Raw genomic sequence first — 139628 nt, forward strand, 5'->3', positions numbered from 1 at the left:
GAGAGGTCATTGTCCTCGTCTTCCCCAAGGCACGGAATAACCGTGCAGGCCAAGCCCTGATGGTCACCATCCAGCCAACAAAACCATGTGCCACGTAGGCGTTCACGGAATGCCCCAGCCACATTCCCTGGCCCTGTTTCGGATCCAGAGCATCCGATACCCAATTGTTTTGAGACCAATGCCCAAGCCTGGCAAGTCTCAACCCCGGTGACATCTGTACCTCTCCAAGACAACAACACAAACACCACGGCCACGGAGGGATCACAACAGGCCTTCCCGAGGCAGGTCCTCACTAGCTCTTTCAGAAAATTGGAAGGGACCAGCCGTAAGCTAAGTTCCTGCCTGACACCGGAAGAGCGACGCATGCCGGGAAGTAGACGGCTCCTGTGATCAGCGATGTATGCTGGGAACGGCGCTGCATGCTGGGATAGGTAGTCGACAAAGCGACCTAAACCAACGTTCTTTTGTTTAAGCTTCCTGTGGGTCTCTGGACCTCGAGTTCACGCGGTTACAGCTGCGCCACCCGAGAATAAAGCATTCTGATTTACCAGGGTAGCGCAGCCGCCGAAGAAAACAACCTGGAGTCCACGAACTCTCGTGATAGCAGAACCTACGCGTCTTGCCCCTGCCTCGGAGCTGAAGCGCGAGCGCGAGTAGGCCGATGTATCACGTGACCCGAGCACGGCACCTAGTTGGCTGCAGCCGGGTTACCTAGACAACCGAGCGTGCGGCGCCAGGCGGGTCTGCACCAGTCGGTCTCCCGGGCTAAGCTGACCATCTTTGCAGCGACGGTCTCGCACTCGCTCCCGGGCGGCGACCGAGTTCACGGGCCGCAGATGGGAGCCCAGGGCGCCGAAGATGCGGGCGGTCCGGGACGAGACGCCGGCGCGGGAGCTCTTCCGGGACGCCGCATTCCCCGCCTCGCACTCCTCGCTCTATTACAACTTGTCCACGCCTCTGGCCCAGTTTCGGGAGGACATCACTTGGAGACGGCCCCAGGTGCTGCCGGGTCTCTCTCCCGGGCGGGTGTTCCCACCGAGGTGGGCTTCGGGGTTAGCAGAACCCGCCGTCCACCTCTGGTAGTTAGTTCTTCAAGTCCATTCAGAAGAGGTGCTAGCTAACCCTGAAAATTCAGAAGAGGTAGCTACTCTAATTCAGGAGGACGGCAGCAATTGAACCGCTTTTAGATGTTGACTTTTGGTTTGTACTAAGATGTACTACTACCCAAAGTTAGGTAGAAGGGAGTTGTTCTGGTACGGAGGAGGAATTAGAAGCCGTGTTTCTAGGTCTATGCCATCACCCAAGTTTGGTCAGGTATAATCCATCGTACTTTGAGAAATCTTTCTTGGCTTTGCCCCTGGCGTTGGGGTATAAACACCGAGAGGTGGCACACAACAGAGGGATTGTTGTGGTTAGCCAGCGCACACTGGGCAAACCTAAGCGGCTGCTTTTCAGGACTCTCTGAAATGGTACCAGCAGATAGAACTATGTATTGTTAAATAAATAGCAAAGGTCTAGTTACCAACCAGAAGTTTCTGGATCGACTGGTCAGTTTACTGCAGACGTATTCAGTTGCACAACTTAGCTTGCAGATGCAAATCTATTTTATTGAGCCGGGAGCTCTAGATGGAGCTAAGTAAGAATTGGTCATACCTGCTAATTATAGAGAAAGCCGCACTTTCTTGCTTCTCTCTAGCCACCATCAGTCTTGGTCATTTGCTGTTTGCACACGGATATGCTCCTCATAGCAGTATCATGCCCTCATGGCCACAAAGAGCTATGGTGGAGGTTGTTTTGGACTTGGTGCAGCTCAAATGGATGCCCAGGCCTATTGCTTATGTTGGTGGTTTTAGAAGAAGCTTGTCTTCTGTTCAAAGGCTACTGTGGGAACAGCTTGCTTTTCTTTCTTTCTTTCTTTTTTTCCCCTCCTTTCGAGACAGGGTTTCTCAGTTTTAGCCCTGGCTGGCTTGGAACTTATTCTGTAGACCAGGCTGGTCTGGAGCTCACAGAGAGAGATGTGCCTGTCTCTGCCTCCCAAGTGCTAGGGATTAAAGGCGTGTGCCACCACCACCTGCTACATCCTGGTTTTCTTGAGCAACATTAAGAGACAAGGGAGACTACATGAGGGCCAGAGCAGGAAGAGCCCTTGGAGTTTTTGTTTTTACTTAAAAAAATGGGATTCACGTGGTGACTCGCCACCGTTTTATATTCAGTCCTAGGAAACCCAGTGCTCTCTTTGGACCTCTAAAGATGCTACATGCATATGGTTCACACACACAGATTCAAGCAAAGCACTCACACATAAAATAAAAATATATGGATTTTAAGTGTCGCGAGAGACCTGTAGAGGGCTTACAGTTAAGGAGGGAGTGTGTTGGGTTGTTTTAAGCTTTCTCTTTGATGACTAGGACACAAGGTAATATCTTTTTGTTTTTTTGTTTTTTTGTTTTTTTGTTTTGTTTTTTTTTGAGACAGTTTCCCTGTGTAGCCTTGGCTGTCCCAGACTCGTTTTGTAGACCAGGCTGCCCTCAAACTCACAAAGATCCACCTGCCTCTGCCTCCTTGAGTGCTGGGATGACAGGTGTGGGCCAGGGCACCTGGCTTCTTTTTGTTCTTTTTAACAAATACTATTTTACATTGTAGCCATGTGAGTGTATCACCTAGTTATAATTGTAGCAACAGTAGTAAACAAGATAGGAAAAGAACAATGGGAAAGAAACTCATTCCTGGGAAGGAAATTCTGGGCAGGGCAAGAATGAAGGCTGGAAGTTGATCATGATGCTTAGGTTAGCCTAACAGCTGGGTATCCCGGATGGGGCTTTGTAGTACACGGCTTTGAGAATACTTTGGAAAGAATGGCTGTTTGAAGTAGAAACCAAAGCAGGAATCAAAAGTGATTTCTTGGGCTATTGAAACAGCTCAGCAGATAAAGTCATTTACTGACAAGCCTGGGTCCCACGTGGGACCCACATGATGGAAAGGGAAAATCTACGCCAGTAAGTTGGCCTCTGACCTCCATACTCAACACCGTGGCACACACAAACACGCAAGATTTATGTAGATAGCTGAAAATAGAAATAAAAACAATGGCTTCTTATTTCTTTGCCACAGTGGTAGTTTGGTGGTGATGCTAAGCAGCAGCACCTGGCTTGCCTTCCTTGTTCAGGTGGAACTGTCAGACAGATCAGAAGCTCAGCAGGCGTTTGATGGATGGGATAGACATTTACAGGCCAGCTTGGAAGAGCCACTCAAGGTCTGGGGGGGGGGGGGGGAAGAGCAAGGCTCGTCAGACTTAGCCTTACGTCTTAATGTATTGGTGTGCAAGTGAGCACCCCAGCAGGTAGTCAGCCACAGGTGAGATGTAGCAGGCAGTGAGGGCATTTATCAGAGGAGCATCATGTAAGCTGAAAGGAGCTTCCATGCCCTTGAGGGTTGGGGGCTGGCCAGAGATTCTGAAAGGTACTGAATGACAACACATGCCTGTTAACTTGACATCACACAGGTGAAACCGAGGCAGTTGGGGGCGTGACTGACTGAAGAACAAGAGCGACTGGGATGAGAGTGGAGGGAAGGGGGCAGTAAGGCTGGCAGTTTCTCTGAGAAGTGGTCGCTGAAGGATACAGTGCTGGCAGATCTTAAAGATGAGAGACGATCCCGCTAGCACACGGGAGTGGTCAGCCCCAGGAGCGGGATGTCTGAACACGGAGAAAGGAGAAGGCATAGCAGGCCGAGTCCAGCTCCAAGGTAGCAGGAGGTGTGTGGCCAGTGGCTTCCAGGAAGCAGGAGGACAGGCTCATAGCTCAGGTGTGCAAGGAAGGGAGATGAGAATGTTTTGAGAAGAGAGGCAAATGGGAAGGTATGAGATGGTCTGGGGATGTGGGAAATTAAACCCTGTAGAGACACAGACTCTCTAGCAGTACAAACGACCCAAATGATATTTGCCACCATGAATTTATAAAGTAGAGCTGATTTCTAAACTTAGTTTTTTAAAAGGGGTCATCCAGAATTGAGGTCTTACCAATAAGGAAAGTGTGTAGAGATGCTCCATGGGAGAGCTGTAGCAAAGGACATGCTGAGGATAGGGGTGATGGAGCGGTAACCTCCCCTTCCATCTGCCTGCCCTGGATTCCTGTGTTCTTAGCCACAATAGTAGATACAGGCTGAGCTAACGCTGGATGACTTGATTTCAGGAAATTTGTGCCACACCTCAGCTGTTTCCAGATAACCCATGGGAAGGACAGGTGAAGCAAGGGCTGCTGGGGGATTGCTGGTTCCTGTGTGCCTGTGCTGCCCTGCAGAAGAGTCGACACCTCCTGGACCAGGTACAGGCCACCTCAGGCTTCCCCATTCCATTCCTTCTACCCGCACAGCACAGGAAGTCCTTCCAAAAGCAGGGCCGTGCAGCGTGGGTAGTGGGAAAGGTTAGGGTACCAAGACAGTGACCTAGTTGTTGTGTCCACCAGAGCGGAGCCACCCACACATTTGGGGCACAAAAACAGGCCAGCCTGGCAGGCAGAAGAAGGTCAGCAGAGACGTTTATGTCTCTGGTTTGGAGTTTTCTTTACTTGATTGATTTCTTTCTTTTTTAGTTGTTTTGTATATAGGTTTTAAATACCAAGAGGGAAAGGTCACTGAAACTGTCTTTTGACAGAGGCAGACTCTACAAGAGAGGCCTGGTCGGCTTTCCTTCCTCGCACACTGCTTGCTTTAGGTTGGCTCAGTGCTCAGTGTTTTCAGCTAAGGCAACAGCATGGAAGGGGTAGCCCGTGTGTGACTCTCTTGGGTCCTGGGGCCTGGCTAGGCTTGTCATGTTGTTTTCTCTCCGTACAGCCTTATCGGCATCTAATTTTCCTATAAACGAGGGTGCTGATTCATTGTCTTTATGTTGCTGAGTGTTGGCGGCACCACACTCCATCTCCCTAGGCGCAGAGCCTGCTTTGGCTACTAGCAGAAGTTAGCAGTGGGCCTAGTTGGGCCAGTGGCTGGCCAGTTTTGGGCACTCGGCTTTGAGAAGCAGGAAGAGCTGCTAGGCCTGTGGGCTATAGAAGCCGGGTCGTGGTGACACACGCCTTTAATCCCAGCACTCAGGAGGCAGAGGCAGGCAGATCTCTGAGTTCAAGGCCAGCCTGGTCTGCAGAGTGAGTTCCTGGACAGCCCAGGCTACATAGAGGAAAAATTCTGTCTCAAAACAAAAACCAAAAACCAAACAAGCAAATGGGGTTAACTTCTGTCTGCCAAAGCTTTGTATTCAGGTCAAATGCTTATTTGGAGCAATAAAACATGCTTGGATGTAAGCTTTAGGGACATGAGTTATTTATGTGAAAATCTGGATTTTTTTTGTCCAGTGGTTGAGTTTGCTGTGACATGGACATGCAGATGTGACATCCAGCAGAGCAGAGCACAGGTGACAGTGGCCTCAGGTGTTGGCAGTGCTTCTGTTGAGGCCACACTGCTGGGACCCTGAGGAGCACACTGAAGCTGATCTCGTGTTGTGTATTTGGCCTTTCTTTGTGCATGTTAGGTCTTCCCTCCAGGACAGCCAGACTGGTCTGACCAGAAGTACCAAGGCTTCTTCACCTGTCGAATTTGGCAGTTTGGACACTGGGAGGAGGTGACCATAGATGACCGTCTGCCTTGCCTTGCTGGGAGACTCTGCTTCTCTCGGTGCCAGAGAGAGGATGTGTTTTGGCTTCCCTTACTGGAAAAGGCCTATGCTAAGTATGTATGATATGGCGGTGACAGGGCCAGCTAGGCTGGGTGGCTTTAGCACCCAGGCTGTCCCCAGAGGCCCATCTCATCTGCCCTGGCCTGCAGAGCCCTGTGCATTCCTCAGGGTCTAGTAGCCAGTCCTGTGAGTCCTGACATGGATACTCTGCTTTCAGGACTGGGCTTTTGCCCACCCTGTCCACTGTTTCCATTCCCACATTTCCCAGCACTCCACAGAGAGGTCCTCCTCACTCCTCAGTCCCAACACAAGGATGCCCACATGTGTGTTTCTGTACATTTGTGCCCAGTCGCATGGAAACAAGGTGCCGGTGTGGAATAGCACTTGCTGATGACAGTCCTGCTCTCAAGCCAGTTGCCAGCTGCACAGTTGTCCCTCGTATGTGGTGTTTCATCTTGCTGAAGGAGGCCGGCTGCTGGGCAGGCGTCCGAGCAGAGGGACCCGGAAGGCTAGCCAAGTGTCATTCTTGGGAGCATGGGGTTCGAGCTTCAGACACGGAGCCTCTGTGCCTCCTCTTGTCCTCTGCTGCCCATGCTAGAGGGAAGATGGGTCTGAACCTGGGCAGAGAACAGCGGGGACCTGCAGGTTTTCACATTTACACATGAGTGAAGATGTGATACAAAGCAGAGGGGCAGTCCAGGTGCAGTGAAGGGTAGGCTGGATGCTCTGGGCTAGGATGGTTTGGGGGAATAGGAGAGGCAGGAAGGCAGGGGCAAGGTCAATACTGCCTGTGCTTGTCGGTTCCCCAGGGTCCATGGGTCCTATGAGCACCTGTGGGCAGGGCAGGTGGCAGATGCCCTGGTGGATCTCACTGGAAGCCTGGCAGAAAGGTGGAGCCTGAAGGACATAGTGGGAGCCAGTGGCCAGCAGGACAGACCCAGTGGCGGGGAGCACCGGACTTGTCGCCAGCTACTCCGCCTGAAGGACCGGTGTCTGATCAGCTGCTCTGTGCTCAGCCCCAGAACAGGTACAGCTTGTGGCTGTAGCTCCCTGCACCATTCTCTGGTTACAGAGAAGGAAATCTGTCTCTGAGAGAGCTGTCCTGGCTTTGTGTCCTCTGGTTGTCCCTCCTGTGGAGAGAGGCTGCCCTCTTTTTCCTAGACCAGTCCATTCACCTAGGGCAAGACAGGACCTACATTGTGTCCCCTGTTGCTCACAGACAGCTTAGAAGTAGAAACAGCATCTAAGTTGGCTACACCATCTCTGCCCAAGTTGGTGACCAAGCAAAGTCCAGAGCTATTTTTTATCTTACACATCAAGCTTCATGAAGAAAAATTTGGGTACAAAAATAAGCTGGGCGCAGTGGCGCACTCCTGTAATCCCAACACTTGGGGAGGCAGAGGCAGGTGGATCTCTGTGAGTTGGAGGCCAGCCTCATCTACAAAGCAATTTCAGGACAGTCAAGGCTATACAGAGAAACTCTGTTTTGAAAAGCCCAAAACAAACTCAAAAAACAAAAATATGAAAAAAAAGATCACCTAAATAAAACTATTATAAACCACTTACAACCTCTTAGTGTACTTTTTGAATTTTCTCCTGGATGTGTACAACCTTTTCTGGGTTTGGTGTATGTTGCATAAATTGGAATATATTCCACCATTGCTGGACCTACTGTGGTTTTCTTGGTCCTTCTAGTAATGTTAGATAGTTCAGATCCTTTTTGCTTTTGTTGTTGCTGCTGCTGCTGCTACTGCTACTGCTGCTGCTGTTTTCTTCTTTGGAGTTTAAGGCTTACTTAGAACTCAGGTAGTCTCTTGCCTCTGACTCCTGAGTGTTGAGACCACTGGCACTATCACATGTCTGGCTAGATCTTTCCGATACAATAATACTGTAGTGAACACCTTTATAATTTTCTATTCATATTTAAGAACATGTTTGTAACATAGCTCTGGTTATATTGACACTTCAGGTTTTGGAGAACACCTCTCTCTGGCAAAGAGCTGCTGGGGTCCACTGAAGTGTCAAGGGCTGGGACTGAAAGGGACACTAAGACCGGTAGCTGCAGAGCTTGTGGGGCTAGAGCTGTGGTCTCGCAGGCACTCCTGCCCTCTTTCTGGTTCTCACCCTCCCTGGAATAGCACTGTTCGCCACGTCAGGGCCCTTTGTTCCATGGTCTCTCGCTAGGCCTCAAGTCCTCAACACTGACTTCTGGCCCGGCTGCTCCTTCTCCATCTGGCTTTGGCTAGGAGAGGGTTCTCTTAGCTATGCCAGTGACAGTAATAGTGGCTTCATACTTGAGAGCTGAGCCTGCAGTGACAGTGAAAACTGAGGCCCAAAGGAAGGAATTGTGTGTAGCACACAGTCCTTGGTGACAGTGAGCCAGGGCCCTTGATGGCACAGAATGCCAATGAGCACTGCAGGTAGCCGACCTGTGTTTAGGACCAGAGCATCTTCCACAGACAAGAAAGCAGGAACCTGTGTATTCTGTCCCGTTTGGGGACATGGTGACGCTGGTCTTGCACACAACTGAGCACAGACAAGAAAGCAGGAACCTGTGTGTTCTGTCCCGTTTGGGGACATGGTGACGCTGGTCTTGCACACAACTGAGCTGTTCTCACAGGTGCCAGGGAGCTCGGGGAGTTCCATGCTTTCATCATCTCAGATCTGCGGGAGCTCAGGAGTCGGACTGGCCAGGGTATCCTCCTGCTGCGGATTCACAACCCTTGGGGCCGGCGTTGTTGGCAGGGACTCTGGAGAGAGGGGTAAGTACCAGTAGGGGACTGCTTGTGGGAGGAAGGTTGATACCCATGGGGCATCCATGCCACCGTGCCCGTCTGGCCTGTTTTGTGCTTATCTCCAGCTGCCAGGATGGTAGGTGACTTTCTGTAGCAAAGTTCAGTCTGTACCTATTTGTGCACCAAAGTGCTTGGTTTGTGTAGGTCTTGGAAGACCTAGATGATGCAAAATTTTTTAAAGATTTATTTATTTTATGTGCATCAGTGTTTTGCCTGTGTGTATGTCTATGGTCTACGTGAGGGTGTGAGATCTCCTGGAACTGGGGTTACAGACTGTTGTTAGCTGCCACGTAGGTGCTGGGAATTGAACCTGGGTCCTCAGGAAGAGAAGCCAGTGCCCCTAACTGCTGAGCCATCTCTCCAGCCTGGATCATGCAATTTTTTATGAAGATTTTTTTCTTGGGTACCTATAGGATACTGAATGCCTGGCCAGGCTTTTGGTTGAGGGTTTCCTGCAGCCAAAGTCTTCAGTTTTAAGACCTGACTAAGGCAGGATTTCCTTGAGGCCTGGGAGCGCTGAGGCTCTTGGACTCCAGCTACTCACCGAGCCCAGGCTGGGTCTGGTGCCACCAAGAACAGCACTCTACTCAACATGGCAGCTAGCTCCTTCAGAGACTGAAGGGTCAGGGCTCAGGTGTGATGGCATTAAGAAGGCAGGTTCTGAGGCGTGGGCTCCCTCTGGGAAGGGGAGGTTCTGAAGGACAGCCAGCACACAGAAGGCACCTTTTATAGGACACTTAGCAAGGAAGTGTGCTATCCCCAGCTGGCTATCCAGGGTCTCTCTGCCCCCTAGAGTCCCACTGCCCGGTTTGCCAGTTGACCATCCACTTTGAGCGTGCACTGAAATGAGATTTCTTGCAGGGGTGAAGGGTGGAGCCAGGTAGAGCCAGCGGAGGAGTCTGAGCTGCTGACACAACTCCAGGAAGGAGAATTCTGGGTGGAGGAAGAGGAGTTTCTCAGGGAGTTTGATGAGGTCACCATTGGCTACCCGGTCACAGAGGCTGGCCACCTGCAGAGTCTCTACACAGGTAGGACTGCCAGCAGGAGTAGACTCTGCTCTATGAAGCCAGGAGCATGTGCAGGCTGCCACACCAGGGACTGGGCACAGCCCTTTCCACCTGATTGACTGACTGGGGACCTGGAGAAGGGGAATGGGCGGGATTCTTGGAGGGTGAGCTGACTGCCACTGGTGTGCTTGCCCTGGCCTGTGTGTACGCAAAGCCAGCAAGGTCTTCTTAAAGCTGACTCATGTGCTCTCCCACTAGAGAAGGTGCTGTGCCATACGCGGACACTGCCTGGCGCCTGGGTCACAGGGCAGTCAGCTGGAGGCTGCCGGAACAACAGCTGCTTTCCCTGTAACCCCAAGTTCTGGTTGCGGGTCTTGGAACCCAGTGAGGTGTGTGTGGCTGTCCTTCAGAGACCCCGGAAGCGCTTAATGGGCCACACCCGGGCACTGGTGGGTGCCAGCCCTGCACCAGCAAACCTCCCAGGCAAGGACTGCCAGGCTGTGGGCCTGCATATCTGGAAGGTAACTCCCATCTGCTGGCCCCATAGTAGAAAGGTATGCAGACATGTTGGAGCTTCCATCCTTGGCCATTGAGTTCTTTCCCATGTCCTCTGGCCTCAGGCACCCCTGATACACCAGCAGATGCAGTGATCACCCCAGAAGTAGAGGCTGGCCTGATCCCTGCAGTTGCCACCTTCCCCAGGGGAAGAGGTTCCCATCGTACTAGGGCTGCTGTTTGCCTTGTCTACTCCACCTAGCTGGATCCTCTGATTCCAGAGTGTATGTGTATGTGTATGTGTATAGGATTATTGTATGGTCAGGCTCAGACATTTGGTTAATTTTATGAACTAGCCTAGTATATTTCCTGGAACAGGTCAGTCAGGAACTGCTGCTTGCTCACTCAGTGGCTGTATTCTGATCTTGTGTATCTTGATACTGTGTGGCAACTCACACCACTGTTAATGTCCCTTCGTGAGTGTGGCCTTCCTCATGGTCCTTTCCTTTTGGAAAAACATTGCTGGAAAGTACCTTTTCCAGCAATCCCCAGGCTGCACTGGTCATGGGCCTTTTTGAACATAGTTCTAGATTTGTCCTCTCTGCACCTCTGAAGGAAGCCCTGGGTCTTTGGCATCTCCACCTGGCTCTAGAGGATGGATGCTGTGGGCTGTCTCTGGGGAGCTATGTCTGAGCAGTGAGGAGCAGGGAGGCAGAGGCCCAGTGCATAGGTGCAGCTCTCCTCAGAGGCTCCTGCCTCCATTCATGCAGGTAGAGAAACGGAAGGTCAGCCTGCCCAGAGTCCTGTCTGCACCCCCTGTGGCTGGCACTGCATGCCACGCGTATGACCGTGAGGTCCACTTGCGCTGTGAGCTCTCTCCAGGCTACTACCTGGCTGTCCCTAGCACCTTCTTGAAGGATATGCCAGGGCAGTTCCTGCTCCGAGTCTTCTCCACTGGGAAAATCTCCCTCAGGTGAGGAGCCATGCTAGCTGGGTCTCCTCCAGCTGTGCTGAGGTCTGGGGTGGAGTCGGTGGGCTGCTCAGGGTGAGGGTAGGATTTGGGCAGATTCCTCTGGACAGGGCTGCTAGTGCCTTCTGTACTTGTTTTCCTGACAGTGCTGTCAGGCCGGCCAGCAAGGGTGCATCACCTGCAACAGCCCTGCCTCCAGGCGAGTGGGAGACTGTGCAGCTGCGGGGCTGCTGGAGAGCTGGCCAGACAGCTGGGGGCAGCAGGAACTTTGCCTCTTACCCCTGCAATCCTTGCCTCCCCTTTTCCGTTCCTGAGGGTGCTGGTCCCCGCTACATCCGCATCACCCTGCACCAACACTGCCGACTCAGTGACAGCCAGCTCCACCCCATTGGGTTTCATATCTTTCAGGTGAGTTGGGCTCGAGGAAAGGCCTGCTGTGTCACAGAGCCTGGGTTCTGTGATGGGGCCTGGTGGTCCAGCTGGCTGGCTTCAGGAAACTCACTTGAGGTTTCACAGTCTTTGTTCACTAGGGTCATCTGGGCAGCTCACCTTGCTCCAGACACCCTTGTCCAAGCTCATTCCATACAATACCTGCCTCCTCCCTCTGACCCTGGGTTCTGGGGCTTCTCTTGGGATTCTGAGGCAGAAACCCAGCCTCACCTTGAGGTGGATGTGGAGTTACTGTAGAGAGGCCTCACTCACTCATACCACAGGCAGTGGTCACACACCCAGTACCAGGCCTCACAGCCCATCCTTTCCCGTGTCACTCAGAGTTGCAGGTGGAACTGGCAGGAACTGCCCTTTAACAGAATCAGGTAGAGCAGGACAGCTGGGCTTCTATTGGAAAGGGCCACAGAGCTCAAAAGAACAGGCAAGGGAGGAGAGACACATACCTGGCCATTGCCCATGGCAGGACACCCGGTGAGCATGGTACAGCTACAGTCAGCAATCCCAGAAGGTTCCAGGTAGATACCAGCATGGTTGAGGAAAAGCTCTCATGAGCATGGCTCAGGACACATGCTCCAGGAACTCAGAGCCCTGAGGCTGTCAGTCCAGGGTAGCCATAGGTAATGAAGGAGAGGCAGAGAGAAGAAAGACGTGCTGTGCTAGAGGTCAAGGGTCATAGGCTGCAGATTTCATGAGACGTCCCATCCCATGAGGCTGTTCATTTTGGACTCACTTCACAGTGAGCATTGGCTGAGGGTGTGTTGGGCTGTATCAGGATTCATTGAGGTGAGTGGAAGCATGTGGACCTGGAATGCAGGTGACCTGGGGAGGAGAGAACAGGATTTTTCCATTAAGAAGGTTCTGTTTAGGGGAGTCAGTACAAAGTTGGACTCCTGGAATCATGAGCCAGGCAACCTGGAGCTCTGAATAGAGAGCCTTTGCCCAGGGCCCATCAGTACTCTACAGCACTTTTGTGTAGAGGCCTGCTTAGTGTGTGTAAAACTGACCTCTGATGCCCTGAGGTTCTTCAGGGTTGGGTCCTACTGGCAGGGCCCCTGCCAAGGGTGGCCTGGCTCCATAGCTTCTCTCCTAGGCATAGGGGTTTGATAGCTCGAGGACTGAGCATCAGGTATCCTAGCTGAGCCAGGGCACTTTGCCCTCAGCTGGTGCTGTGCAGAGTGAGAACAAACCATGCCACCCTGGGAAGGCCTCCACATGGGATTCCACTGTTGCCCCAGGTTCCAGCAGATGGTGAGAACCAGGATGCGTGTTCCCTGTTGCTCCAGGAGCCACTGCTAAGCTGTGTGCCACATTGCTATGCCCAGGAAGTGAGCCGCCTATGCCTCCTGTCAGCGGGAACCTACAGGCTTGTGCCCTCCACTTACCTGCCAGACACAGAGGGTACCTTCACGGTGACCATAGCAACCAGAATAGACAGGTAGGGCTCCCAGCCTTGGAGGCCATCAGGGGTCAGGGCCCTCGGCCTTGTAAGCCTTTCTTCCATAAGAGTCTCCTGCTTGGCCCATGTCCAGGCTCCTGCCTTCCTGTCAAAACCAACAAGTGGGCCTGTGGGCTTTAGGACTCCTTGCTGGTAATAAGGACCTGGGTCTGGTGGGAGGTGGAAAGGCAGCTTTGGGGATGACCTGACATTCTCTCCACAGGCAGTCCATTCACAGCCAGGAGATGCTGGGCCAGCTGCTCCAGGAGGTTTGTATGTAGTGCCCTTCCCTAGCTTGGCTCACCTGCCTACTTCTGCCTTGTGGTTTGGGGCCTTAATTCCCTCACCCTCCTCCCAGTAGCCTCACTGCAAGTGGCCTCCATCTAAAAGTATAAGATGCTGTGATCCCCTCATAAAGAGTCATAAGACAGAGCTTCCATGGGGCCTGGGAGCTGGGGCTGAGTCTCATTCTCGGGGTGTCCGGAAGAACACTGGGGAGCAGAGGGCAGGGCCCAACCTCGCCTTCTCTCCCTGCAGGTCTCCTTCATGGCAGTGATGAAAGCCTGACTGCGGGTATCTGAGTGCTGGCCGTGGCCGGCCTGGAGCGGCTGCCACCCCCATGCCCAGCGTCCAGGCACATCTCCAGCCACTGTGAGCCAAGCTTCTCATCAGCTCTTAGGGCTGCCTGTGGGTCGTGAGGCTAATGTAGGGTGCTTTGTCCTAACTGGAAGACGTCTTGGAGTCGACTGGTTGCAAGTCGGGGCTAGGACTCCCAAATGGCATCATCATTCCTCAGCAGAGGCCGGGAGATCCTGGGGTCCAGGCCTGCTGTGGATGGCTCTGTAGAATCTACAGACCCTTCTTGACTTTAGAAGCCTTACACCAGGCAAGTGGATGTGACAAGTGTTGAAAGGCTATTTATTACTTGAATATTTTAGGATATGACTTTATAAATAAACATGATTAATTTATGAATTGGTCATGCTACACAAAACCGATGGCCAACACGGGCTCTGGAGGAGGTAGGGGATGGAAAGCAAAGACTTTGGCAGTTTGGGCCCCTCCTTTGCTTTCCTGAGTGCGATCTCTGCCTGGACTGTGAGCTTCAATCCCAGTGATGTGCTAAGGGTCCTAATCATTTCACAGCTCAGGCCCAGTTAGATGGCTGGAATCGGGCAGTGCTGCAGGGAGTAGGCCGCCTGAACTGTACAAACTGACACTCTTGTGTCCTACTGTGACAGGCTTTGTCAACATGGGCAGGTCCCATAGGCCTGTCAGATGCCTAAACAGCCCCTGCCCACTACACAGCCACGAAAGAGAAGCCTACGATTTCTGGGGAGACGTCTGACCATATAGATGTGGACAGCAAGTATGTCCTCTTGTGGGCTGGACTTTGGACCATATTGAAGTGCTACCTTCTCCATCCATAATTGGCTTGGTCACATGTCTGGCTGGTGGCCTTCTACATTGGCTTGTTGACAAACCATAACTTCCTAGGGCAACTATTTTGGTGCCACTGTGAATTGACAAGGGCTATCGCCTGGCCTGTCTTCTTTTGGAATGGGATCCCACCACCCTTGGTATTTACCACACCCTGTAATGGCAGTTTCCACCATCATTTGGCCTGCAAGACTAGCTTAACTAGGGTGGGAGTAGGCCTGAGGCCTTGACAGGATATGCCCTGGCCTTTTCTTTGAAATGAGCTTAACAGCAGCTAGCTGCCTGTCTACAGCTGCTCCCTAGGCAGCCATCTCTGTCACCTTGGGAACTGGTCTTTAGTCTCCGCACCTGCAGTGCCAAGCCCACCACCACACCCCCTTCCCATGCACTCCATATTCAACAACAGAGCAAACAGCAGTTGGACGAACAGGCCGCTCCACCCCTTTCTTTACCTGTGGTGAGTTCCTGTTCTCTGTGGGTAGTCGGGAGTCCAGTCCCACAGCCTAGATTGCCACTTTCTTTCGGACTGAACCCCTTCACCCCCAGAAGCACACAGCAGAACACGATTTGGGGCAGCTTGTTTGGATAGAAACAGAACTCTCTCCTAGGACACTTGAGCAGCCCCAACCTTGGATTTAGGATCTTTAGAAGGATGGGAGCCAAACCCCCTGGGCTTTGGGCTCCGCCCTGCTCTGACCTGGGCAGGGCTTCCTCCAAGCGAAGGCCCTGCTGCACCCTCCCAGGGGTCCCTCTCCAACTGCTCCTGAGCCAACATGTTTATTATTTGCTGTCTCTTCCCCTCTCAATAGTGTCTGTCTTAGTAATAGTTTCAGGGACATCTTGGTGGGGGCTTATTTGACAGCCTACAGGAAGAGCCCTGGAGTGGCTGTCCCCTAGGAACATATCTAAGCCTCCACTCAGAGGGCTTTTCCCAGCTGACAGAGGGCCAAAGATCTGCTTAGGGGTTGTAGGCATCTGGACTCCCCACCCCACCTCCCCACTTGAGCTCAGAGCTCCATGGTTTGCCTTGGCTCCCTCCTCGGTGTGCATCACTCCAATGACCTGCAGGAGGCGCACTTGAGCTGCAGCTCACTCTTCAGGACCATTTCAGCTAGATTCCACCTGCCACTTTCTGAATTCCAGGTGCCTAGCTCAGGCAAGAACTAGGAACAGGCACCAAGCTGTTAACACCTCAGGGTGGCTTTGGTTTGGAAGGGTGAGCATTGGCCACCATGGACTCTGAAGAGTGTTAAAGGGCTGGCAGGGAGTGGCACTCCAAGGCTATGGTAATCTGAAAGTCTCCCCTCCCTAGTTGGCACCTTAGGAAGGTGTTTAAGACACAGGTGGAGGCCACAAAAGGGCTATTAGTGTTTGCCAATCTCTGTAGTGGCAGTTCCCACTGTCACCTGACCTGCAGAACTAGCTTAACAGGGTGGGAGCAGGCTTAGGGCTTGGCAGGACCTTGGGCGTTAACCTGACAGGATTTAGAATCAGCCAGGAATACTAACTGAAGGAAGCAGACCCGTGCTGAGTGGAGAGCACCCTCCCCTGGGCTGGAGTCCCAGAAGAATAAAAATATCAAAACTTACCTCTGCTTCCTGACTGGATGCGATGTGACCAGCACCCCATGCGCCCATTGTCCTACCTCCCCACCGTGCCGGGCTATATTACTTTTCATGAACCAAAACAAATCCACCCTTCTGCTAGTTGTTTTAAGTCAGGTATCATAGCAGTGAGAAAACAAATCCAGCATCCTTATAGCAGGGACCTTAGAGAGCCCCCTTACCTCTCCCACCATATGAGGCTGCAGCAAGGTGACCAGGCATGAACCAGCCACTCGGTCTCCAAGACCTTGCTTTTGGACTTGTAGCCTCTGGAAGTGTCTTGATAACCCTGTTTATAAGCCACGTGGTGTATAAAGCAACCCTGATGAGAGCAACAGGTTTCTGGGAAGAGCTGAGGCTCTCAACGCGGCTTGTCTTCGGTGGTGTCCACACAGCGCCTGCTGAGTACCCTGTATGTCTGCTGGCAGGAAGGGCTGAGGGTGGACCAGGCAGATCCAGAAGGGCGGGCTGGGTGTGTTTGTGTGAGAATGTCTCCTTCCCAGGAGACTTTGGCCACTCTACTAGCCCAGCCCCTTCCCAGCACTACTACTTCCTGTTCCAGGGTAGTGGGTAAGCGTGCCTCGTGAGGCTGTGTGCAGCCCAATCCTGGCTGTCCCTCTGCCCTCTCTCACCCCTCCCTCCTCCCAGCCTCAGTCCATCTTGAAGGTCCAGAGTCTGTAGGGTGAGTATGGAGACCTGGTCCTGAGGGCAGGTGCCATGGAGGGGCAGCATGGGATAGCGGGCTAAACAGGGTGGGGTGGGCTGCTCAAAGCCTTGGTAGCATCTTAGAGGCCAGCCATTGCCCTCTCCCTTTCCCAGTGTCCCCTTCTTCCCTCCCACTTGTAAGCTTATACTTTTTTTTTTTTTTTGAGACAGGGTTTCTCTGTGTAGCCTTGGCTGGACTCACTTTGTTGTAGACCAGGCTGGCCTGGAACTCACAGAGATCTGCCTGCCTCTGCCTTCTGAGTGCTGGGATTACAGGTGTGCGCCACTACGCTCATCGCCTCTCTCGTCTCTTTTATCTTCTGATATTTGCCGATTTAAGCCAGCTTTGCTTCCATTTGAAATTAATGGAAAAATCATTTTATTCTTGGAAACACTGCAGCCTCCGGATCCACTAGAAAGCCTGGGGTGGAGCTGTTCTATCAGATGCTTTTTGTTGTTGTTGTTGTTGTTGTCTCCTGCTGTGATAGGGTAAGCTGGCTGGCCTTACTGGCTGAGAGCACTTTCTAGATGTCTCCGCTGAAAGGGAGCTTAAACTACATTTGCACAGCTTTGAGCCATCCACTAGCTGCTGAAAACCCCTGATTGGTTTTTTGTTTTGTTTTGTTGTTGTTATTCTCAGACAGCACCCACATAGTGCTGTCTCAGGTCTGGGCTGGGGCCACATCGCCTGTTAGCCATTCCGGTGTGAGACTCTGTCAAGGATGTGTGCAGTTCCCCCACCTAGACCACACCTCAGGCTGGGCTTACTTTCAGGTCCTGAGATACGTGGCTCCTTTGCAGCTGGCCAGGCGTCCACCTGCCAGGAAGGTGTGCCTGCCTTCAGCTGGTGAGGGCTGCTGGGCCAGGGAACAGTGTTTGTGTTCCGTAAATACCCAGGGCCTGGGTAGGTGTCATGTTAGAACACTGCTATTGGTACCTATGACTCTGCATCCTAGTTGATTTGGGCTTGTCCCTCATCCTCCAGACACAGCAAGGATGCTTAGCAGGAGGGCCACTCACTTACACCATCTCTTCATCTCCCAACCTTGCTTCATCCTGAAGACATCGCAGTGTGTAGGTTGGGTGGCAGGCACACTGCCTATTCCAGTGCCTTAGATGTGGCCAAGATGTCCAGCACCCCCACCTTGGGGCCCACGATCCTTTAGGGAGGCCTATCTATCCACAGGTAGCCTCGGCATGCAGTCAATGAGATGGCAGATGAACATACAGTGTGGTAGAGCAGCTGGGGGCTGAGCATGGCCGCGCTAGCACCCTCAGGGCTGGGCCTGTGGTGTGAGGAGAGGACTTGGAAAACAGCACCCAGATGAGGCTGGAGGGGCAGGCAGAGACCTTACAGGACTTGAGGACTTGACTCTTAGCCTCATGGGCAGTAGAGAGTTACCCATAGGGCTGAGTGTGAGTTCTTGGCTAAAGTCTTGAGGACCTCTAGAAGGCTGTGTACCCAGGTGTGTGGAACTTGGGGTGAGTGGAAGGCCATGATAGGAGAAGGAGTATCGTTCTCTCCTATCTATCTAAGGTTGCCTTCATTTCTCGTAGCAGTATTTATAGCCTTGAGAGCGTATTCCTAAATGTTTCAGTGTCCATAAATGGTATTGTAGTTTTTACTCTAATTTTATTGCTATGTAGAGATATGTTGTTTGGGCCTGTTAATAGAGTATCCTATAATCTTCTAATTCACCTGTTACTTTTAAGTTTCTTCTTTTCTTTTCTTTCTTTCTTTCTTTTTTTCTCCTGGTAAATACATGCACATTTCAGCCCCAGATGACAACACCGTCACTCCTTTTCTTTTCAGCACACGCCCACCCCCAGCCCTGTACTCTCTAGCTGGGTCCCCTGATGCCATTTTGATAACAGTGACAAGAGCCACTCTGCTCCTGAGTACAAAGGAGATTGTTCAGCCCCTCCCTGTCTCATGTGGGGTTCCCTGCCGGTTACCTGTGGCCGTCCTTTATCTTGTGTGGAGCGTGTTCTTCCAGTCCTAGATTGCTAAGGAATTTTGTCAAATATGTTTTCTGCTCTGACCGATGAGATTATGTAAATGCCATTTCTTCCTATTATGTGATGAGTTCTACTGACAGATAACGTTAAAACTAGCCTTACATTCCTGGGGTTCTGGCTGATGGCATGTTGTCAGTTTACATAGCACTGGGGTTCCATTTGCTGGGCTTTGGGGATGCTTTTTATGTCTGTGTTCATGTGTGACACTGCTCTTCACACCTTTGTCAAGTTCTGGTGAGAGAACAGAGTCGGCCATAAAGGATGCTCTGTGACATTCTGAATTAGATTCAGTTCCCTTTATCTTTAAACGCAGAATGGACCTCACCAAGGACACTGACAGGGTGGGGTGTTTTCTTTGTAGAAAGGTTTAAGATTATGAACTCAAGAACTTGAATGCATATAAGCTATTCTGTTTTGTACTTCCGATACTAACCTTGGCAGGGGATGACTTTTAATAAATTCAGCCATTTTATCAACGTTGTCAAATGTATTTAAAGCTATTGATATCTTTTTAAATTGTTGGTGGTGGGGTTTTTGTTTGTTTGTTTGTGTTTTTATTTTTCAAGACAGGGTTTCTATTGTCACCTTGGCTATCTTGGAACTCTGTAGACCAGGCTGGCCTTGTACTCAGAGATACACCTATGTCTGCCTCCCAAGTGCTAGGATTAAAGGCGTGCACACATACATACCTACCCCACTTTTTTATGTCTGTTTTTGTTTTTGTTTTTGTTTTTTTGAGACAGAGTTTCTCTGTGTAGCCTTGGCTGTCCTGGAACTCACTCTGTAGACCAGGCTGGCCTTGAACTCTGCCTACCTCTACCTCCCGAGTGCTGGGATTAAAGGCATGCACCACCACCTGGTTTAGTGTCTGTTTTTTAAATATTTATTTATTTATTTACTTACTTACTTTATATCCCAGTCATAGCCCCCTCCCTCTTCTCCCACCCCCTCCCCTCCTATACCCCTCACAAAAGGGGAGCCCCCCAACCCTAATGTTGGAAGCCTCTCTAGTCTTTACTTTCTTATATTAGTGACTAGTAACCATATTGCATTGACCAATCTAACCAGAAGATTGCCAGTTTTATTTACCTTTACAAGTAACCAGTTTTGGCTTTTTTGTTTTTTGGGTTTTTTTTGTTGTTGTTGTTGTTTTGTTTGCTTGCTTTTTGTTTTTGTTTTTGTTTTTGTTTTTGAGACAAGGCCTTACTAAGTTATCTAGGTTGCTGTTGGAATTGCTGCAGGAAGCCAGAGCTCATGACTTTCCTCCTTAAGTGCCCAGCAAGCTGTGGTTACAGGCTCACGCCAGGTCCAGCTTTAAAACTGATTTTCTGGTTTTTTTCTAACACATTAAATCCCATTCTTTCTTTCATGTATTCTTTCTTCTGATTGTTTGGATTAATTTGATGTTTCCCAGCCTCCTGAAGTAGAATCTCATCTCAATGATTGGAATTTTTTCTTCTCTCCTGAAATAAACATGAAAGCTACAAATGTTCCTGCAAATGTGGCATGGACTTCTCTCATAACTATTTTCTAATGTTCTTTCAGTTATAATTCTTCTTCAAATAGTTTCTAAATGTGTTGATTTGGGAGCTTTTCAACTTGGTTTTTTTGAGACAGAGTCTCACTATGTAGGCCAGGTTAGTCTTGGACTTACTGTCATCCCCCTGCATCAGTACTAGGATAGCAAACATATGCCATCATACCCAGCTTAGCTCTTGTTACTGATTTCTAGTTAAGTTTTGTGATATTTAAGGAATATACTCTGTGTAGCTTAAAGCCTTTTTAAAAAGACTCTGCTTTGTGGTGTGGTGTGGTGTGTGTGTGTGTGTGCGCGTGCGTGAGCACAAGTGTGCACGTATGGGTGGGGGGGCAGGTGTGGGTGAGTGTGAGTGTGTATGGGTGTGTGTGTGTATGGGCATGTGTGGGTGTAGGGGGATGGGGGTGGGTGAGTGTGTATGGGTATGTGTGTGTGTGTGTGTGTGTGTATGTGTGTGTGTGTATGAGGGTGGGGATGGGGTGGGAGTGGGTGAGGGTGTGTATGGGTGTGTGTGTGTGTATGGGTGTGTGTGTGTGTGTGTATGGGTGTGTGTGTGTGTGTGTGTGTGTGTGTGTGTGTGTGTGTGTATGGGTGTAGGGGGATGGGGTAGGTGAGTGTGTATGAGGGGGTGGGAGTGAGTGTGTATGGGTGTGTGTGTGTTTGTGGGTGTGTGGGTGGGTGTGTATGGGTGTGTGTGTGTGTTTGTGGGTGTGTGGGTGAGTATGTATGGGTGTGTGGGTGTGTATGGGTGTGTGTGGGTCCCCAGAGGAACAGTGTATGTTCTTAACCTCTGAACCATCTCTCTAGCCCTATTTAAAGCCTTTTCACTGTTTTTGGTTTATCATTTTGCGACAAGATCTCCTTTGTTTCCCAGGCTGGCCTTGAACTTGTGATCCTCTTGCCTTAGCTTCCTGAGTGTGGGGGATTACAGGCATATACCACAGTGCCAGACTTAAAGCCTTTTATTTTTACAGAGACATGCCTTACAGCCTGACGTGTAGCCTGTTTTGAGAAGGTTCTATATGCATTTGAAAAGAATCCTGTTCTGCTGTTGCTAGGCACGGTGTCCTATAGGTTCCATTTAGGACAGGCCAACTGGTGCCCCCATGTAACATATCCTGACCAACTTTAGCTGCTTGTTCTGAGTTCCTTTGAAAGACATTAAAACTCAGTGCTGGTCGGTTTGGCATGAATACACCCAACCTCGCTTTCTTATTTATGTTCAAGCCTTACAACTTACTCACTGTTTTATATTGTTTTCCTTTTACTCTTAATTTTTCTTTGTATTTAAAGTGTGTATCACACAGCCAGCATATTGTTAACCTCCTGGTTTTTAAGTTCACGTTAACCCTCTTCACTTTTTTTAATTTTATTTTTATGTGAACATAGGCCATTGCACACATGTTAGAGGACAACTAAAGAAGTTAGTTCTCTCACTCTTTTCTGAGGCGGATCTCTCTCCTTTCTTCCATGCATGCTGCAGCTGGCTGGCCCTTGAGCTTCTGGGATTCTCCTTCAGAAGTCCTAGGATATAGCTGTGGATGCGTGCTACCACATTTGGCTTTTTTTTTTTTTTTTTTTTTTTTGGTTTTTCGAAACAGGATCTCTCTGTGTTAGCCTTGGCTGTCCTGGACTTGCTTTGTAGACCAGGCTGGCCTTGAACTCACAGCAAACCACCTACCTCTGCCTCCTGAGTGCTGGGATCAAAGGCATGTGCCACCACCGCCCAGCTTAGCATTTGACTTTTTACATAGGTCCCAGTAGAGAACCCACATCCATGGCAAGTGTTCTTTCTTGCTGAGCCATCTCCTCAGCTCATCTTCACTTTTTAACTGGATTGTTCATACCAGGCTACGTTTAAGTAATTGTTGATATCATTTGGTTTGAAGTGAGCATCTTTGTTTTCTGTTTATGTCATCTACCCCTTGTGCTCTCCTTTTTTCTCCCATTTTGGATAGTTGGCACTTTGTTTTCTATTCCATTTTTCTCCCCCATCAGTCATCTTACCTTTTTGTTTTATTTTCAGTGATTACTATAGGTTTATCGCGTTTTTGTTTAATTTATTGATGATTAATTGGCAGTAGGAAAGAGGTAAGGAAGGGGGATTGAGGAACCAGCCTCACATATCACTCTCTGAGTTGGCAAATTTAGGGAAAATTAGTGTTTGGGTGATGAAAGGGTTGGATAATGGGGTCATCTGGGCACTGATTTTAAAGCACTTTGGAGGCATCTGAGAGAAAACACATGTTAGGCAGACCCCTGCATGTTCCAGCTCAAGCCAGAATGGAGGCTGGCAGCTCGGGCTCAGAAGCTTAGGAAATGGTGAGACAGTAGGAGTTTGTGGAGGATCTGCTATGACAAGAGTAGGGCCCAGGACCACGGTGAGCTCACAGGAAGACAGTAGACTGTGAGAGGAAAGGTCAGAACAGAAGAAGCCAAGGTGGCGGCCTGTGTGTCAGCTACCACAGAGGAAGTGGTGTGGCCATCAGACGGATTCAGGGCAGTGTTCAATAGAGGCTCCAAGGTCACTTTAAGTTCTATCCCTAATTTTTCTGGTGGGTATCTGGGGTTCGTTTGTAGTATCCTATGTTTCACTAAAATCGTTTATCAAAACATCTATAAAGTGAGGCCATATTAACTTTGCTGGATGCTGTTGAAACAAGACTGTCTACCAGGTGCACACTGAGAGCTAGTGACCTGGGAGTCCACAGGTACCTTAAGGACAGGGGCCATCCATGTTTCAGTGCTGAAGGACTTGAGGAAATGGACCTTGAGAATGAAAACAAGTTTTTGTCTTCTCCTTGTGCAGCCAGGTCAGCCAGCTCTACCACAAGGAGGCAAGAGATAGTTGGGAAAACCTTTATTGGGCCTTCATATTGTAACGTACCAGGGGTTGGTAAATGGAAGACAAGTCTCCAGGACTGACCCCAGAAAGCAGAAACTGTAAGGAGATTTTGTGTTGGTGTACAGCTTTCAGATCCAACATCACACAACATATGTGCCGATCATTAGCCTTGACTGTATGCCATCCAGGAGCAAACGAGGAAGCTCTCCCTAAGCTCTCCAGTGGAAAGATGAGCAGAGTCACTGAGTCACCAACCAAGGCTTTCCATGGCCAAATGTAGTGACCCATAACAGCTACAGGTAGCTGGACTAGTCATGATTGGAGCATGCCCCCAAAGCAGAAGATGTGGCAGTGGTGTTTGTGGCTGGAATTTCCTCAGAGCTGCCTTCATGAGAGTCCAACCTGATGTCAAAGAAGTGACTCCTTGGTTCACTCTAGGCAAATGGTATCTATCTATCTATCTATCTATCTATCTATCTATCTATCTATCTATCTATCTTGAAAGTTGAACCTAGAGATTCTCTTTCTTTGAGCCTTCGCCCTAGACATACACATTTGTTTACAATACATACCTGTCATGGACTGAACATTCTTAACAGAGCCAGGTATGGTGGGTCATGCCGGTAATCCTAGTGTCTGGGAAGCTAGGGCAGGAAGATTGTCATGAATTCATTGTAAGTTCCAGGTCATCCCGGGCCACAGAGAGAAACTGTCAGAACTAGCTGAGATGGAGACATAGGTTCCTCTGTCACCTGCAGGAGCCTGAGGAATTCAGGGACTAAATGCAAGTAAAACCAGATCATTGGCTTTGATACACAAAATAACTTCAGGGCAAGCCTGTATCTAGTAGGTATGGGGCTTTCTAAAAATAGGTGCTAAGGGGAAGAAGGCACACCTGAATGCATGAGTTCGGGCTTCTCAAGGAGTTGCAGTTTATTAAAAAGCAGTTTGAGCATAGATTTTAAGTACATGGTTAAGAAGACAAGAAATACAGAAAGGATAAAACACTCAAGTGCAAAACTTTCTCATGAGTTTTGTCTGTTTGTCACCGCCTTATCTTCCATCCACCAATGCTTCACGAACCCCATAACCAAGGACCATTCCCCGACTGAGCTGGTCCATGACAACTAAGACAGTTGGTACCAGGAGTGGGGTATTGGTGTGACAGGCCTGACCACACTATTTCCTTAGCATCTTACGAAGTGTATGATGGACTTTATTTTATTTTTGGTTTTTGAGACAGGGTTTCTCTGTGTAACAGCTCTGGCTGTCCTGGAACTGGCTCTGTTGTCCAGGCTGGTCCCGAACTCATGGAGATCCACTTGCCTCTGCCTCCCACGTGCTGGGATTAAAGGTGTGCGCCACCACCGCCTGGCTGAATGATGGACTTTAAAGGGTGATAGCAGATTCATGGATTTAAACTTGTTATATTCCACTTCATTAAATGAATCCTGTTGATACCCAAACCATCCCTCCTTTGTCCAGTGCAGCCAATCTGGGTTGATGCCTGAATCCCGGTGGGTATTGCCTCTGTCATCTTTGTGGCCACTTGGTTCTCCAGGCTCATCTTACACTCTTTCCATCCTAGGCTGCCTTTCCAAAGAATTTCTCTTGCTTTGCAAGAGATAACGGTATTCAGAGCCTGTGGTGTAGACTTAAGGAGTGCTTGTCACTATTGGTTGAAGCATTTGTGTCTAGGCCTTGTCAGTGGATAGAACTAAGAAATTTCTTGATTTTGTTTGTTTGTTTTTTGTTTTTCAAGACAGAGTTTCTCTGTGTACTTTTGGCTGTCCTGGAACTCACTCTGTAAGACCAGGCTGGCCTCAAACTCAGAGATCCACCTGTCTCTGCCTCCCGAGTACTGGGGTTAAAAGGTGTGTGCCACCACTGCCCAGCTTCTTGATTATTTTAAAGAGGAGTTAGGTATAAAACAGACACTTTCAGTTCAAATTCCTATCATAACAGTGTCTGCTTAGCCTCACACATGATCACCTCACCCTAACCTCAGTGCTCAGTCATTTTGTTCTCTCATTCTCAGTCACACAGCACTAGGTAACAGGGCCACACGCCAAGCGTGGTTGCTGAGATGAGTGCAGGTTTGTGTCATGTTCTACAGTTTTTGGAATGTATTCACGTATACGCAAAACCGAGTTTTAAAATATTTGGAAATGATTGTTGAAAACAGCCTTTTTTGTTCATTCTTTTTGCAAGCAGGCTGAAAGCCTTGGTTTCCTAATCATTCGGAAGAGCGGGAAGGTTATGTTGTCCACTGGTAACACAACTGGCTTTGTTTTACTTTCACTGTTAAGGATTCTTAAATTTTAGTTTTGCAAGGCCAGCCATGGTGACATGCACCTTTAATCCTAGGAGTCAGGGAGAGGCGAGTGGATCTCTGAGTTCTAGGCTGGCCTGGTTTATATAGGGAGCTCCAAGACAACAAGAGTTACATAGTGAGACCCAGCCTCAAAAAGAATTAAAGCCAAACAAACAAACAAACAACAAAACTTCTCAAGCTCCTGGCTCCATATAAATAAGCTACAAATTATCTGGGCATGGTATAACACACCTGTAACCTCATCATACTGAGGCTGAGAATCTTGAGTTTTAGGTTAGCTGTCTCAGGGTTGCTGTTGCTGTGACAAAACACCATGACCAAAAAGCCGGTTGAGGAGGAGAGGGTTTATTGAGTTAACATTGTTATACTGATGTTCATCATCAAAGGAAGTTGGGCAGGAACTTAAACAGGGCAAGAACCTAGAAGCAGGAACTGATGCATAGGCTGTGGAGGGGTGCTGCTTACTGACTTGCTTTCCCCATGGCTTGCTCAGCCAGCTTTCTTACAGAACCCAGGACCACCAGTCCAGGGATGGCACCGCCCACAATGAGTTAGACCCTCCCCCATCAATCACTAATTAAGAAAATGCCTTACAGCCAGATCTTAGGGAAGCATTTTCTTAAATGAAGTTCACTTTTTTCAGATAATTCTAGTTTGTGTCAAGTTGACATAAGACTAGGCATCACACTAGCCTAGGTTATACAGTGACATCCTGTTGTTGTTGTTTTAAGTAAGTATGAAAAAGAATAAAATTAAAAGAACATAAATTGTCTGGGTCTTGTGGCACAGGCATGTTTCCCAGGCTGACCTAGAGGCCCATACCAGAAGATCACAAGTTAAAGGCCTGCCTAGGATACAGAGTAAGTTCAGGACCAGCCTGGGAAGCTTAATAAGATGCTGTATAAAAATAAAAGATAAAAAGAGGGTTTAGGTTATAGCTCAGTGGTAGAACATTTACTGAGCATGCATAAGGTTCCAGTATACTCCCTGGATACACACACATACACACACACACACACAGTGAGAGCAAGAGAGAGAGAGAGAGAGAGAGAGAGAGAGAGAGAGAGAGAGATACAGAGATACACACACACACACACACACACACAGAGAGAGACAGAGAGAGGGATTTTATTGTGGTTGTTGTTTTGTTTTTTAAGACAAGGTTTCTCTATGTAGCCCTAGCCACCATGGAACTCACTCTGTAGACCAGGCTGGCCTGGAACTCAGAAATCCACCTGCCTCTGCCCTCTGAATGCTGGGATTGAAGGCATACACCACCACTGCCTGGCTGCCTGGCTTAGAAATAGATCTCAGACACAGAATACCCTGATTGCTTCTTACAGCTAATGCAATGATTTACGGTGTCAGCATCCTTCCTTCAGCCGGAGCCCTGCAGGTTGAAGGTTGAGGCTTCTGGGCTATTGCCACTCTGCAGGTCTGCGCTGCAGTGCTAACCCTGAAGTGTCTGCTCACCACTCCCACGCTGTCTGTGGTAGATCCCCAGATACGGGGTTATCATGTCAAATAATAAACCCAGCTCTCATTTTGCTTAGCATGGTCGAGTCCCCCACACTCCCCTCTGGGGTTTGTAACATCTTAGGGGTCAATGAGTCACACCAGAGGAAGTCACCCTGAGATTGTTATTCAACTTCTAGATGTGTTCCCGTTTGATAGGGTGGCCATGGTGCTGTAGAGAGCTGTAGTTCGTGCCTGTCTTCTCTTGACCATACTCAGGCACGTATCTTCTTCTGCTTTCAAGACTATCAGCCACATCTTGCTCAACCTCAAAGGAAGTGCCTCAGTGAGCTGGTGGCCCTGGGGTAGAGGGAAGGGTGACCTCTCAGCTCTGTGTTTCTCAAGAAGGCTGCCTCTGTTTGTCTGGGGTACTGATTAAGCCAACTCCTGTCCACCCGAGACACATTACCTTAGTCTACCCAAGCACGGGGCTGGTCTCCTGATGGTGAAAGTCCTTCACTGGGAGACTGGCCTCTCTTGCTGGGTGTCAGCTTCTGGGTGGTGACATTCCACTTGCAGCCGAGCAAGAAGCTCACTACACAACTCACATGGGCTCGCTCTCTGTCTGTCTGTCTGTTTGTTTGTTTTATGTTTTTGTTGTTGAGGAGGTTGTTGTTTTGGTTTGGTTTTTGGTTTTTTGAGATAGGCTTTCTCTGCGTAGCCCTGGCTGTCCTGGAACTAGCTCTGTAGACTAGGCTGGCCTCAAACTCACAGAGATCACCCTGCCCCTGCCTCCCAAGTGCTGGGACTAAAGATGTGCACTACCATCACCCAGCATGAGCTGGTATTTTTGTCCCACCAGATTCCTTTAGTCTGAGGTTGCTGGCACAGTTCAGGACCTGTGAGCTTTTTTTTCCCAGAAACCTATCACGGCTCTGAATTAAGGGAGTAGCCAGAGGATACCCAGACTAGAGGTGGGTTGAGTGGGGAGGATTTTGCTAGAAAGGTTTAGAGTGTTCGTGAAACCTCCCAGAGGCTGGGGAAGACACCATCCCCAGTAGTGGGGCTGGCGTGAGACCCGAAGCCAGCCTTTCAGTCAGGGAAAGGGGAAGGAAGGCCAAGAGTGCACATAAGCAATCTGAGGACAGCAAAAAGGTATTGAGGCGCTGAAGAAGCAGGAACTTGTGGCCTGGGTGGCACCCAAAGTTCCATCCCACCATCCCACAGGGGATTCCACAGTGGTGTCTGGCAGCACTAAAACTCAGCTGCACGTTGGGAAGGCCCACCTGGAGCAAAAGAGCACCCCCTGAAGTGAGTGAGCCGTCAGGGGAAATGAGGCTGGAGGTCAGTGTTGGAGCCGGCACCTACCCTCCGCCTGTGGGATCCTCCTCCTGCCGTCATAAGTCACTTGCTGTGATCTCTGGCCAAGGTTTTGCGCAGAAGGTAAGGATACTTCACTTGTCTTGAGGGCCCCGTTGACCTAAACCATCTGTGGGCACCGAGGGACTAGTGGACAGGAGGTTCCTAGAAGGAAGAACAACACCCACGTGTCTCTCAGGACATAGATCCACTGCTGGAGATAGGCGCTGGCCTCCTACCAGAAAGGGATGAGCGGAGCAGGAAGGGCAGTGGCGGCCACTCAGAACCAACCCCCTCACAATTCAGCAGCCCCACAGGACTGGGAACTCTGATTGCTCCCCTCAGGACTCTCTCAGGAGTGCTTTGGGATCTTCTCAGGCCTTATTGGTGTCCCCTCAGGATCCCCTGGAGCCCTCAGGATTACTTCAGGATCTACTCAGATTATCTCAGAATCTCCTTGGGACTCTTGGGGTGTTCCCAGGACCCTTTCATATGGCTCCCCTCATAACTCTTTTAAGGCCCCATAAAACTCCCTTAGCTTTCCCCAGGGCTCTCTAGGAGCCGTGTTCAAGATTATTTTTCCCTCCTGGAGACAGAGTTTCTCCGTGTAGCCTTGGCTGTCCTGGGCTCGCTTTGTAGACCAGGCTGGCCTAGAATCACAGAGATCTGCCTGCCTCTGCCTCCCTGAGTGCTGGGATTACAGGCATGTGCACCACCACACCTGGCTCATTCAAAATTCTTTCAGGGTTCTTTGTGTCCTCACCATGCCTCTTGAACATCCTATGGCAGCTTCTTCCTCTCAAAGCTCTCAACCTTCTGGTCTATGGAAGTTTCACTATGAGAGGACGGTGGAACTAGCTATGCATCAACTCCAGGTGCTGTTTTAGCCAGGACAGAGGCAGAGAAGATGGAGAGGCTGATGTGGGCAAGGCCGCTCAGCCAAACCAGAGCTATAGTCATTGTACCTGTGAGTGAGGGGTCCTGCTTCTGGGAGCAGCATCCTGCAGGAGCTTTTAGCAACACCTAGGGGGCAGCCACGGAGCAGCAGAGCCAGGGCTTCCACGGAAGAGTGAGGATGTCTGAGTGGGAGGCTGTGCCTTCATCTCCAGGAAGCCTGGGCATATTCAGAGAGCCAGCAATTTTACCAGAGGACTCCCGGGTCCAGGGGTCTCAGCTACGACTGCTAAGAGCATGACCTCAGTGCCTTTCCTGAAACCAAGGTGGGTTCTTCTTCACCTCGCCACGTTTTTACTGAGACCATTTTAAATTGGTCTGAGTGAAAAATACAAGCATGTTTGTGTGGCCTGACAGACACCTAAGATGGTGAGTGAATCCAGGATCCAGGCCTAGCCAGGCCCTGATCTCTCAGCTCCCACCTTTGACTTTCATAGCTTTGTGGAAGGCATGCATGGATACAAGACTGTGTGTGGGCAGCGCAGATCTCAGTGGCCACAGGGCACTTCTGTTGAGGAAAAGATACAGAAAGTGGCTGCTGTCTACTAAGTCCTGCTTATGTCACTTCACACCCAGAGGAAATCTCCCCGTCACTTATGACCTAAATCAGTTTCAGTGGTCTAGGTTCTTGCTGTGATAGCAGAAAGTTGCGGAACCCTGGGGAGCCTGGGGAGCCTGGGGAGCCTCCTCTGTTCAGGAAGGCCAAGAGAGACTGGTGTGCAGGCATCAAGGGGCTCTAAGGGGAAAGTCTCAGATTGAAGGGACCCACAACAAGTCCCTGCCCTTGTGGCACCACGCCCCTCAACTGCCTGACCACTCTGTCTGAATAACAGACGGGCTCTGCTACTCACAGACCATCTCACAGCTGTGCACTCATTTCTTTATTCATGCAAACATATGGAAAGGTTCAAATACACAGACAAGTCAGGGCTAAGGCAGAGATAACAATGTCCCAGTCCCCAGTCCCCACCGGGTCACCTCTGTCACATCTGCTTAATGACATTCCACTCCCACCCCAGGCTTACTTGGAGAGGGTCTTCCAGGAGAACCCCAGATCCTGCCACTTCTACCAAATACTTGAGTGTGTGTTGCTGGCAGATTAGGGTTTTGTAAAAGTTACTCCCCAGAAAAAGTCTGGGCCATGTTATACTGACATGCTGACAAGGTAAGCACCAAGATGGTAGCTTTCCCCAGGTTCCAGCAGCAGGAGTGTGGCAGGGGAAGTGCCCTGCAGCTGCAGTGGAGAGTGGGAGAGAGTAGACAGCTGCCGGGCACACGCCTGTAATCCCAGCACTCGGGGAGGCAGGCAGCTCTTTGTGAGTTCGAGGCCAGCCTAGTCTACAAAGTGAGTCCAGGACAGCCAAGGATACACACGGAGAGACTCTGTCTTGAAAAACCAACCAACCAACCAACCAACCAGACAACCAACCAACCAGACAAACAAAAAACGAAGTAGACAGCTGAGATTAAAGGGGTCATTGAAGCCAGGCCCTGCAGAGGGGCTGCAGGGTCCAAGGTGGGAGGGAGAGGATGGAAGGAGGGTGTGCCTAGGGGGGTCTCACTGCCATTTCCTGGAAAAGATAACGGGTTGAATGCTGGGGGGCTTCCAGACAGCGGGGAAGGCTTCCAGTGGGATCTTAGGAGATGGAAAGCTTGGGGTCCTAAGAAGGTGAGGGGCTCTGGTTCAGTGGAGTTCGAGGATTTTACCATTTGTGGCCCCTTGTTGTCCTGTGAAGTGGGGATATGGCTTGTGAAGTAAAGGGAAGTGGCCTTGGCAGGCTGGGGACTGGTGTCCTCCAGGAAAGACCTGGTGTGAGAGCAGAGTGGGAAAGGAGAGAGGCTGGACCATCCAGGACCAATGGATGAGTGAGGCTCATACCCCGAGCCTCCACTCTGCACCCGCCCCTTGTGGATTCTAGTCCATGAAGCCCTCAGCAAAATAACATTAGACACGGGGTCATGTCTTTGCTGGCTTTGGGGCATCGGGTGGGGGAGGGGTGTTTTCCAGGAAGATGTTACTTCAAGACTTGATGCCGTGAAGAGAGAAGTGAAAGTGCCTGCGCGGATCTGGGAGATAGTTCACACCCTTCAGCTAGGACCCTATCTTGCTCAGCCAGGGTCAAGGACACAGAGGGTCCTGCCTTCCGATCGTGTCTCCTGGGGCTGTGTCATCTGTGTGTGGTCAAATGCTCACTAGCTAGGGCATAGCACTTTTTTTATTTATTATTATTATGTAAACAGTGCTCTGCCTGCGCGTACACCTGCAAGCCAGAAGAGGGCTTCAGATCACAGTATAGATGGTTGTGAGCCACCTTGGGATTGCTGGGAACTGAACTCAGGATCTCCAGAAGAGCAGTCAGTCCTCTTAACCACTGAGCCATCTCTCCAGCCCCAGGCATAACACTTAAGAAGCCCTAAAACAAACAGACTTCAAGGCATTGTTTTAGTAAGACAATTGAGGAAAACATCTGTGTAGATCAGTGTCAATATTGTAGACAAAGACAGGGTCACCCTTACTGTTCCTTTTGCCTTAGGCACTAGGTCCGCTGAGGGAGGTAGTTAGGGAAGGTGAGGCTCTACCCAACCCCAACCTCAGGCTCTGGAGGTGGGTGGCCACAGTACATTAATCCTCAAGGGCAGGGCATTGCACTCCAATTGCCTGGAGGCCTGAGCACCTGTCTTGGCCAGTGCTCTATTCCTGTGAAGAGACACCATGACCAAAGGAACTCTTAAAAAATAAAATGTTTAATAGGGGGCTGGCTTACAGTTTCAGAGGGTCAGTCCCTTATCATTATGGCAGGGAGCATGGCAGGGAGCATCATGATGTTGGAGCAGTAGCTGAGAGCTACATCCTGATTCACAGGGAGAGAGAGAGAGGGGGGGGAGGGGGAGAGGGAGAGGGACGGAGACAGAGACAGAGACAGAGACAGACAGACAGACAGAGACAGACAGACAGACAGACAGACATTGAGGCTGGGCCTGGTGTATGAAAAGAAGGGTCTGGAGACCTAAGTCCTGTGAGAAAAGGGATGGGCAGCCCTATAGAGCAGGCTGGGTGGTGAGTGGTGCCTTGAGTCCCCTGAAGAGCCTAGGTTAGAGTACAAGTAGAGGCTTGGTGGGAGGTGGAGACAGGGGTGTGGCCAGCTTATTCCCTGCCCAAGAGCAGATGGTGGCTCAGAGGCCAGCATGACCCCCACATGTGGAGTGTCTTTCCGGAATGTATAGCCCTCTAGGTCACCAGGCTGCTGCCAGGGAGAAGCCCAGTGGTGGTGGTGGTGGTGGTGGTGGGAGGTCTTGATGTTGCTTGCTACTGTCCCAGCTAGCTCTCCAGAGGGAAGAAACTTCTAGAGTGATGCCCTGCCCCGAGAGCCAGGCCACGTGACAGTAAGGGACCAAGCCTCTACCCAGCAGCACCCTCTACTGACCCACAGGGCAGATCCTGTGGCCAGAGGCTGAGGAGGGAGGGGAAATGGGGAGGATGAAAGCCCAGTGCAGTACCCAGAGAGGAGACACTTCCGGAAGCACGGTGGCCCCAGGTGGGAGTCTCCACAGCAGGCTGAGTGTCCACCTTGGGACCAAGACCTAGAAAGGTGGTGAATGGCACTGGCTGTGCCTGTGGCAACAGTGAAGAGAGTGGTTGAGGTCAGACTAGGGCTTGGCTTCCCTTTGTGCAGGGAGCTCAGCTTGAGATGCAGGGGACTAGGGTGTGGGTCCCAAAGCTGCCACCAACCGTGACACCCTAGCCAGTGAATTTCTTCTCTGACTCTCAGTTTCCACCTCTGGAAAATGAAGAAGTGAAGCCCTCCCTAGCCCCTTGCTGTCTTTGAAGACAGAAACACTGTGGGGCTCATTGGCCCCTCAGGCATTTGGGCCTAGGAAGGAAATCTGCAAGAAGTGTGTCCTGTGGCCCAGGGAAAGATCCCTGAGCTCTGAATGAAGATGGCTGTGGCAAAGAATGCCTGCCGAGCCCCACAGATGTAAGGCACCAATCTGGACTAAGAGAATGAGCCCTGGAAAGGTTTCTGAAGAAGTGGGTGTGGCTGGTAGAAGGTCAGGAGTGACCTGTCTGGAGTTGTCTGTGGGCTGGCTGAGCCAGACCTGCCTCTGTCCATCCACATATCTGGGTCATCTGTGAGGTAGGAACGTGGGACGTGACTGTCAAAAACATTCTTCGCGAGCATGGAAGAGAGGAAGCATTGCTACCTCCAGCCAGGGAGCAGGGAGCAGGGTGCCATTTTGTGACCACAGACACAGCAGGGACCCACCCTGTCATGATGAAAAAGAATGAAGTGAGCTGAGAAAGAGGAAGTATCTAAAGGTTGGGCTAGGCTGCCTGGTTAGTCATTACAAGTTGCTTTCTTTGAGGCTTCTCTGTAGGTATCAGCAGAGAGGTGGCAAATACCAGCTTCCCTTCCAGAAATCCCCACTTTTCAAGACAGCCTCAGGGCTGATGAAAGCAGTGCAGGAGGTGGGGGCAGGAAGCTGCCGCCTCCTTGTTATTGTCATCAATAAACCCAACAGCCTACTCAGCTTACTGCAGGCAGGCTTAAGACAGAGAGAGAGAGAGAGAGAGAGAGAGAGAGAGAGAGAGAGAGAGAGAGAGAGAGAGAGAGAGAGAGAGAGAGAGAGAGAACGAGCTGTGAGGCTGGCCTTCCTCAGCCCCAGTGAGGACAGGTGTGACAGGCTTCCACATGGGCCAGAGCTGCGTGAGCCTTATCACTTGATGATGCCAGGCTGGGCAGCATCTGTCAGGTGAGGTGGGGCTGGGCTGGGGTCCACCAGGGGAGGTGAGGGTGGGGATGGGCTGTGGCTGGCGTCTGTCAGATGAGGTGGGGCTGGGGTCTGTCAGATGGGTGAGGTAGAGATGAGATCTTTTGGATGAGGTAGGGATGGGCTAGGTCACGTGGGTGACATTAAGCTGGGCTATGTCAGATGGCTATGCTTGAGCACAGTAGGGGCTGGGCTGGGGACTTGGGTCCTCAGGGTATGTACGCTTCTTGGGGGAGCTATCAGAAGCACACTCAGGACCAGTGCGCTATTCTCCACAGGGGTTGAGGTGGGGAGGAGATGATGCAAGCAGGAAATACGAAGTAACACAGGATATTTCCAGCCTTGGTGCCTACCACATTCAAGACTTCAAAGTCTGTTTTGTATGTGGTGTCTTACACTTGAAAACTAGAAGAGAAAAAAGTTGTTTGTGCCTTTGAGAAACGGGGTGTCCAGCCACACGCCTCTAATAGGACTCAGGGCATTTCTGAAGGGGTCGGCACTCTAGCACCAGTGGTTTCGGAATAATAATTCTGCAGTGTTATTCTGATAGTGTCTTATTCCTGCCCTCATATCTCAGCCAGTGGGTGGGGCCCCTAGGCCTGAGTATGAGCAAACCAGCTCTCAGAAGCCCATGGAACCCCATTCAGACATCATGGTGGCTGAGGGATGGGCTTAGGTAGGCCCAGGCTCTCCATCTGCCTCCACAGGCTTATTTCAGGAAAGAGCCTCCCCTGAGCACAGCTGGCTTCCCTCCCAGTGTCAGCCCCACATTTCATACCAGGTAGAAGCTACTACCCTAAAGGTGCCATCTCCCCAACCCAGCAGCCACTGGCAGTGTCTCCAAACCAAACCGTGAGCATCCAGGCACTGGATGTGTTCCCCCAAGCACCTGTTGATGGCAACTCACCTGCAACTCTGATGCAGTTGCAAGTGTCCTGGCTACAGTCCCCTGTGTGCTGCACTGAGGCAAGGCTGGGCCATGTTGGCTGTAGCTGGGCCCTGGGACTTGAAGTCCGGAACGTTATGGGGGAGTATCCTAAAGTGCCAGGATTCCCTGAGCAGGGTGTTTCTTCTTCTTCTTCTTCTTCTTCTTCTTCTTCTTCTTCTTCTTCTTCTTCTTCTTCTTCTTCTTCTTCTTCTTCTAATATTTTATTTAATTTTAATTTATGTGCATGTGTTGGTGTAGGGGTGTCAGGTCTTGGAGTTACAGATAGTTGTGAGCTGCCATATGGGTAGGAATTGAACCAGGGTCCTCTGGAAGAGCAGGCAGTGCTCTTAACTGAGCCATCTCTCCAGCCCCAGCAGGGTGTTTCTTCTAAGCACCTTGACCTCTTTGAATCTTTCTTCCTTAGAGTTCTGTGTTGTCATTTAAGTAGACAGAGCTTTTGACCTGCCCCTACAAAATGCTGGGCTGTATTGAGACCGGTCTGAAAGTTTCAAGCTTGGGTACGTAGCAAAAGGCCTCCGTATAACCATGTAGGACAGTGGACATTAGAGAGGGCCCAAGGAAGAGTCCCATGTCTCACCTCCATAGGCTTGGGTCACTGAGAAGCCAGACTGCTCCTTCCAAGCCCAGAGGTAGAGAGTAAGACTGTATGGTGATGCCATGATTACAGGTGCAGAGGCCTCAGGTGGGAGCCCTGATGCTAGCAGCACGGAGCCCTTCCCCATAGGCAGCCCAGGCCCCTAGATGCTCCTATTGGATACTGAACAAATTCCAGGGACTTCTGCTGGAGGCTCCACAGGTTGCTTCTGGGAGTGAAGAGCAGACAGGAAAGAACGTCTTAGTGGACAGTGTCAGGGGCTCTGAGGAGGCCCTGAGAGCTCAGCCTCCCCTAAGGGCCTCAGAACTCTGGGCCGTATGGAAGGAAAACAAAAGCCAAACAGCACTCTTGAAACTGATTTCTGGCAAATAGGCTGTTGTAATCTCTCAGATATGGACATTAGACACAAAAATATGATAGCCGAATATTCATCTGAGCCGGAATCTGTGCCTCGTTTCTTTAATGGACTGTGGCCTTGTAGGTTCCCTGGGGACCAAAGAGAAATGAGCCTTGGCTCAGTCTAGTGTTCATTATCCTCCCTGTCTGCAATCACTGGGTCTGGTGCTTGTCCATTTCCTGTGTGGGGAAGGAAACATGCCTGACTCTCCCTGGAAGCCAGCTCTCCTCTGTCATCTTCCCCAGCGGGACACCTAGACCTATGAGCCACTCAGTCCTGCAGCCCTTCCTGGTCTTGGTCCTCCACGAGGAACAAGGGGGTAGGCCAGGTGTCTAGCGTGTCTGGACCCTGCACTTGCTGGCAGTTTCTTTCTTTCTTTCCTTCCTTCCTTCCTTCCTTCCTTCTTTTTTGTTTTTGTTTTTTGAGACAAGATTTTTCTGTGTCACTCTGGCTGTCCTGGACTGGCTTTGTAGACCAGGCTGGCCTCAGACTCATAGTGATCCGCCTGCCTCTCTGCCTCCCAAGTGCTGGGATTAAAGGCGTGCACCACCACCGCCCAGCTGCTGGCAGTTTCTTAAATCAACCTCGTACTCAATGCTCTGGAGTCACACCAGCACCCCAATGGTGGAGTAGCTGAGACTAGCCCCAGAGTAAGATGAGTGAGGGCATCTGATTGCCGTGCTACCTGTCATATCCTTGATGTCAGACCACTGCCACATAACCCCCCCCACCCCCCGAAGTAGGGCTTGAAGGGCTCAGTAACCATCCTGGGCCTTATCCTAGAGAGTGGATAGGGGAGCAAGGGACCAGTGTGGACAGAGGCCTTGGGATGTTCCTGACAATGGCAGTGTCAGGAGCCTCTGAGCACATCCAGGTCCTGGAGGGACAGGGCTATTACCACTAGGAAAACTGTGCACCCATGAGCTGAAGGTAGACAGCCCTCATCTCAGACACGAGCCTGGGATGGGCCCATGGGATGCACCAGGCCTAGTGGTGGCACGTCAGAAATTGCCACAGCTTTCCAGTGGTGATCTGTTGTCCTGGGCTTTGGGGGACAGACTAGGCAGAGTGAGCACCGGCAACACCTGTGAAGCAAATGTCCTTTTGCAACCGGATTGGGAGCAGAAAGCCATAAGACCCAGCCTTGGGATCCTTAAGCCCATAGGTGGAGTTGTCTCTGAGACCTTCCTGCTGAGAGCTGCATGCTGGGTAAGGCTGGTGGGCATTGGTCTCTGCTTAGGACTTAAGCTCTAGAGAGTTGGAGGCTTCCTGGACAGGACTGTAGACACTCCACCCGTCTCCATCTCTCCTGCAACAGGCTGGCCCAAGGAGAGGAGGGCTAGGGAGATGGGTGCGGTCATTCTGTCTCTAGCTTTGAGCTGGTCACAGCAGCATTAGGTCTTCCCATCGTCTCTGGAGGCTTTGGTCTCTCTAGCTGTCCAGTGACCAGAGATTGTAGGCCTTGAGGGCGACTTTGAGATATTTTACAGTTTCTGTGGTTTCTCTGGGAAAGGTGTGTAGACGTAGGGACGTAGTGTGATGAGTGCCTGCTCCAGAATTCCTACACAGAGGTGGGCAGGCCTTGGGACTTGGGTAGGGCCTTCCCCTGGGATCCTTCCCTCCACTTACCTTCACTGACTTCCTGACTCTCCTGCAGCCCTAGGACCATGAACACAAGTTGTGAAGCCCTCACATGGCCTGATTCAGTCAACTATGTCTTCAGCGTCTACTCAATCTTGCTGCTGGTGCTGGGCTTGCTACTCAATGGCCTGGCACTCTGGGTATTCTGCTGCCGCATGCACCAGTGGACAGAGACCCGAGTCTATATGACCAACCTTGCTGCGGCTGACCTCTGCCTGCTCTGCTCCTTGCCCTTCATGTTGTACTCCCTGAAGCACACCTCAGACACGCCGATCTGCCAGCTCTCACAGGGCATCTACCTGGTCAACAGATACATGAGCATAAGCTTGGTCACTGTCATTGCTATGGACCGCTATGTGGCAGTGCGGCATCCGATACGTGCCCGTGAGCTGCGGTCCCCGCGGCAGGCAGGAGCAGTGTGTGTGGCCCTCTGGGTGGTGGTGGTCACCTCCCTCTTAGTGCGCTGGCGCCTGGGGCTGCAGGAGGGTGGCTTCTGCTTCAGGAGCCACAACAGGCACACTTCCACCACCATCTTCTCCATGCTGGGATTCTACCTGCCACTGGCCATAGTAGTCTTCTGCTCTTTGCAGGTTATCACTGCGCTGGTGCAGAGGCCGACCACTGATGTGGAGCAGGCAGAGGCCACCCACAAAGCCACCCGTATGGTCTGGGCCAATCTTGCTGTGTTTATCATCTGCTTCCTGCCACTGCATGTGGTCCTGACAGTGCAGTACTTTCTGGGCCTGAACACGTGTGCTGCCCGTCATGCCTTTAGCCGCGCCCTGACCATCACAGGCAAACTCTCAGACTTCAACTGCTGTTTAGATGCCATCTGTTACTACTACATGGCCAAGGAGTTCCAGGATGCAACCAAGGCTGCCACATCCTCCAGTATACCCCACAAGAGCCAAGATTCTCAGAGCTTGACCATCACCTAGAAGAAGTGAACAAGTGCCACACGGACCAAAGAAACCTCTGATATTAGCAAGGAGCCCCCAAATCGACCTGAACCTGCTGTGGGCTTTGAGCACTCTGGGAGGTCCAGGTGACCTAGAGAGACTGTACCTGCTCTTCTGAAAGAGCCAGAGGACTGAGACTGAAGTCCATCTTGAAGGGCCTGGGACAAGAACATGTCTAGAGCCCCTGGGGCAACAGAAATGGGGCCTTAATGGCCAGCCACTGAGTTCAGAATAGACCTCTCCCCTGGAGATAGTCCTGGAAAGGACCTCGGTGCCACCCAGGTGCAAGTGGTAAAGGGCGAAGAAGGAACAAAGCCAGGAGACATCATCTCAGAGGACCCTCTGATGGCTGCTTCCTTTTTGGAACCTCCAGCCTTCATGTCCCATGTAAGGTTAGGCAAGAAGGTAGCAGCTGTGATCTGGAAGTCTGTCCTCTAAGGCCCATGCTGTTAATGTTGCTCTGGTTCTCTGTTCTGGAAGGTTCCAGCTCAGGAGACCCAGTGGTCATAAAGCCATGTTCGACAGTAACACTGCTGTTGAAGTCCTGGGCTTCTTTGGTGGCGTTTCCGTTGTATGGTGGGCCTGTTGATCGCAAGGCCAATTGGCTGTGGTAGTGGTCTCCTGGAATTTGGTTTGTGAGGAAGATTGACATTTGGCTTGGTACCCACGCTCTCTGAGGATGTGGCCCAAGGCTGTGATGGATCCGGAGACCAGGCCATCAGCCACAAAGCCAGCTTGGAATCAGAACACATTTGGAGGTGTGGTGTCCCCGGTCTTCTCCCTCTGTGATTTGTCATTTGTTTTGGCCCGAATGCTGCAGCCATACCTAGGGCGAGAGTCCCTCAGACTGGGACTTGGCCCTCCCCACTCCCTCTTCATCCAGCACTTACTGCCTAACTGACCCGTAGTTTGTATGACCTTTTCTGCAGAAACCAAGTCTATTCACCCTGCAGACACCAAAGGAAGGATTCCATCCCAGTATAGATTGGTCTATTGGAGTTGCTTAGAAGAGCATGGTGACTCTTGGGTGGCTCCCTCACTGAAAAGCCCCACTCAGCATGGGTGACAACCACAGAAACCAGGCTACCAATCTCTAGTACACTTCCACCTCACATGTACCCTGGATGCTGGCTCTAGACAAGATGCAGCTGGGGGTATGAGGGAGCCATGGCTGGACCCCAGGTCTGCTGATGCTCATCTCCCTGTAAGAGGAAATGCCAACCGTTCCATGACCAACATTAATCTCCTTTCCCACAGTAGACGTTTGCTTATTGCATTGCTGTGGTTGTAGGCCAAGGAGTGCAGTGGGTCATGGCAGCAGGTTTCCTGCTCATGGCTGATAATCAGCCCAAGCTAGAGGAAATGGCTTCTACCACACTCAGCCAGTCTTCCTTTGGGTTCTTCCTTTCTTTCCACCCACCCTTCTGCAGTATTCTCTGACCTTGGAAGGGATGATATGTGTATCTACATAATATAAAATATATGATATACGTGTATGTGCCTATGATTCTTTTCTGAGTATTTGCCTCTAGACTACAAAAACAGACACTTATTCTAAGTAGCTTGACTGACAGAAGAGTGGAAGCACTGGAAAGGGAAGAAAACAGATATTTGGGGCCCCTGAAGTGCCCCCTAGTGTGTAGTAGCAGTTCCCTACCCAGAGCACCAGCAGTACACCCTGCCTTGATGAAGACAAAGCTCCACTCTCCTCAGGTAACCTCAGCTTTATGGGACACTCCCATGTTCCCACAGGCAAGGCTTGGCCATCTGTCCTGATGATGCAAAGAATGGGCCGCAAAGTGAAGGATGGTCTTTACACAAAAGCTGCAAAACCAACACACTAAAAACTGATGGGACAGTGAGATGGCTCATCTGGCAAAGGTGTTTGCAAGCAAACCTGACAACCTGAGTTCAATCCCAGGAACCAAGATGGTGTTAGGAGAGAACCATATTGTAGAAGTTGTCCCCTGGCCCTGCCACATAGCTCCGAGTAAATAAATGTTTAAAAAAAAAAAGCATATTAGGAAAACTTGTTGGAAAAAGGAAGGCTGAACCCCATACCACTACTGGACAAGGCCAGCTAGAACTGGCCAGGGCCACTGGAGTAGGTGCTGGGACACACTAGAACATCTAAAGGTAAACTGTTAAAAACTGCATCTGACAGAGAACTTGTGAAAAAGCTCGTGCTCTACAAACACCTTCCCTAAAGCCCATTCTGTGTATTGGTAGTTTGGGTTTTTTTTTTTGTTGTTGTTTTGTTTTTTGTTTTTTATCAACTTGACACATGCTAGAGTCCTCTGCACAAGAGACCACAAGAAAGAAAATGCCTCTGTGAGACTGGCCTGTGAGCAATCCTGTTTTCTTAAAGAGTAAGTGAGGTGGATTTTATTCATAATAGCCAGAAATTGGAAACAAAAGAACAGATAAAGAAAATGTGCTACATTTACATAATGGAGTAAACTCAGCCATTAAAAACAGGCCATTATAGCCAGTTGTGGTGGTACACACCTTAAATCCCAGCACTCAGGGAGGCAGAGGCAGGTGGATCTCTGTGAGTTTGCGGCCAGCTTGGTCTACAAAGCAAGTCCAGGACAGCCAAGGCTACAGAGAAACCCTGTAAAAAACCAAATAACCAAACCAAAACAAAAAGACCTCTGGCATTATGAAACTCACAGACAAATGGATAGTTGAGGCCCATGTGAGGAGAGTAACAAATGACTTTAGAATTCATGGACCACGCCACTGGTTAGCACAACCCTGATGGGTGTGCCTTGGGAGGCAGAGCCCGGAGGACTTCATGCTGTTATAGAGCACAGCTCTGCTTGCTGCCCTTGGGGTCACCCCATCTCTCATAATCTATGAGTTGCATGAAAACTCTAAGGGGGCTTCTATCCCCTTGTGGGGCTATATTCCTGGCACTCACAATAGCAACACTTGATCTCTTTCAGGCATTGCTGCAGGAGCTGATTAATGATTCATCTACCACCCTTGGAAAGAACCTAGAGATGTAGATTGTTAGCAATGACCACTATCCCTAGAAGAATTTAGAAAAATAGGTTGTTTAATAAGGCTCGGTGAGCCGGGTGATGGTGGTGCACACCTTTAATCCCAGCACTCAGGAGGCAGAGGCACATGAATCGCTGTGAGTTCAAGGCCAGCCCACTCTACAAAGCGAGTCCAGGACAGCGAAGGCTACACAGAGAAACCCTGTCTCGAAAACCAAAAGGAAAAAAAAAAAAAAAAAAAGCTCGGTAAAGATGTTTTTGTCAGTGGCTCTGTTGTATAAAATCTCGAGGAAGAATTTGAAGTTCAGAAAAGCACACTCTTTAATAGTTGAGCTAGGGACCTTTTGAGGTTAGGAAGCAAGAGCCCAAATTAGCATTAGCTGATGTGACTCTCTCGCTGAACCTGACTTTCACGGTACTTTCTTGTACCCATTTTGCCCTCAGCTTCCTGATAAATTGTTAATGAGTAGATGTGTACCTTGAGGTTTTAAAGTAGAAATGACTAATTTTTTTTAATATAAAAGTTTAGATTTGTGATTCTCTTTAGATTTTTATAAGATTACTCTCTAAGTTAATTCTTTGTAACTGCAAATTGCAGCCTGCCAGTAGACAGAAACTGGCTGAGAAAATTCCCTCGCCTGCCTACACTTTGTTAATCTATAACAAGTTGCTTAGTTACAAATGTATGTGGACTCTTGGGAATAATTTGGTTTTCACAGTTGTTTTTCACCCATGTGAGGGTATTGAAACATGTTTTTCTTACATATATTCATTGTAATCATTAACTTAAAGAAAAATAGTGTAACCTATATTCCCCCTTTTTTTCCTCCTGCTCCTCACTTGCTTCTCCCAACCCACACCCCCATTCATCCGTAACTATTTACTCCATTTCTCTTCCTAATGGATCCGTATCCCCTAGTCCCTTACTACATACATTATCCTCTGTGCTTCTACAGATTATGGCTTGATTATCATCGACCTAACAGCTAATATTTACATATAAGCAAATGCGTACCACATTTGTCTTTCTGGGTCTCAGATACCTCATCCAGGATGATATTTTCTAGTCCCCAAGGCCAGCTTTGACACCACAGGGTAAACTGAGGCTGGGTGTAGAATTGGTGGGGGCCAGAGCTGATGGCTCCTGACAGGGGCTGCTGTTGATAGTAGCCAGTGATTAGAGAAAAGGAAACACACACACACACACACACACACACACACACACACACACACGGTAATACAGTCCTGAACCAAGGTTATAGGCATTAGCTTTCACTAGATGCAGGAGAACGCTCATGCATCAAGGCACGGTGAAACCACAGCAGCTCCTTTTATTTGAAAGGAGCCTAGAATGTTATCATTCTTTCTCCCCTACCTGAGAAGACAAAAAAGACTAAGTAAAAGGGCGGAGCGTAAACCCATACTCTCTAATAATCAGACCATGGCTGCTTGGAGCCTGAACCAGTTACTTGTCAGGTCTTCTACAAGCAACCACAGCCTAATGACCTATGGCACCTGACACTACATGGTATGAGGTGTTCCTGGAACCCCGTGTAACTCATATGATACACACATATCTTTTCACTCATCCGTTTGATCCTTACCTTGTTTCCTGCCCCTTTCTAGGTAGAGATATCATATCTAACTTTCAGGTCCATTTTAAGCCTCTTAAAGACTCCCAGCCTCTCCTTACACCAAGTTCCATGTCCCACAGTGGCCAAGAGCCACCTGGAGCCTTAAATGTCTTTTTCTATAGTCTCTAGTGTAGATTCCTCTTGAAGCATGGGGCCTTCATCCCTGGAGATTGGCTCATAGCCACCACTGTCACAATTATTCTTAAGGGCTTTAAGGGTTTTCTTCAAGGACCCCCTTTAGGAAGCTTAGTCTCAATGGCTTCTTGGCCACTGGGCTAAGGTGCCCATGCAGCTGTCTATATGCAGCGCCCTATTTAGGCAGTAAGGAAATCAGATGGATCTTCCAAGAATGATCCAGGGCCTAAGGAAAATGGATGTGGCTGTGTGGCTCCGACCACCCCCTTACAGTGCAACCCTTTAACTCTCTTGGAATACACACCTTTTGGTGGGAGTTAGTTTTTGTCAACTTGACACAAACTACAGTTACCTGGGGAGAGATGGTCTAAATTGAAGGACTGCCCTCATAGGACCGACCTGTGGTCATGTCTGTGGGCCTATTTTTTTTAATTTATGATTCTTGTGGAGGGGCCTGGTGACACCCCTGGGCAGCTGAACAAATCGTGGAGAGTAGGCCAATCAAACTGTTCATTGCTTCTGTCTCAGTTCCTTCCTCCGGGTTATTGAGTGGACTGTGACCTATGAGGCAAGCCCTTTTCCCAGTTGCTCTTGGTCATGTGTTCGTAGGTGCAAGAAACAGTGAGCTAGGGCATCCACCAGCGCCTCCTGATTCACACCATTAAGACGGTGAGGACGCTTCTGTGTCTTCAGCCATCTGGACTTTCAGCTGCTATTTGCTTTCAGATGGCAGGATCCTTACACTCAGAATGCTGCAGAGTTTATTTGGTTCATCTCACTTTAGGGCTTTGGGTTATACCCCCTGACACACACACCCCCATTTGGATAGGTCCTGGCCCAGGAGCTGTCTTCCCTTCAGCATCCTCCTGGAAGCAGCCTCCTTCAGTACACAATGCCTTACTCATCTACAGACCAGACAAGCCCTCGTCAAAGGAATCCACATCAGGGAAGAGCTATCCCCAACACGGGACTCAGGGAGGCTGCGCTCCTTGAGTTCTTTGCATCACCTTTGCAAGCAGGACTGAGATGCTCCTCTTGGCAGCAGGGCTGGTGAGTCACCTCAGGGGCTGTTCACTTCTTCTGTAGCCCTAGGGAGGGCCATGGTGAACTTTGTTTCAGCTTTCCCAGACATGCAACGGTTACTTCCTGGTGTTTTGGTTTGGAGGAGCCCGTCGTACAGTAATAACTCTGTTTCTTGACTACAAGGGTCTGCTGCTGTCACTTCCCCACAGTGATGGATATGACCCTGGGATATTGGCTAAAATAAACCCCGCTTTCCTGATTGAATGCTGTAAAGGTATTTTATCACAGCAACAGGAAAGTTAGTGAGACACTGGCCTCTGTTTGTTTAACCTTCTGGTGTGTTTGATACCTTTGGATTGCAAGCCATTAAAGCTCCATTTGTGGTTGCCTCGGGGATATCAACTATTATTGTCTACAGGGGCACTGTCTCCCTAGTGAGGACCCCTTGACCACTGAATGACATCACAGAAACAACCTTCAATTTTCTGTGATAACCATCCACCTCCTCAAATGTACAGCTCGATCTTTTTAGCCTTATGATCCTAGGATTTTGTGTAAGAAGCACCAACCAGGCCCCTTAGCACCCCATCTCGCTTGTGAAGCCGTTTGAGAAGGAGATATTTTTGATGATTTGACCCTGCTGATGTGTCAGAGGGAAAGTAGAGATTAACAAAACAAAACAAAACAAAACAAAACAAAACAAAAAAACCCAAACCAAACCAAACAACCCGACCTTCCCCTATTTGCTAAAGACCAGGTCTTGATAGGCTGAAGCTTGACCACAAGCTTGAGATGCCTTAAAGGGTTAGTTCCCAGCAGCTAAAGAGCCCTGGTGCCTTGCCTCAGTTTTGGTCCTAAGAAAAGGAACTGCTGTGCTCTTGTCTTTGCAAATTAAACCCTACATACAGGTCAAGGAACATGGTCACTTAAACACTGGATGATGATGAAATCTAAAGATACAAAATCTTTGGAGTTTAAATCTATACATGTGGCTGTGTATGAATATTGTCTACCTGTGTTTGGTTTGTATATTCTTTACATGCTACCCAATCGGCTTATAAATGGTCACATAAATTGACATTTTTCTTTTAGTTGACAGAGTAGGCCAAAAATCCTAACCAAAATATTGGTTGGTGGACAATATGAAACGATGGAAAGGGATAGAGAAAAGAGTTTTCTAGGATACAGGAGTAAACTCGTTAGGAGATGGGGATTTCAGCAAATTCCTACTACACAGGGTCCAAATATCCTGAGTCACTGGCTAGAATAGGGAGTTTTCTGGTCCCTTCTTGGGCAGAGATTGTGCCCCTTCATAGCAAAACATACTAATTAAAAGGTTTTAAAAGATGTATTGGTGTCTTCCAGCATCCCCCCTCCAAGATTTGTGGGACCACAGCTCTCAGGAAAGAGTCCAGGTAGAAGATCTGGGTGCACTGAGAGACCTGGAAGATCTTAAAAAAAAAAAAAAAAAGCAAAGCTAGACATGAGAAATGTGTGTTGGTGGGGAAAAAAAAAAAAGATGTCTGGAGCAGCTGGAGCACCGCCAAGGCTGACTAGAACTGGCCGCAGCTACTGGAGCAGGTGCAAAGGCAACCCAGACCGCTCAAAAGTGACCTTAGCTCATCATGAACTACATGAAACATGGTGCAGAGAGGAAGCCTACATCATACAAATAACCACAAAGGAGCTGCTATATGTAACGACCCCCCCCAAAAAAAGACCCCACCCTTAAGTGGGTGCTGCAAATGCCCCAATCCTTTGTGCGCCAATGTTGAGCTTCTAACCTTTCTCCCAGCCCCAGCACAATCTCCTTCCTCCCTTGGAGATGCAGTTTTGTTTTCTTTAGAGGCAGGGTTTCTCTTGTGTGTAGCCTTGGCTGTCCTGGACTCACTCTGCAGACCAGAGGACTCAGAGATGCGTTCTTTATACACTTCCTTGCTTTGTTAGTGTCCGTGCGTCCCTATCCAAGCATCTTGTTCTAGGATACAAGAACCTGGAGCACCTCATAGGTGCCCACCACCCGCCATCATCCCGGGCACACCAACGAGACAAACAGTGGTGCAAAGTAGAAATTTTAATCAGTGTGGCCACAGTAGAAAGAGGACCAGATATAGCGAACTCCTAAGTCATCTTTGGGATTCTGACATGAGCTTTAGGTTAAAACAGAGAATTGGGGTGGGGTCGGGGAAAGCTCTGTGTATGAAGTGGTCCTGGCCAAGGCGCACGCTTATCCTCAGACCACTGCTCCTCCGGGCAGCTTTGCTGCTCCCGGAGTCAGATTTAGGACAATGAATTATCTCTGAACATTCAGCCTTGAAGGGGGCTGAGATAAACTAGGTACACAAGACAAGGCAGAGATGCCAGGCTCTCATTCTGGGCCTTGTAAGTAAGAAACTGGTCTCTAAAGTGCCCGTTCTAGCCTTAGCTGCACAGGGACATCTGAGGGTGGGGCCAGGGAGGCTGTGCCTCTGCAGCCCATCCCAGCCCTGGGATATGAAGCCCTATATGGATATGAAGCTACCTATATGAACTCTGTTCACTCAATGGGTAGCTTCCCCAGTGGCCTCAGAATGCTATAGTCACCATGATCACCAGAGCACTGATTACCTGGGGACAGCCTGGTTAGGATTCAGTAGTTCCGTGAGCCAGAAGGTGGCCAGCCCTGAGCTATTCGACTTCTCGCTCCCACTGTATGCCTAGGCCATTGGGGGCTGATCCATTGTCCCTGATCAAGAGGCTCCTGCCCCGCCCCCAACTTTCTTCCCACTGCTCATATCCAGAGAGAGGAGAGAAACCTCCTGCTCTGAGTCTGTCCCCTTGGGTGAGAGCCAAGAAAATTTTAGGACTTGGCTTTATTATCTGGGCTCACTGTTGTGGCCACTCCAGAATAAGAACCTCCTAAAGTTTTCAGGCCAGGACCAGTGCCTGGGGGTTGGGGGCGGGGCCTAGTCACCTCCTAACACAGGTCTCAGGTGCGCCCCCTCTGCAAAGAGACTGCTGTGGGCCAGAGAGAATTGCAGGCCTCACCATCTCCCTAGCAGAGTTCAAAAACAGGGTCCTGAGCAGGCCCGGGTAATGTGGGCAGAAAAGGCATTTGCTTTCCAGGGTTCCTCAAAGCAAGCAAGCCAAGCATCAGGCTAGATGGATCCAAGCCTAGATAGAAGCTACCTCTGAGAAATAGTGTCAAACACTGCCCACTTACCCTGTGGGACTGCAGGCTCCAAGGGGTCCCTCTGTCTTTGTGACATTGTCAGTCCAACAAATAGGGGACTACAGTCATCCAAACGTTCATCACATTGCTGGAAAAAAAAATGCCAGGGCAACTGTGCCTCCAGGCAGGAGAAAGCTTTGTTTAGTCTGCTGCTGATGTGCATGCATGACTACTGGCATTGACCTTGTGACCTGGAACCTAGAAAAGGACAGTCATCATGGCCCTAGTGACAGCAGTGATTGTGTCAGGAGAGTAGGGCAGAGAGGTAGGTTAAATGGAAGAAACCAAAGCCAATTGACAGTGGCCCCACAAAGAGCCTGCAGTATACAGATGACCCCCTTGACCCTGGCACCATTGAGCTTCTGACCTTTCTTCAAACTCTGGCCCACTTCTTCCCTCAGAGGCACTTTCTTCCTTAATAAACTGTCTCTGCTTCTACTACCAGTCATATGCTCCTGTCCTAGGTCTTTTCACAGAAAACAAGAACCCGGAAACCCCAGTGAGTACTGATCAGATTCCAGTAACCCCAGTGGGCGCAGATCAGATTCCAGTAACCCCAGTGAGTGCTGATCAAAGTCCAGTAACCCCATTGGGCACTGATCAGATTGATTCCAGTATCTGCCAGTAGCATGATGGCCCCGTTGCCAGTACCAGTGCCTGCCAGCCAAGACCACTCAAGAGGTCTTAGCAGCAACAACTCTGGTTTGTTACTTGCTGTTGGAGGTGTCTGAACACCGGGGGGGGGGGGGGGGGAGGATCTGGCTACCTGGAGGCTAGCTGTGAGGAGCCCGAGGTGGGGTCCAACAGAGGGCTTGGCAGAGACTCTGTTACTGAGCTGCATCCTAGCTGTGATAGGATTTGAGTTGTGGGAGGCCATCAAGGTCTGACAAAGTTGGTGTCTGCTCTGGACTGAGCATCAGAGCATGACTGTTGGACGACAGGTACTCTGGTGTCCTTGTTGAGCAGGTGGAATGAAGGTAGTTTTGCACCATCCATGAATGGCACGGTGCAGTCCTTCTCATGGGTGCTGTCTGTAGCTGTGGCGTTTTCTTTTTGGCCTTGTCCCGTCGCATGCCAAGAAAGTGTGGCAGAAAGCAGGAGGAGGCCCACGAGAGAAGCTGGGCTGTGCACAAGGTGCCAGCTGAGAGGTGAAGAGTAGGCGCCCCCTCAGAGCCCCCTTTTGCCAGGGCCAATTGAAGGCAAATGGGGAGCATCCATCTGTCACGTCGGCTCCCCACATCGGGAGCTGTGCTTTTCTTGAGGCCCTGACCAGATGTTCATTCCTCATCCCCTTAGGTTCATGTGGGATCATTGGCCTGGAGGTCTGCAGGCAGCTGGTGGCTTTTGTTTTGGTTGCAGGTTGCAAAGCCAGGGCTCTCCATGAGCGTTGGCCAACCTTTTCTATAGAGGGCCAGATAGTAAACATTTTGTCTCCTCAGCAACCAGTCAGCTTTGTACTTGCTGTGTGAGAACAACCATAAATCACAAATCATCAGATGCCTTTGAGATCCAACAGACAGCAACTTGCAAAGGAAGCCAGGAGGAGTGCCCGGCCTGGTCCAGAGGTCCATAAGAGATGCTGGGCTGATTGCTTGTAGCCAGTCATAGTCTGTCCTACTTTAGCTCTAGTGTTTAAGTGCTGCAAGCGATCTCGGCTATAGTTCAAGATCTTTACTTGCGGAACCAATTACAATGGCAACCAAGCAGAAAATGCCAGACACCACTCCTTGTGAATCTCCCTTACCACAGGATGACATCAGAGGATATGGAGACGGACGTCCCTGATCTTGAGACTCAGTTCAAACTCAATGGCGAGTTCAGTCAGTATCCCGGAGATGCATCCAACCTCCACCCCGTAATCGGGAGGAAGCCAAATCTCGAGCTCAATGCTCTGTCAATGCGCAATGCGGAACACCGCGCTGCCGAGTTCCACTCAGCAACTGCAAGCCTGATATTCATGTGTCACCTGGTTCTGGGACTATGGGATGCCTTTGCTGCTGTCAGTGTTCTGGAGAGGTCTTTCCTCCCATCTCCTGTTGCAGCTAGAGATGGAGCAATTGCTTATGACACACATTAAGTCAGGCTTGACGGCCTCAAGGGTAGAGCTTGACTTCTCTTGAGATGTCGGCGATGTTGGGACATTGCTGCACACTACTTATTGGAGGAGTGATTGGCTCCTCAGAGAACATAAGGAGCAGTTCTGATCAGATTAAGCAGAGATTTAAGACACTAATGGTCACCCTTGGGAGAGCAGGGCATGGAGACGCAGCTACTGCACTGGACATGTGTCAACCAAGTGCAGCAGTTGATTGGCTCAATACTCACAATCTTGGGCTGGCAGTTTAATTGTAGGACTGCTCTCCAACAAATCCAAGTCACCCAGGAAGGAACTCACGGACCAGATAAGGATGGTAGCTTCGTATGCACGCATGACCACCTTCACCATGATCAAGCAATATCTCAGCCAGTGTGTGGATGGGACAATTGCTTTGCCTCAGGTTGCATCTGAGATACCTCTCTTCTCGTCTGTTGAGAAGGATCTTTGGGAAACTCTTGGCTCAGTGGTTTGAGTTCGTGGGAGCAGTTTGTCACCCAGAGGTCACTAAGCTCGCCCCGTCCCGAGGTCGTTTCCGAATCTGGCATCTGCCGCACTCCATTGGAGTAAGAGGGAAAACACCACAATGACTGCTTTTAAGGCTCCAGTGATCCAGCCAGGTTCATCCTTAACTGAATCTCTTCTTAGAAGAGCACAACAGTGCATGGCCAGGAATAGGAGGGAATATGAGTCCAGGTGTCAAGGCGGTGATACTTAGATTAGTGGGTGTTACAGGATTCCAAACTGACCAATGAACCAATCTTATTAAAAATAAAAATCTTTACTTGGAAAGAAGGGGAAGGCCAAGTCCTGCCATTATAGCATCTCAGCAGGGATAAGAGGGGGGCTGGACTTGCAGAATAATTGGCCTCCAAAAAGGGAAAGGGGGAGGAGTAACCTTGTGGCTACAAAGGACCCCAGGAGTGAGAGTAGCACAGAAGAGTAGGGGCCGGAGATTCCTCTCCTTGGCCCTGCAAGGCCTTAGCCGGCTCCTTATGCTAATGAGCTTGCCTTTAGGACACAGCTAGATCGAACAGCACATGTTTTGCCCACAGAGGGCAAGCTCAAAGTGTCTTCAATAGAGAGGTTGTGTGCAAATACGAGGTGAGGGGGAAATCTATGCATCACAGGCAGTGAACTGTAGACAAGACTCACCTTCTGAGGAAGGGTGGGGTGGGGGTGGGGGTGGGGCTTCTGTCGCATAGTGATCAGCAAGCTATGAGTCCATTCTGGGTAGGACAGTGGTGACACTTAGGAAAGAAGAGGCCCTGGGGCATGGGGGGGTGCCTTGGGGGAACCACCTTACAGTACAAGGGCAGAAAGAAAGAGGATGTCCCACAAGATGGGAAGGGGCTGGGTGCCCTTGTGCTCTGTGAGCTATGGACCCTCAGATTGCAGCTGCAGATGCCCAGGAAAGAGCCACTGGCTAGGGACAGCTGTTAAGAGGGAGTTCAGATGAGTCTCAGCATATATGGAGGCATGGCGAGCTTCGGGGAGATGCATCTCAGAACCTCAGTTAGGTTCTCTGAAAAGGACAGCAAGGCAGCAACGTCCGTTGGGAACAGGTGGCGACCACGGAGGACACGGGAGCAGTCATGTTCATAAGCAGCTTGACCAGGCACTTCAGGTTGAGATCAGGACTGTAGGCTAGAGGCTAAGGCCTCAGCCAGTTTAGCCTTTGATGCTCTGTGTTGCACTGTACATCGAATACAGAGAAGCGAGGAAGCAAAGAGCAATAGGTGGAGTTAGAGGAAGGGGTCAAAAAGATGCTGCTCTTGATGGGAGACGGGAGGCTGCCCTGCCTCCCTAGTGGGTTCTCTTTGGGTCCACGAAGCTTGGCATGCTTTTAAACCCCAATTCAGGCCTACGCTGGAGCATCAGCCTATTAGAGGCTGTCAAAGATGGGACTGCACCAGCACCCCCAGAACACAATGCACACAGAAACCATTCTCTTGATAATCAAAGATGAAATGATGCTGGGCAGGAATTTAGCCTGTGAGGCAGAGGGAGCTGGGAAGTCCAGGTTGCAAGTAAAATAGGAACAGAAACGGGCACCAAGGCAGGCAGGTGAGCCCTGCGCAGGCTCCTCTGATTCCTTGGAGCTCAGTGGAGATAGTAGCAAATGCCAGACTCAGAAAACAAGCCCCTTGGTTCTAGCTGCAAGGATGTCAGGGTGTGTTGTGTCATGAGGCCCACCAGGATGAGGAGCTATGAGTGTGTGTTTTCTCAGATAATACAGGCGATGGAGACGTGTCTATGGTCTTTGGGGGTAGCTTCAGTGGAGGCTCTAGCGTTTGTCTATAGAGCTAGAATCTTCCACAGAACACTCAGGCCTGTGGACGGAGACCTGGAGGAAATGCCAGACCTGTCTTCCCAGCATAGAATATCCTTCCCCAGTTGCTGGTAGCTCCAGTTGGGCCATCTCAGTGACCAAATGGACAGTTTGAGGCACCACCTCTATAGGAGGCACCCTCCTCCATATTAGATGAGAAGGCTGCATATCCCCTCACACAGAGGCCACTATCCCTGAATCATCACTCAGGGTAAAGGAAGAGCTATTCCCATTGATGTGGCTCAGTGCCAGCTGGTGTGAAATTCTGACCTTGTTTGTGCTCATGCACGCCTGAGTTCATGATCGCCTTACCCAGCAGCAGTGTGGAGAAGGGAGACAACGCTGGCTCAGGGTGCTGTGGCCATCCAGCAGGGTCTCTGCATGGTCTTGTGACTGGGCTGCTGCTCCAGCCCTGCCTGGGAGGAAGCAGAATTCTAAACGGTCCACTATGGGCAGTTGTAACTGTCACTGGGTGTGGCCAACCATAGCGAAAGGTGAGAGTGGAGGGGCCAGAATGAGGCCAGGAGTGAGGGCTGGGAAATGCTCACCTAAAAGAGGAATGGGGAGAGTTTTGGGAGCCAGAGGACACAGAGCAAGCAAGGACAGCCAGAATCCTGGAAAATTTTGGGTTCAGGGCTGGCTGACAAAGGGTGAGTCCAATTTGGGAACACCCCAGTGGCTCCATCCTGCCTAGAGGAAAACCCTGAAGTGTGCCTTGATAAGCCCTGGCTCTGAGATCTGTTTCAAGTGAAAGGCTGGAGAAAGGTGTTGGGGAGACAAGTGTGGGGGACCAGGTGCCACTCAAGGACCCACCCCAAGAAGGATTTTAGGATAAAGAGAAAGAAGAGGCAAAGCCCATGACCATACCTCTGGAGTCACCAACATGCCAGCATCTGGGAACATTATTGTGCAATGTGCTCCCCAGACCACAAACATCTGAGTGCACACGAGTAACTGTCTCAGGAGTGAGGCCATCACATGCTCCACAGAGCAGACCCATGCAGGAATGTCTGCTGCATCCCTTACTGACCCCAAGGTGGGGGGGGGGGGAGAGGTCACACTTCACTCACAACTCCCCTCCAGACAAGCTTCATTTGGAGTTGCTGTCTTCAGATCTTGGGCTCCATCCTGAGTGCAGATGTGCAATCACCCCGTGTCACTCCATGACAGCCATGAAGCCAAGTGAGAGGGACTTCGTTTATGAGAGTGGTAGGGAAGCGATTCTGGGTCATTGGAGACTCTCCAAATGATCCACACAGCCGTGAGGCAAAAAACGAAAACCATTTGCTAATAGAATGTTATTATGCCAAGTCTGGTGGTGCACACCTGCAACCCCAACACCTGGGAGGTAGGAGCTGGAGGACCCGAAGCTGAATGTCATCCTGAGCTCCATCGTGAGTTCAAGGCCAGCCTGAATTCTATGAGATCCACTGCCAAGCAACACAACAATTTATATTAATATAATAATGTACATCCATCAGACACGCTCAAGTCTTCAGTTCCATCGGCCTCCATATGCTCAAGCTGCTCCACTTCTCTCTCTTTCCCATCTGACCACATATTTGCACATTGTGGTGGCTCCTGCTGCAGGATGGCCAAAGCAGCTGGGGGACCCCTGGGTGACGTCCTCCATCTATGCTGCCTGGCACGGCAGCAAGTGGGTGTCTATGACCCACCTGTGCCATGCGCTAGAGGGCAGGTCTGTGGGTAGCATGGTGGTCCTCAGGTCTCTGTCTTCCTCCTTCTGAGCTGTGCTGCCTGGCTTTGATTTGATATGATTTTTATGAGTCTCAGGCATAAGATAAGATACTTTGGCCAACAAGCCAGGCATCAAGCTAAGACAAACAAAGGACTGCCATCTGCTCCGCCCCTGATTGATATTAAGAACACCGCCGCCAACAAGGTGTCTCTTGCCCATTGCTAGGGGTGTGTTTTTCAATATTAATTCTCAATTCTTCCTGTTCTATGGATTCAGTACATTTACAGCCATAATTTCACTCTGCTCTTACAGAGGACCCAAGTTCAGTTCCTAGCACCCATGTCAGGCATCCTACAAGTGCCCGTAACCTCAGCTCTCAGGGATCCATCACCTCTGATCTCTGTGGAAACCTGTCCACATGGACAAAAAAAAAGCCACATACAGACACAGACATGTAAGGAAAATAAAAAATTAAAATATATTAAAATGGAAACTGGCAAGCTTATTTATTTTACGTATGAGAGCTCTATCTGCACGTACACCTGCATGCCAGAAGGGGGCATCAGATGACACTCTAGATGGTTGTGAGCTACCGTGTGGTTGCTGGGAATTGAATGCAGGACCTCAGGAAGAGCAGACAGTGCTCTTAACCACTGAGCCATCTCTCCAGCCCGGCAAGCTAATTTTTAAGTGTGTTTGATAATGCAAAAATGTTAGCAAACTATTTTGAAAGAGGCTTTTAACTACCTGGCTCCAGAAACAAGTGTGTGCATGTGTGTGTATGTGTGTGTGTGTGTGTGTGTGTGTGTGTGTGTGTGTGTGTGCACTGTGTAGCATTTATGCTATCAGGACTCAACTGGCTGGAACCATAATGATATCTTGGGAACACTTTCAGACCTCAATCTGATTTTTGATCATAGCATCTTCTGGAAATGTTTCTTCTGTAACTGGGGACATGCTTTGTCTGAGCCTGTTTCCCCCTTCTCTCAGGACATGCATGTGGGAAGAAGAGCCCCAGCAGCTCCTTTGAATGCATACTCATCCTTTTGTCCTACTTGTGTCTCTGTGGAGTCTTTCTGACAACCGCTGCCCAGAGCCATGAGGCTTCCTGCTCTGTAGCCTGACCAGCATCCAGCACTGAGTCCCCATAGTACCCACAACTCCTCTGGTTTCCCTAGTCCTGAGAGCCACAGCTCACCACGTGATCTCAGGAAGGTCCCTGCCAATGTGTGTCTCTCTGTACACAGTGAAGGGGCAGGGTGCTGTGCAGAGTCTTGTCCCCCAACAGGTGACACAGGTCCTTAGCCTATCCTGGCCCAACAAATCCTGAGGTTCATAGGAAGCAGCAGGGCTACCCAGTCTGTCGTTTTGTTCAATGCTTCCTTGCAGCCTTTCTTTTAAAATTCATTTTGTTTGATGTACATTGTCAAAGGACCCTGCTGTTTGAGGTTGCAATCCACCAGGTCCAGAAAGCTTTTCTGTGTGTGAGCTAAATGGAGAACTCCCTTTGTCAGCAGAACTTCCTCCGCTCTGCCTGACCTCATCTTGAGAGGGTCCCTCGGCACAGATGCCTTTAACCTCATCTGGAATATGACCTTTGACATAGTTTCCAGTCATATGAGAGGACTCTGCTGCCAAATGCAAATAATGCATTCTTGGCACTTCTAGCCCCAGCCAATAGTGTACACTTACCCTGGGGACCCTCCACTGGCTCAACTCAAGAACTATATTGGCTTTGTTCACCCCAAATAAAGTTGAGCAGTCTTGCTGAAGCTAGTCTCGATGGTGTACATATTCTGCTTCTTTTGTCCCTGGGGACGGTGGCCAAGGATCCTGGCAGCGGGGGGTGGGGTGAGGTGGGGGTCGGGTGGGGGTGGGGAGCCCCACAGTATATATCCAGGCAGAAAAACCACAGGCACACTAAGTGGCCCACTTCTGTAGGCATAGTGTCCTGCAGCCCGGAGCTCCCTGTGATGGGCACTGGTTTTTTGTTTTATTTGTTTGTTTTTTGCAGGGGGACCTGGTCCATACAGCAGATCTGAATTTGACGGCTACTTCTTGGCTAATTCCGGGAGTAAGAACCCAGTGTGCTCACAGATCTAAGGGTCCTTCCCAGGAAGGGGACGTAGAACAGTTGCGGGGAGATAGGGGGTCAGGTGGGGCACAATGCTGATGTTGGTGCTGGGAAAAGGTGTTGTGGTCTTCTTGCAAGGAGGCGGAGTGTAAGTCAGACCTCCTGGTGGCTTTGAAGAAGTTGGTCTGTCTCTAGTGCCCCAGGCTGGTGAGAGACAGAGCAGTGTGCTTCAGCCCAGGGAGGGCGCCAAGCAGGGCGGGTTCCTCTGTGGCTGTTGCTTGCAGCACTTGGCTTTGTGACCGGTGGTGTCAGTTGTAAGGAGCACAGGTGTGGTGTTCCCAGCGGCCAAGTGCAACCTCTAACCGCCCCCTCTGTCCTTGGGCTGTGGAGCCAGGCAGTCTCCCACGGGTCACTAGGTCCTTGCTCAGGACGGCTCCTTGTAGAACCCAGACTGATGGCCAGTCTGAATGTGTCGCTCTCTTTCTTTATTGCCACCTGTGCCCTCTGCGAGGCCACTAGGAGAGCATCTAAAGCCCTACTCCCAGTGGGCACCTATGCCAATTTTGCCCGGGAGGCAGTGGGCACAGCCCAGCTGGCAGCCTGCTGCCTAGAGATGCGAGTGTTGGTGGAGCTTGGCCCCTGGGCTGGGGGCTTTGGACCCGACCTGTTGCTGACCCTGCTCTTCCTGCTTTTCCTGGTGCATGGGGTCACCTTTGATGGGGCCTCTGCCAACCCCACTGTGGCCTTGCAGGAGTTCCTCATGGCGGAGGCATCGCTGACCAGCACCCTGCTGAAACTGGTGGCCCAGGTGCTGGGTGCACAGGCTGCCTGTGCCCTGACCCAGCACTGCTGGACCTGGGAGCTCAGCGAACTACACTTGCTGCAGAGCCTCATGGCTACGCACTGCAGCTCAACCCTGCGCACATCCGTGTTGCAGGGCGCACTAGTGGAGGGTGCCTGTACTTTCTTCTTCCACCTTAGCCTCCTGCGCCTACAGCACAGCCTTCTTGTCTACAGGGTGCCTGCCCTGGCACTGCTGATCACTGTCATGGCCTACACAGGTGAGACCTGCTCCCTTCTCTGCTGGATCTGTCAGGACCCCACTACCTTCATTGGGACCCTACAGGGTGGGAGTCTGCTGGTCAAGGGGCCCACAGAGACTGGGGTAACCACTTCTTGGGCTCCCCACAGGAGCATAGGGACTGAAAGGCTTGACCTGGGACTATGTGTGTGTGTGTGTGTATGTTTGTGTGTGTGTGTGTGTGTGTGTGTGTGTGTGTGTGTGTGTGTGTGTGTGTGTGTGCCCCATCCCTTATATTTTTCCCCAATTCCCAGCTGCAATGTTTGTTATATCTGGGGTACCTAGCAGAGCTAGGCATTCCCCAGCTTGCTTGGTCTGGGCTGTGAAGCCCCAGAGTACTCCAACACCCCGTAAAAGGTGACAAGTCTTATGAGTTCTTTCTCCCTTGGTCCTCTCACCCTCCTCACTCAGTCCCGAGACAGCAGCAGCCCCTCACGCCCTGTGATCTCTGCCCTGGACAGGCTGACATCCTGACTCGGCTCTTTTGGTCCCTCATACTCTTTTAGAGGCTGCTCTGGGCCCAGCTCGGGTGGACCCTGATTTTGAACAAGGCCCAGGTCTCATTTTTTCAGCCCGGGGATCCACCCTGAGGTAGGCATCCCTAGATAGGATCCCAGGACAGGGAGCACCATAGGCTACTGTCCAGCTCCTCCTCAGAGCTGCGGGCTCTGTGGATGTTACTTAGGTGCCAGAGCCGAGGTTTCTCAAAGGTTTGTCCCAGGAGGCCAAGAGCCCAGGAAACAGGAACATCGTAAGTCAATGCTGAGCCACTTTGTGACCCATACTGGCAAGAGCATCCTGATGAGATGGGACAAGCTGAGGCCAGATACACAGAGAACACAGGAGGGTAATGACTTCTGGGAGGCTGAACAAGAGCAGCTGCACCCTACCCGATGGGCCAGGGTTCCCAGCTCCCACAGCTGAGCTGCCTGTGTCCCGCACCCAGGTCTAGCTCCACACAGCGCTTGCTTTTCTTGAGCTCCAGGTTCTGCCCTGGCTGCCCAGTGTCATCGCTCAGCTTCCTGGCGTGGCCTGAAAGATATGATGCATCTGGCTCAAGCGCTCCCCTTACCGCCTTCTCTTCTGTGGTTGCTCTGCAAGGGACTCCTCTGTAGTTCTCCCAAGACCTGCAAGTGATGTCTCTGTCACTGTCGCTGGTTTTATCTCACCCCCCTTTTCAGTCTTGCCCCCCCCAACTCCTCTCCCTGTCTTCTGTTCTTGTTTCTTCTTGGTTTCCCCCCTCTGGGACATCTCCCGGAAGGTGTCGGATCAGAGGAATACTGACTCAGGAGTCTCGGTGAGGTATGGGGTACTGTGTCAGACATCCTGGTGAGACCTTGGTGACAGCTCTTCTGGGACATTTGGCCTTGGCCACACCAGCCTTGCTTCTTTGCCATCCATCAACATACAGCCGGGAGGACAGCTGCCCCCAAAGCCTCTAGTGCCAAGATCACAGTCCCGTGTCTAGCAGTGTGGTCTCAGAGGCGGGTCTTTCCCTCGCCTGTTCAGGTAGCTTCAGGCAGAGCTAGCCCTTGAGAATTCCGTGCTTTTGTCCACAGCTGGGCCCTACACATCTGCTTTCTTCAACCCTGTCCTGGCTGCCTCTGTCACATTCCACTGCTCTGGGAACACCTTGCTGGAGTATGCCCATGTGTACTGCCTGGGTCCTGTGGCAGGTGAGGAGTCGTGGCAGGGGGGTAGGGCTGGCCTGGGTAGTGTCTGTGGCAGGGGGCAGACACTGACACACAGGGCACTGCTGGATACAGCTTCACAATGCTGTCACCCTTCCTGGCTCCCTGGGGTCTTGGAGGAGAAGGAGGTTGGGGGTTGGGACAATAAGGGTTTTGGATCTGTTCTCTTAATCTCCACAGTGTGGACAGTTGGAGGTGGTGACAAAGACGGGCACACCCTGGTTTGGATTGTCAGAGAGGAGAGGGGATAGTGTTAGGCGCAGAGTGGGGTATGGAGAATCGGGCTCTCCTGGGGTTCTGTATGGGAAGAAGGTACAGGCTGCCGTAGGTTCCCTTGTGTCTGGGTTTCCTTTTCTCCAGTGCATCTTTACACACTCAGTTAAAGGTGTCTTTTTTCAGTGCTGCTACCATGGAGACCCTGAGACATAGAGGCTGTGCTTGGATGATCCCATGCCCTCCAGGGCTGCAGACCTGGGCACTCAGGGCCCGTAGCTCCTAGCAAGCAGGTCTGCCCTGTGATTCCTTGAAGCACAGAGGGGACCCTCTCCAGGCACCCAAGCTTTGAAAAAGGAATAGCAGTAAAGTCCCTGAGCTGGAGTGACCCAGAGAAGGCCACCAGATGTCCCTAGCTACAGAATCTGGGCAATTCTGGGGTTCTGGCAGCTTCGACCTAGGTAGAGGACACTCTTGTCTGGCACTGGTCCCAGGCCTCAATTTTCCTACACTGACCATGGCTTTATCAGATGACTGAGGTCCACCGGAACCTTGGAAGCTTTCCGCTCCTTCCAGGTCCACATTTGGCAGGACTCCGGGCAGTGCTGCACCAAAGGGGAAACAGCCAAAAGCCCTGGCTCTCTCCACATAGATTGCAGGACTTCTCAGCTTTAATTAATTTGTATATAGGTGTATACGTGCATATGTGTACATGTGTTCATATATGTGAATACACACGTGGGAGTCAACCTTGGGTGTCTTTCCTCAGGCCCTATTCATTTAACCCTAACCCTGAGTTTGTTTGCTTGCTTTGAGAGAGAGAGAGCTCTCTAAGGCTGTCAGGCCAGCAAACTCCGGGAATCCTTTTGTCTCTTCCTCCCCAGTGCCGGGATTATGTTTATGTGCCATTGTGCCCAGATTCATGGGGAGAGGAGTAGCTTGGAGACAGGCTCTGTCCATGTAGTCCTGGCTGTCCTGGAACTCTTAATATAGATGAGGCTGGCCTCAAACTCACAGAGTTCCACCTACCTCTGTCTCCAGAGTGCTGGGATTAAGGGTGTGCTCCAGCGCCATACCTGGTCTGTCTGGCTTTTTATACATAGGTGCTAGAGTTGAATCTAAAGTCCTCTACTTAGCCCCTTATGAGCTAAGACATCTCTTCAACACCAATATTTCAGTTTTTGGCATAACTTTGAGTAGGCTGCCTCAGTGCTCACCTCTCATGATGTGGGCTTGACTTTTGACCTGGTGAGCTAGGCTTAGGACTTGTGACTCTCCTGCCTGGTGTGACAGAATGACAGGTGCGTGCTCAAGTAACCATCTTCACCTAGAAGTCAGCAACACAAAAACAAGAGCTCCTCAACCCTGAGGAGCTGGGGAGGTGGCTCTGTGTTGTAAAATGCTTTTGTCACACATGCGCAAGGAACTGAGATCAAATCACCAGAATCTATATGTGCTTGGGCATAGAAACACAGACAGACAGACAGACAGACAGAGACACAGACACAGACAGAGACACACATACAGAGACTGAGTGAGGAAAGAGGAAAGGGGGGGGGGAAGAGAGAGAGAGAGAGAGAGAGAGAGAGAGAGAGAGAGAGAGAGAGAGAGAGAGAGAGAGAGAGTCACCATTAAGAACAAGGCTGTTGTGAGGTAGTGCCCCCTGGTGGGAAAGATCAGAAAGCCACTGCCGTATGTTGGTCCTGCTGCTTGGGAGCCCCTGAACAGGTGTCCTCTCTGCCTCTGGACTGAGAATAGCACCACATCTGCTTCAGGGGGATGACCAAGGCAAGCCCCGGAATGCGGGCAAGGCAGTTCATCGCCACAGGAGCTTTTCTCTGGAACAAAGCAGCTGACGTGTCACGTGGGTGGGACCAAGAGAGCTCCTAGGTGGGAACACTACACCACACATTCAAACCCTAAACAGAAAAGTCAGATCTCCCCCTCTTCCCTGGTTACCCGACCCCTTAAGGACTTAGAATCTCAGAGAAAACACGGATATTGAGCCAGTCCCCTACTCCTCGTTCTTCCCAAACCCAGGTCTAAGCCTGCTCTTCTCCCCTTGTTTCAGTCAGGGTTTCTATTGCTGTGATGAAATGCCACGACCAAAGCAACTTGGGAAGGAGAGGGTCTATTTGGCTTACACTGCCGTACCAAAGGAAGTCAGGACAAGAACCTAAACAGGCCAAGAACCTGGAGGCAGGAGCTGATGCAGAGGCCGTGGAGGGGTGCTGCCCACTGGCTTGCTCCCCATGGCTTGCTCAGCCTGCTTTCTTATAGAACCCAGGACCACCAGCCCAGGGATGGCTTCACACACAATGGGCTGCCCCGCCTCCCAGTCAGAAAATGCCTTACTGACAGATTTTTAAAAAAATATATATTTTTTATTAATTTATTCATATTACATCTAAATTGTTATCCCATCCCTTGTGTCCTTCCCTTCCTCCTTCCCTCCCATTTTCCCCTTACTCCCTTCCCCTATGACTGTGCCTGAGAGGGGACCCCCTCCCCCTGCATATGCTCATAGGGTATCAAGTCTCTTCTTGTTTACTGCCAGATCTTATGGGGGTATTTTCTTAATTCAGGTGCCCTCCTCTAGATGACTTTAGCTTGTGTCAAGTTGACATAAAACTATCCAGCACGCGCCCCTCTCAGCCTCCCCTCACTGATAGCAGCCCTGCCCACAATGCCATACTCAGAGGCAGCCTGAAAGAGAGATGGTAGTATAGAATTGGAAAATGGCGTGGGGCATTTCTGTGGGGCATCCTGAGTCCTGGGCACCCAGAGCACAATCTATAAACATATTAACGTCCCATGGATGCTCCCTGGACTCTAGGCAGCTTGTTCTCAGCCCTAAGGGGCAGGGCCAGGGAAGGGGCGTGGCTAAGAAAGAGCCAGACCAGAGCTCAGGTAGGAGGCAGCAGGGAGGGCCTGGGCGACAGTTGATGTTCAGGCCCCTCTACGACCTGACCCCATCTCTTGCAGGGATGATCCTGGCTGTCCTACTGCATCAGGGCCACCTTCCGCGCCTTTTCCAGAGAAATCTGTTCTACCGACAGAAAAACAAGTACCGAACTCCCAGAGGGAAGCTGTCCCCAGGTTCTGCGGACTCCAAGACGTCCACAAGAGGAAGTAGTGCCAAAGGGCAGTAGCCTATGCAAACCAGGGTGGTAGCCACTGGGGTCTGGTTGAGCTGCCTCGCTCACCAAGGCTTCGGACACCACCAACCCCACCCCCCCACCGAGACTTCTGGTCTCCTTACCATAAAATAATTTGCCAATAAACCATTGCTAAAGACATTCCTGTCTCCCTACCTGATGGAAGCTTCTAGAAGGACAGGTGAGGGTAAGTCCTTTTCACCCACTACACGTTCTTTCCTAACTCATGTTTATAGAGTGATAACAAAAAGTAAGGCCGCAAACACTGGCCAAAAGCCCAGGGTGAGATAACCTGGGCCTGGATCCCTGGGCTCATGCCTGGGAGCCCACAGTCAGCACTAATACTTGCTGGGGACCCCGAGGAAAGCCGTGGAACCTGCAGTGGAGACTTCAGTGAATGCTTCAGGGGTCTTGCTAGATGCCTCAGGGCTTGGTGCTGGTGAGGGGGGCGAGAGTCTGCCTCAGAAGCAGAGGAAGCATCTAGGGAGCTCTTTGTGGCCATACTGGACCCTGGGAGGCTGGCAGCCTGGGGGTCCTCATGGCAAGCACAGATGGCTAGGACAGGAATCCTACTAGGGTCCTGATGCCCTGATGCCCTGATGCAGAACTTGGGCCAGATGTGCAGAGTAAGGCAATACTACGTTGATGTGGAGGGTAGCTGTACAGCGTGACATAGAGGACGGATGCAAGTGCTGTGTGCATCTGTGCTGTGGTGATGATAGAACACTTGGGAGCCATTCTAGAAGCTGTGTGAGTGTTGCACGCCCATGCGTGTATGCATACACACGTGCACACACATGGGGGTATCCACACACGGTTCTCAGTAGGAATTATTCCCAGAGCATGCCCCTAGTCTTTGGTGTGTGGATGTTAGCCGCATCATTGTTTTCAATAATGTTGAAAGCTAATCATTTTCGCTATGGTGAAAGTGTCTTTGAAGTGACATGTTGAGAAGTCTCTAAAATGCTATAGATTAAGATTTGTCAGGGCTGGAGAGATGGCTCAGAGGTTAAGAGCACTGACTGCTCTTCCAGAGGTCCTGAGTTCAATTCCCAGCAACCACATGGTGGCTCACAACCATCTATAATGTGACCTAATGTGTACTGTATACATAGTAAGTAAATAAATCTAAAAAAAAAAAAAAGATTTGTCAACAGGGGCAGGAGAGATGGCTCAGAGGTTAACAGCACTGGCTGCTCTTCCAAAGGTCCTGAGTTCAATTCCCAGCAACTACATGGTGGCTCACAACCATCTAGAATGAGATCTGGTGCCCTCTTCTGGCCTGCGTGTGCACGTACAGGCAGAACACTGTATACCTAATAAATAAATATATTTTGAAAAAAGGATTTGTTAATAAAATGAGGGCTTTTTTTTCCTGGATAATATATCTTTTTCTAGCAAAAAAAAAAAAAAAGTGGACACTTGCTTGTCAGAGTAGCTTCACTTGTCCTCCCCTCTTACTTCTGAGAATCAGTTTGGAAAAGGCAGAGAAACACTGACTTGCTCTCTATGGGAGAGGAGGTGGGTAAGGGATGCAGGTTAGAGAGGCAGCCTGGGAGAGATCTGTGTGGCCATGGGCCATATCCTCAGGAAACACACCTGGCTGTCTGTGAGGACCATCCAACCCCACCGTCTCCTGCAGAACTATGAAATCAGGATGTTGGTGTCCAAGCTTGGGAAGTGGGTGGGCCAGGCTGGCAGGTGCCCAGCCTGTGTAGCCCTCTAACCCAGTGGACCAGTCTATAAGGTCTCTCTCTCCCTTCTAGGTGCTGAGCTTTCAACATCCGATGGACTAGAAGTAGGGACATAGCCACTCTACAGTGTTTGGTGTTTGTTTGTTGCAATTTTCCATGAATCTGCCTATTCCTCCAAAGTTGTGAAAATCACCTTACAACAACTTTGCATTATTGTGTAATTCTTTTAACATGAAAAGGGAGACACGATCCAAGTCAGGAATGGGAGCCCAGCACAAGAAACTGCTTCCTTGTGGCTTGGGGTGAGGAGGAAGTGAGCTCACATTCTCAGAAGGCTTAGCCTAGGCCTGGACATACCTCATGAGCCTGGTATAAGCTCTTTGCTTTCTGAAAAAATAAGTAAACAATAAAGGAAAATGTAAAACTTAAAAGTGAGTGTACGTAGCCAGGGGCAATGGTGGTGCATGCCTGTAATCCCAGGACTCAGGGAGGCAGAGGCAGGCAGATCTCTGTGAGTTCCAGGCCAGCCTGATCTACAAAGTGAGTTCAGGACAGACAAGGCTACAGAGAGAAACCCTGTCTTGAAAATCAAAAACAAACAAACAAACAAACAAACAAAAGAAGTGAGTGTATGTCAGTTGTAAGAAAAACCTGTGTCAATTCTGCTCTACGCTAACCCCTGACTCCACCCACACTGAACACACAGATTATAAGTGACTGACCGTATACTCTGGAATACCTAGGCGTGGAGCCATGAGCCAGGCCACAGGGTCACTGGATGACCTTGGGCTCTGGTAGCTCGGGCCATCTTCTATGTGGCTGTCTTCTGGAGTCTGGGGCCACTCGTGTCCCAGATGACACTCCACGCATGTCCCAGATGACGTTCAACAAATTGAATGCTGTGATTCTGTACCCCTGTGGCTCTTTCTCTTTTTTTGGGCCACGGCCCCTCCTGACTAGACAATTTCCTCCCCGCCCACTTCATGCTGGTTTCTTAGTTTGCACCCCTGGTGGGCAAGTCCTCTCAGGCCAAGTGTTCAACTCTTTTGACTCTTTCTATAGCCCAAGGTAGCTGGCAGCAGACACCCACCCTAACTCAGAGGGAGGCCACTGTCAGCCCTGACTGTGGCCCTCTATTTTGTGCCCAGCAAGAGTCTAGACTATACCTTTCACAGCCTTCAGGACACTCAGAGGGGCAGAAGAGCCCACAATCACCACTCCAAAGGCCCAAGCTACTCAGGCCATCCCAGCCAAACCCACAGGGGTATCTCGGTTCCCTTCTGCCCCAGCTCGGCCTTCTCCACCTCCCTTGTCCTGGGCCACCTCCCAGGCCCTCACTTGGGCTACAGAGAGCCTGGCTCTGTTTTGATCCTCTCTGGACAGGAGTCAGGGCCCAAGAGGATCCTGTCACCCATTCTAAGCGGGAGGACCCTGTGCTTAGGCCCCTGCCCTGAGATGACTCCAGATCCTGCCTGGCACTAATCTATGAAAATACTTGTCACTCTTGATGTCCAGGGATCTCAAAGCTAGCCCTGCTCAGTGAGGAAGTGACCAAGTCACAGTATAGCTTTCCATAGCTTTAGTGTCCCAGGGCTATGCGGCATCTCCGGGATGGGGCCTAAAACTGGGCCCCAGTTTTGGAGTGCCTGAGAGGGATCCAACAATATCCTCATCACACTGGGACACACTCAGGCCGGCCAGGCCCAAATGAACTCAGCTAGAGGATAACACAGCAACCAAACCACAGCTCAAAAGTGGAAGCAAGGCCAGTCCTTGCCCTCTGAAGCCTTCTTGGTCTCCACCAACCAGGCTTGAGACCCAATACTCCCACAGCAGCATGATGCAGTCCCACCTGCAGGTTGGTGCACTACCATCTGCATCCAGAGGGTGGCACCACAGGAGACTCCAGAGCGCATCTCTGCCCCCCCCCCCCCACCTCCCCCGAGCATCCAGGCAACCAAGTGTCCTTCGTCGGTGGTAACTAGCTATCACCTGTAGCCCACACAGATCCCATCCTCTATGGCAGTTAGAAGCAAAACGAACTGTCTTTTCTCTCAAAGGGTTAAATAAGACAAAACTTCACTTAAAAAAAAATGTAAAGAAGCCACTTGGCAGAAATCCAAAACTCCTACATGATCAGCAGCACTCTTTTTGGTTTGTTTGTAGTCCTGGCTGTCCTGGACTGGTTGGCCTCAAACTCACAGAGATCCCCCCTGCCGTGCCTCCCGGAGTGCTAGGATTAAAGGCGTGCACCACCACACCTGGTGATCAGCACGTCTTGGAATAAAGAACATACGCTCCAGTGTTATTTCCACCCAGAAACTGTGCAGCTCTGCGTTAGCTGATCACCTAAGAACGCGAGGCAGTGGGCTCTTGACTTGCCGATATGCTTTGGATTGTGTCTTCACTTATTTTTTACACTCCCATCAATTACCAGTGCAATGGTGAGCCCAAATTCCCAGCCCATCGAAAGACCAGGACCTTGTGAGTGAGAGCCTCAAGTCAGTACCTCAGAGCAAGCTCTGAGGCCCTGAGGCCCTGAGGTCCTGAGGCTTCCATACACCCTGTGGGCCAAAGGTTCTGAGGGACCACAACCGAAAAGGCTTCTCAGCGGAGAAGAAGTGAGGAACAGGCTCCTACTGCACAGATACCCGGAATGGAATAGGTTCAGTTAGTACTGAGGGAAGCGAGTGGGCTAGTATCCTCTTGCACCTGTCACCCTCAAAGCTCTCTCACCATCTGCGTCGTGGATCCCCAAGAAGCCACCTCCTCCCTTCCTCACTGCCAGGGAGCCAGTACCACCTGTGGTTGGATAGAGGCACCTGCGAGCATCTTTCAGCTGCAGCCAACAGACAGAGACGTAAGTAAGTGGGAGTGTGTTGCATGAGAGCCACGTTTATTTCTTAATTGGACAGAGCCCTAAGTGCACACAAACAGTACAGGAGCCTACAGCTAACACTCAGGTGTAAACAGCAGGATACTAGTCATTACGTCAGGTGGTTATGACACGGGGGGGGGGCAGGGGGGTGCCCACAGCAATCACATATGTACAAGTTAGGGACTCGGCCTCTGGGTTGCAGGGGCCCGTCAGTATAGACAAACTACAGGAGGGTCCAGGCTCAAGGAGAGACTCGGGTCAGCCATAGCACACGTCCATCCTGGAGGACTGCACGGCTCCAGTCCCAGGGGCTCCAGTCCCAGGGGGGGTAAAGGAATGTGTCTTCTGAGGTGCCCCATGCTGGATGGAGCAGAGGACCAACACCTTAGCCTTGCTCACACCTGTAACATCAGCCGCATTCAACAATCCCAACATTTCAGGGGGTCTGCAGGGACCAGGATAGACGAGGAGGGTCTTTTTAATACAGCTGTCATTTGTTTTGTGTGTGTGTGTGTTGAATAAGATGTTGGCACGATTGTTATCCAGACACAAGCAGAGACCCGTGGGAACCTAACAAGAATTCTCCCAGGATGCAGAAACAGCCCACCCTCCCCAGGAAAGATGACTATCCCAAACTAAATTGAGGCCATAGCCTGGACAGCATCAAGTGTCAAAAGCAAACTTGTGGAGGTGGTCCTCTGGATCCATCTCTCTCTGCATTTAGCAGGACACTGGCCTTAGGTAGGAAGACTTGCTGCGTCTGCCTGAGGACATGAGTCCCCACCTCCCAACCCCAATGGCGTGCCTCCGTGTCACAGCTGCTGAGTGACTGACCTTCAGGCTGACATGATATACATAAAGGTAATTTCGGGCAAGGAGGGAATGAAGAAACCAGGTTTCCTGAGCTGTGGATGGATTTCTTGGTCCGTCAGTTCTGGTTACTAGGTTCTGCCTCAAGACCTCCCACAAAAACCAAGAGCCCTTCTTGGTTCCCAGGCAAAGCCAGGACAGTACCGGGCCAATATGGAATGGCCCCCTGAATGGTGTGTGTGTGTGTGTGTGTGTGTGTGTGTGTGTGTGTGTGTGTGTGTGTATGTGTGTGTGTGGTGTGGGGGAGGGGCGCTAGAACTCCCAACCTTTCTCCAACCCCACCCAGCCACAGGTGCTCTGTAGGTTGGCTGGCCTCAGACACCCACATGCTGGGTGGAGCTGGACTCTCCCAAGGCCTCCGCTTCAGGTTGGCTGACCTGAGCGAGCTTGGCAGGCCTGACCGCCTCTCTACCTGCTGGGGGCTGTGTGGCCCGGTGGCCCTTGGGAACCAAGATATTTAAGCAACTCTTTCCTTCCTTTCTTTGAGTAGGTCATGAGTGCCAAAGTGAGCTTGCTAAAAACATTGTCTCCCCTCCACTCTAGATCTCAGCCTCTTGCCTCTAAGGTCCATCCGGGGCAGCACGGGTCACCTGGTTTCTGGTTAGGGTTTAATCTTGGTCTTGGATGGGCACCTTGATCTGGATTCTTGGAAGTAAATCTTATTCTATGCTTCATAGGTAGGGTTTCCTGAGACCTGATGCCTGGGGAGGAGGGTGGCCAGACATCATGTTGACTACCTATATGACATCTGACCCCAGGGACGGGTGAATTCTCAGATTCAGATGGTCTCACACTGGCTGGCAGGTTCACACCCTACTGCCAGCACGAGCCCTGCCACCACCCTGGATCTTGTTCTCTGGATGAAGGGCAGGGCCCTTGATGACTATGCTAAGGGACCTTGAAGCCAGAACCTTCTCCTATGCCCTTCCCGTCAGTAGAGATGCTGTGAACACTGGCTTCAAGAGTGTCCTTGTCATGTCAGTGTCATGTGAGGACAGCCGGAGATGGTAGCGAGCTCAGATCCAGCAGCTTATCTAGAATGGGGAGGGGCCGGCCAAGATGGGAGGAAAGGCCTCGAATACTTGGATGCTCAGGGTAACTGCCTCTGATGAGCCCTGGGGACAATGAGGCTTGGTTTCTGGTTTTTCCAAATGGACCTGTGGTATGAAAATTCCCTGGTAGCCTAAGAGTCCATCTGCCAAGACCACCACAAGGTCACCCTCATCTGCCTGACACGGACACATATCACTCATTGAGTTCTCTTGCTGAGACTTACAGGAGCATGACCCCCTCGGCAGACTGTAAGGGACTGCTGATCACAGAACCTTCCCAGAGCTACATATTTGCTTCTCTTCTCACTGACACCCAGGGCTACAGTCAGAGACCTCATCCTGAACACCCACAGTCCTGTGTATACCCAGCCAACTACCTCACAGCCTGTATACGGCCCAGCTGGAGCCAGTCTGCACTGCCTAGCAGGGGTGCACCTTCCTCCACACACCTCACCTGATCCTCCTCAAAGCTGCCTGCACCACCCTTGGCACTCCAACTTGGGGACTGTCCCCTCAGAAGTACTGCACAACACTTTCTGAGTTGCCGAAGTCCCAGGACTTGCAGACACTCCTTCACACACATACCCTGCTAAGGTGGATCTCAGATAAAACTGGCCAGGGCGGAGCTATCCTGTGCCAGCTGTGAGGAGCTGTGCCTTGCTCAAACCCCTCCCCCACTCTGCTCCTGGCAGGCTGGAAACATATGTGGAAACCAACAAGGCCAGACTGGGGCCAGGGCAGTGTGTTTGGGGACAGGGAGCTCCACATGAACCTTACAGCCTTATCTGGAGGCAATTAGAAATAAATACTTATAAACAACACAGTCTTATAGTTAATGTCTCAGAGGACTGTTTCAACGCCACTAACTAATGTATATTAATTATAAGTCTGTCTATGCTTAAAAAAATATTAGAACAGCGGCAATACCCTGGGTCTTGTGCCCTCTGACCTTCCTGGCATTCCAAACTTCCCACCAGAGCAATTTTGGAAGAAATAACACACACAACTTCCAGGGGCACAATTTGTCCTGTGGCATAGGCCTCCCGGCCAGAGGTGGGGTTGCTGGCTGGGCCCAGCACAGGTGTCTCCTGGTGGGGGAAGGGTTGAGTGGCAGATGACAGGACAGATGGTAAGGACAGGGGAGTGAGTGGTCTGGGCCACTGGAAGTCTGCCCGGAAGGCTTTCAGCTCAGACCCGCATCTGTGCAGATCTCCTTCGGGAGAGCTTGGACCTGCAAGGGTGCGGGGAGAGATGGGGAGAGAGAAGCTGTAGTCAGAGTCAGGAGGTGACCCCACCCTCAAACCCTCCAGCAGCCAGAGGCAGCTCAGCAGACCTCCGTACCACACCGTACCATGTACCACACCGTACCACATACCACGGGTGGTCTTGATATCTGATACACCAGTGCTTTGGGGAGGCCCCTTGGCCCCCGCCCCCCCCCCCATGGCCCTTCATCAAGTCTGTGACATAGAAGGGGTGGGATCTCGGGTTCATCCTTTAGAGCCTGCATTCAGAAAGCCTTCCAGCTGGCTTATTGCATGCTCAGCAATGACACTGACATGGGTACCAGCATGCTCGAGGATGTCCCAGCCCCAAGACCATGGAGCCTGTGTGCCCCAGCCCTCCCTCTGAAGGGTTGGCCATCCACTAGGTCTCCATGTAGTGTTTCCCTATTCTTTTTTTTTTTTTGGTCCATCTCCCTGCCCAGCCCATACCGAATGGTCCCAGCCAGGAGTGGGTTGAAGGCGTACAGCCAGTCATGCATGTCCTTGTCACTGTTGGCCTGTAGCAGGATGCCTCGGTGTGCAGTGCACACAGCGAACGTGTTGGGTGTCTGAAACGGGAAGCCGCTGGTGAGAAGGCTCTGTGTGACGTGGCCATTGCCACTCCCAACAAAGAGCCCTTTAGGAACGCCTTCAGAGTGGGTAGGTGGGTGAGAAGGCCAAACTAACACAGAACAGCACCCTGGGGGTTTGGGGGGGCGGGGTCAAGCTTCTCTGTGAAACCCACAACCTGTCCTGACCACCCTGGGATGTAGCTCCATTCTGGAAGCCTCTGAGGTCAGGAAACTAGCTCCAGGCCTATGTTTATGCTGCTCTATAGCCCTGGGATGTGAGTCTGACCTTCATGGGCTACATCCCTGCCTGGGAACCTGGATGAAGTGCCCCATTCATCTGTGTCCTCTTTACTGGGTGTGCATAGCAACCGGGTTCATATAGCTCGCTCTTACCCAGTGGGCACTGTAGCCTCCTTCCTTATGGCTTGGAGAGCCTTCCCTCCAACCAGCTGCACCCCCACACTTCTAGGGCACTGTTTACTTGTGGGGTGCCATGAGGAGTCAATGCCTTCACCAAGAGAGCTTGGTGGGGCTGTGAGGTGCAGCCCAACTTGCCAGGACCTCCGGGGACCCCAGGACAGGACCTAGCTGTTGGCAACTGCATGGACAAGTGGCAATACTTGTCATCACCAATAGCTGTTACTAGGAGCTTTGCTAAGGCTGAGACAGGGGCAGGTCAGAGGCTATAGCCAAACAGGTGCTGCCTCCCTGGGGGGTGGGGGTGGGGGGTGGGGACTCAGTACATCAGAGTTGGGCCCTGGCCGCACCTTAAGCATGGCCTGCTGGTCCTCGCTGTACTCCACCTGGGCAGTGGAGAGGTTGAGCACAAATCTTTCCACGGTGTCCTTGTCACTGTTGTACATGTAGGCATAGGGACGCCTTACTACCACAAAGCGCTTGGCCCAGCCAGCTGTGTGTGGCTCCAGGAAGTGCAAATACCCCTTCTTGGAGACGATTGGGCTGTGAGACAGAGATGCATAGGTTGACTCGGGAACCCTGGGCAGTCAGGTATGGCTGACAGATCTTGCCTTGGGATGTCCAAGAACGGATCTGCCAACTCGTATCTAGTTGATTCCCCGAGAACTTACCCAGTGCCCAGGGTCCACTAGATCCCCGTCTCTGCCCCATTCACCCACCCACTACTCTCCGATTACCATCTCTGTCGACCAGGGTCGTAGGAGTCTGCCTACCTTGTAGATAGCTGAGGGGTCCCTGGCACCAAGCTCTGCCCTGCACATAGGTCAGGGCTGGGTACCTGTTGCAAGAAAAGCTTCTTATTCGGGCAAAGACCTTACGTACCTGACTCGGATCTCTTGGATGTCGGGGACCAGAAGGCGCTGGGGCTCCTTCTCTGCCTCTGTTGCCCGAGCAGGGGAGGGGGTTTTCTTGGAGTCAATTTCTGGCAGGAGCTCAGGCTCTGGGCTGGCAGGCCGCGAGCAGGGCTGGGGAGTCCTAGAAATAGAAGGTGGCATTGCTTCTGAGGAGGTGATCTTCCTCAGAGATCAGGGGGTGTCTGGCTATGTCTGCAGGAGGAGTTTCCAGGTCTCAGAGTCCACCCGGCACCCAGGCTGCTGGGTTGAGTGAGGAGGCTCGTCAGTGGCTCGTAGCCCAGCCAGGGCAGGCTCTGCACTGCTGCACCTCCTCCAGGGTGTTCCCTAGTCTCTGCCCTGTAATAAAAGCCTACACAGCTTTCCTTCCTCTCTAAAATGACTGGTGGTGGCTCACTTAGTATTTTATGAGCCCAGCCCCTGAAAAGGGGGGAAATACTGTTGCTGTATTTCATTCATTAACATACCTTTCATTTAAAAAAAAACAAAACAAACAAACAAACAAACAAAAAACCATACCTTTCATTTGTGCTAGCTGGGAGATAGCAGGCACAGCTAGATGAACATACAGGTTCCAAGAAAGCCAACACGTTCTTCTGCCATGCTGGACCTTTCCAAGTCCCCTGAAGAGCCCACAGCCTGCCTCCCCCCTCCCCGAACCCACTTTCTCCATTCCAGAGTCCCAGAAACTATCACCAATTGGCTTATGGGGCTAGAAACTTCCTTCAGTAGTACAGGACTCTCTCACCTCACATCAGAGGCACCATAGCGTCCTTCGATCAGAGAGGGGCAAGTGGAGGAGGGAGTAAGCGTGGCTGCACCCAGAGGGGACATGGATGGGTCCCGCATCAGGGTGACAGACATCTCAGAGAGCTGCAGGAGACAGAAAGTCTTTCTCAGATGGGTGTTGGGGGCCTCGAGGAGGGTGGGGCCGGCCTGCATTTCACTTTTTGTTATTGCATCCTCGCTTCCATTTATTTTCCCAGCATTTGTACCCCTGGCTGCCTCCTAACTCCTAACCAACCCTGACTTATTTCTCATAGGGCATCAGACTGCCCTGACACAGGTGGATTCTCCCTTCATAGGCTATAGGGGGTGGGGCGTGAGCTTCTGGAGTGAGTAGCAGTCTGCAGGATGATGGTCCCAGGAAAAAAAAAAAGATAACGTCAAGTGATGGGAAGAGAGCAGGAGACAGTTAGAGCCTGGGTAGGCACTACGAGGTCTGGACTAGGCTGGGACCGGCCCTCCCTCACACCCCAAGCCTTCTCAGATCCCCAGGCCCAGGGAAACCAGCTGTTTAGCTGGTGAGGTATCTCCCCAGGCCACAAGACTCGAGATCCTAAAGGAAACCCTCCTTGCGTCTGCCTGACAAGACCAGGACTGACCCTGACTGTGGTCATCCAGGGTCTCGCTCACCTTGCTCTCACTGGCGCTGATACAGACATGGCTGTGGGTGTACTCTCTGTTGAAAGTGTGCATGAGGAGTCGTAAGCACTGTAGACAGAGAACACCATACCAGTCAGGCCTGAGCTGACCGCAGCCCGGGGCTGCCCATCCACCCTGCCCCAGACACTGTCAGACGGAAGTTGCTGAAGAACAGCAGGTTGGGGGGGAGGGGAGAACCTACACCCAACTTTGGGATGGGACAGACTAGGGAACTCCTACCCAGTGCTCCCAGGAAGGCATGAGGCCTCCATAGTGGCCTGGATAGTAACAACAAGGGTTTGCTCTGAATGGAGGCAGTGAGCTAACTCTCCAGCAGTTCAGGGGTTCAAGAGATGGCAAGTCACTGCTGGGGAGGAGCCTATAAAAGGCCTCAAGCTAAGGCTTCTGAAGGAGAATAAAGTGGGGTGAGGTAGGAGGCAAGAGACTCCCTGGCCCTTACTTCTTCCCCCTTCAGCTTTTGGCAGTTCTGCTTGGAGCTGTCCATAGCCCAGGCTAGACCACTGGGCCACCCTGGAATGACCGGGGCAAAGACAAAGCCATGGCCACAACACCCACCAGCCCAACCTACCTTGACTGCCAGCTCCCTCTGCCTCTCGTTGGGAGCCTCCAGAGGTGACTGCTGACCCTCAGCTGACAATGGGGAAGATGCACCTGAGGAGCTTCGAGACTCCGAGTCCTCACTGGAGGCTGGGGACAGTGCCTCAGGGCCAGGCCGTTGGGTGGTCTCCAGCTTCTCCCGTAGGAGCAGATAGTGCCGCGTCTTTTCCACCTGCCAAGGAGGCCGGGGGCGGGGCGTGGGGGGGGGGACACACAACCAAGGTGAGTGATGGCATCAGTCAGGCCAGGTAGCCAGCTACACTGCACAGCAGCAAGGTCCTTTGGTAAAGTATGGGAACATCTGCCCTGCCTCAGTTATGGCTGGTGATCTGAGGGCTGGTGACACCCTGCTGTCAGAACTTAAGCCGTGAGGTATCTCCAGGAGACTCCTGGGCCCTGTAGTGAGCAGTGGGGTACCATGCCTCTGCACCCTGCTTCCCATGTACTCCCCGTTGGCTAGACCAGCAGTGTCAGCTCCAGTGGGTGCTACATCTACTTGGGCTTTGTTCTGAGTCTCAGCTGGCTAGCTGTTCTTACTCAGCCCTGCTGTCCTGTGTCTTTTGGTCCCCAGTGGCTCCTACACTCACCTCCTGTAGGAGGCTCAGTTTCTCCAGTTCCCACTGGTGGTCCAGGATCAGGCTGTCACTCCGGGGCCTCCAGCCAGCTAGGTTCTCCTCACCCCGGACGTAGGCGACTGATGTGTCCAACACCCGCCTGCGCCGGCGTTGCATCCCTGCATGGGGACCGGCGCTCTAGCATTCTGACAGGCAACACAGCTGCCAAAGTTCTCTCCTTTCTGGGTTCAAGACTGGCTCTCCTGGGCCTTGGTCCAGCTGGAGGCTACAGGGCCTCGTGGACCTTACCCACAAAAAGCTGCCTAACAGTCCCTCTTCCGTGGGACTACGACATGGGTGGCCACAGCAGGCAGCAAACCTGATTCTTCCTCTCTAACCTCCTACCTGAGGATGCTCTGGAGGCTGAGGGGAAAGTACTTGCGGTACTTGCGCTTTGCAGGTAAGACTCCCAACTTAGCAGAGGTCAAGCCAAGGGAGGCTAAGCAAGCTGGGCATCCCAGGGCCCTGACTCTTGCCCCAGCAGAGAGTAATCAGGGCAGGCTCCTACCTGGGCTGCCTGCATCGGCCACGTGGCAAAGGCTGAGCTCATACACGCCAGTCACACGGTTGCTGGGGGAGCAGTGGGAGAGGACACATCAGTACTAGGCACAGCTATGAGGACGGGCAGACAGACAAGGGGACAGTTCACCACCACTGACACATTCCTGGGCACAGATCTCATCACAGGCCCGAGGCAGGTAGCCCGTTTCACGGTATGGCAGGTCACACCCTGAACTGCAGTTCCCATGCAGGCTCTCAGGGCCCACTTGGAGGCTGGAGCTCCTTGGGGGAGTTGGGACACACAGAGGCAGGAGGAGCACGTTTGTCCCCAAGTCCTCCGCTCCAGGCATCATGACTCCCCTGTGGTCCTCACATTCCACCAAGAAGTCCTCCTGTTCCTACGACACCAATTCCACCAAGGTCGCAGCACAGCCCTCTAATGGAGATGGGCCTCACTGGTCACTGGGTCCTGATCTCCAAGGGCCTTCCCAGCGTGCCCAGCGTGGCCCAGACACTGCCTCCATGTAGTAGATTAGTGGCCTCACTGAGCTGCAGAGGGCCTCACTGCCCCCCTGGCTCTAGCCCAGTCCCTGCCACCGAAGCTACAAGAAGTAGTGAGAATAGAGAGGAGGAGGAAGAGGAGGAGGAGGAGGAGTCCAGTGTCTGAGGCCCGACTTCCTTGGGCTTCCCCGTGTCCTGCAAAGTCGCTTAGCTCTGTCCTGAGTCCTCCACTACCATTCCTCCCCCACCACACTCATCCTGCTTCTCCGGGCAGCTGCAAGCAGTTCTAAGGGCAGAGATGCCTGGTGTGGGGATACAGCACGCCCATGGGGAGGCAGGTGTCCATAGGCCTTTCTACTTCCCATGGAGAATAGAGACCTCCCCCATGCCTGCATTATATGATGAATGTCACCTACGTGTGCTTCCACTGACCAGCAAGGGTAACGGGAGGCAGGGAGCTGGAGGGTAAGAAGTTGAGTCTTCACCCCATCCGCCTGTACTACGGAGGCCAGGGGCTTCTTGACACCGGAGTGTCAGTCTGTTGTGGAGGGGGAACTCAAGACTGTTCTTGAGTCCACCTAGCTCTTGCTATGCCCAGGGAGGGAAGAGGCAGCCCTCTCCCACCCGCTTAGTGAGCTCCCCTCTTTGAAGCACAGGCTCCCGCCTATGGCCACCCCAGTGAGCTCACCCTTCCGTGGCCCGCAGGCTCCCACTGCCAAACAGGTTGCGGATGGAGCGTGAGGCGGGTAGCTTGGCGTCACGAGAGTAGAAAACCATGCAGAAGTCCTTGGTGATGACAGCTGGCTGGGTGCAGTTCTCCATCTGTGACATATGACAGAGGTCATGGGCAAAGAGATGGTCCAGTGTGCCCCGGCCCCAGCTCAGCCAGACTCACTCACTGCGCATCCCTCCATCCCAACCCTTCTTTTCTGATACAGGAGCTACTCACTGAAGGCTGCTAATAATGCCTGTTCCCGACCCTGGGAAGACTCCTAGAGGAGAGTGCCAGGGGCTCAGCCTGAAATCTTCCTGTAGATCTGACACTCACTCCACTCTAAAAGGCCACAGCAAATTGCTTCCTGCTGATGCTTTCCAGGTCCAGCTGTGCACCGTAGAAAGGTCACAGCAGATGTGCCCTGAATATAAGGTCAGAGCCCTGCCAGCATTTCTCAGGCTGTGTCACTACGCCTGAGGCAGCCCACACTGGATGTCTAGGGCAATACGGCTCTGTGGAGAAGTGGTGCCCTTTATGTTGCCTGGCTCCTACCACCACGGGAATCCTCCCTTGCTAATGTACCTAGAGAGAAGCACATTCCAGTCTCTCCCTGTGCCTCAGAGAAGGGCCACAGCCCACATCTGGCCATTGCCTGGTGCCTGCAGGCCTGAGGGTAGGAGTGGCAGTGAAGGGCTTCTATTCCTGTACTTTCTGGGATAGTGATGTAATGTCTGGTGCTGATGCAGCCATCTTATAGTCTCAGAGCTGAAGTCCAACACACTAAAGATACAGGCGTATAATCATTTTGAGCACTGCCATTAAAAAGCCTATGGGTTTATTCAAGGATTTGTGGGCATCCTCCGAGAAGAAAGTGGGGTCCCTGGACCTCAATGCCACTCTGCAAGACCCTCAAGTAACACGGGCACTGTGAGTGCGGATGCCTTGCCTCAATGTAGGCAGAGAGGGTCATGTAGATTTTCTCCCGGTAAGGGGTGACACGATTCAGCAGGAGGGAGTTATGCATGGAGCTATCCCAGGCTGCTTCAAACTGGTAGAAGGTCCTAGAAGAAAACAGATGAGGTAAAAGGTAACGTGTGGGGTTGCTCTCGGTCGGAATGGGAGCATGCAGACAGACACAGATAGAGGAGAACCGCGGGGAGATCACTGGAGTCACGGGTTTGGGAAGCCTGGCTGGCGCCAAGAAGGGCAGACCCCCTCCTCACTCAGACCAGGGACCGCGCAGGGGCCCGCATGGGGACCTCTGCCTGTCACCCCCAGCTTCTTCAGCTCCAGTGCAGTCTGGGAGGAAGTCAGAGGAGCTGCCCCAGTCTTCTTGGTCTGAGCGAGGAGGCAGCACTAGGGATCTCCCCGAGTTAGCCACGCCCTCCTCAGCCCGCCCCTTCCATTAGGACTCCCGCTGCCAGGGAAAGGCCCTGGAGGAGGATGCTTGGAGTGGAAACAGCAGCCTGTGAGCAGCATCTCATGGGCTCCTGAGAGCAGTTCCATAGGAATAGCAGCCTCAGGGTGGCTAGCAGGAGCCCAGGACTTTGCATCTACCATAGGGAGCCCTGCACCACAATCCCCATAGGCCCCTACTCTAGAAGATGGCTGCTGTGTGACAGTATCTGTTCCATTCACCCTAAATTTCCAGGGTTCCCCAGGGGAGAAATTTGCCTCAGTTCACGACGCGGCCACCCACAGCCCACCTCCATCCAAGCATCCTCAGTAAGAAAAACAGTTCACAGGCCAGGGGGGCAGCACACTCTCGCACCACCTCATGGCCAGGCCTTTCAAGGGCACCAGCAGGCTCCCCGAGGTGCCTGGCCATGTGAGAGATTAGCTAGTGCTGCCTTTCTTCCTGTATGACACTGTCCAGGGGATAGGGTATGGGGGTCAATGGGTCAGGGACATGGTACAAAGCAGGCTGGACAGGACCACTGTCAGAACACATATCACTAAGGAGAGGTCTAAGGCAAGTGGAGACAGCAGGTGACCAGGACAGGACAAAGAGCAGGCAGCATTGGAGGAGACGGGGAAGGGACAGAGTAGAGGGGACGGAGCAAGCGAGGGAAAGGGAGAATGGTGCCTGTACCTAGTGTCATTTCCGAAGGAAACGCTAAGGGCGCAGCCAGGACACACGCACACACACAGAAGAGAGCGAGACGTCAGAACAGGCCTTCCATGGCCAGCACAGCTGCTGAGGGGCCCCCTGGAGCCCCAGCCCGGTCCCACACATGCCCCACTTCCTCATGAAGCTGCTTCCACCTCAGACCCCCAGGGTCGGCTATGTCTCTGCACTGTCTCCTTTTGGTACACAGAGCAGTACCTATCCCTATTCCATCAAGATGCCCTTCAGAACCAAGGGCTACCACGTGACTGAGGAGAGCATAGGGGTTGGCATGGGGCACCTTAGAGCCAGTGTCATCATTACCAATGATGCCAGGGTGGGACCAGCTCTGTCACATCTTGCTTGGACCTTGCACCTGTATCTACCATCCTTTGTCTTCAAAGTCTCTGAAGTGGCCTGACGTTCCTGAGTGGTGCTTGTGTGCATGCTTGTACAGACCGGGTTTACTTTATGCCCTTGGAAAGACTAGTCTTCCAAGCCTGGGATCCCCCTCAGGAACTGAGCCCCAGACCTGTCCTTGCTTCTCTGCCCTGAGTGGAACACCCAGAGGATTGAGTGTGGTCAGACCAGTGTGGGATGTTCTTGGAAATAAGAGTGGGTTCTGCCAGCTGGGCTTAAAGTGACCTTAGCCCAGGCCCAGGTGAGGGGAAACAAAACTGTGGCCCCTGAGTTCTCAGAGGACTCTTCAAATCCCAGCAAGCTGAAATATCTCTGAAGGCTGGAGCGAAGGGTGCCTATTTGAGGTCGGTGTGACTCCATTTGTACCATTTTCTGTAGCAGGTCTGGGCCTTTTCAAACATTGCCCCATCTTCCAGGGGCCACGACCAGACAGGCTCCAACATCAACACAGCCATGAAGCTCCTTGCAAGTCACTTCCAAATGATGGTCAGTCCCTGGCCCCGGAGGTCATCTGCTGTCCTAAGGGGGCTGTACATATGGGCCTTGTGGCCAGCCTTACCCTCCACCAGCCATGACTTATATGGTCATAGACACAGGCTGTGGTTCCCCAGTGATTGGAGCTTTTTTGTGTCCCTTAACCCCCTGCTGAGGGAAGTCACCCTGCCCAAGAGTGGGCAAGCTGGGGGAAGCAGAGGGACCGCCATTTCTGTAGGACCCACCAAACATGCAGGTCATTATGTGGGACCCATGATTTATCACCATCAGTTATAAGGCAGAAAAGCAGAGGTGGCCTACATGGGAAAGCCCAGGACAAGGACAATGGGGTAGTCACTGGGGGCCAGAGTAGAACCTCACTTTCATATGGAGCACGAAATCCACTTAGGATCACTGAGCATCAGGTACCCCCAGGGGAAGTCTACACCTCCTCCACACAGCCTCCCACTCCTTCCAGGCTGACGTTTAGCCAACAGCTTGGAGATGGGTACCCCAGCATCCCTTGGTCAATTTTTCGTTGTTGTTTTTCAAAGACAGGGTCTCTCTGTGTAGCCTTGGTTGTCCTAGACTCACTTTGTAGACCAGGCTGGCCTCAAACTCACAGCTATCCTCCTGCCTCTGCCTCCCGAGTGCTGGGATTAAAGGCATGTGCCACCATGCCCGGCTCCCTTGGGTCAAATTTTAAGCCCTATTGTGAGGCATCCACAAGGTGGTACGGAGTAAACAGGGAGGAGGCCTTCAGGAGCAAGTAAATTAAATATGGTGGCCAGGAGCGCTCCATGACTGAACTTGGATGGCTTCAGAAGAAGAGACAAAGCATACAAAGCACCTCCTGCTTCTTGTCCCATAATGCCTTTGTGCCACTCTAAGTCTGCCTTCTTCAGATGCAAGTCTCCCAACCCTCCCCCAACCCACAGTGGACCAGAACCACCAACTCTCCTGTAAGTCACTTAACCCCAGATGCTTTCCTGGAATGTCAGGAAATGGAGCAGTAACACTCAGATACACCGAGAGGGTAAAGGCCGGATATAAGGCCGTCCCAACAGCCATGACCCTGCACCAGAGGCACCCAGGAACTTAAGATGTGGATTCTTGAGCTTCACCCCCAGACCACCGAGTCAGAAACTCTGGGTGGTGTCTCCCCGTGAGCAGACACCCTCAGGTGGCCCCAAACAGCCTTCGCTATCTGCTCTGCAGCTCATCATCTTGCTGATCCCCCAAATACAGCTGAGGAAATGGACCTAAAGAAAGGAAAGTCTCTCTGGGCACCAACTGCTCTTGCTGCTGTCCCTCTGGTGCCACCCGAGCCCCTGTCTGCTGTGCTGTCCCCGTAGACATGGCATTCCTTGGACTCCATTCTAATGGAAGGGATGGGAAATGGCTAGCCTGCATTGGGCAGAGGATGGGGCAGGTACCAGGGTCCTCTGAAGCAAAGGGTGCACAGCAAGGCTCCTTCTCAAACCAGAGCCCAAGGATGTAGCAGCTTGGCCTTCCAGGCAACATCCTGCCTCCAACTCGCTCACTTGATCTGGAGGGACACCAGGGGACCTACTGGGTGGTTCTCTTCTCTCCCAAGGGGACACAGCTGTCCTTGCAGGCCTACAAACAGGACATCCAAATCCAGACCTTTGATACAGCGAACACAGGACAGCCAGATCCAGACCTGTGATACAGCGAGCACAGTGCTCGGGCAGAGGATGGCTCATGTGGGGAGTACTGCAGACTCACTATACAAGTGTTGCCCACAGAGGGGACAGTGGGACATTCTCAGTCAACTTCTATCATCATCACAGACAGGCTGCAGGGACCTGAGCAAGCGATCTCATGCCACCATATGTCTGTAAATTAGAAACACGTTTTCCAAGTCTGACCAGAAAAGCTGAGTCAGGAATGGATGCCCTGCTCCAGGCTTAGCCTCTGATACCCTTATTCTTGCCTTGAGAAGATCAGGTCATGGGCACATCTAGTTGCACAGAGCACCAGATCCTACTGTCTGTGATGTTATGAAAGGAAAAAGGACACTGTCAGACTGAAATGGATTCCCTTGTGTCACCTATGACAAGGATAAAGCCAGGAGGCCATCGGGCGAGGCTTCTTGCCACAAATGCCTGCAAGTTAACTGTCATGAGACAGACAAAATCATGAGCTTGCTTATCCACTGCTGCAAAGACAGCTTCCCGGCTTGGTGTGGTGGCCCATGCCTTTAATCCCAGGAGGTGGATCGCTGTGAGTTCGAGGCCAGCCTGGTCTACAAAGCGAGTCCAGGACAGCCAAGGCTAACACAGAGAGACCCTGTCTCGAAAAACCAAGATATTCACCTTACTACTGAGGTCTTTTGGTATTGACCACTGTGACGTGGGCTGGGCAGTGGTGGCACACACCTTTAATCCCAGCAGTCGGGAGGCAGAGGCAGGCGGATCTCTGTGAGTTCAAGCCAAGCCTGGTCTACAGAGTGAGTCCAGGACAGCCAAGGCTACACAGAAAAACCCTGTCTCGAAAAATCCAAAACCAAACAAATAAATAAATTAAAATATCTGATGTAATAAAAAAATCTTTAAAAAACTTCCTCTTGCCTCATGCTCTCTGAATACACCCGTGTGTTCCCATGCAGGTTTGTAAATAAATGTTGTATTTGGCGAAGCTCTCTGCCTGCTGCTGAGCGGCCCTGTGCCTCTGACTCTTACATCTTGAAGGTGTTCCAATCACAGAGGGCAAACAAGGTGGGCACCAATGCAAGTGGATTTCCTAAGGATCTAAATATAAAACTCCAGGCCTAAGACTGCAGCCAGAAACCCAGGGTGCCCTCCCTGGGAAGTCTGTTTCTAGAGGGGGGAGGCCCAGGCCCTCCAAGGAAACCATGTCACAGGTTGACTCTCACTAGTCACAGGGCAGTTTACAATAGGGCAGTTTATTCCCCATGGGGCTTGATGGCATGATCAGTGACAAACTGAGAGCAGGGGAAGTGGCCCAATGCTGATGTTGGTCTAGATGTGACAAGACACACTGCCATCAAGCACAAATCCCATCCATAGTTGCAGAACTGGTAGCCCAGGACAGACAGTGGCCACATACATCTGGACCCTGACCCAGGACTGAAATGGCAATAGCACAACCAGGCTGAGTGGCTGCCAACCAGCACAACACCCTGGGGGAGGCTGGACCAGACACTTTAGCTAGCTGCACTCCAAACCCTTCCTGCAGGTTCATGGTGGCTATCTACCTATCTGGGTCCTCATCAGCCTTGCCTGCCCTCTTTACTCTTTGAGGTTACCTGTGGCTCCTTTGAGGGGGTTCTCATCCTTTGGGGGAACCATGACACTAGAGCCTGCAGCCTAACCCGGAGACACGTTCAACAGATCAAGACAGGGAAGGGAAGACCGGAGATAAGCAGGTGAGAAAGGCATCCTAGAGAAAGGCAGCTGAGCACGAAGCCTGCCAAGGATGCAGATGGAGAAGCAGGGATGGCAAGCAGGCCAAAAGGAGGGATGCAGTTGCAGAGAGTTGTATCCTGCTACATAGACCATGGGGACGTACAGGAAAACAGAGTGTGACTCTATCCCAGATCCATCTGGTAGGTGCTGGGGCCATAGCCCAGCACAGGTGGCCAGAGCTGGTAATGGCCTCTGTCCCTGGAAGACAGCCTTTATTTCGTGACTCCCCAGTCCATGTTGCTATCCTTGGAGGAGGACGACTTTGGCCAGATCTACCTTTAGGGAAACTCTGGTCAGTTGCTCAGGCAGCCAGCCTTTTGGCCCTGACTTTCCTCTTTGTATTCACGGGACCCCCTCCTTCTCACAGTCTGGATGAACTCCTCCATCCTGGTGTCATTTCTCCGTTGGGCCCACCCCTCATCTAGGAGGGTCAAGAGCTGGATCCTGACACAAAGCCCTTTGCTACCCCTTGGGCCTCAAGGCAGTCACAGAGCCTGCCCAGTCAGCAACGGCAGTGGGGATGGAGTGAATGACTATCCAATAGGCTTCGGTTCTCTGGACCTCCAATTCCTAACGCCAAGCCAGATGCAGCTCACGGGACTCAGGGATGCCTGGATGAGTGAATGCTATTCAGTTCACGAATGTATCAAGGGAGATAGACAGGGATATCGGTTTCCACGAGACCTTTCCCCCGGCCCTCCCCAGGAAGCTAGAGAGCCCTCAGAATGAGTGCCGAAGCCTGTTAGATGATGAGAGCCAAGATCGAGCTGTTCTCCTACTCCCTGTGGATGCTCCACAAGGACCTGTTGCCCCTTATACCCACCCAGGTGAACCCCATAATTCAGGGCAGGTGGGGTGTGAGGCCATCGGAAGGAGCTCACGACGGGTGGAATGTCAGATCGAATGTCTTCTAAAATGTGGATAAGTCATAAACACGCCATGCTAACATTCCACAACTCTCATGGAGGCTCCGTGTGTGACTCACAGTGTCTTGGTGTGGTTCCTCGATGGTTAGGATAGAAGCCATCCCGAATTTGCATATTTTACACCAAATGCCACTGTCAGTGACAATCACGGGAGGCTCCATGTTAGGTCTGAGCTGAGAGCTTCGCATGAATCAGCTAGTCTCCCCAGCCTGTGGCTACCATCACTTCCCATCCTCAGGGCAGAAGTAAACTCCAGAAGTTTCTAGCACTTGCCCATCTTTACTTAGCAAATGACTCAGTCAGGCTCAGCTCAGCTGTGCGGTCCCAGGATCCCATAAGGTTTCTCCCCTTCAGACCATGATGGTAGTACCGGATACTACAGTGGATCCCTGTCCAGTAGAACTGAATTTGGGAGGAAGTTCACGTTCCAGTCTAAGGGCTTTCCTTCCTTCCTTCCTTCCTTCCTTCCTTCCTTCCTTCCTTCCTTCCTTCCTTCCTTCCTAAGAGGCCCAAATCCAGGCTGGCCACTAACAAATTTGCTTTTAGAATGGGATGGACAATCACAGGACAGTACAACCCAGGTGCATAATAGGCCCTGGTGAGACCCATCGGCTGACGAGGAAGAAGCTCCAAAGAGGAGACCAGCTCCCTCCTTTGTACCCACGCCAGTGTCTCCTTGCTTATTCAGGAGCTTCCTGGAGGCAGCAGATGTTTAAAGCTGGAGCTCTCTGGCCTAGTCAGGAAGACCTCTCAACCACACAGAGGCCACCAGCAGGTGGGCATCTGGTTCTATATTGGTTTGAGCATAGATTACTCACCCACCAAGCTGATCTTGGTAGGGAGAGAGAGTGAGAAGTGCTTGGGTTTGGCAGAGCTACGTTCCCTGCTTGAGTGTGGCCACCACGTTAGTTGCCCTTTGATGAGGTTCTGCCTTATTTAGCCCCAGGTCCCCGGGGAGGGTCCACATGGATCTTGGGTCACAGTAGCAGTCTGTGTCAGTAATTCAGATGTTTCTCACACCCATGGCTCAGGAAATATACTTCAGAGTGCCACAGCTCCATGACCCTGTAGGGTCTCCTTCTGGGGCCCTCACCCCTGGGTATTGAAGCCAGGTAGCAAATGAATGCTGTCTGCATTGACCATTATTACAACCATGACCTGACAAAGACAGCCTGAAGTCTTGGCGGTGCACCCTTCTATCTAGAGCTCCGTCTAGGTGGTGCAGATGAAAGGTTTTAAGCATTCATAACTTTAAGAAAGCTGACCCATGAGACAGATGACCACCATGAAGCTCTGGTCACTATCCTGCAGGTGCCCAGAAGGCGACACTTTGGCTTTCCATTCAGAACAGTGCCAAGTTCTTCCTAGACCCAGGATGGACTTGGGACTTAGAGGCTGTCCTTCCCCAGTGATCACTGGGCCCCGGCACAGGCCCGTGTGTGCAGGGACTTCCTCAAGCCAGGTGAAAGAGAGCAACAGCAATCTCCTCTACCTGGACTCAACACTGAGAGTGAGTCTGAAATGGGCACAAGTCATGTTCAAAACCCCACTAGTCTTCTCATGGGGTTATTGCCTGCCACTTCCAAGATGCGAGGCGGAGGCTACGGCTAGGGTAGCGAGGCTACAGTGATGTCCCTCCTCTGGACTTGGCCTGGAAAGGGCTCCTGGGCAGCTGTGGAGCACATGGGAGTCTCCTGGCCGTGGGCCCTGTCTGCTCTTTCCCCATGCTCCCAGCTCTGCCTGCTATGGCCCTTTGCAGGGAGTGGCTGGCCCTTGCGAGCTGGTGCAGCCCAGCAGCCGGGTTGTCCAGCCTGCATGCGGGAGATACCTGTACCCACTCTGGCCAGGGTAGAGGTTGGCATAGAAGGCAAGGCTGGGGTGGGAGGAGCGGGAGGCCAGCCAGTGTCTACAGAGGCAGAAACTACAAAAGCAGCCGGAATCAGGAGTGAAGGCTCAAGGGAGGTAGGAGAGACTCAGCCAGGAAGACGGGGCTTGGGCTGGGGGTGGGGGTGGGGAGGAAAATAAAAATAAAACCAGAACAATATTCTAAGGAAATGAAATGAAATGGAGGGAGAAACAGGAAGGGGGAGGTGAGCAAGTTATGAGTTAAAAAAAAACCAGAAATTAAAACTTCAGGGTTGTGTAGGTGACCAGGGAAGGAAGGAGGGAAGGTAAGAGGCTGAAATCAAACCGAGGGACAGAAATGGTACCTAGGTATGTCCGAATCAAGAAACTGCCTGCAAAACACAAACAACCACACGTTAGTGAAGGGCTGCGGGTAGGCAGCGGGACAGCAGGGTAGCAGCAGCAAGTGGCAGCAGGGGCAGCCGCCTGTAGCTGGCAGACCCACTCGGGGTCAGGGAGGCTGCAAAGCAGGGACTGTAGAGCAGGAAGAGGCCCAGGTGTGGCAAAGCGCATGGTAGCCTGAGGCCCTGGGCAGAGGAAGCCAGACCCAAGCCTCGGCCTCTGTATAGTGGCTGGTCTCTGAGCAGCCTGGCCCTCAAAGGCTCCTAGGATGTCAGCCATGTCCAGGGAACAGGAAGCTGGCCCCAGTGGGCCCTGGGGAGGTGGCCATAGGCTAAGGAGCGTGCCTGAGACTTTTCTGGGATAGGTTGGGCTGGGGTTGCACCAGCAAGGAACAGCAAGGGCAGGAGCCAAGCGAGGGGCCACATTTGTGCTCCCCTACTGTCTTCCCTCCTCCTGGTACCCAGGGCCTCCAACCTAGGTGTGGGGTTGGACAGAGAACAGGACAGAAGCTAGTCAGTCCAGTGCTAGGGCTGAGCCTGCTTAGCCAGACTTCTGTCAGCTGAGTGTACAATGAGTGTTGGTCTTCTCGTCACCCTCTGCCTAGCCAGGGTCAAGGACACATCAACAGCTGGGCTGGTGAGGAGATGACAAGAAGACACCAGCGACAAGGTCCTTAGTGCAAGGAGATCACTAGGAACAGAAGCCCAGAAGGCTCCTACTTACCTACTGACCTCCTGGTTCCCCCCTCCCCCCGACTCTCCCTCTGTGCCCAGAATGTCTTGTAATGGATGGTCAGAGGCCAAGGGAGTTAAGTCATTCTCAGACCCCAAAGCACCTCTTAGCACTCGGTGGCAGACAGGCCCTCCCATCCCCGACCCTTGCTCTTTGGTCCTGACCTCCCATGCCGAGGCATAGTGGCCCACACTCACTGCCAGCACCCACATTAGGAATAGTAGGCCTCTGCCTCAGAAGGCTGCATCTGCAGAGCAAGAGAAGATGGAAGGCCACTCTGGCTCACAACATAGCTTGGCTGCCCTCCTACTCCTCCACGTGAACTCAGCCTATCCCTCACAGTGCCATCTTCCTAAGAAAACACTTCCAGGAGTGTGAAGTGAGGATGAGTCACACGTGTACACCCTAGGCCCTGTACTGTCCTGCCCGCTGTCCCCACTGATGCCCAGCCCTATTTTGCCCTTGCCTGGCTCCCATTGACACTGCCTATGGTACCGGGGAGAAGCTCTTCCGGACCTTCCCCTGGTGTCTGTGAAGAGAGAGTTGGGAGAACACAGGCCACTCCCAGGACTCTGGGTCCACACCCCTCCCAGAGGTGTGATCCACCCTCGCCTCCCCAAGGTGCCATACACCTCAACTAATGCTTCTCCACAAATAGCCTCAGCTGGAGCTCCTTGGCACCACACCAGGCTGAGTCATGGGGAAAGCCAGGCCTGGGCCCAGCCCCTGCCAAACATTACCACAAATCCTTGGAAGACTATGTCCTGAGCAATTTTGTCCAGTTGGGCATCCTCGCTGGTAAGATGACTCTTGCAGTGTCTGGCCCTTGGCAGCCTTTGTGTAGCCTCTGTCATACTTGTGTACCCTGGCAAACCCCCTCAGGGCTGCCGAGGACATCTTAGGGCTCCATTACCCCTCTACTGTTCAGATAAGGATGGGAGGTGGGACAGTCTGGAGCTGTGACAAGTGATGACTGACTGTCATACCTCTCCCCAAGCTGCTCGACTGCCAACTCTGTGGTCTCTGGAATGCTTGGTTTATCCCCAGCCATCCCTGGGATCCCTGCCAGAGACTTCAGACCTATTCATACCAGTGTGGTCCTCAGAAAGATGACCCGCGTGTTAGTCTCCCATGCCATACCACCAGCTATCTACCCATGAACTCCCAGGGGCAGGACTTGACTCTTGTTCTGAGGCCATGCTGGCCGCCTGTCAGGATGACACGAGTGTGTAAACCAAAGATGGAGGACATGCAACCAAGTAGGTAGAGAGACTTGGAGGCCATGGGCCACCACTCACTGCACTGTCCCCTTAGGTGTCAGAAAGAGGGCAGGCAGGCCTGGAGCTGGCCATGGCATGAGTGGTTGGGTCCGTGGACGCCATGGTAGGCTGGTGGTTGACCTATGTGGGAGCTGGTCAGCAGGGTTTGTGGTCCTCCCATCCTTCTTGTGGTACTCACCGGTCATCCTGGGCCGGGTGGACGTATCCTGATGAGAGGATGTTGAGGGACAAGATGTTGGGGTCAATCAGAGATTCGTCAGTTTCTGGAGTGTTTCGGATGCGACCTGTGGAAAGGGCAGCAGCTGGGCGTCACTGCCCAGGAAGGCTAGTGGTGGAGGTATGCTGAGGCCTCTGGACAGAAGCCAAGATGGCAAGTGGACTCTCTATGTGACCGCAGGCCATGCTGTAAGAGGCACCAGAGTGGACAGGGAGGCTGATAGGGTGGGTCCTGGGGGCCCCTGTAACACAGCTATTGCCTTCTTTCTCTGTCACGCATTCTATATTTCAACCGTAATTACAGTTTCTGGTGGGTCTCGGCTGTCTAGTAGGGCCTTTCTACCTGTGGGACAAGGAGACCTAAGCAAGACGGGTGACAATCCTACCCGGTTTTATGCTTAAAAGAGCAACAATGAAGGGAGAAAGCAGCATTGTCCACCCATGTGCTCTGTGCACTGACCACTCTTCCAGTGCTCGGGAGATGTCTACTTTTGGAGTCCATTTGTCTGTCTGTGAGAGAGATGTTTTATCTTAACAATTCCTCATGCTGGAGGCAAATTCCTGCTCATTTGAAGGAGCACACAGATGGCTCATAAGTCCTCTGCTCCAGCAACAGTGACCAGCTTCCCTCCCCTCCACCGCAGTCTTGCCTAGTTCCCCGTAGCTCTGCAGCACAAAGATTCTGGGAGTGGGCAATTTGAGGTCTCTCGGTCAGTCCTTTCTTATGCCAGACTCTCTCTGGAGCTTGGGATACTCATGGCAGGGAGGGGCTTAGGGTGAAGAGAGCCCACCTGGAGCAGATGCTCAGCCCTGGGGAACTGACCTCCATAGAGCTCTCTGCCTGAGGATCTGAAGGGCACATTTAGTCAGGACACAAGAGATGGGCTAGGGCCATCTGTATCCCTCAAAGGGTCTCTTGTCTTTCCTTCACTTTGCTGGCCTCTTCCCACAGTGTCCACTTCATAGGGCCTGAAAGACTGATGCTTTCCAGGGAGAGATGCTAGGCTTGGGGATCACCTATAACCTGAATGGCACTGTTTGCAGCAGCATCTCCCCTACTTCCTTTAAGTCCCCAAGTCCAACCAAATTGGCAGTCTTTGGTATCTGCATTTTTAGAAAAGAGGGGAGAAAGAAGGCAAGGCTTAAGGCAGGCTGGGCTGTCCATCCGAACAGGAGGACATGGTGGGCGGGGCACCACTGGATGCCAGCATGGACAGAGCTGCCCAACTCCAGGCGTAGCTTGGCTCAGAAGCCAGGTGTTAGGCCTGACTTTGGTCTCTTGACCAAGAGAGTCTTTGGACTCTCCCCATAGGGTCCTCTGCTTTTTTCTGATCCCAGACACAAAATGTATAAAATGCAAGCGTCCACCCTGATATCCAGATCAACCATCCATGGCCCCACATGCGGTGGTGATGCCAGATGGTAGGCCAGTCTAAAGACATCACTTCTGAGCTCTTGCCTACCTGTTCATCAATGCCAGGACTGGGAGAAGCTTCTAGAGAGATATGCCTCAGCCTTAGGGTAGAGGGGGCCACAAACTGGAATGGATATCTACCCATGACCCCAGATGAGAGTGTAGAGGACATCTTGGTAAAGCAGAGTTCAAAAGAAGAGACCAGGGAGAAAAGACAGTATGCTTGGCCTCCCTAACGAGGTGTGCCAGGACCCTAACCCATAGCACTGCCTCCTGAGCAGACAGGGTGCTGTAGTGTCATTAGCCAAGCTGAAGTCAGCCTTGAGTGAGTGTGGTAGCCTGGCTTCTCATGCATGGTACCATCAAAATGCATGGAGCCCGCCCTATAAAGCAGAGAAGTACCCTGCAGTGTCCCAGACAGCATGCTCATTGCTGGCACCCTGATTTCCAGAACTATGACACCTGGTCACTTTCTGTTGTTTCAAGGCATTTTGTTGTGGTTCTGTTTCAGTAACTCTAGAAGGGCAGCACGGATTAGGAAGAAATGTGGGTGATTGGGCTGAGGCACAGAAAGGCATTATGACCTAGCCAGAGTCACACGGCACAGGGCAGAGCTGTGCTTAGAACCCAGGCATCTGCCCAAAATAGTCCCAACCCCTGCCTGCCCCACTCACCCACAACCAGCTCTCGGACTTCCTTCCAGCGGATGTGGCTTCCTGTCTCATGCAACAGCGTCACAGTTATCCGTCTCTGGATGCCCTGCCACATGCCAGCAAAGGGGACAGTCAGAAGGCTCTGGGGACACAAGGGCTTTGGGGGGGAGGGCAGGGTGTGAGGTAGGCAGGTAAGGCTTCCCACCTGGTGGAGAAGGAAGGTCCCCATACATGGCATGCCGCCACGGTGGTCTACCACAGCAGGGATGTAGCTGGGGGAAAATGGAAACGGTGAGATGCGAACACCTTCTCTATCCCTCCCGTAGCATAGAACCTGGTCCCAGAGTCAGCAGAGATGAAAACGGGGGCATTGACCACCATTTCAGGAGAGGAGATAGCTCAGTCCACAGAGTCATCCTGGGCTGTCTGTCTCTCTATGTCAGCTCTTGGTGTATCATATTTTCACACTATGCCGCCTACAAGTCAGAAATCTATACCCAGTGACCTGGTACAGTTTTGTCAGGGATCATGTGCTATGCCTTGAGCTTGGGACACTCAAGGAGAACCTGGTCCCAGGCCTCCCCAGACATCAGCTCAGAGCCCCATAACCCTCCTTTTCCAAGGTAGCTACTGTGGATTCTCGGCTGCATTCAGAACAGTGTGCCCAGTGCCTTCTATCCTTTAATCACATACTCTTGGGCTCCAAGCCGGTGCCCAACGTATTCACTGTGGTACCCACTCACTCGCCATTGGCTTCCAGCTCGCAGATCTCGAAGTAGACCAGCAGGTCATATTTGCAGTGGCAGGGCCCTGGGGAAGGCCGAGTCATCGTGCTGAGCTTAGTGGCAGGTACTAAGAAGACAAGAAAGCAATTTTGTGATGGGGTACTGGGGAGAGGGCAGGAGAGGCAACTTTCTCAAATATAGGTGCCCACCAGCATACCCATGGCCAGGTCACCTCTAACTCAGGCCTATCATGCATGAGAAACCTGGCACTGGTGTCAGATGTGTGGCTACTTATGTTCTCTATACCCAAGTATGAGCATCTAGTCTTACAAACCTGGGTATGAGGGTGGTGGCTTGAGACCCCAAGTGCCACTAGGTCAGCAGAGACACTTGCTCAGGGGAGAGGCCCTATCATATGCACAGGACCTCTCTGCCTGGTCCATCACCTGAGCTACACTTGACTATAGCAAAACATTATCAGTCTAAGAACATCTTGTCAGCACCCGTACCTCACCCAGCATGCCCTAAACTCAGTTCCACTGGCCCTCCAGTATGTATATCTCCTGTACTCTGTCTGCCTCTTAGTGTTCCTGGGCCCAACCATGTCTGTCCACAGCCCCTGCTCTGAACCCTTCCTCTACTAAGTCCCCTCTGAGTGCTCATCATGCCACTGGTCACGGGGTCTAAAGGTCTCCCTTGTTGGACAGGGCTGAACAAGAGTGCACAAAGCTAAAAGCTCTACTCTCCACAGACATGAGGCAAGGCAGAAGACACCTGCTATGGCATCTGCAGCCTGGAAGGCCACGACATTCACGGCAGGTCCAATCACACTTGCGCCCATAGTGTGGGCCTTCACTGCCCCCTCCGGACTCAGGAGAACCTCACCTACCTGGCTTGGACAACGGCATGACCCTGGGGAAGTGGCGACGGGAGGGCCTCAGGGGGCTGTGGAGGAAAGCTGGAGTGAGCAGACCTAGGCTGGCATCTGTGAGTCCCAGATAGAGTGGGCAGCCCAGGGCAGGGCAGGGCAATCAGAAGCTAACCCATGCGTCCCCCATATCCATGTGTCCCCATACCCATGCGTCCCCCATATTCATATGTCTTCCATATTCATATGTGCCCCACTCCCCTGTTCCACAGACCCAGGAAGAGCCCAGGTCTCTGCACATGCTTAGATGGAAAAAGAGAAACCCTTAGGGTCCCTGCACCCATCCCACAGGCTCTACAAGACCCCCAGGGACTCAATGCCCCAAATAATCTCTGCTGCCTCTCTCTTCTGTTCTCATACCCTAGGTATTCCCGAGCTGTGAGGTCTGCCCAGCCAGCCAGAGATAAAGGTAGAGAGGAGCGAAGGCTTGTCGACACGTCTCCAGGCCTCAGGGTGGCTAACATTCCTGTCCCAACTTCTGGACCCAGGGTAAGATAGCTTACAGGTACCTGAACCTCACACTGCAGCCCCTTGAGACTTCCCTCTGTCCTCCCCTCCCCCCAGCTTTCTCCTATGAGTCTTCACCCTGGGAGACTAAAAAGAATGAAGGAGTCAGGCAGAGGTTCCCATCCCAGAAGTGGCCAGTGAGCAGCAAAACCAGATGCTTCCTGTGCATGGCTGATGGTCAAAGTTGTGATGCAATGGTCCTTAAAGAGCCTGGACCCATAAGGGAAGAAGCAGGCACAGGCCATGCTCTGACCCTCCTTTGTGGCCAAGGAGAGGGCATCAGAGGTGCATGGGCTCTGTAGCCTGGAGACAAGGACACTCAAGTGACCTAGGAAGCTCACCTGAGCACATCCTTGCAAAGAGGTGGGAATGGATGCTGCTGGTAGTGGCCGAAGACCTCAAACACAATGGGCTGGCTCTTGATGTATTCGATGAAGGACTTGGTCACCTCCACTGCAATCTAGAGGGAAAGTATGGATCATATCTGCGTGTGCTCAGTGTCCATGAAAACTCCACACTCCAGGCCCAGCCCTAAGCACAAACTCTAGCTACGACTTCCTGGAATGTTCTGTGCTGATGTCTGCCCAAGGCTCATTGTGAGCAGCTTTCAGGAGCTCTGTTCTTACCCCAGGCTCCAATTTTAAACAGGTTACTGATCCCTGCTACCTAGCCGTGATGTCAATATCCCAGCATGGCACTGAAGGTTTTACAACCTGGTGCCAGACAGCCCCCAGGACAGTCTGTTCAGAGGAGAAAGAGTGAATGCGAAGGGAAGACCCATGCTTAGCCTTGTAGAAGGACTTTGGGTGTTGGGGGGTAAGGGCAAGCACTTACATTTTGGACATGGTAGAAGCCAAGAGGGGGTCCCCTGCCGGTGTTCTTCAGGGGCTCAGTGGAGAAGGCCTCATCATGGCGGTGGATAAAGCTGTAGAGAAAGAAGAACTTGGGCAGTGACCCGCAGCAAGGACCTGTGGCCTCACTGGGCACTGAACGAGCCTGTGTGATCCCCCAGCACAGACTATGCCCCCTCAGGAGAGCGCCCTACTTCCTAGAATAGAAGCCCAGGGCATAGAGAGCAGGCTCACTTGAACTGGCAGAAGATGTCGGCATATTCAGCAGAGATACTGGATGCCTGCAGGACTGTCACACGGAAGGTGAAGGTGCTGCCTAGACGGAGGTGGTCCAGGGCTGTGTCCAGGGGTCCATCCAGGGCAGCCTTCTCAGGGCTATCTAGGAGGCCTTCAGGAGGCACAGCTGTTGGGAGGCAGGGCAGAGTGCCATGGGGTCCCTAGATTCCATGCTCTTCCAGCCCTGGTCTCACACAGGCATGTCGCACACAGTGGGGCTGCACCCACCTGAGCAGGTGTTGTTGTTGACCTCATCTGCTGAAGGCCCAGCATCAGCACCCTGACCCTGGCCTTCTACAATGCGCAGCTCCTCCTGGGAGGTCCCTGAGCGGGACATCCCCACCACAGGGCAGGACTCAGACTGAAACTGTGAAGACACAGAGGTAGAGAAAGCCGGAAGCTGCCTAAGCTTAGGCTACCCTGCCACAGGCTGTAGAGAGCTGTGCCCTCAGGCCTGGGTCTCTAGGACCCTGAGCCAGACTTGCCACGGAACCCCTAGATGAAGCACCCACCTCGCTAGGCCTCCATTCCCACTGCCACGAGTGGCCCACTTTGACTCTCTGGGATGGATGGGCTGAGGTGTGAACTGCCTGAGAGGAACACTCCACCTGCCTCAGTGCAAGAGACACAGTGAAGGGAAACAGGGACCCACTCCTGGTCTTAGTTCTACCCCCAGGGCAGCAGGGCACTTCCTTAGGGAGGTCACGGGCAGACTCTTGGATATCCTCAGACTGAGCAAATACACCCATCTGGGGAGGGGCATTGCATGGAATCGAGCCCTCTACTGTCTCCTGAAATAGTCCTCTCTGTGAGGTGGGTGGCCTCAGTAGGGTCGCCCCCCCATTCTCACAGCTGTTGGGGAAGGCAGGAAGGATGGTAGAACATATAGCATGCTGTGGGAACCCCGAGAACTGCTGGTCCCAGAGAAGGGAGAATAGGGCGTGCCTATCTTAGAAGCTGGCTCAACTCACCAGCTCTATGCCTTGCTGTGTGAGACTCAGGAAGACGGTTGGACAAACGGGGCAAGGGACTTTGTGTGTTTTAGACAGCAAGGGGGTGGGACGGACACAGTGCTCGGTGCTCAGGGAGAGAGAATAGACTCCAAGTCCATGGGACCCTGCCAGGGCCTTCCCTTAAGAGCCTAGGGATCAGTGGGAGGGGCTCCTCAGTGCACAGGGTAAGCCTTCATAGTACCTTTTCAAAATGCTGGTCATCAAAGGAGATTTTGGCAGTTCCCGACTGACGGACACCTGAGCCATAATCCGGAGCCTCTTCATCAGCTGCAAGAGAGGAACAAACAGGTGGTTGGCAAACTTGTTTTCCATAGTGGACAGAACCAGGCCAAAGCCTTAGAGAAAGTATAGGAGCTCGGTGACCAGATTTTTAACTGCACTACATCCGTAGTCACCAGGACACACTGACCACCAGCCTGTGTTGCCTGAGGGACCCAGAGGTGTGTCCCTCAATATGAGATACAAGCCCCACACAGACTGTGCCTGGTGCACAGAAGTGAGCAAGAGGCTCTTGAGACACCTCCACAGCCCTCTTCAGAGCCCGTGGGCCCTACTATGTCACCTCCAGCCTTGTGACTACTCCGCTGCTACCACTCAGTCAGCCAACAGTATCTGATGGCCAAGGTCAGTCCCAGTGAGGCTCAGTGAATGAGATGACCCCAGGCCAGGGCAGGGTGACAAGGCTGTGTGTTTCCTAAATTCCTTTCTTCCACTGACAGATAGGAAAATATTAGTTGTGCCTCCAAATGCATTAAAATCCAGTTGTCCTCATGTAAGATTTGGGGACCATCACAGGTCAGACTTCATCATTGCCCCCTTCCCTGAGATATGACTTGGGGAGAGGCAGGGCTGGGGCTGACTACAGGCTTCGACTCTGAGCCCTATACACCTTCCTACTAGAACTCATCTGGCACGTGGGGGCGGGGCATGAGTCCCACTGAGTTGAGAGCGTTAGCTTCTGGAGGTAAACCTCAGAGATTAAATTTGGAGATAGAGGCATTCAGCAGCCCTCCTAAGGGTCCCCTAGAGGGCCCCCAGCCCGTCTCACCAAGAACAGAGCAAAATAGTGACTGTCCTCCACAAGGGCGGTAGGCATGGACATGTCCACATGAACAAAATAGAAACTTCTACCCAGTGTGATTGGGAGCTGCTAGATCAGACAGGAGGACGGTCTGGCTGGATGGGGAAGGAAACCCTGCCCTCACTTCAGGAAGGAGATTGCTCTGGGTGTTCCTGTGCCCCTAAGTGAAGACATCTCGGTAACACTCACTTTCCAGAGTGTGGCCAGGGTGGTACTGAATGCAGCCTGGCTTCTTCCAGTTCATTATCCACCCACTCCTGGCTCCCCTCGCTAGATGGGACCTCTGGCCCGGCGCTGGGGGAAACCGTGACTGGAGCGCCTCCAATCTAAGCAATCATGGGCACACCATGACTGGTGATAGGTGGGATTCGGGGTAGGGGAGAGAACATGTAAGTACTCACAGGCTCAGGAGAGCTTGGACAACACAGTCAATTAGTAACTTAATTAGTAGAAAAAGTCACGTAATGTGACCAAAATACCAGGGGAGAAGTGATTGGACATTCCAGAGTAGAGAAAGAGGCATTTGAAGGTCAGAGGTACGAAAACTAAGAAGTATGAGAACCTGGGGTGTGAGAACCTGGAGGTGTGAGAACTTGGGGTATGAGAATTTGGAGTGTGAGAACCTGGGGGTGTGAGAACCTGGGGTGTGAAAACCTGGGGGTGTGAGAACTTGGGGTATGAGAATTTGGAGTGTGAGAACCTGGGGGTGTGAGAACCTAGGAGTGTGAGAACCTGGGGTGTGAAAACCTGGGGGTGTGAAAACCTGGGGGTGTGAGAACTTGGGGTATGAGAATTTGGAGTGTGAGAACCTAGGAGTGTGAGAACATGGGATGTGAGAACCTGGGGTGTGAAAACCTGGGGGTGTGAGAACTTGGGGTATGAGAACCTGGGGGTGTGAGAACTTGGGGTATGAGAACCTGGCGGTGTGAGAACCTGGGAGTGTGAGAATTTGGGGTGTGAGAACCTGGGGGTGTGAGAACTTGAGGTGTGAGAACCTGGGGGTGTGAGAACCTAGGGTGTGAGAACCTGGGGGTGTGAGAACCTGGGGGTGTGAGAACTTGAGGTGTGAGAACCTGGGGGTGTGAGAACCTGGGGTGTGAGAACCTGGGGATGTGAGAACTTGGGGTGTGAGAATTTGGAGTGTGAGAACCTGTGCCATGAGAACCTGGGGTGTGAGAATGTCAATATGAGAACCTTGAGTGTAAGAATCTGGGGGTGTGAGGACCTGAAATGTGGAACTTGGGGTTGTTAGAACTGGAAGTGTGAGAACTTGGAGGTGTGAGAACCCAAGCTGTAAGAACCTAAGGGTGTGAGACCTGGGGGGTGTATGAGAACCTGAGGTGTGAAAACCTGAGGGTGTGAGAACCTGAGGATTTGAGAACCCGGGGTGTGAGAACTTGGGGGGAAGGCAGTATGAAAACCTGTGGCACATAAGAACCTGGGGGCACACGTGTACTGGTGGTGTTTGGGGCATGAGAACTTGGGCTTATGGGAATCTGAGAGTTTGAGAGTGGGGGGGGGATAGCTAGGACATAATAACCTGGAGGTAGGAGACCCTGGGCAGTCTGGCTCTCTAGCGTATATGAGACCTGGGAGTACATAATACACTGGGGTGCTGGCCTTCTCCAGACCCTCCAGGTGTCCATACTGAGTGCCCCAGCCTAACCATGCTCAGCCTGTAGCACCCCACACTGTTCCTTTGTCTCTCTCTCTCTCTCTCCCCCCAGGTGCCTGGGAAGCCAAGGAATAAAGACAGTGAGTAGCCCTTGAAGGGAGACTATGGTCTAGGGCAGAGAAAGGAGTCTCTGAGCTGCCATTACGGCAGACACTACCACCGACTTGCACATACCTTTTGAGCCATGACCCTCACACTGCTCTCAGTGGCCCTACAAACATTCTCACCATGCAGGAAGGACATTATAGGCCTATAGGTGAACAAATTGAGGCCCAGGGGCTTCTTCAGCTGGCGAGTCCTGGTATCTCCAGGCCATGAAGGAGAGGGTAGTGGAGCCTCTATCTCCAGGCCTAAAAGGAGGAGAGTCTACAGCCTCCACCTTAGGCCTATGCCTAAGACCAGGAACATGGAAGAGACTGAGGCAGCTGCTGAGAGCCACTCTTGGCAGGAACTAGCAGTCTGCAGGCTCTCTTGGCTATGGAGAGAGTGGGTAGTGGGCTGGACTGGCAGGCAGGTCCACATGGCTGGGAGGCAGCAGAACAATCTCTGGGTCTCCTGAACTGTTTGATAGGTGGAGACTCCAAGCCAGGCATCCCAGGCTGAGCCTGCATGGCTGAAATACCCCTATCTAGCCCAGGACTCTAGGAAGCCAGAGCCAAGGGCTCAGCACAGGAGACTTTGCTTTCAAGCCCCACCTTGCCTGAGAAGGTGGAAAAAGTTTCATGTTGACCACAGGAAGCTGGGGGTCCTAGGTTAGAGCCAGCTTCGTATTGGTTCCTAGCAATATTATTCCTCCCACCTTTGTCTGCAAAGGCAGACACCCCAGCCCACCCTCACCTCTGGGACTCAGAGTCACACACTACCTGGACCCACACACACCTGAGATGGCCTGCACTGCCACACGGAGGAAGCCTTTCACTTCTCCCTTTTCGCTGACGATGGCCACGCGGTGCACCAGGGGCACAGGGTACAGCAGGTTGCTCAGGTATACGAAGGCCCTGCGGGAGCAGAGCCATAGTCACAGGCGTCCCTCAGGGTGTGCTTCGACACCAGTGACACCAAGGCCGGCTCACACACAACATGAAGCTGCAAAGCAGAGCAAAGCGGCGAGACAGCCAGGGCGAACGCACGCAGCGAGGTGGACTGGGAACAGGCAAGGTGGGTGGGGAGGAAGGTATTCAGTGCTCGGAAGAGACAGGAGGTGGAGGCCCAGAGAGAAGAGGATTGGGCCTCAGTGATAGAGGGCACAGCCCAGCTCAGCCTGGACGTGGCTGTCTGAGAAGAGAACAGTCGAAGAGAGGGTTTCAGCCTACTTCAAGGGCTGGAGGTCCTGGGCCGAACACAGACATGTTAAATAAGCCTCAATCCATAGAGCACCAATGCCTACTTCCCACAGGGCAAAATCAAGCTCTTCATTCCTGGATCTCCTGGAGGTCAGACACAACCTCTCCCTAAGTGGCACCCTTCTCGGAGTGTGTGCCCATCACTCAGATGCCTGAGCACTGCCCTGGTCCTCCCTTCCAGCCAACACCACCTGTTTCAAGAGTCTTGCTGCAGTTCCCTCAATTGATCTCACCACCACCCTGCCTGTTTTACTTTCCCTAGAGGGCTGTAGGGCACCTGTCACATAGAAGCCCCCACTACCTCAGCAATGCCTAAGCTCCTTACAGAATCATCTAATCCCTAAGAGGTCCAGGATGGCCAGTCCCACCTTACTGCCCCCAAGTGCAGCCTCCTTCGGGCCGCATGGGCCAATGTGTCCCTGAAATGTCTGTCTGCTCTTACAACAGCCCATTTTTCAGTTTCCTCTCAGCTCTGTCTTCTGACTTTAAGAATCTATCTGTAGACTTTCTGGTAAGCTGTGCTTCTTTGTATAAGGCAGAGCCTCACTCAGCAGATTGTTCTATTAAAGTCCTCCAAGTCAGGCCTCAGAGGGTGGGTGGTAGCTACCCTCAAGGGTCCTTAGTGGCTTCCCTGGGATACCTCCCTGGGGCCCACTTTCCCTAGCACAGCACCCTCGCAGGAAGAGTACTGGTCCAAACTCCCTTGTTCCAGGTACCAGTCAGGGAAAGGTTGTGGAGGGCAAACCAAAGACTGTGCAGTAATATCCACACTGGGGGCCAGGTGACGGCCCTGTACTGGCTGGTTAGGGTTCCAGGGCCAGACTAAAACATGTCTCTGTCATCCCAAGGCTCTGACAACCTAGGCTGCCCTTCTAGAGGGTTCAGAGGCAATGCTACAGAGCCTGATTGGAATAACAGAGCCCAGGTTCCAGGCCATCCAGATGTGCCCTGCTGGAACCAGAGGTCACCGCAGTTCCATGAGCACACAAACGGAGGCCCATAGCTCTTACCCACTCACTGCTTGGCCCTCCCCACACTGTCCAGAACTGGGGTGTCTGCAGCAGTACCCAGGGAGGCAGATTGAAGCAGGGTAAGGCCGCAGCGGGTGGCCATAGGGTGTCTACGGGGCCTATGGTAAAATGGGCTGACCCCAGAGACTGCGGGACCCAAAGAGGAAATACACATCCTGAGACAGCTGCTACTCTCCAACACCTAGAGGGTAGCGTACCAAGTATGTCCTAACAGTGATTACCTTCAATTCAGCTAGCTGTGCTCGCCTCTTTTATAGACTCTAGAGTCTATGGAATAGTCAGTTAGAGTTGGTGGAATACGGTGCTCAGTCTTATATCACAAAATATCGGGCAGGCTAGAGAGATGGCTCAGAGGTTAAGAGCACTGGCTGCTCTTCCAAAGGTCCTGAGTTCAATTCCCAGCAACCACATGATGGCTCACAAAATATCGGGCAGAAGTGAGGGCTGGCAGCGAGGGCCTGAGCTAGGATGGGAGCTGCAAGTTGCCTTCTAGGTCACTCTCAGCCCTGTTGCTCATTGGTTGTTAGTGCAGCTAATATTGTATCTCCAGCTTTAAGAACCTCCTCCCATTAGAGGGGGAAATCCAGGCTGCCGGGATCTGCATTCAAACTGTGGGAAAGATGCAGCCCACATGTAACCCCAATCTCCTGCTGAGACTAGGGTTAGGTACTGGAAAAGACCCATTTGTGGCCCAAAACTCAGGATGCTCCCTGACCTCATGATCCCCAGATGGCTCAAATGGGAACTGGGTGGGCGGAGTCTAGCTGCCGCTGTGGGGGTCAGATGCCAGAGAAGGCAAAAAGGATGCAATGCCCACCCCCATCTTCTCTAAATGACCAGTTCGGTCTACTTGGCACTGTGGTGGGGTCATTTGGCTAGAAAAGATCTCTGGACTGCCTCCCAGGGGCAGTGCTGGTTTTGAAGGGGCCATGGCTGCATCTGGAAAACTTCGGTGCCCCACTCTGTGTAGAACTCACTTGGCCAGCACACCTGGGAGACGGACATCCAGGCACACGTTGCTCATGGTGGGGACAATATACTCTAGTCTTTATCTTACCCATTCTCCAGGCACCAGATATGACTAGAATCTAATGTCAGCCACTGCAGGGTCAGAGCACAGCCCTGGTCAACCTTGCCGTGCCATAGCAGCTACACTGGCAAAGACAAAAGGCCTCAGCATGGAACTGAGAGGCCCAGGGTTGCACAGAGCTAACGCGTATAGTCTCTTGCTGGGTCAACATTTACCTACCTGGTACCCTTCCTAGCCCCTCCCCTAGGCCTTTAACTCTTGTTCTCTTCTCTGTAGTACCTGTGCCCCATACCCATCTTCTGGAAATGTGTTGATCAGGCAAAGGGAATAGGTGCCTCTGGGCTCACTTAGTTAACTCACCCATGTCTCCAGGCCATCTGAAACCTGACCGTCAGAGAACTTGGATGTGAGGAGGGGCCCTGGCTATGCCTATGAGAGAACTGCCCAGGACCCAGAGCACCTTGAAGCAGACTAAAATGCCCAAAAGAGCAGAACGGGCAGAGCGGCACGCGTGGCGAGGCAGGAGGGAGGAGGCAGCGCTAACCACAGATTGGTGAGGTGCAGAGACGCATGCTGGGACCCAGGAAAGCCTTTCCAAGAGGGGATAAGAGTGGGCACCCCAATTTTGCTTAAGCTTTGGAGAGAGAGCCAGCAGCTACCAGAGGATAAAAAGAAAACCAAGGTGGAGCCCTCCTCAGGGCTAGGCCTGCATAGCTGCTGCGCGGAGAAGCCAATTCTTGCCAAACCAAAAGGTCAGGGTGTTGCCAAATGAAGCCTTACACAGACCACCCCGTAATACAGGGGGCCAGGCCTCTCACGAACAACTTTTTTCTAAGTTTGGTCATTTTGTGAAATCTCAAATCCACAAGAGGGGAAACAACATTGGAAGGACCCAGCTCTTTTTGTGAGACTGCAGAGCCCAGACCCCATTTCTCCTCATGTCATTGACCCCTGTGTCTTCTGACCCCTTGGCTACCTGACACGCGGAACCACTCCCAGGGCCCAGCAGGCATGGGGGGGGGGCACGTCTACTACTATAGCCCAAGGCTTGGTAAGAGAAGCCTGTACAAAGCCTGCACTTCTTGAGCAGGCCCAGCGGGGTAGACGTCCAGACTTAGGGTATCTTGGAGGCAGATGCTATCCATTTGTCTAGCTGGCCAGCTACCTAATGCCAGCTGATGACAGTTAAATTAATCAGAGTAGATCCTTGCCAGTGACATGGGACCTGCTATCTTCTGAAAGGGGGGAGGGTGTCTCATGCCATCACCTGCATTCAAGCAAGCAAGGAACTCCACAGGAAGGACATAGTCTGCAAGAGACCATGCTGAGCCTTCAGCTTTGAATATTTGTGCTCCAAGAGCAAGAGCATTGTCCTAGAAGCAATCTTAAACCCCAGGGGAGGGTGCTGCTAAAACCGTCCGCTGCTGTTCCAAGCAAGCAGACTACACACCATAGTACTTCTGAAGTCATTTGCCTTACTGCTGTAGCTGGCAACTGGATCTACCTCCCTGTGGTGCACCCCCCCCCCAGCCCCCAAACTCAGCTTCTCTCACCTAACTAAGTAGCCAGGGCTTCTCTGCAACTCTGCAACTCACCTAACTAAGGAGCCAGGGCACCTACCCATCTCATCACGCTAGCCTGGGAGGTCAAGGCCTTGGAGCTGCTCTCGCCAGCCAGTCTCCACAACATTAAGGTAAGTAGAGGCTCTTCCTCCCTGCCCTGCTCCTTCTCTCAGAACAAGGTGGCACTGAGGACATAAGGAACCTTCTCTTTGGACTACAGTGGAGTGCACAGAGCCACCTCAGCTGAACAAAGCTGATTCCCAAGACAAGAGTTTGGGGCATCCTGCCTGGCAATTTCTTCCCACCTCTCTCTCAAATACACCCTTGAGCCCTGGGCAAATCATTAGCGCCAAGTGCCTGAGTCTTGGCTGCTTCCTATGGCCACTACAGGAACTATCCCAGCCACCTGGGTGGGACAGTTCTTGGCTAGAGTTGTGTGTTTCCTAGCCTGAACCTTTACTACCACTGGACCCAGACTCTTCCCCACTGAGTCTCAGCCCCCTCAGAGGCTAGCCCTAGCCTGCCTGGCCCAGAGAGTCCGGTGTCTACCCTGATACCCGATCGATTGTGCCACAGCAGTGCTCCTGTGCAAAAGAGCTGGTTCCTCCCCAGCATGCGTGCCTCAACCTCACCAACCTTCCTACTAAACTGAACAGGGGGGGCCGGTCGTAAAACGGGTCCCGGCCGTCGCACAGCGTGTGCTCCGGAAAGACGTCGTCCTCCAGGTCCTCCTCCTCCTCCTCCTCCTCCTCCTCCCCCACGCTCTGCTCCTCGGCAGGCTCGGTGGTGGTGGTGTCGGAGTCGGGGCTTGAGAAGGTGGGGGAGGGGGTGAGAGCAGCCATGCGCTCGCTCATGCATGTGTTGAGAAGAGGGTAGCTGTTGCAGCCAGAGATGACTGAACTGAGGTTAGTGCGACAAGACAGAGAGAAGTTAACACCAGCTACTCCAGGGAAGGTGGGGCAGGGTGGAGAGGGACAAGGAGGACTTCTGTTTTAAAACCAAACACCAACCATCAAGAAACAAAAATGAACCCGGCCAGTCCCTTGGCTGGGGAGAGAAAACAAAACAAAACACCCCAAACTAACAACGACAACAAAATCCATGCTCAGTAGAACGTTCTGGAGAGCACCGCCAACAGGTATGAGTGAGAACAAGGGTCCAGGCTGGCCATAGCAAAAGCTCTTTGAGGACCTCCTTGACTTACGTGGGTGTCAGAGGCTAGGTGCAGACACCAGATGGGAAAAGGAAAACAAGGAGGTGGTAACCTCTAATCTTGCCTCTGTGTCCCCACCCCCAAAACACCAGTGACCTAGAATGCCTGCTCTAGGCCCCTGGGTACTTGGACAACACACACACACACACACACACACACACACACGCACGCACGAGGGCACACACACATGGACATGTGGCACAGTAGGTATAGGCAGTGGTGACAAGATGGCACCCTAGGTCTCCTAAAAAGTTTGGGTCTGCAGGTAACTGAGAAGGAATGACAAGAATGGAATATGAATATGGCTCCTCCATTACTTAAGGCCAGGGCAGTTCAGGGTCTAGGCTCTGACCTCGCTGCCATCTCTCTCTCTCTCACTTTCTCTACAAGGAAAGGGAGGAGGTGCCCACCTGCCCACCAGCCGGAACCAGGGAAAGCGGTCATAGAAGGGGTCTCCACCGGTCACCACGTTGTCACAGTCCTCAACGACGCTGGAGGGTACCTCCGCTGCTCTGTCGTACATCTCCCGCATCAGATCCAGGCGTTGCCTGTCAGGGTTCAAAGACCATATGAACTCAGACCACTGCCCAGAAGCAGCTTGGCACCCCATTCCTTCTTCTAGGACATGAGACCTGGCCTGGCTCCATCTCCAGCGTCTGGCTAGGGTCACTGGCTCAGACGTCTGCAAGCTAGAAGCCCTCCTGTGGCTCTCAGAATTCAACATCCATAGGACACTTATAAATGACCATGGAGGTTCACCACAGATGCGTCTCAGGCCTTGCTTGGCGACAGCAAGGTGACCTGAACAGGCATGACAAGGCCAGAGACAAACAATAACAGAGGGCTGAATGATTCATGGGTGCCTTTTGGTAGTTGGGAAATTGACAGAGAAACAGGAAGACTCCCTGTAGTAGCTCAGAAATAGGATTTGTATGCCAGCCCTGAAAGCTCTTGCAGTGAGCTCGGATGGGGCAGAAGGGATGGAGAAGACAGTGGCTTTTAAGTTCTTACCCTCCAGGTAAGACAAAATGGAGGAAGAATATGAGATTGTGCATGCCAGGTGGCTCAGAGTTTGGCTTCCGGAGGGCTAAACATCCACTACTGATGGTGATATATTCAACCTGGCTTCTTGGGAGAACACGGACGGGGTGTGTGGAGAGCATATAGGCACATACAGACTGAGCAAGAAATAGGAATGCCTACTAATCATGCTGTGCTGTCCATATCTGCCATCTTCAGGAGGCCTGGCTGACTGAGAAGAGCCCTCTCTACCTACCTCAGTGGTCCTCAACCTTCCTAACGCTGCGGCCTTATAGTACAGTTCCTTGTTAATATAGTTGTGGTGACGCCCCCAGGCATAAAATGATTTCGTTGCTATTTTATAGCTGCAATGCTACTGCTATGAATCATAATGTAGATAGATATTTGTGTTTTCTGATGGTCTTAGGAGACCCTCCCTCAACTCCCAAAAGGGTTGAAAACAGCTGCTAGTAAGCCGGCCTTCTGCATACAAACCAATGGATCCCAAGTCCACACCCCACCTCCTCTCTTCCTAAGGTCTCACACACCTGACCCTGTTCTCTCGGATTCAATCACCCAGCACAGCAAGAGACTAGGAAGGCCCCTTGTCCAAGGTGGCCTTGTTCCAGGGAGCTGGTCCTTAGAGATCTGCCACTCCACATTTTCCTCAGAAGTCCAAGGAACATTCTGGCTTTCCTACTCTTGGCCCGCCCCGGTGTGCAGTCATGGCCCCACAGGCACCTATTCCCAGGGCTGTGAGCCCATTCTACTCTCTCTCATGCAGGTGCCTATGACATCACCCAGTCACCTTCATTAACTGAAGACTTCGCATGAGTTAGAGGAAGTGTCCAAGGAGGCGGAAGTGCTCTTACAATACACAAGCAGTGGAGAAATGTCACGATGGAGGCACACTACAGCCACTCTTCCACCTGTCCAGGCCTTTAGCCTTTGGGTGCTGAGGAGATGACTTCCCTCAGGCATGCAGTGTGGAGAAGCCCGGGGACCCCCCTGTCTTTGAGGCCCTTGGCACAGTCCTGGCTGGGGACACTGAGCCACCTTCCGGGCCCCTCTGCTGCCTAAGTGCTCCTTCAATGCAGAACAAAAACATCACACCAGGGGACCCAGTGGCATCTTTGTGAAGGCCAGCCTGTTTCTCTCCTTAGAGAACACCCCTGCCCACCATCTGCACCTGAGCTTCTCAAGCGTCCAGTAGTGGGTGGCCCCATTCTTCTGGTCCTGGACCTCCACTGCGACAATGGTTCTGGGGAAGGGCCGGGTCTCTCGGTCTTTGGCAGCTTCTGGGGGCAGCAGGTCTGGCGGCAGTGGGGAGTACAGGGTGTCTGTGAGGAGGACAAACTGGAACTGGACCTGGATGGGGCAAGAGATGACCGTTCATCCACCCTTTGCTGAGTGGAAGCCAGGTAGGTTCCCAGGGGGCTTCTCTTGCACCCCTTGAGATCTCAGTTCTATATTCCACAGTTCACCAAACCACTCAACTGACCTCTGAAAAAAAAATGGCGCCCACCCTCATTCTCGCCACTGCTTGTTGACTCCCAAGCAAAGCCAGAGAGGGATCTATGTTAGCCAGTCCCCAGTGCCTCCTTTAACCGCTCACAATGGGTACCGAGTCCAGACAAGGTCCTGTGTACCCCCTCTGGTCAGCTGAGTGCTGATACTGAGTTGTGACTAAAGGCAACCAGACAGTCACTTGCGAGGAACCCCCCCTCCGATGGCTCCTACCTTCTTCTTTAGCTCCACGCTGATGGCGTTGGCCTCTTTCAGGAAGATGGCATTGCCCCACAGCAGGTCCCGTAGAGAAGTAAACTGGTACCACTTCCATTTCCGGAAGGCCCACAATGCCAGCTCACACTCCCTCTCTGTCCACTGGACTGTGGGAGAAGCCGTGTCGGTCATCAAAGAAAGCCACAATATAGCCTACCACAACCTGACCTCTGAAAGATCAAGACGCTGTGGGACTAGCTGAGAGGGTCCTGTAGTAAAACGATGAGTAGCCCCTTCGTAGTCACTGTGGCCAGAGGTAGATGTTCAACAGCAGGCTAATCTGGAAGACTTGCTGGGTTCTGGCCCCTCTCTTCCCAGCTAGAGGCCCTGAACAGCCCCTCCCATGCTAGGCTGGAGCCCTGACACTTACATTCCAAATTCCACACGCAGTCCTCTTAATGTGGAGTAGACCCTAGCAGAAAGACCAGCCAAGCAAGCAGTGTGGAAAGGCCCAAGGTCACCTCAAGACTAAGTAGGCTTCTCAGATGAGCTTTTCTAATATGTTGAAAGTCAAAGCAGGTCTGTGCGCCACCATGAGGTCCATAGTGGACCAGGTCCCATACAGTGGTTCTGGCCCACTCCCCATTAACAAAGACGTGTGGCCACTTGCTTTAGTACAACCTCCCAAATCCTGCCTATACGGTAGAACCCAGGATGAAGGAGGGCGAAAGTTCACATCCACTGACTTCTAGTGAGCTAGCTGGGGTCTGCTTTTTCAGGCCCTGTTGGTGGGAAACATGCTGTCTCAAGAGTCTCTTACCTTCATCCTCTGGCTCTTCCTCCTCCTCGTTAACCTCTGGATAATACCTGGAGTCCATCTGCTTCTGTAGGGCTTCCAGCTTACTCTCATAGTCCTGAAAAGAAAGTCACAGCCTGTGGCTCCACCACAGAGACTGCGACGGCCTCACTCCAGCCCGGCGGAGTGCAAGAGAGGGGCCAGGCCAGTAGAGAGGGTGGCCAGAGGGAGCAGAGGTCCACTCTCCCAGGGTGATAGAGCAGATAGGGGCCCGTGAAGTTGATGGGCATCCTCACCAGCCTCTGCTGCTCCAGCAGGTATGTGGCTTCCTCCCGTTCCCGCCGGTACTGGTCCTCCAGCTCCTGAAGCCTGTGAGAGAGCGAGCATTAGGTGAATAGAAGTCCATCGGACCTTGGCAGGTCAGCAGCCGGCCCCCAGGCCTCACCTCTGCTCCATCTCCTGCTTCATGTCGATGCCTTGCTTCTCCAGCAGTTCACGCTGGGCGAAGGCCCAGTCCACTGGCTCAGCAGGTGTCTCCGCACAGGGCGTCCGCTCGCGCTCCTGGCGGGCCTGCTCAGGATGGTTAAACCGGAACACGTGGCTTTTCCCCATGATGATGCGGTTTCCTGGGAGATGGAAGCAAAACCAACCAGTGGATTCCAACAGAGAAGAAGTGTGTGTGTGTGTGTGTGTGTGTGTGTGTGTGTGTGTGTGTGTGTGTGTGCAGGCACTTCCTCCACCTCAGTATCCCAGTGTGACCAACCTCAGGAAAAGCATCCAGGCCCCCAAACCCTTGCTCCAAATTACCTTTCTTTATGGAATGGGTACCTTTGTTGAATCTCAAACCCAGCCCCCTTCACTATGTGGTTTAGGCTTTGCAGGAGGCATTTGGTAAAGTTTAAAGATACAGGCTACAGAAGCCCCATGATTCCCTAAGGACAGCTTAATTCAAAGGACAGAAGTTCAAAGGATTAGGACACTGATGTGAAAGCAGATGTAAGGGCTGCTCATGAGGTTTCTGACGAGAACAAGGAGTCTCTTGGGGCTTCAGGCTTGAGGCTATGCACATTACATTCTGGCAAAGAACACAGCTACATTTTGTCCATGTGCTAATATGTGTGGGAGGGAGGCCGAATTTCGAAGTGTTAGACTAATTTAGTGGAAGACATTTCCAGGCAGCATGGCATCCAGGTAGCGGTATGGGCTTTAACAGTTGCTTTTAGCCAGGCTTATAATAACAGTGTGGAGCAATGACCAGAGCAGGAAGACTTGAAAAACTTGGAAGTTTTAGTGGAAAAAAAAGCACACGTAAAGGCAGAGCCAAGGAAGGTCTGTCTCAGCGAGCGCTTCCTTATAGCCAGTCACTCAGGTATTCATTGGCCACTGCAGCCAGGAGCCAAGCAGGGTGTTACCTCTCAAGCTGGCAGTAGGCTTAGCATTGCCTAAGTGATGCTGATTTTGCAGACACGTGGACCATTAGAGTGATGTAGTACAGAGGTTTCCAAACAGATCTCAAAGGAAATTCTGAGAGTCCAGGCTATACATACATACATACATACATACATACACATATAATATATATACATACGTACATATAATATATACATACATATAAACAACCCATATATATGGCTTAAATATGTGCCTGTATGTATTACACACACATATGTACACACACACACACACACACACACACACACACACACACACACACACGGAAATAAACCATGTGGGCTATGGATGGGGAGGCCAGAGGGATGAGGCTTTCCAGGCCTTTGAAGGTCACATCATATCACCACATGCCCTTTCTTCTAACCATGGGGATTAGGATTTCACATTTGCCCTTCTGGGTCTTTGCTTCAGCCCCATTCCTCTTTACTCATCTTCTATTTCTCCCATTCAGAATGAGAATGTACACCCTGTCTCACATATATCAGAAGTGTATCATTTCTATTTTGGGTTTATAAGTTTGCCCTAAGTCTAAGAGGACACTAAATTTGGGCTCCTATGCAATGCTGGAACTTTAAGTACGCGAAGACTCTTGGAGACAGATGGAATACACTTTGCATTGTGAGATAGGCACAGGCTGGGAGACTAGGAATAGAACGCTATCAGTTCAACATGGTGTCTCCTTCATAGGTTCATATGTGGAAGGCTAAGGGCCCAGCCAGTGGCACTACTAAGAGGTGATCAGATCATGACAGTACTAACATCACTGATAGATTAATCTACCAATGAGCTCATGGTGGATGAGTGAGTGCGGGGTGGGGCCTGTTGGAGGAAGTAGAGGGAGTGTCTTTGGAGAACAGGTCTTATTCCCAGAACCTTCTTGTTCTCTCTTCTGCTTCTTGGCTACCAAGAGGTGAGTGGCTCTGACCCACAATGATGCTCTGCCTCACCACAGGCCCAAAGCAGTGGCAATGAAATGATGCTTCTGAAACCGAGAGCCAAAATATATCCTTCTTCCCCTAGATTGTTTTCTCGGGTACTTTGTCACAGCAACAGATGAACTGTTAGTCAGCTCCTAGAGACGTCTCCTTATATGTGTTCTTACAGTACTCAGGCCCAGGAAACTGCTACTGGGTGGGTGTTAATCTGTCCCACACTGACTTCTCTGTAGTATCACCATTTGACCAAGCGTCTGTCTGGCTCTGACCCTCTCCCCCAAGCCTAGGCCCAACAAAGTAGCCATTCAGGACTTCCTGCCCCAATTTCCCACTCAGCACTAACTCAGTATTACTCTGTGAGTGGGGCCTCCTCTGCATTTGAAGTCTCAGGTCGAGGCACTCCAGCCCTCAAGTGTCCAATCTGGGGACTACAGAGTCTCAGGGGGCTGAACAGGTGCCCGTAGCGGAGCTGCCTTTTGCTGGGAACAAACTGTGCCCTAGAGAGGATGTGCACAAAGCCTTTGCCTCGTGCCTCGTCTACCTGGAAGTCCCCGAGTTCTCCTAGCCATACCTGACCGAAGGATGCTGGGTTCAGTGACTTTCTTGCCATTGACATACGTGTCTGCTCCTTCACAGGGCTCCAGGGTCACCACGGCTACAAGAGAGGGGGGAGGGTGTCTCTGTGAGATGTCATTACTTCAGTGGCTCAGTTCTCCTGGCCCCTGGTAGGCACCAGTCCGGCTCCTCGTTGCTGCTGGCCATAGAACCTGGCCAAGAGTAAGACACCTGGAGGAGCCCGAGGGTCCCATCCACTTAGTAAAGGAGAAAAATGTCAAGAAAGAGACACGTGGGCCCAAGCCAAGGCTGGGAGGCAATGCTGTGCTTGCTTTTCTTCAGATCTGTAAGTGGACAAGAGTAATAAATAGTGGCTAACATGTCCCCAAAGAGGTCCTAGACCCCTTTGACTCATTTGCACAGGAGAGAAAAGAGGATCTGTGGACATGAAAATCTAGGAGTGTCCCAAGCACCATTTAGGGGCCACCATCCCAAGGTGGCCAATATGGACATGGACTCGGTAACGGATTCGCAGGCTATCTGAGGATGTCAGATGCCGTCTGTCTTGGGCAATGGCCCTGCACTCAGAGGCATGGGCACACTGTCTTCACCTCAACACAGCAGGCCCAGCACGGAGGCAGCACCATCTTGTGCAGGGCAGCGGTGGGCAGGCAGAGAAAACAGACTCGCTGCTCCTCAGCCAACAGGAGAGCATGCTCTCAAAACCACTTCAACCCTACACTGGGCTCAATTCATGTGGCCCCCTGGTCCTGCTGCCCACACAATATCCCTACCTCCTCCCATACATACTTAGCCCCCTCTTTATCTCAGCAGCCCACCATGTCCCCGAGCTCCAGCCTTTAAGGAAGCCGGCTCCCCAAAGCAACGGCCACTTGGCCACAGGATTCATCAGGCCTTTCGCCAACACCTTTCTAACAAAGGGTGCCACTCAAGCTGCCCTCCAGAGTCACATGATCACATGGTTCCTATACAGAATCATGATTCAGGATCCACTTAGGGCTGGGAAGCTGGGTGGATGGCATGTGCCCTACCCCACCCCCCACTGAGCACTGATGCCTGGTCAGCAAGATAGCGGCAGGATGGGTAAGGGGAGGGGGGAGGCGGAACAACACTACCTTCTCCGCCTCCTCGGGAGTCACTCCGGAAGATGCAGTGCTCCTCCTTGATGAAGTGCCCGCTCAGGACGATGTCTTGCCGCCTCTCTGCATCTTCTCTGCCCACTCTGTTGAGGAAGCATGGGGCAGTGGGGCAGCAGGGCCCCAGCATACCCACTCTGCCAGCTCACTCCTGCATGCAGCCTCCCAGGGATGCTCAGCTGATTCTGTTGTTTGGTTTGGTTTGGTTTGGTGTTTTTTTAAATACCAGGGTGTATGTACCATGGGATATTGGGAAGTGAGAGTGGTCAAGACACCACCAGTGCAGCCCAGCTATAGAGAAACCCAGGTGGCTCCCAGCAGCACTTTAGAAGAGTGGGCTGATACCCAACTCAGCTCTTACAGGGCAGTGCAGGATGGTGGGAATAGGGGGCCCACACTCCCTTACCCACTAGACCCAGGCTGACCTTTAACTTCTCACCTTGTGACCCCCCACCCCCACCCCGTTGGCTGGTGACCCATCTAGACCCTACCTGGTGACTCCATCTTTGATGTAGTAGAGGAGGCATTCGGACATCAAAGGATCCTCATTCAGGTTGACGAGATGAGGTGTCTGGGGAGAAACAGAAGGGTCACTCTCCTGGGCAGGAGCAGAATTTCTCAGAGTGGCCATTCTGCCTGTCCTCTGCTTTTCTAGACCTGGGCTTGTTGAGAACATACTGCCCTCCCCAACCTGTCAGAGAAGAGACATGGAGGACAGGGTTCCCCAGGGAACCTTTAGTAGGGCACCCAGAACCTCAGAGGCCCAAGCTCAGCTGGCCTCACCACATTGACAGCCCCTCGTCAGGAAAATGGAAGGAAAAAAAAAAAGCTCTGGGCTCAGGCTCAGCCCATCTTGACAACAGCAGGCTCAGTGGGGCCAGCGTTTGAGTATCTGGGGTAGGGGAGCTTGGCTGCAGGGAGATCTGGGAGACACAGCTCCCGGTCCTTGGAAGGCTCTAGGTATAAGGCTTAGATGGAATCTGTGGGTGGGATCCTGGTGTGTAGGGTGCAGGCTGGGTTCTAGGATTGGTCCTGGTCCTGCTCTCTAATCCAAGAGTCCTAGGCTCCAGAAAGCTCATTCCAGGGAACAACCTGGCAACTGAAGGCTCTCTAATGAGACTGTCACCAGGCAGGATGATGGAGGACCCTGGCCAAGGAGGGGTCCCCTAGAAACCTGGGGAAAACCAGCTGATGGAGTCACCCCTGGGCTATCCAGGCTCTGTTTGTTAGCTTCCTAACTCCAGGTCAAGGTGTCTGCCTTCTCTCTCCCACACCCACTGATAACTGCCTTCTTGTCTCAGTCCCCTCCCCCACAAGCTTCTTAGAAGCCACTGTATACTCATGTCCCAAACAAGGATCCTGAACTGGGGGAGAGGTACCAGGATGGAAGTGCTTCTTGTTTTCCCCAGGACATCATGGGGTGAGCCACTGCCACACTGAACTATAAGTTCAAGTGCACCCTTGAGCAAGGGTGTAGAGGTCCTGGCCATTAGCACTGACCGTCCTCAACTAGTCCAGCCAGCCAGGTACACTAGGCTTGCAGGCCAGGAATATGAGTAATGAAAAAACAAAAACAAAAACAAAAACAAAAACAAAAAAACCCCCACACACAAAACAGAACTCTCTGGGCATAATGTATCTCTTATCTGGGCAAGTTTACATGAGCACCTCTGTGCGTGCACAGTGAACCAGCCTTGCATGGTCTAGCTAGAGCTCACGGGGACACCTATACACCTGGGCCCTTTTGCATGCTCCACAACCTGCTACCTCAAGCTATCATTGGATGCATTGTTCCTAAGCAGCCCCAGTGCAAAGCAGGACGGCAGAATCTAGGGAGGCTGCCAAACAGGTGCTTGGCCCTATCTCCATATGCCCAGACCTCTAACTCCACTTCCCCCAAGGCGGCCTTTCTGACACAAAGCAGGGCATGGAACCTGGCTATGGCAGGGAACCAGTGTTGGTTTTATGAACTTTCGCCTCTCTGCCTTGCAGCCAATGGAGCTGCTCTGGGGAGGTCAGAAGCTTCCAGGACCAGCAACAGACTCAGGGAAGAGCTAGGTCCACCAAACTCAGCTCTCCAGTCTGGGCATCACCCCCAAGTCTTGCTCCTATCTTGAGGAATCCAATTAAAACCTTAGGCAGTTCAGAGACCCATGCCACATTACCCAGCCACCAGGACACCCCACCACACAATGGAAAGTCTGAGTAAGGCTGACCCATGCCTGGGCCAGAACCCCATCCTGCTATACCTCCCCCCCGGGAACCCCTGACACTTTGACATCCATCAGAGGTAATGCCACCTTGTCCACAATGGCACAGGACCATGGCCCAGCTCCTACCTTTTTGGGAGAAAACACACCCAAGGTGCCGCCATCTTCCCTCATGGCCACACCCATCTCAGCCAGCAAGGCTTCCCTGAAAGGCAGAGCTGAGGTCAGTACAAGCGAGGCTTTCGGGACTACTCCCACCTTGCCTGACCCACCCACCAACCAGGAACTATCAGTAGTGCTTGGGCAATGTCCACTGGTAAAACTGTGCTGACCCGAAGATCTGTTCTCCAAGGCCTCAATAGCCAATGGCCAGTGCCACGTGTTAGCTGCCTAGGTAAGACAGCACAGATTTGTCCCACAGCTGGAATGCAACCTCCCCCAGGGTTTAGGTTTCCAGGGATGAATGTTCCCACCTCCTGAACCTGTTACCCCACTACCCACCTCTCCATCCGGATGGCTTCTGTCCGCCGCAGCTTCTCCTCCCAGGTCTCATTGAGTTCAGCGATGATCTTCTCTGTTTCCTGGGGAGCAAGATGGGCCACAGTGAGACCCCAGGGTGCGTGGTGGGATGTCAAAAGACGCACGGGACCACTGCTCTGATCTACCCAATGGACAGGACATTCTCCCCAGTTATGTGGAGAGCAGGGACTGACTCGGACATGAACTCTGGTGCTCCATATTTGACCACTTCCCCTTGGTGGGGAGGTCTGGTGGCATTCAAAGAAAGAATAAGCAGGTTACCAAGATGGGACTTGATAGCCTATGACCATATAGTGGGGGAGGAGGTCCCTCCCAGTCTTAGACCTAGGGGAAGGGAATAGGGTGAAAGCGGGAGGGAAGGAGGGAGGGAGGAATGGGAGAATTCAAGTGACAAAATAACAATTGACTTGTAATCTGAATAAATTAATAAAATTAAAATTGAAAAAAAAAAAGATGCACAGGAGCCAGGAAAGGGGCTGCAGAGCACTAGGGTGTAAACTCCCAGGCACCTGCCAGCAGGTGGGATTCTGAGGGATCAAGGTGAAGTGCAATAGACACGATTCTTTCTGTGGGCGCACCCCAGAACCACGACAGTAAAATTAATCAGGAGCGGAGAGGAAGCAAATACCCCCTGGAAGGCACTGGAAGCAACTCCCACACAGAACACAGTTCCTTCTCAGGACATGGCAAGCACTGCCCCTTGTTTCCTTCCCACTTACATCCTGAGGGACCCCTGTACTTCAGGTGGGCCCCCAAGTAGGAGGCTTTATGCCTCTTGCTCCTTGGTCACCCTGCATTATTCCTCATACGAGCCTCTGTCCCTTGTCTCTTTGATCCCTCAGCTCCCCCCCTCCCCCGGGATCTGGGCTCTCTGTTATGGGCCACACTGCATTCAGAGGGCAGTATGAGGCGGAAAACCCAGAGCTAGCCAATCCTGGTGTTGGCAACCAGGGAACGCATAGGAGAGGAAAAACAGACAGCCTGGAATGCCCACCTCCCTTCTTGGTGAAGACAGCTCTGCAGGATGCCAGGCAGAGCTGCCAAGACCCGCAATGGCACCATAGAGGTGCTGCTGAAACAGGGCACCCCTACCTCAGCCACTACATGGCCCATTGTTTCCTGTACCAGTGCTAGCTCACCCAGTTCAAGACTCAGTGTGAGCCCTGTGCCTGGCATTCCTCACTCGGGCTTCCGTCCGCTACCACTCAGGGTCAAGGTACAGGAAGGTTCGAGACCCTTCAAAGGCACGGACTGCCCAGAAGCTCTGTTTATTATCCGAACCTCGTACAGTCTGATGCCTGAATGAGCTATCTATTCCGGCGGCCATGGGTAGGCTGACATGGTGGCCACATGCCAAAGGCTTCCTTGATTATCTCACTCTGATCTTAGAAGGTAAGGGTGTTCCAGCACTCACATGCAAGAATTCCCTCTCGCTTCTCTAAGTCTACCTTGTCCCAAAGGCTGATGCCCATCACCCACCCCGGAGTGCCCTGGACCAGGTGGCCCTCACCTTCAGCCTTTCAATGGCCTCCTCACTGCCTGGAGCAAACAAGATACGTTCGTGGAGACTGGACACGGAGGCCGCACGACTGGACAGGGCTGAGAGCGAAGACGAGGGGCTCATGCCCACCAGGGCATTGGTCACTGCGGAGAAATTGTTAGGGGCTTTGCTTAGCTCCACCCCCACCACGGCTACAGTTACTGTTCTCAAGGTCAGACATGTCTAAGGCTTGAAGGGAAGGCAAGATAGAAGGAGGGAGAGAAGAAAAGGAAGCAGTTGGGGAAAGCAGGAGGCGGGGTCAGGGGAAGGCAGGAAATGGGAAACACAGGCAAGGCACAGCAGCCTGGCCCAGCTGCCCAGGACAAGCGCATGCGAGGTCTCCTGCTATCCTTACCCCTGCCACTCGCCTGCCTGACCTGCAGGTCCTCTTTTCCCCTCAGCAGCACCCACAGCCCCTCTGTCCCACATTCCACTCCACTCTCCCTTTGACTAGGGCTTTTTTTTTTCTCCATCCCCTGTACCTACAAGACCCATGCCTGCTAGTCACCTCACAGCGCCCCTGCACCTGAGGCCAGGAGCTCACTTAAGCTCACTCAGGCACCTGCTCTCCCTACACCCCAATGTCTATTTTCGTCTTCTGTGGATTGTCTGCACATCTGCTGCAGGCCAGGCTGCATTCATCTTCCCACTGAACCCAGAATGGTACCAAAGACTGCCTGGGGAAGGTACATGGAGGATACTCCTGAGGGAGCCCCTACTCTTCCACCACCCCAGAATTCTATCACCCCCTAAAGATGGGCAGTTGGGCTGTGACACTTGGAGGAGAAGTGCCAGGCCCTTCCCAGTAGAAGCAGACACAGAGCAGGGCAGCAGCCAACACAGGACAGCACGGGGCACTGGGGAGGCAAACCCCAAGGATCCAGGCCCCCTCAGGATAGAGGAGACACCGTGGGGCAGGACTTGGGCAGCAACCATTGCTATATTCAGGCTCAGGAACCTTCCAGGGACCCAGATGTGGGAATAGCTGGGGCAGGAGCAGGCAGAGCTAGGTCTAGGTCAGGAGCCAGGATAACATGTCCTCTGGCCTTCCAAGTCCTTGGGCTCTAACATTTGACCCTTCTAGACCCATGTGCTCAGGAGTCTAGTTCCATCTACTTTTGGCTGCACTCTGCCTACTTATTGCCTCAGTTTCCCACACAGACAAGGATGAGCCAGGAATGTGGCTGGGAGGCGGACACAGCCCCCCATGTACTAGTAGGTAACCTGATGGGGGGAGGACTGTTGCTTTACAGCCCTGAAGTAAGGGAGACAGAAGAGGTGGTGGGGTCTCCCTCCCCACCCGTGCTGCCCTGTGGCCCCCGTGGCTGGGATGAAAGCAGGGGTACAGAGCAGCAGTGGGGAATACACACATTTGGGTCCTCCGGGCACAGTGTTGGCTATGGGGAAGGCAGGCAGGGGAGGAAGAGACAGAGAAACAGAGCAGTTTGTCTCCCAAGGGTCCATGTACCCATCTCACAGAGTGAATAGCTTAGAATAAAGGAGTCTTCAGTGTAGGGGCACAGGCCCCGCCGAAATCCCAGCAGCTGCAGCTGGCCTGTGAGCTTCCAGGAAACATCCCTGGCCGTCTTGGGCCAGCTCCAAACCCAAACCATGCAATCCATCCAGGCCAAGGCCAGAAACCCTGTCCTTGCCCGCTCAGGCCTCCCACCCCGAGGCATTCTGCCCAGGAGCTGGAGGAGGGACGAGGCTTTGGGCAACTTCAACATTTCCCGACATCCGTGGGTATCGCCATCAGGATATAAGTAGGAGGCAGCCCCAGAAAAGAGGGCATGGGGCCCCAAAAGGTCCCTAAGCCTGAGGCCTCTGCCCTACCCAGGGCAAGCCCACACAGACACTCACTGTCAGTGATATCTCCAAGACCTTGGGCATACAGCAGGTCTCGCAGCCTGGTCACCTCATCCTTCAGTTCTCGAATGAGCTTGTTGTTGGGGTCTTCATTGATAACGGCATTACAGCGGATCTGCTTGGCCCGGTCTGCATATCTGGGCAGCAAAGGGATGTATGAGTTGAGGGATAGTTCCATATAGAGGGCCCAGGGGTGCTCAGAACTCTGCGTGGTGAACAGCTAGGGAGAAAATCTTTCACCTAGCAGAATAGGAAATCACACCACTACCCCAGGGGACGGCCTCTAGGACTGTTGACCAAGGAGGACCTGCAGGTGGGACAGTCCAGCCTGCCTTGTCTACTAAGGAAACTGAGGTACAGGGGTCGAAGGCACAGAGTAGTGTCCTACCCCATACTGAGACCCCTGGATCTGAATCTCATATTCCAGGGTAGAGAGGGGAAGTCTAGAACAGATGCCTGTGTATGAATGTAAGAACGGCCACACACGTGCCACAGATCAGCATGCTATCTTCCGGCCCAGAAGCACATGCTGAGTGGGCTGTGACACAGGCTCCACTCCCCACAGAAAGAAGTGTGCACTCTATAGAGGCCAAACATTCCCAGCCTCATCGATCCAGCTGCCTTCCGCGCCCAGGCTTCCCATCCCAGCATGCCCACCCCACAATGGGAGATCCTGGGGAGAGCTCCTTGGACCCCATTTGCTAACGTAAAGTCCTCCACTCCCACAGACAGAAGTATGGCTTTCCCAGACGGGTACCTCAGGGCTCAGGGCCACCTGCAGCCCTGAAATAAACCCTAAAAGATGACAGGAACAAAACAGGGCCCCAAACACTCTGGAGCTCCAGAACACTTAACTGCAGGCCTCTGAGTTCCTGGAGAATGCTCACCAAAGGAACAGCCTTTTACTGGTGTTTTTGGTTGAAACATAGAAAGATGTGTTCTTCACCCAGGGTGCCCCCTGCAGAACGTACCTCAGTGTGCTAAGGGTCTCATCATAGTTGATGTCCGCAGGGCTCAGGGCTGCCACCATGGCTGTCCTTGAGTTGCCACCTGTGGGAAGACAACCAGTTTGTACGCAAGGTCCACTTATTGCAGCTATAGGTAGAGATGATGAACTCCGGGGGAGGGGGGAAACTGAGTCACAGTCCTGTGCTAAGTAGACAGTGGCAGGTTAGGCCTTCCTTGGCTACCCCTCACTTCTCTTTAGCCATTTTCCAACCCTGGGCCTCCTTTCCTCTAGAGCAGAGCTAAGGCAGGGATTTGGGGCTTTTGTTTGTTTGTTTTTGTTTGATATTCCAAGACTTATGGGCAATATTTTTTTTTCATCCATTTTTTTTTTATCATTTCCATTTGAAATACTTTCCTCATGATTTTAACATCAGCTTCCTGGCTTAGAGTAGGTAATAGGTAAAGATAGAAGCAGAGGTTGTCAGGCTCTGCGTGGCTCGAGTGCTGGATAGCTAGTTAGGATCAGTTGGCTCAGCAGGTCAGGACAAAGTCAAATGCTGAGCCTGCTTCCGCTGGCATGACTGCCGTTTGTCCCCGTACTCCAACTAGGCTTATGCTCTTGCCTGCTTTGCCTCAGAGAACTGTGTCCTTGGGGCTGCATCCCTGAGGTGGGGGCTCCCCAGGGAGTCTCCTAAGGAGACTGTGAGGAGAGAAAGGCACAGACCCCAAGAATAGCTATATCAGGGGATTCTCCCCAAAACACTCCTCCAGGGCAAAAACTGGTTGTGGTCCTGTGAGAGAGGCCTGTTTCTTTCCTAGGTCTAATCTCAGGTGAAGGAACAGGCAACTGCGCTGACACTCCTGTTCTCTCTCAAGGGCCCATCTACCCCTGCATGCTCTTTACACACGGCTGCCACTACACACGGCGCTGGCCTGAGCCGGATATCAGCGTAGCCGGTTATGGCGTGCAGAGCCATGCTGCCAAGGAAGCCAGGGGTTTTGCCTAAGACTTTAGTTTATCACCCTGAGTGTCAGCTTTGCCAGCTATAAGGTATCCAGAGAGGACCCCGAGGTCATTTTGGAATGGATGGGTTCCATGATGTAGATCCATCAGCCTTCATCTCTCTCCATCATCTCTCCCAACTCAGAAAGAATTCAGGCAGCGAGGAGGCTACCGTCAGCCCCTCAGGTCCCAGAGGGTAAGCAGAGCTCCCAGAATCAAGGGTCATGTCCCTGTTATACAAAACTAAAGGTCCAGAAAAGGGTGGGGACTTGTTCAGGTGTCATAAGCAAGTTCACCCACAAAGGTAGACACCAAGGCACATGTTCTCTGGGCCCTAAGGGTCATTCTGGCCCTCCAGGCTTGCTTTGGTTCACTTACCCTTGCGCCAAGCCTTCCAGAAAGGCTGTACTGAGAACCAGCTGGTCCTGCCAGGGCTACTTAGGATTTGCCCAGAAAGGGCAAGAGAATGCACTGTGGTGTTTCTTTCCCCACAAGGAGATGGGCCTATCCCAAAGCAGGAGTAAGAACCCGGAACCAGCACATTGGCGCATGCTCACCCAGGTTTTCCCGGAGAAGCCAGGTCAATACGGAGTCTCGGTAAGGGATGAAATCTGTCTTCTTCTTTTTCTTGTTCTGTGGGGACAGTCAAGGTCAACACTGAGTCTACCAGAAGGGAAAGGAGGAATGGAGGCCAGCACCATGTTCTTGGTGCCTCCCCACACCTCCTCTGAATCCTGGGGTGTCACCTCCCGGCAATTGCTATCTGGGCTGAAATCGAGGCTGTGCTAGCATACACTTCCAGCTCCTCCTTCACCCACCCTGCTGTGCCTGGGCCACTTGCTAGACTCAAGCCCAGGAATGCTCACATTACTGGCCCTGACCACTGTGTTTTCCCCCACTCTGCCAGGACATCAACCTCTTCGAGCAGGGAGAAATGGCTTCGCGACTAACGAAGCACCGCCAGTGTTCCCCCAGCCTCTATTTCCCCCACAAAACTTCCTCCTGTCCCTCAGAAGTCACCTTGGAGGCCCTCCCTTAATAATCTGCTCTGCCCACACCTCCCCACGGCACAGAATCCTCCATCCTGCTGACCTTCGCTTCTTATGGACATTCTGTGAGCCAGTTAATCATTGTGTAAATTATGGATACATAATTACTGCTGGTGTCTATTAGTTAATGGTGCATTTGTCTAAGAATTGTTTGTTGACTGGCTGCTGTGGCCAGCAGGCACAGCCCTGACCCTGGAGCCTCCACGCTGAGGGAACCACACAGATGCCATCTCAAGGGTTGTTACATTTCCTCAAAGACACAGCTCATCATTGTTCTTAGGATGATCATAGGACAAGCTTCACTACCTCACAAGGGTAGAAAATTCGGGTATTCTTAAGCCATGCCATCAAAGCAGGTTTCAGAACTGCTGTGCTGCGGCAGGTAAGAGTGGCCCGAGCTCAAACGCTCAAGCACTTTCTGTTTTGCCTTTGGAAACTCAATACGAGAGGAGAAAATATCCCTGGTTTGGTTTTTAAATTTCTAACTCCCGAGGTTGAGTTTTCTGTCGGATGTTGTACTTCTCATTTCCGCAGCATAAGTTCATCACTCGCACAGCCACCTTAGCCAAGGAGCCAGCTGTTCTATGGGGACATAATTCCTCTGTTCTCCTTCCTTCCTCTGGCAGCCCCGTCCAGTCATCTCTGCCACCTCCCAGAGCCACACTCCATTTGCGCCCCCCCCCTGCCATCTCAAGCCTGGATCACTGCCACATTGATTTTCTATTCTGTCGACTCCCGTGCCAGGCCGGCCATCTCACTCCCAATCTACATTTGCGCCTGAGCACAGCTCAGATTAAGTCTGACTGGGCCCTGCTTTCCTATTAAATCACAGTCAGCCAAACTCTGAGTGTGGACCAAAGACCTCACAGCCATCCTCGGACCCCTGTCACGTCTCCTCACCTCCAACTGCTTCCTCTCTCGGCTCTGTTCCCCCAACCAGAAACTTAAAATGTACTGCATTCCTAAAAGTTTCTGCTCTGTCCCCTCACACTGTTCTCACAAGGTCCTCTACCGTCTCCCAGCTCCTCACTCCGGGCCTCACAGCTAAACACACCATTCCTCAAGTAGTTTCTCACAGCGGCGCACACGGATCCCCAGAGTTCCGCAGTTTCATTCATGACTCCTCGCACAGTTTTCACAGTCCTCCCAGTGACTCGCAGTCCACTTTCCTGAAAAGTTTTTTACTGCTCCTTAAACTATTTCCTCACAGGATCCCTGATATGTTTCTCCACTTTCCAGTTTTCCTGTACAATCTTCACAGTGATCATAAGACACACACACACACACACACACGTGTGTGTGTACACACAATGTACACACACACACACGTTTACACACCACACACACACCTCACACTGTTCTCTCTACACAGTATTCTCACCACTTTAAACATCTATTTATAACTCGTCAGTTTCTCCGTAGTCCCTGCACAGGCCACGTAGCTCCTCACAATTCTTCCAACATGGCCACACACACACTTCAGACACCGTTTCCTCACTGGTTCTACATCGTTTCTCCTAAATCGACATACAGCCCCTCACAGTTTTCCACACAATTCCCCAACCCGACACAGCAATTGTGCAATTCTGTAACCTCCTCCCACAAGTTCATTTTCTCTCAAAAGTCTTCACAGTTCCTCTTTACATGGTTCCTCACATAACCCCCCCCACACACACACATTCTCAAAGTCCCTCCACACACTTCCGCACGGCTCCCATTACTCACTCAGCTGCCCACATAATTAAGTTCCCCAAAAGTCTTCACACAAATGCTCCAAACCCCTGGGCACACTTCTTCATGTTGTTCCCAGCTTCTCACAGCGCCTCACAAACGTCACCTCTTGGTCCCCAGTCTCTCCCAGACCACAGCATGATAGCTAATACTGTCAACTTGAAAAAACTCTAGGAGACAAATGTCTGAGCATGTCCGTGGTGGCGTTTCTAGTCGAGTTAATTGAAGTGTGAAGACCCAACCCAAACGTGCGTGGCACCATTCCACACATGGGTTTGGGGTCCTGGACTGAATAAGAAGGAGAGAGCTGAGCTACAGTGCTCATCACTGTCTCCTTCCTAAGTTCCTGTCATAATGTCCTCCCTGGTGTGAAGGACTGCGTCCTTCAACTGTGAGCCAAAAAGAGCCCTTCCTTTCTCTATCTAAAAACATGCATGTATTTATTTATTTACATACACACTTGAGCTCCACTGTATACATGTGGCAGTTATTTATTTATTTACATACACACATGAGCACCACTGTATACTTATAGTGTTCAGAGGACAACTTATTGCAGTTGGCTCTCCTTTCACCACACAGGTTCCAGAGGTCAAACTCAGGTGGCCACACTTGGTGACAAGCACCTCTACGCACTGAGCCATCTTGTCGGTCCCCTTCCTTTTTCAAGTTGTTGTTGGGGATTTTGTCACAGCAACGAGAAAAGAATTAACACACACATGTGCACACACACACACAGGTTTCATTTCAGTTTCTTTAAAATTCTTACTCTGTCTCAAAGCCACTCATACACTTCTTAGAGTGCCACAAAATTCACGACCCTGATGATTCCTCACACAATTTCCACATAGCCCTCCAGTTCCACGATTTCATCTCACGTTTCCACAACACATCATACACCCCACACTAATTCTCAAAATTCACATAATGTGTCTGTCCGCCCCTGGCAGAGTCCACCACCAAGTTCCTTGGGCATTTCCCACAGGGTTTCTCATAGTTCCTCAAACAACCCCCAGACAGTTCCTCACAGCTTTCTGTTATCTCCACCCCGTGAGAGTCTCGTTCACTCTCACTTCCGCACATGCTTCTTTGTAGTCTACTGACGAGTGTTTCCCCGCTACAGTTCCTTGTGTTTCCCTCCTACAGTTCCTACACTTTTTCTGTGCTTCCTCTCACATCGCCTCTTAGCATCTCCCACAGTCCTTTATGCACCTCAGCAGCTCACATCAACGACATGCCAAACCCACTTGCCTGCCTGGCTCCTTGCCAGTCCTCAGGTCCTCCGCCTGAAGCCATGTCTCTCTAGAAAGCTTTCTATCCATTCAGATGAAAGAATTTCCCTTTGGGGCCATCATTGAAGGTCATTTTTTTCTTCTGTGTAGAATTCATCCCAATTTATAACTACATGTTTGTGTTTCTGTTTATTGTGCCTCCCCAAGTGCGGAGCCAGATTTGTGCTGTTCATGCCAAGACTCCCCGGCTGCCAGCCTAGGTCCTGGCTCTGAAGTACACTCCTGCACTGTTTCTTCATTAGGTGAATGAGTGAGCTGTGGCCTTGGTGCTGAGCCTTGCGTGGAAGGGAGCTGGAGTCAACACACTCTGCTTCCAACCCCGCCCCCTTGAAGTTACCGAGATCAGCTTACCTTGTTGGGTCCAGAGTCCTGAAAAAACAAAGGACAGAAAGACTCTAAGAAGCTGGAGCAAAGCTAGGGTCTGAGGGTACAGTGAGCAGGGAGGACAGACTGGCCCCAGAGGAATAAACTGTATGCAGAACCCCAAGTGCATGCTAGGAATCTGTCATTCACTGCCCAGACGCAGCTGGCCACTCTAAACTGGTCGTGACAGGCAACTCAGACAGGAGTGTGACTTCTTGGGCTGTCGTCACACAGCAATCTTTGTGTTCTCTTACAAATTTCAGAGCGGGGATAAGGTCTCTCAGATCCTTCCCTGGGTGTTTTGGTGAGTAGACACCATAGTGGCATGTCAAAACCAGCTCTTCACTCCCAAGGACTGCAAGCGCCCTCTAGAGGATGGCTTGTACCAGACCAACAGCGGTCAGAGCTAACCACTGCACTACCCATCCACAGTTGAGGTGGTAACCCTCAGAAAGGTGTGATGAAGGAGGCACGTCGCCTCTGTTTTTAAAGGTGAGGAAGCTGGGGTTTTAAACAAGAGTTTCTACTTTATTTTCCGCTTCATGGCGCCCTCCACATCTCTTTGAACCCTAGTTACTTCTCCAAAGACAGAGCCAGCTTTTCCTTGGCGGCAGGTGAGGGTTACATCCCTGTAATCCATCCCACCAATGTAGCCCCAGAAGCCTGACGCCAGCTCACCATTTCAGCCAGAGCAGAGATGACCTTTCCCAGGGTGGTCAAAGACTTGTTGATGTTCGCTCCCTCCTGTGGGTAGAAAAGATGGTCAGGATGGGAGGCGGCCCCTGGAGCCTGTTGATCTAGCGTGACCCCTCCCCGCCCCCACTCTCCCCAGGGCCTGGTCTGTGTGGCATGGTGCTGAGGTTCCAGGCCCTAAAGCTGATCTCTGAGGTCACTAGGCACAGAGGATTCTGGGGCAAGCAGCTGGCCAGAGGTCCAGGGTTTCTGCTCAGCTCCCATCAGCACCGTAGTTAACCGCTCACACGTCCCCTCACAGGACATTACAGAGGTCCATCCCAATCAACAGGTCATGGCCTGGGCCAAAGTGGGAGATGCTCAGAGAAGTAAATATGCTCCTTCCTGACATACATGGTGATTCCTGGGGAGGGTGTGCCCTCAGGACACCAGATAGCCAGCTTAACCCACTGCCACCCCACATCTGTCTCTTCAGGGTGGGAAACAGAAAGTACTGAGTATGAAGTACAGTGAAGGACACTCTGAGCTCACTCTGGACAGGCTCTGTCTTCCTATTCTAGATCTGGAGCATCAAGGTTGATATTCTGTTTGCTGCAGGTCAAAGGCTCCAGCTCATGTACCCACCCCGCCATTCCTGTCCAGGCTTGCCTTTGGTGGGGCCCCATCCTTGCTCCACCCCCAAACAGACCTCCTGTCCAGCCTTCCCTGGGACAGTGCATACTTGGACACTGGGCCTCTGACTGAACCCACTGCTCTTTCTGGGCATGACAGCCTGGCTCTACCTTGAGTCGTGTGCCCTTGGCTCCTGTGGAGTCGGCTCGTTCGCTGCCAGCCAGGTCCACCAGGCTGATTTTGCTCACCTGAAATGGAAGAGGCATCAGAGGCAATCTCCTGCAGCAAGCCCCTGCTGCAGGGGCATCTTGTCTCTGGAGTCTCCCTGTACCCTTCATGATCTACTTGAGGCGCTATGGCCACGCCCCTTCCCTGGAGTCCTCCCATCTTTGATTCTCCCAGTTTCCCTCTTCATCTTCGTTCACAGCCTTTTTTCCCCCCTGTTCTATCCCAGGGAGGCACCACACCACCTCTTCAGAAGCCGCACACACTTCTAACGGTCTTGCCCTCTTGGGATGGGCACTCCATACAGCGACAGATAGACTCAGTTAGGTATTGTCGCAGATGCCTCTAGTCATCTGGGATGGGATTTGAACCCAGGTCCACAAAAGGCCTCAGCTGTTGCTTTGCTATTTCACAGGGCCCTGGCCAGGCTCCCTGTGGGGAGGTAGTCATTCAGGAAGTCGCCTTGTCTGACCGATACCGGACACAAGAGGGACTCTCTCAGAGAAGCCCTGGCAGGTTAACCTTGTCCTCTCTAGTGGTCCTGACCCTCCTCTGCCTACTATTTCATGGGGACACAGTTGGAGGCCTCTGCACTAGGTCCAGGTGACCCCCAACACTGTCAGGAACTGACATGGACCCTACTTAGCTCCCCTACAGAGGCTTTGTTGAGTAGCTTGGAAAGAGTGTTTGCACAGAAGGACCTTCAGGCAGAGGGACACGGAGACTGACAAGAGGCTCAGAAAGACCCTGCTACCTTCCCAGGAGACTACAGATTGAATAAGTAAGATAAAGACCCCAGGAAACATCGTCCAGGCAATGTCCTGACCCACTGAGAATGCCAAAGTGTGGCTTGCACGTGGATGTCTGGAGCAGGAACTGCCAGGGCTGCACAGTCAATGCTGAAAAAGACACTCACTGCCCACCACATGTGCTGGACCCCCTCTTTCCACAGAGAACCTGCTTGCCAGTCTGTATAAGCATCATCATTACCTTCCACCCCTAGCCCAGTTCCAGCTACCAGCTTAGATAGACCCTGCCCACCCAGACCATTCCGCGTGCTCACTTTCTCTGTGGTAATGTTGGTCTCCGCATCATGGCGCTTCTGGGTGAAGATGATGTTGAAGACAGCGTGAGAACGGCTGCTGGTCTCGTTCATGTTCGTGGCTGCCACAGTCCTGAGAGGAGGAAGCAGCTTGAAGTTGTCTGTCCCTTACCCAGTGGCCAGGCATGAGAGTTCCCAGTGGAGCCAGGGTGCTCACCTAGGTCACTGGAACTCAGATTCTTCAGCCTGGCTGTGACCACACCTCCTGCCAGAACTCAAGCCCTGTTGCCACCTGCTAGTCAGTCATGGAGGTGCTCAGCCCTCAAATGACATCATGTATAGTGGAGTTAGTGTCTCAGGTACTTCCTGCGTCTGAGACTCAACATCACAGGAGACCCCACAGGCTTTGATGTGGGAGTGCCCCTTGGATGGGGAAAGTATCCATCACCCATCTCAATGTTCCTCCAGGCACAATGGAGAGCCCAAGGAACATACCATGTCCCCAATAGCCAAACCCCACAGAAGGTAACGAGGACCAACCATGTGGCCTTTCAGGAAAAAGAGCCCAAGGTTGCCTGAGACTGGAGGGGGTTGGTCCCAATACCGCCCTAACCTGACAAGAACCTCACAGAATCTGCCAAGGTGTAGTTCCCTGCGACAGCTCAGTACCTGCCTCTGGCAAAGGTCACAGTGTACTTCACATGCGCTGTGGGGCTTTATTAAGAACAACCCTGAGGGGCTGTTGGGGTAGTTCAGGACACACACACAGACACACACACACACACACACACACACACACACACACACACACACACACACACACACTACCGCAGGCACTGTAAGCAGTCACCTGAGCAACCTAGGGCAACATATATGTAAGACGGACCGTCGTGATGATCAGTGTTCCAAGTTAAAGGGGGATGGATTGCTTATGGCCACCATAATGACCCTCACAGTTTCTAGACCTAGGCCTGACAGAGCAGCTGCCCTTGGGCACAGAGACTGACTCCAAGCTATTGGTACTGATGTCAGAATCCTGTTGCTTGAGGGGACATGGCCCATATGCTCAGCCCACGAACAGCCCTCATGCATGTGGGAGCCAAGGTCTCCCTCAGGCTAACACATGTCTTCAGTGGCCTGGCATATGAGGCCTATACCTCCTTGGGAGCCACCACACAGACCTACCAAGAGGTGAAGCCAATAGCACCCCAAGGACCAGGCCAGAGGTATGGCCAAGGAGAACAAGAAGTCAGCCCCCATACCTGGCCTTGTTCCCTGAGTCCATGAGGTCTTGGATGTCATTGTAGGAGGTTACAGCCAGCTTGGAGAGGTCCTCCACATAGGGCCCCAGCAGAGGGTGCTCCCTCACACGCAGGTTGCCTTTGTTCTTGGGGTTCAGGAGATCACGGACCCGTTCGCAATAAATCTCCATGTAACTGACCTGCAGAGCAACACCATTAGGACCCCGAGTGAGGCTGAGCTGCACTGTCAGGATCCTGTGGCAGGGCAGAGGGTGGATCCCTGGGTAGGGCACACAGAGCATCCAACCTGTGGCCTCTGTGTGATCATGGGTGCCAGCCCACCTCTAGCTGGCCAGCCTGCCTTCCGTGTATCTGGTCTACAAAACCAAGCTATTCCATTAAGGACCTCAAGGCAAGATAGCAGCTGCCTGATGGGCAGGGCACACAGAGGGACTTCAGCCAGGGTCAACCTTCTTCCACCTGTCCTGCCCTCCCCCACTCAGAGCCATCTTACAAGTAGCCACATAGCACAAGCCCCTGTGGACACCTTGCAGCTACCTCAGCCACAGTATAGGCCAGAATTTGCAGCTCGGTGGTGCCTGCCCCTACCTGGCTAGAATAAGTAGTTATGCAACAAACATCTGCCCGGGGTCAACTTCCCAGCACCCCTGAGCTCTGAGAATCTCCAAGTCCCATGTGGCCAGATGGACATAGTCGTCATGTTGATGGTGACAAAAATAGATGCCCATGTTGGGTCAGAGGGCATCAACAACTACACTTAGAACTCCCCAGATCTACACTCAGAAACAGGGCCAGACAGGACGTCCTACCTCCACGGAGTAGGACATGTTGTCATTGGTCGTGTCATTGATTCGAGAGAAGAGGTCCTCACAGAGCTTCAAAGATGGAAGAAATCATGTTAGATGATGAGGGCTGGTGGCCCGGAGCCCTGTCCCTCATGGTGCTATGGGCAGCTTGTACCCAAGCAGGGTACTGCTTTGCCAGACCCCCTCTGGTCTCTCCAAAATGCATATTCCAATGTAAAGGCCTGAATCCAAGCAGCCCATCTTCTCGTTTTAGCGCCCTCCTGGTTAGTATCTGACCCTTTCCTGGACTGTCTATCACCCTGTGCTGGGTGCACAGAGGCTGGGAGACATTGTTCCTCAGCTGACCCAGCATTCCCCCTTCTCTGACCAGGACAAGTGCTGGCCCAGCTTGCATCCATGGACCTCCTGCTGGGAGGAGAGAAGAGCTGGGAGAGGTCAGACTTCATAGTGGCTTCTGAGGAGCCATCTGTATTTCAAGCCACCTGCCACCTGCCCCTAGTCCTCACAGCCCCCACAGAGAACACCTGCCCAGCCAGTGCCTTATCTTGTGGATAGGCCCCCATTGGGCATTTTCTTTCTTTTTTAAAAAAATATGCTTTATTAATTTATTCATATTACATCTCAATTGTTATCCCATCATTGGGCATTTTCAAAGGCTGACTTCTTCTTGCAGCCCATCCCAAGCCATTAGGCCTCCCTCCTTCCCTCCCCCTTCCTCCTCTCAGGCCACCTCCCACTATCCTTTCTAGGCCCCAACCATACCTGTGGGATGATGCCTTGCTGGTCCTTCTCTTGCTTGCCCATCATGGTGTAGGACTTGCCAGCCCCTGTCTGCCCATAGGCAAAGATGCACACATTGTAGCCCTCAAAGGCATGCTGTAGCATCTCTTCGCCGATGTCCCTGTAGACCTGCTTCTGAGAGGCATAGTTGATGTCCTCGGGCTGCAGAGAGAGGAGGTGTAGCTGTAGAGGGCTATAGGCTCTGAGGCTGTCCATGAGTCCTCGGAGTCAAAGTGGGGACAGGGTCTTGGGGTGAAAAGCCAGGCTACGGTACAACCTAATCCTGACTTGGGAATGACTTCCTGAGGGGTCCTCTGAGTGACAAATAAGAGACAGAGAGTGGCTGAGCAGTGGAGGGGACAGGACAAAGAGATGAGAGCAGCACATACAAAGACCCAGAAGTAGAAGCTTGGCCTAGTCAGTTCATGTGACAGTGGTGGGTTTAGCAATAGCTAGAGCTGATAGAGGCGGGGTTCAGGGGCTCGGGGACATCTGGACTTTACCCTGAGGGCAGATGGTTCCTGAGACAGAGAAACAGCGTGGTCAAGCTAAAGGGAGAAAGACTGGATGGGGGCAGGGCAGCACTGGGGAACTCTGAAACCACCTTCAGAGAGACAGAGGCCAGGAAGATGGAGGGGATGGACTGCATGCTTCCAGAAGGATCTAGGGAGAGGTGGAACCCAGGCAGGGCTTCATGTGGAGTGGACATGGGGGCTAGGGAGGGAGGAGTCCAGAGTCCTCCCAACTCTCAGTTTGGGGGATGCTGGAGCTCATAGGACGGGCTCAGCTTTGGGATTTCTGAGTTTGGAATGTCTGGGAAAGGGGAGAAGGCACAAGTAGATGGTCACAGCTGTGATGCTGGGACCGTGAGCAAAAAGATCTGGTCCTTATAGGCTGGTGCTCCAAGTCAGTAGGGTAGAGTCTTTATCCCATCCTATAGGGGAGCACGCAGCTCAGGGAGACCTCAGGACTCCTGCAGGCGGGGGCGGGGGGCAATACTGCAACCAGAGCTGGGCCAGGTTTCACACTAGCTGCCTCTTCTCAGACGCAACTCACCGAGGTATGTGACCAGTAGGAGTAATCAAAGCTGAAGCTCTTGGGCGTCTCCTTGGGCTGTTTGGGGTTGACAATGGCTGCAAGGGACACATGATAATGAGGTTGGTTAATTCTGTGCTATGGAATCCCAGCTGTCCAGACTGCATCCTAAAGTAAAAGCCTAATCCTCAGGGGGTCCCAGGCAAGCCAGACTCCAAACTAGATGGGACCAGAGACCCACTTGCAGGCACCCAGGAGTCTCTGCCCCTTTTTGAGGTGGACTCAGAGGGCATCACCAGGCCAGGTCTGTCTCCTGGTGACTCCTTCCTGAAGACAATCACACTACAGACTCCAGCTCTCCTAGTCCAGGGTTCTACAGCCTACTGGTCTACCTGTCCTACCTGGTACACATGTGTCTAGGGCACCCTGTGACATTTCTAGTCCTACCCCTTGCAGGGACTCTCATGTCTGCGCAGCTCATCTGGACGTTTGCTGGGGGTATGTTTACTGTCCTACTGGGAAGGTACTCATTGTCAGGCACATCACAATCTTTTCCTCTCTTATTGTCAGACAGTGAGTGCCTTCTAGCCTTGTTATAACCCAAGCTCACAGGCATATCCCCTGACTTGAGGTATCGCAGTGTTTGCTTCCTCCTCCCTCCTCACAGAGGCCCCAGCCTGACCCTGAGGCATCCTTTTTTTTTTTTTTAAGATGTATTTATTATGTATACAGTGTTTTGCCTACATGTATGCCTACACATCAGAAGAGGGCACCAAATCTCATTATAGATGGTTGTGAGCCACCATGTGGTGGCTGGGAATTGAACTCAGGACCTTTGGAAGAGCAGCCAGAGCTCTTAACCTCTGATCCATCTCTCCAGCCCCAAGGTAGCACATCTTAATCCTACAGCCAGGGATGACGTCTGTGTGAGCACTGACATATCCACCATGTCAGGCCAGACCTGAAATTTCCCAGGAGAGACCCTCAATCATCCAGGAGGTCTGCATTGCACCCCCCCCAGCTTACAACTTTCATCCTCAGCAGCTCTGACCCACAGCACCTGTGCTCAGTAGCCATAGGAAAGGGATTTAGTTCCCACACCCTAAAGCTGTGTTCCCTAGACTGTCAGAAACAAAACACCTGTGTTAATGTAGACTTGAGGACCCAAAGCCAGATTCAGACCCCTGCCCTGGGTTCTCACATCCATAAAGGACATGGGTCAATCATAGTCACCATCAATTCTGGAAAGCAAAACTCTCCCACCCCCAGGACTCTGTCAACTTGGGACTAGTTTCCCTATGTGAGAATCCTAATACAGCCCTTAGAATATGCTGTTTACCCACCAGCCTGTATCCAAGATGACTTCCTGCCATGTGGGAAGGGACAACACATCTCTTCTCAGGCATGACTGAGCTCTCCTCTAAAACCTGTACCAACGTCAAAATGATGCTCCTCTGGTACATCAAGATGGCTTTGTTTGGAGATGGGAGCTTATTAAAGTGATGTCATCAGAGTGGGCCCTCTAATGTGATTGATAACCTTACAGAACAGGGAAATCCAGAGACACACATGCAGGGAGGACACTGCATCCTGTAATCTTTACATCTTTATCTTAAAGCTGAAGAGCGGGGTGAGACCTCACAACACCAAAGTTGCCAGCAGCTCAGGAGCTCAGCAGGGCCTTGGGAAGATCCTTCCTCCCGGCCTCAGGAGGCCTCAACCCAGACTACACTTGGCCTTCAGCCTTTTCAGAGTGGCTGAGTGTACATTCCTGAAGTTAAACCAGCCTTCCATGATTGCTCATGGCAGCTCTGGGGAGCTGAACACCCTATGGCTGTGCAAGCCTCTGCCGCTGTAACGAGCTCAACGGCCCACAAGGCTCAGGCCAAGCATCTGGCCCAAAGCATCACAGGAAACCATCTCTCCTCAGACCTTACCTACATGCCTAGACTGAACTTCTCCCAAGTCCAGAGCTTTGGGGAGACCAGTGGGAGAACACAGTGACTGGCCATTTGCCCCTTACCATGACTGCCTCAAAGAGACAGCAAAGCAAGCTGACCTAGTTTCATGTCCTTCTAGGACACAGAAGCAGTGGCTGCAATGCAGTCAGAACCCAAGCACAGATGAGGTCAGTGCCATGGAAACAATTGTCGTACCTTCTTCAGTGCGGCCTGAACTGAGCCTCTGAAATCCTGAGGAGGAGGCCAGGACCCCCCTCTTCACACCACCATTGCCCCACCTTTGTCAGCTCTGCTCCCTTACTCCTTGTGCTGCGGATCAGGGCCTCTGTGTAATCCTAATTACCCTGCCCTGGCCCCATTCTTGCTCCTGAACAGGCCAGCGCTCTGTATCCATCCTTCAACGTCCCCATCCTCCCTGACTCCGATGGGGTCCTGGCACTGGAGTCATCATCGTACCCCATAAAGACCCTAAGCTCCCCAAGGTGGGAGCCTCCCAGAGCATAGGAGGTGCGCAAACTCAGTGGGGATCGGGCAGCAGGCAATGAGTGAGGTGAGAGGTCTTCATTCAGGCTATAAGGGGAGAGTCCACTGTGGGGCCCAGCTGGCATAGAACTCTGGGCTTGGGCCTTGCTTGCTCCTGCCCCCCACAACCTGCCTCCTTGATTCAGCAGTACGTGTTAATGGAAATACCTTCCGTCATTGTCCGCGGGGCCTAAGGCCTGAGATGAGGGAGGTTCCCTGCAGTTCGCACAGCACAGAAGGCCTGGATCCCAGAGTGCACCAGGCCTGGCTGTCCACCCACAGCTCCCAGCCCACCCTGCAGAGGCCTGTTTTGTGCCAACAACCCTTCCCCCACAGTCCGTTTCTCATAGAAGTAGAGCCCATTAGGCCAGAAAGCAATTGGCTGTCCTGTGGAAGCAGGAGAAGGGAGAAATGGGGCCACTCAGGCCTAGAAGCCAGTCCACCGGACCAGCTCATTAAATACTCCATCCCTTCCACCCCTTACTTTGCCTGGGCCCCTGGGAACCAGGCTCTTTCAAGAGAAGTTACACAATACAAGGCTCGTGGGGCCTGCACAGGGGTGGTCACCCGGTGGGGAGGACAAAAGTGGGGGCAGGGGCCTTGTGTAGACTGGCAGAGGGAAAGACGTGAACCGGGCAGTTTTCTCGGGGTCAGAATGTCCCACAGCAACCAAGAACATCGAAGAGCAAGCAGGGCGTGTGCTGAGCGGATGCAGGGGCAGTTGCATCCTGACCCCAGGGGTTTCTCTATGTGGCTAGGGGGTTCCGAAATAACCCTGGATTGGGACTGTGGGGAGGACCCAGCATGAATTGCTGCTATGCACAGGTGGGGAAACTGAGGCCTAAAGCGATGACCCACCAAGGTCGGTGGCAAGTAAGCAGAGTCCCTCCCTCCAAGGCTCTTTATCCCTGGCTCTCCTGGAATCCACTTCAGGGGCACAGCCTGGGCTGATTCTTTGATGTGTTCTGGGGACCTACTATCAGCCTGCTCTGTGGCCTTCACAGGGACACGGCTGAACCAAAGCCCACACCATCGTCTTGTCCTCTGAGTATAGACTATGACTTAAGGAGGGTAGAAGCCAAGAGGTGTAACCTACCCCATTGTGTAGCAAGAATATGGCCCATGAATAAAGCATACAAAACCCCACTGTGACAGGCCCAGGCTGGCTGTGTCAGTGACAGACAGATGTACCACTGATGATTTGATTGCTAGGTCCAGAAGGCTCAGACAAAGAATATTATTTACCCAGATGACAATTACAGAATAACAGGACCTAAAGGTGCCTGGAGCACCCACAGTGATTCCAACATCCTTTTCCTCTCTCAGTAGGCCTAGTGGCCACCCAAGGAGGCAGCCAGGGACATATCTGAGACCCTCAGCTCTAGCAGCCAGATGTGAGCTAGGAAATGACAAGAGCAGGTGTTTGCACAGTGGCTGAATGCTGTGTGAGTCCTGAGGAGGGACCAGGTAGCTGTTGGTGCCAACCTGGGTGCAGTTTGTACCAGCAGAAGCTTATGGAAGACATCGGATAGAACCCCCATGAGACCCAGGCTCCCATGTCCGCCAAGGCCAGACAACCCTGAATAGAGGTGCTAACCAGCTTTTTAAGGTAGGCTGCCATCAGCAAAGTCCACTCAAACATTGGGCCGTTTGCAGAGGACCCCAAAGTGAGCCCACCCAACGTAGGGAGTCAGAAGCAAGGCTGACAGCTCCCCTAGTGGAGGAATGAGGGGACTGCAGATGGCCCTGCTGAGGACGGTTTCCAGTCTGGGTGTGGTAAATCCTGCAAGCCTCCCATTGTGATCTGCCCACCTTCCTGCCTGTGTATCACATCTCATTAAGAAACTTTCCCCATAAAATAATGAACAGAGAAGCACCTCAGAATGGGGGCCCGGCTCCCACCCTAGCAGTCAGACCCTGCCTGCTTTGGGGCAGGTCTATGGTTTACTACTTCCTGTTCCTCAAAGTTAGACCACACTTCCCACGTCAGAGTCCGACATGACCAAGTGAGAAACACGGCAAAGAAAAGACAAAGTGGGGAGCTGGAACTCCAGAGCTGTTTGCTAAGTAGTATTGGCTTCCACCCCTCAAATTCATATTCCTGGAATCTCAGGGTGTGGTCCTATCTGGAGACAGCATCTTTTCCCGTCTTTGGCTGGATCTCATTATGGTACCCAAGTTGAGCTTGAGCTCCTAGTCTCGGGTAGTGCGCCCTCCTCAGCCACCTGAGTAGCTGAGACTACAGGCATGAAAACAGGATTGTAAAGACGCGGTTAACTGTTAAAGTGGAGTCATACTGAATTAAGTTATACCTTAAATCCTTATAAAGAGGCCACGCCAAGACACAGAGCTATAGCCAGGTGTGCTGGCACACGCCTGTGTCTTGGGCCAACCTGGAATTACAATATATGAGATTAAGGCAAGAGTTCAAGGACAGCCTGGGCTACAGTGTGAATAGGAATCCAGCTTAAGACACAGCCTGAGGCTCCATCTCAAACAAACAACCAGAGCACAGGGAGACCAAGTAACGATGCGGACAGAAGTGAGAGCAACGTGGGCACCGGCCCAGCCAGGCAGCAACCACCAGACATTGGAGAGGCAGAAAGCATGGTGCCCTGAAGGGAGGGGAAGCAACCTGCCCACATTTGATTTAGAATGTCTGGCTTCCAGAACATGAGAACAAATTTCTGTTTCCACAAGCCATCGTCTGTGGCCATCTGTTATTCGTGATCCCTGGGACAACCCCCCCCCGCCACCCCCCCCCCCACCGATAACAAGGATAAAGGAAGGTTTGGGGCTCTTAGACCTAGACTAGGCTGGCTTAGCTCTTGGTCCCGTGTGACCAGCAGTTGACGGTATAGCCGCTAGGGGTTACTTACTGGTGGTGCTTCCTGACATCTGAATGATGCACTTGGAGTCCCGGCTCATTTCCCGGGAGTTGAAGGGGCGCACGCGCACCGCCACCTTCACAGAGGCCCCGGCCATTTCTGTGGAGTTTGTTGGTAAACTCAGCAGCTGTGGTTGCCCCAGAGAGGGCAGAGTCACCTAAATGGGGTGGGGGTGGGGGGGGGAGGTAAAGGGAAACACATATTAGGAGCAGTATTCAAAGAGCCAGTACACAAGAGGGTGGCTGTACCCTTCTTCACTCCCTTAAAAAGCCGCCCCCCACCCCCGCCAGTTGACAGTGTGGTGACCAAACTACAGGACACAGAACTGGGAAGCAAGTAGCTAAAGATGAGAAAGGCACTAATTTTAACAGCACAGAGCTAAGCTGAATGTAAGGAGGCCAATCACCCTCCACTGAAGGAAACCGTTTCCCCTGTCCCAGCAGCTATCATTGGCAAGTGGCCTTTGCTTATGGATGGGACTTTGTGCCCACTTCCCCTTCCCAGTCTGGGATTTTGTATTGGTTGAACTTGTACAGATTTTGAGCATGAGTAACAGTAGCATATCAGCCTCACCCCAGGGAAAGGTGCATGCTTAGAAATAGTTGGCCAACACAAAACAGCCTCTGTGTTATTGTGTCGGTTTTTTCTTGTTTGTTTGTGTGTGTGTGTGTGTGTGTGTGTGTGTGTGTGTGTGTGATGGGTGGGTGGGGGTGCATGCTTTTTCTTGTTTTGTTTTTCTTTTCGTTTTTAAGAGAAAAAATATGACGTCGGGTGGGTAGAGATGGGGAGAGCGCTGGGAGGAACTGAGGAAGGAGAAAGAATATGACCCAAGTATATTGTATGGAAAATCTTTTAACTGAACTTTAAAAAGAAGCCTAAAGGGCTCCTCAGTCTGGGCCTGGGCCTGCCTTTCTCTGGCCATGTGATTCACCCTTGGGCTGGATGATCACATATGCTGAAAGGGCAGGGTTGAAGCCAGTGACCCCATCCGCAAGCTGGAACTGGGGCTTGACGGACCCTCAGTAAACAGTCCTTTCAGAGGCTGCAGGAGAAGGACGGAGCTCCCTGCCTCTGAGGGTGGACAAATCCTCCTAGAACAAAAACTGGTGGGAGCTGGATTTCACCTCGCTCCTTCATGGTGGCCCCTGAAGCCCCAAGGCACAGTGTCAGCCACTCTTAGAGAGCATGTAACACCTTCCCCAAGTCGATGAGTGACCACCCAAGAACTCTGTTTCCCTGTGTTGACATCCTAGCTATGGAGGAGGGTGAGGCACAGGCAAGCCTCCGAAGCCTCTGGAACGCAGCATGCACGCTGTAGCACAGCTTGTGGCCTATAAGGTGGTATTATTCTGTGACTGAGTAACCCCAGGCCCAGAAATAGCAAAGCATTAGAGAGGAAGAAGATGCTTATGAGAACAGATGACATGGTAAGCTTCTCACTCTCCTCAAATTTAGTTGCCCAGATGCTCAACTCCTGTAACCCAGATATTCCAAGAGGATTTTCAGTGAAATCTGGCAAGATAAGATTTTTGGGAAGTGAGGACAAAGACTGGGCTGCGCCCCCTCGCAGCCATCACATACCCTAGAAAGCTGCGCTCATTTAAAGGCTGGCAATGGTGTCTGTCCTAGTTTTATTTCTGTGGCTGTGATAAGACAGACCAAAAGCAGCATGGGAGGAAAGGATTTATTTGGCGGCTATTTCTAGGTCACGGTCCACCAATGAGGGAAGTCGGGGCAGGAATGCTGCTTGATGGCTCACTCGCAGGCCAATACCCCACTAGCGCTCTTATACAACCAGTAGCCACCTGCCTAGGGAATGGTGCCACTCATAGTGGGATAGTTGCTGCCATCAGCTCGTAATCAAGACAGTTCCCTACAGACATGCCCACAGGCAATCTGATTTAGGCAATTCCCCAACCCAGGCTTTCCTCTCAGTTGACTCTAGGCCAGTGGTTCTCAACCTGTGGGTCGCGACCTATTGGGTGTCTAACTACGCTTTCACAGCGGTGGCTTAAGACCATCAGAAAACACAGATATCTATATTCATAACTCACAACAATAATAAAATTACAGTTATGAAGTAGAACAGAAACACTTTTATGGTTGGCGTCACCACAACATGATGAACTGTATAATAGGATCCCGGCATTACAAAGGTTGAGAACCACTGCTCTAGGCTGTGTCAACTTAACAATTAAAAGCGACTAGATCAACATCCAAAAGGGTGCTCTGTGGAGACAGAGCAGGTCCATAGATTCTGGCACACACACACACACACACACACACACACACACACACAAACACACATACACACACACTACCTCACTCTCTCAATGGATATAGTAACATTTTATAAGATCAATATTGGAGACTGAAGAGACGGATCAGGAGTTAGAGTACTGGCTTCTCTCTCCGAGAACCCAGATTTGATTCCCAAAATTCATACAGCAGCTCACAAGCGTCTGTTGCTCTGACATCCTTTTTCATAGGTGCTGCATACATGGGGTACGCAAGCATACATGCGGGCAACGCATTCACACACATACAACAAAAAATAAATTAAGGTCAGTATTGGACAACTGACTATGCCCCATTTAACCATTAGCTGGAACTCTCTTTTGGATGCACAAACACACAGAGCTGTTCCCACTCTGAAACAAAGGACGCAGCTTCAGGAAGCCTGCATTCCTGTCCCGGGGGAAGCTGGTGCGAATAAAAAGTTCAAATCTGCAGCAAAGGATTCAGAAAGTCACGGAAGCAGTGTGAGTAGTAGGCCGAGGCTCTAGGGCAGTGGCTGCAGGGGCTGCTGGGACAGAGAGGAGTACTCAACAGTGCTGGCTCCCCAGCCCATTTGCATTCTGGACACGGGGTGAGAGGCTGAGAGAATGGAGTCTTTCCCGGCAGAGAGCTGTTGCTGGGTGACAGAAAAACCTGCAGGGCTGTGGTGGAGAAACAAACAGGAAGCCAAGGCCTCAGAAGGAAATGGAATGCCAAGGTGGCCACACAGGATATCTGGAAAGTTCTGAAGCCAAGGTGTGGAATTTAAGAGTCCAAGCCAAGAGCATCTGGAAGTAAAAGGCTTTCCCAGTGTTAGGCAAGCACCACAGACTACAGGGGTCAAGGAGGCCCAGGCATGTACAGCAGAGCCCAGTAGACAAAGTCCTATTGATGAGGCTGCCACCGCCTGGTCTCAACTGAACTGAAACTTCTAGAAGAGGTGAGCCATCTGCAACGGGGAACAGCAGTGTCAGGCTCTGGATGGCATCTCAGTCAGCAATGTGAGCCTTCAATAGTTACAAGGCTCGGGACTGGAGAGATGGCTCAGCAGTTTAAAAAGCTTGCCGTTCTTACAGAGACCATGGATTCAGTTCCCAGCACCCACATGGCAGCTCATGGCCATCTGTAATTCCAGTTCCAGAACATCCAATGCCTTCTTCAGGTGTCCTCCAAGAGGCCCGGACATGCTTATAGGGCACATATCTACCGATATGCAGACAAAACACGTATACACATAAAATAAAAACAAATAAATATTTAAAAAAGAGTCAGGGAAATTCCATTAAAACAAAAGGTTGCAGGGCATAAGGGGATGTTAAGAGGAAAACCCAAAACTTCAAAGGGCGGCGTGGGTCAGGGGGAGGGGCACGGCGGTGGATCTGCACACTATACAGACCTAGGAATTATCAACACGGACTTTAAGATCATCATGGCCAGTACATCCAAAACACAGGGCAAAGGGGACAGGATGTCAAGGAATAGAATTTTACCCGACAATTAGTTTTTTTTAATTGAAGTTCAAAAAAAAATATTTATCATATGTGCATGAGTGTTTTGGTGCCCCTGAGGCCAGAAGAGGGCATCAGATCCCCTGAACCTGGAGTTACACGTGGATGATGAGGAGCCACCGTGGGGATGCTGTGAACAGAACCAGCGCATCCCTTGTGAAAACAACAGGCGCGCTCACTTCAGATCCATCTCTCTAGCTCCAGGATTGGAAATTACAAAGAATCAGAAGGAAATTCTCAAACTGGGGGGGGGGGGGGGGAAGCCAACTATAATGACTGAAACGAAGAGGTCGTGACAACGCTGTGTGGAACTGAGTAGACAGGACAAGCAGCAAAATGGTATTCAGTGGAATGTATGTGGTGGAAACCCACAAGATAAAGAGATAAGAGCTCAGGGAGGTGGGGGGCTCAGTCTAAATGTCCCTCTCAGATGCGTACGATAAGATCCTCAGCCCCAAAGTGTTGGACCATCTAGAAAACAATTGGGTCAAGAGGGTGAGGCCTCCATGCTGGCTTAGCTCACGTATAAATGAGGTCTGAGAGAGAAGCCAGGCTCTGTCCTCCATGTGAGGACACAGCAAAAGGTGCCAGAGAGTGGGCCTGCCCCAGACACTGAGCATTCCAGCCTCCAGAACTGCAGGAAATGAGCTACTGTTCAAAGTAGCCTATAGATAGCAGAAGAGCAGCATTTAGCGCAGCCATGAGCCTCGGAAGCTGCTGCCGACAGAGCCGCTTGGTGCCCCCTGCGCTTGGTAATTGGTGGTTCCTGGATGCCCTTGCTGTACAGCAGCCAGATGGCTCCCATTGGCCTATGGTTGCTTTTGCTTCCGGTACCCTGGGGTCTTCTCTGAAAACTCCTTGCTGATTATTATGTCCAGGAGCACTGCTGCTATGTCATCAATACCTTCACACTCCAG

General features: G+C 51.9%; 4 protein-coding genes across 22 annotated transcripts in view; 3 read left to right on the forward strand and 1 right to left on the reverse strand.

Annotated features, from left to right (window-relative positions):
* The first annotated feature begins 421 nt into the window (after positions 1–421).
* Positions 422–13788, forward strand: CAPN10 (calpain 10). Its single transcript, XM_084780799.1, has 12 exons — positions 422–999; positions 4191–4322; positions 5522–5718; positions 6475–6692; positions 8286–8427; positions 9322–9488; positions 9726–9988; positions 10733–10935; positions 11079–11340; positions 12618–12817; positions 13041–13086; positions 13355–13788. The coding sequence occupies exons 1-12, from the start codon at positions 859–861 to the stop codon at positions 13382–13384; spliced, it is 2001 nt and encodes a 666-aa protein (XP_084636925.1). The 5' UTR covers positions 422–858; the 3' UTR covers positions 13385–13788.
* Positions 13789–16293: 2505 nt separating this feature from the next.
* On the forward strand, positions 16294–39869 carry GPR35 (G protein-coupled receptor 35). 3 transcript variants are annotated; one of them, XM_084780802.1, is made up of 3 exons: positions 16294–16543; positions 27985–28200; positions 37439–39869. In XM_084780802.1, exon 3 carries the CDS (start codon positions 37449–37451, stop codon positions 38358–38360), a length of 912 nt encoding a protein of 303 aa, XP_084636928.1. In that variant the 5' UTR covers positions 16294–16543; positions 27985–28200; positions 37439–37448; the 3' UTR covers positions 38361–39869. The 3 variants fall into 3 exon arrangements, with proteins under 3 accessions (XP_084636928.1, XP_084636927.1, XP_084636926.1); XM_084780801.1 differs by lacking the exon at positions 27985–28200; XM_084780800.1 differs by lacking the exons at positions 16294–16543; positions 27985–28200 and adding an exon at positions 32589–33822.
* A 16162-nt stretch (positions 39870–56031) lies between these two features.
* Positions 56032–61933, forward strand: LOC311596470 (aquaporin-12). Its single transcript, XM_084779930.1, has 3 exons — positions 56032–56650; positions 58230–58346; positions 61560–61933. The coding sequence occupies exons 1-3, from the start codon at positions 56044–56046 to the stop codon at positions 61724–61726; spliced, it is 891 nt and encodes a 296-aa protein (XP_084636056.1). The 5' UTR covers positions 56032–56043; the 3' UTR covers positions 61727–61933.
* Positions 61934–66291: 4358 nt separating this feature from the next.
* The window catches only part of KIF1A (kinesin family member 1A), an 87896-nt gene continuing 14559 nt past the window's right edge, over positions 66292–139628 (reverse strand). The window contains exons 2-51 of one of the 17 annotated variants that reach the window (XM_084780246.1): positions 134918–135083; positions 129577–129653; positions 128503–128682; positions 127744–127809; positions 126935–127113; positions 125694–125805; positions 124576–124653; positions 123779–123844; positions 123089–123106; positions 119223–119298; positions 117686–117764; positions 116709–116851; positions 116219–116245; positions 114819–114952; positions 113270–113349; positions 112898–112973; positions 111050–111129; positions 110538–110644; positions 109418–109501; positions 106905–107085; positions 106756–106828; positions 106484–106577; positions 105682–105830; positions 105131–105309; positions 103332–103469; positions 102345–102584; positions 97622–97740; positions 94168–94253; positions 93486–93581; positions 93202–93340; positions 92932–93100; positions 92681–92771; positions 92188–92306; positions 91301–91356; positions 90430–90538; positions 89892–89958; positions 89708–89792; positions 87582–87687; positions 85355–85381; positions 76712–76826; positions 75739–75872; positions 74557–74618; positions 74022–74167; positions 73406–73606; positions 72808–72885; positions 72140–72264; positions 71363–71515; positions 70831–71023; positions 69942–70060; positions 66292–69457 (exon numbers count right to left, since the gene is read on the reverse strand). In XM_084780246.1, coding sequence (XP_084636372.1) covers positions 69415–69457; positions 69942–70060; positions 70831–71023; positions 71363–71515; positions 72140–72264; positions 72808–72885; positions 73406–73606; positions 74022–74167; positions 74557–74618; positions 75739–75872; positions 76712–76826; positions 85355–85381; positions 87582–87687; positions 89708–89792; positions 89892–89958; positions 90430–90538; positions 91301–91356; positions 92188–92306; positions 92681–92771; positions 92932–93100; positions 93202–93340; positions 93486–93581; positions 94168–94253; positions 97622–97740; positions 102345–102584; positions 103332–103469; positions 105131–105309; positions 105682–105830; positions 106484–106577; positions 106756–106828; positions 106905–107085; positions 109418–109501; positions 110538–110644; positions 111050–111129; positions 112898–112973; positions 113270–113349; positions 114819–114952; positions 116219–116245; positions 116709–116851; positions 117686–117764; positions 119223–119298; positions 123089–123106; positions 123779–123844; positions 124576–124653; positions 125694–125805; positions 126935–127113; positions 127744–127809; positions 128503–128682; positions 129577–129653; positions 134918–135023 — 5460 coding nt within the window. In that variant the 5' untranslated portion in view covers positions 135024–135083 and the 3' untranslated portion in view covers positions 66292–69414. Of the gene's footprint in view, positions 69458–69941; positions 70061–70830; positions 71024–71362; positions 71516–72139; positions 72265–72807; positions 72886–73405; positions 73607–74021; positions 74168–74556; positions 74619–75738; positions 75873–76711; positions 76827–77857; positions 77882–85354; positions 85382–87581; positions 87688–89707; positions 89793–89891; positions 89959–90429; positions 90539–91300; positions 91357–92187; positions 92307–92680; positions 92772–92931; positions 93101–93201; positions 93341–93485; positions 93582–94167; positions 94254–97621; positions 97741–102344; positions 102609–103331; positions 103470–105130; positions 105310–105681; positions 105831–106483; positions 106578–106755; positions 106829–106904; positions 107086–109417; positions 109502–110537; positions 110645–111049; positions 111130–112897; positions 112974–113269; positions 113350–114818; positions 114953–116218; positions 116246–116708; positions 116852–117685; positions 117765–119222; positions 119299–123088; positions 123107–123778; positions 123845–124575; positions 124654–125693; positions 125806–126934; positions 127114–127743; positions 127810–128502; positions 128683–129576; positions 129654–134917; positions 135084–139628 lie in introns of all 17 variants that reach the window. The other 16 variants (XM_084780245.1, XM_084780236.1, XM_084780248.1 and 13 more) reach the window with 16 other exon arrangements.

Source organism: Acomys minous (assembly GCF_964271855.1).
Source record: "Acomys minous genome assembly, chromosome: 4".
Classification (NCBI taxonomy): domain Eukaryota; kingdom Metazoa; phylum Chordata; class Mammalia; order Rodentia; family Muridae; genus Acomys; species Acomys minous.

Bases quoted from the DNA above. Each gene is read 5' to 3' on its own strand.
- CAPN10 (XM_084780799.1), top strand. From the start codon at position 859: ATGCGGGCGGTCCGGGACGAGACGCCGGCGCGGGAGCTCTTCCGGGAC. The intron at 11,341-12,617 runs GTGAGTTGGGCT...CTGTTGCCCCAG, and splicing joins TTGGGTTTCATATCTTTCAG to GTTCCAGCAGATGGTGAGAA. The intron at 12,818-13,040 runs GTAGGGCTCCCA...TTCTCTCCACAG, and splicing joins ATAGCAACCAGAATAGACAG to GCAGTCCATTCACAGCCAGG.
- GPR35 (XM_084780800.1), top strand. From the start codon at position 33,521: ATGAAAGCAGTGCAGGAGGTGGGGGCAGGAAGCTGCCGCCTCCTTGTT. The intron at 33,823-37,438 runs GTGAGGTGGGGC...ACTCTCCTGCAG, and splicing joins GGCTGGGCAGCATCTGTCAG to CCCTAGGACCATGAACACAA.
- LOC311596470 (XM_084779930.1), top strand. From the start codon at position 56,044: ATGGCCAGTCTGAATGTGTCGCTCTCTTTCTTTATTGCCACCTGTGCC. The intron at 56,651-58,229 runs GTGAGACCTGCT...TTTTGTCCACAG, and splicing joins CACTGTCATGGCCTACACAG to CTGGGCCCTACACATCTGCT. The intron at 58,347-61,559 runs GTGAGGAGTCGT...CATCTCTTGCAG, and splicing joins CTGCCTGGGTCCTGTGGCAG to GGATGATCCTGGCTGTCCTA.